A 144,179-nucleotide genomic window follows, 5' to 3' on the forward strand; every position below is an offset into this window, starting at 1 on the left:
CCCGTCGCTCCCAAAAACATTAGAAGTTGATTAAACGTATGGTAATAATAGTGTGGGTTAAGCTTACCAATCCCTTATTATCCAATTTGTCATGACAGTTTTCATTTTAAGGCATTGTTTGTTCTCTTTTTGTTTTCTATTTCGCGCTCCACGTCTCTTTACTCTTCTCTCCATTTTGAACATGTGACTGTAACCGAGCAACGGATCAATCAAATGGTCAAAGAAGGGAGGGGTGGTATAATTTTTTTATTCAATAAAATACAATTGTATATTTATATAAAATGCAGGATAAATAGTTTTAATCAAAATATGTATTTATATGTATAAAAAATATATAATTATAAGAAAAAATTTAAAAATAGTTTTGGCACAATGGCGCCCCCCCATGTGTGGCGCCCCTATGCGCCGCATATACTGCATACCCCCTTTTTGCGCCACTGGTTTTAATATATATATATATATATATATATATATATATATATTTTTTTTTTTTTTTTTTTTTTTTTCTCTCTCTCTTTATACAATGTTTGCCACAATACACTATTTGGCAAGCAAAGCGAAACTAATATTAGCAATCGAGTCAGAGTCCAAGTAAAGCAGCTACTGTTCTCAGTGACAGCTGAGATCTATGGTGACAGCTTAAATACGAAAAGTGTTTTTATTTTATTTTTTTTATTGCTGAGGTAAAAAATTACTTAGTTAATTATTAATATTATCTATATGTAATTTTGTAGAGTGTAGCAGAAATAAGACCAAACAGGTTGTTAATAAGTAAAGCTGCTGTTTGTGGAGTTGCTTAATGATGCTCTGCTGAGATTTTGAAAGATTTGATGTTTTATTTAGTTTATTTTATGTACGGCTGTGACTGAAGGTAGATGTAGATTTGTGTTTCCCCTTCGGGGGGAACTTCAGCACTATAAGTGGATTTGATTGTAAAATCCACGCATTGGGGAGGTTCGGTTCAGAAGCTACTCGTCTGAAAGAGTATTGAACGGGCCAATTAAGAATGAATTGGCAGCGCAAGCCTGCGCAGGTGAGCGGCATAAGCAATCAACTGAGTATATAAGCTCACCTGGCGCCAGCAGACGCTATCCTTTTCGCTTCAGAGACTTTCTGATCGAGTCGATGAGGGTTCCTCCTGCTGTGACCACCGATTCTGAGCGAACGAGAGCATTCTCCCGGTCCAGAGTGTGTACACGCAGTGGCAGACGGTCGAGCTGGGTTTCTCCCTTGCCTGGCGTTCTTTGGGTCCGGTCCTCCAGAGCGGTGCGTATAAAGTTGCAAACTTCACAGAAAGAGCAACACAGTCGTGCAGCACGTCCTTATCAGGACGGCGCTCCGACTGTGCGTTTCTGGATGCGGTGGTTTCCTGTCCTCGGATGATGGGCGCGGGCACTGCGTTACATGTCTGGGGGTCCAGCATGTTAATGCGCTGCTCGCGGGCAGTTCATGTCGTCATTGCGATGCCATGACTGTTGCGCAAGATCGCGGTTAGCCTTTGCAAAAGGGCGAACCACCCCAGTTGTCCCCTGCTCTGCAGCGGGCACTCGGGCAGATCTGAGGGTTTCAGCAAGAGATAATCCGTCGCCCACGGGCCCGCGGACCTCCCGCTCCTCTAAGCGCTCCATCCAAGCTTCGGGCGGGGGAAGCGATCCGTCTAACAGATGGTAGCCCTTACGCCCGATGACACCGGAGACCAGATGTCCACCGCGGCATCGGAGGGTGGGCTTTCATTGTCCGATGATGATCCAGACCCGCTCGCCCCCTTCGGGCTGGTGAGCGCTGTCACTACGGATCCTGAAACGGACATGTTAGCCGTGCTTTCCCGGGCTGCTTCGGCCGTGGGTTGGAGATGGTTTATCCCCCAGCTCCGCGGCCGGACCGACTAGAGGGGCGTTCCCTTCTTCCCGGAGGTGCACAGTAGGCTCACGCGGTCTTGTAAAGCACTTTTTTCTGCTCGTGCTGCGTGTTCCTCCACCCTAACCACTCTTGACGGTGAAACAGCCAGGGGGTATGTGGCGATTCCTCAGGTTGAGTGCGCGATGGCGGTAAATCCGCGCGGCGCCTCTTCTTGGCGGGGTCCGCCTCGTCTCCCATCCAAAGCCTGTAAGTTATCTACCTCCCTCGGAGCTAGAGCTTACATAGCTGCGGGCCAGGCTGCTTCCGCCTTGCATGCGATAGCCACCTACCAGCGCTACCAAGCGCAGGCGCTGGCCGAGCTGCACGAGGGTGGGTCCAACCCAGGCTTACGAGCTTCGCACAGCCGCCGACTTAGCTCTTCGGACTACTGAGTCCGCTGCGTGTGCGTTGGGGAGGACGATGTCCACATTAGTGGTCCAGGAGCGCCACCCCTGGCTGATATGCGCAAAGTCGACAAAGTCCGCTTTCTTGACTTCCCCATATCCCCAGCCAGGTTCGGCGACACTGTCTGTGAATTCACCCAGGAATTCAAGGCGGTGAGAGAGCAGTTGGTGGGTGATGTCTTATCGGCGGTCCGTAGCCCGCTCCGCCCGCCGTGCCATTCATACCTGCTCCTCGCCGAAGGCGCCCGCCTACGAGAGCTGCTCCGCCCCCGCACACGCCTCCGGCGAAGCGAGCGCGTCGGGCACCTCGGAAGCAGGCAGCCCCCCTGCCCAGAACGCCGCTAAGTCCGGCAACGGACCGCGAAGCGCCCCTGGGACAGGCCATCTGGAGAAGAGGGAACTTGCTCTTTCCCCGCTGGAGGGCGGGGCCCCATTTCCAACGGCACTTTTTACTGCCATGAAAACATTATGAAAGGGCACTTTTCACTTCCCCAGATGTGACAGCCCGAAATCTGCCAGTCTGGGACGCTATGCTTTCTAGCTTGCAGATTCGGTGCGTTTCGCCAGTGGCTCACGAGCGCTGGGAGGACGGTCTCCTTTCTCCCACCCCTCGAGCCTCCCTTCCGGAGCTCGGGTTTGGAGTGAGAGCAAATATCTCACCTCCAGCTTTTCCGTGGGACCCGCGAGCTTCCCGGATCAGCACACCCACTCTGCGCTGCCCCACTGCTGGTACGTCAGCGATTGTAGCGATGAGTCCATTAGCGAGAGCTCTGCCTGCCTGGTTAGCGCGGGCCAGCTCTTCGCGGTGGCTCATACGCACAATCAGACTCGGCTATGCGATTCAGTTCGCGAAACAGCCCCCCAAGTCACGGGTGTGTATTCACCAGGGTCAGCCCCCTGTCCGCCCCTGTCTTGCGAGAGGAGATTGCTGTCCTCCTGGCGAAGGATGCAATCGAGCCGCTCCCTCCAGCCGAGATGGAGAGCGGGTTTTACAGCCCACGCTTCATCGTGCCCAAAAAGAGCGGTGGGTCACGGCCAATCCTAGATCTGCGCGTTTTGAACCGCTGCCTGCACAAGCTGCCGTTCAGAATGCTCACGCAGAAGCGCATCCTCCGGTGCGTTCGTCCTCTGGGTTGGTCTGCAGCATTAGACCTGATGGACGCGTATTTCCATGTCTCCACTCTTCCTCGCCACCGACAGTTTCTGCGGTTTGCGTTTGAAGGTCGAGCTTGGCAATACAAAGCCCTCCCCTTCGGGCTCTCTCTGTCTCCGCGGGTCCTCACCAAGCCTGCGGAGGGTGCCTCAGCGCCCCTTCAGCTCGCGGGCATCTGCATACTCAATTTCTTTACGACTGGCTGAATTTTGCCCTCTCTTTTGATGATGCACAGATTTGATTATGCACAGAGACAAAGTGCTCTGGCACTTCCACCTGTGGGGGTTTCAGGTCAACCGAGAAAAGAGCAAACTCGCCCCAGTGCAGAGGATCTCTTCTCTCGGGCTGGAGCTGGACTCGGTCACCATGGCAGCGCGCCTCTCCGGAGAGCGCGCTCAGCTGATGCTGTACTGTCTGAGAGAGCTCGACAGTAAAATAGTGGTCCCACTGAAACTATTTCAGAGGCTCCTGGGGCATATGGCATCCGCAGCCGCTTCATGCCGCTCGGATTATTCTATATGAGACCACTTCAGCACTGGCTTCACGATCGAGTCCCCAGACGCGCATGGCACGCGCGCGCACACCGAGTCTCTGTTACTGCGCTGTGTCGCCGCGCCCTCAGCCCTTGGAGCGACCCCTCGTTCCTACAGGCCTGGGTGTCTCTAGAACAGGCGTCCAGTCTTGTTGTCGTTTCAGCAGACGCTTCCAACACGGGCTGGGGGGCTGTGCGTTGCGGGCATGCGGCTGCGGACCTGTGGAAAGGTACCCAGTTGCATTGGCATATCGCCTGGAGCTGTTGGCAGTGTTCCTCGCTCTCCACCGTTTTTTTCCGGTGTTGGAGCGGCAACACGTGCTGGTCAGGACGGACAGTACGGCGGCGGTGGCGTATATCAGCCGTATAGGGGGTATGCGCTCTCGCCGCATGTCTCAGCTCGCCCGCCGTCTGCTCCTCTGGAGTCATCCGCGGCTGAAATCGCTGCACGCCATTCATATTCAGGCAAGCTCAACCGTGCAGCCGATGCGCTCTCACGGCAGCCTTGCGTCCTGGAGAATGGAGACTCCACCCCGAGTCTGTTCAGCTGATATGGGCGCGATTCGGGGAAGCCCAGATCGATCTGTTGCTTCCCCCGAGATCGCTCATTGCCAGTTGTTCTTTCCCTGACCGAGTGCTCTCGGCACGGATGCACTGGCTTACAGCTGGCCTCGGGGCACGCGCAATATGCGTTTCCCCCAGTGAGCCTGCTCGCGCAGTTACTGTGCAAGGTCAGGGAGGACGAGGAACAGGTTGCTGGTTGCGCCCCTCTGGCTCAACCGGACCTGGATGTCAGAGCTCTCCCTCGCGATAGCCCTCCCCTGGCAGTCCCTTCGAGAGAGCACCTACTCTCTCAGGGACAGGGCACCACCTGGCACCCTCGCCGATCTTTGAAGAGATTTTTAGACGCGAGGAAGACTTAGGTAACCTCCGATTGCGGTGGCTAATACCGTCACTCGGGCTAGAGCCCCCTCCCCGAGCGCGCCTATGCCCTGACGTGAAGTCTATTCACTGAATGGTGTGTCTCTCGCTGAGAAGACCCCCGTAATTTGCCAGATCAGCGTTGTGCTTTCTTTACGCCGAGAGAAGTTGGAGAGCAGGCTGTCGCCCTCCACACTCAAGGTTACGTGGCTGCCATCTCCGCTCTCATAACGCGGTGGCTGGCAGCACCGTGGGAACGCATAACCTCATCATCCAGTTCCTCAGGGGCGTTAAGCGAATTAATCCACCCCGCCCCCTCTCATGCCCTCTTAGGATCTCGCCCTCGCTACACAAGCCGCGTCAGATCCCTTCGATCCTCGACTCAGTATATTTCTGTCCCTGAAGACAGCTCTGCTGGTCGCGTTGATATCGATTAGAGGGTCAGGGACCCGGAGGCATTTTTCGGTCAGTGACTCGTGCCTGTAATTGGGCTGGCTTCTCTCACGTCCTGAGACCCCGCCCGCGATATGTGCCCAAGGTTCCTACCACTCCGTTTTAATACGAGGTAGTGAGCCTGCAAGCGCTGCCCTCGGAGGAGGCAGACCCAGCCCTTCCTTATTGTCCAGTTCGCGTTTTGCGTATTATCCGGACCGCACTCAGAGTTTAGATCATCTGAGCAGCTCTTCGTCTGTTATAGCGGTCGGCAGCACGGAAGTGCCGTACCGAAATAAGTTCCCACTAGATTGTGGATGCCTTTCTTTCACTATCAGAGCCGAGATGAGCCGCGTCCCCCGAGAGCGCGTGCGCACTCCACTCGGAGCTTCGCATCCTCTCGAGCGCGCGCACGCGGCGCCCCTCTAACAGACATCTGTAGAGCTGCGGGCTGGGTGACACCCAACACATTTGCAAGGTTTTACAATCTGCGAGTGGAGCCGGTTTCCTCAAGGGTATTAGGTAACCCTTGGTGATTGAGGAAACAATTCGGTAGGGTGTTGAAACACGCTTGCTGCGCCATTTTCCCTAACACGGAGATACGTGCGCCTTTTTATCTGTCAGTAAAGTTCCCCGTCAGGTGAGCCCTGCAGATTCCTCCGTGGCCCCCAGCACTGACTCAGCGGAGGAGTCACTTGCTGGCCCACTATGTTGTAGGTCTGCCCGCTGGTCAGCCCGCGTTTTGGGTAAAGGTGCCTGCTATGCGTGGTCCCCACTAGGCGATCCCATATGCTTATTCAGCCACGGTTAAGTCCCCCCCCCTGGGCGGACCCGTGTCTTCCCTCCCCGCTAACCACTCTTTTGCTATGCGTACTCCCCCTTTTTAGGGCTAGTCCATATGTAAATTCTGCCATCTATCCCCCCTTGGGTAACGGATGGCCTCCGCAGCGACCTCCCTATCGGGATTGCACGCTTCCCAACGTACTGTCGTATTTTCCTAGAATTATCTAGATGCTCACGACTTCCCAAAAAATATATATAAATCCGTAAAACTTCTGTTGAAGTAGGATAAATTAGGGCCAGGGACACGTTGGAGGACCGCGCCCCCCATGATGTGGGTGCGTCACGCTTGCTTGACTATCTCCTCATCGGGGGTGTTGGTAAGGTGCAGTCATTATGGCGCTTTCAATGGGCTCCCAATGCGTGGATTTTACAATCAAATCCACTTATAGTGCTGAAGTTCCCCCCGAAGGGGAACGTTCGAGGTTACTAAAGTAACCCTTCGTTCCCCGAGGAGGGGAACGGAAGCACTATACTCCGTCGCCATAATGACTGTCCCTTAGCTGTTGAAAGTCTCTTCAGCTTAAAAAGGATAGCGTCTGCTGGCGCCAGGTGAGCTTATATACTCAGTTGATTGCTTATGCCGCTCACCTGCGCAGGCTTGCGCTGCCAATTCATTCTTAATTGGCCCGTTCAGTACTCTTTCAGACGAGTAGCTTCTGAACCGAACCTCCCCAATGCGTGGATTTTACAATCAAATCCACTTATAGTGCTTCCGTTCCCCTCCTCGGGGAACGAAGGGTTACTTTAGTAACCTCGAACGTTCTCTTCTCTGTTTGTGCTTATTAACAGCAGGTGTTCATCATCAGTGCTCAATCATCACTTAATTAACCCCATCATTGTCTCATTAACTTTAACTGCTGAACTGAGTAAATTTAACTCTGATGATTTTACTGTGTAGAGTCTGGAAAAAGTACTGAGCTTTTGTTTATAAAAGTTTTAGCTTTTAATGACAATATTTTTTGTCAACGTTTAATAGGAGGTAGTGTAATATATAGCCTAAAATATCCACTGTACTGTCAAAAACTAATTAAAACCCCTTATGAAAAAACAACTCAGTTTTCTGACCACACTTCTATATTATTGCTTATTTATTCACTTGCTGGAAATTAGAATTGAATTTAGAAGTAGTTTGGAAACAAATTTTTGCACTTCGCAAACAAAAATAACTATGTAGGCTTATGGATGTCTTCAGTGGAGTGTGTAACACCATTTTCTTATCAAAAGATATTTGAGTGGCAGTTCTTTAATAATAGATAAGTGGGATGTAGATATGGAGATTTATACATTTTTTTAAATTCAAAATATATTTATTTTGAATTATTTTATAAGACTCAAGCACCACTGTGTACACCTGAAAGTAAAAAAAAAAATTAAATACAAAGTAAGTGAACTTATTTGTAAATATTGTTATTTATGCTTTGTTTCAGGCAGCAGAAAGACAACTGGACGATAGAGAACGTGACTAAGAGACGCACACAAACACACACGGACACAGCATATTAAAAATTAAATAGTTTGACAAATGCTTTATGTTTTCTGCCAATAAAGCCAATTTTAGTAACATTTTATTGATTGAGCTCTTTCTGTCTCTAACATTCAGTACAAGAAAATAACATTCTGTGAAGGTCCGCAAAATAACGTCCCTCACACCTTTAAAGAATTCCACATCTGGACCTTCAGGGAACGTTACTAGACAACAGCCTTAACACCAACAAGCACGTTATGAACGTTGTGAGAATGTCAAATTTTCCAATAAGGTTTGGTCCCCTAAACATTCTGAGAACGTTCTGAATGTTCTGTAAAGGTCCCCCAAATAACGTCCTCCAAAACTTTAAAGAACTCAACATTGTGACATTCTCAGAATGTCCTTAACACCGACGGGGACATTCTAAGAACGTTCTGGGAATGTAAAATTTCTAGCTGGGCGTGCTGCCACAGCTCAAGTTGTGCTACTGTTAAAACTGATCTGCGAGAAGGGTGAGGTCGGGCTTACTCAGGCTACGTCGAACGCCGGACTCTGTGATATTCTTCTTTGGCGCTCTGAATTATTGCCGAGAAATAGGGGCTGTTTCACCTAGACTGCCGTCTGGGCGACACGTTCTGTATAAAGCCCTCCACTATGTTTTTGTCAACCTTCGGAGCCTTGGTTGGACTGGCCATATCGCTATACGCCGTTGCCAGCTGGACGAAAGATGTGTACCAAGACAGGTGCTCTGTGAGTAAACAGTGCGGGAGGCGAATATTTATAGGCGATCCCCGCCTCCCCGTATGCAAATGAAAGCCAACGGAATGTTGATCAAACCTCTTTGATTGGCTCTCACCGAGCTGCAGATATTGGCCACAAGTAGCCATGCATTGTATAGCTTTAGGTAAGTATATTTTATAACAAGTATCATTGTTATTCTCGCATTGTCGTGTGTTACAGAGGGGCGGACGCCTGCACTAACTTGAATATTGTGCAAATGTCTTGTGTTTTCCCTAATAAAGACACAGACATGCCAAAGCGCTACAATAGCATACATCAAACGTAAAACACACACAGACACACAAAAAAGTAAAAAGTATATTTCCTCTGTTCGAAGGCATAATTTATTTGTTATTTTGAGAAATGTATGTGTTATTTGATGTTTTAATATTCGCCCAGGCTGCAGGCCTATATACACCAGCAATACAGACCACCCTTCTTATTTTCAATAGGCCTCGGCTGGGTCACTTGGCATTTCTTTGTTTGCATGTTTGTTCTCGCCGTGTTCGCCTAGGTTTCCTCCGGGTGATCCGGTTTCCCCCACAAGTCCAAGGACACGAGAACAGGTTAATTGGATATGCTAAAACTGACTGTAGTGTATGTGTGTGAAGGAGTGTGCATGGACGTTGGGTTGCAGCACGAATGGCATTCGCTGCATAAAACATAAGTTGAAGGTTCATTCCACAGTGGTGAACCCAGATTCATAAACAGTCTAAGCCATAAGAAAATGAATGAATAAGCAAGGTCTAAAATACTGCAAGACGTTTTAACTATAACAAGTTGTGAATAAAACAGTGAAATAAGTTTAAAAGTAAAGATTTACTTTTTTTCTGTTTTGGTTTGCAAAGTTTGTTTTACTTTTTTTTTTTTAAATTAAAACAAATTTTCCCTGCCCAGTATTGTTATAATAATAATAATAATAATGATAAAAAAAATTCTGCTGTGCTGCTGTTCATTCTGCTGTGGCGGCTCCATATAAATAAAAGGACTAAGCCAAAAAGATAATAAATTAATTTCTTAAATTAAAATAAAGACACTAAATTGTCTTTGTTTAACATTATTATTACCAGAAGTAAAGTTTAGTTTAAATATTCCAAGACATTTTCAATAAAACAAGTTGTGATTAAAAACAATAATAATAATAATAAAATTAAGTTTTAAAGTTAAGATTTGTTTATTTTTTGTTTTGGATTTGCAAGTTTTTGTTTTACCTTTTTGCAGTTCAAACAGTTTTTCCCCGCCGCCCAATATTGTAATGTAAAAAAAAAAACAAACAAAAAAAAACATTACAAATAAATAAAGACATAACGACTAGGATTACATTTTCAAAAGGGAAACATTTATTGAACAACAAGAACATCAAAACATGCAGAACAATTTAACCAATGAAATTAAATCAGGAAAGTGTCGTTTCTTCCGAACCGTCTTCAGGCCACCCGAGCTAAACGGATGTCCCTTCGCCGTGATTTGCATCACCAGCTAGCTCAGCTGCAGCAAGAGGCTGACCCTTCGCGCCTGAATCCACCGCTCCCACCGGCTGAATGGAAACTAAGAAGCCGTCCAAGCTCATGGTCAGATCAAACCCCGGTGCTGTAAGGAGGTGGTTCTCGATGGCCTCTGCCTCGTTGAATAACGACGAAAGGCCGGCGTCACAGAGATAGCGAGTAAGCACTGAATTAGTCAAGAGGACTTTCTCGGCACCATCCTCCTCAGTCACCACCATTCCTTTGCCACCGAACACCGTGAGGAAAGACAGCGACGCCTGCATAAAGTGGCAGCTCTCGCATCGGTGGAAGTTGGACTTCTCGCGGAACTCCGGCTGTCTGAAATGGCAGCCGGAACAGCAGCACTGGATCGTAACTTCGATGCCCTTAAAGCTGCGGCTTTAAAGCACCCTTGGTTTGGCCTCTGGCCGCCTGCCCTCTGCTCTCCTCCACCTCAGTAATTTCCTACACGATGTTGGAGGAACCTGTGGTGAGACAGATGCATCCTTCTCTCTCCGGCGTCACGGCGTTCCTTAAGGAGTAGGATCTGGAGCACTCAGCCACGTTGACGTAGGTGTCCCAAAGCATCAGCTTAATTTTACCAGTGACATAGCTGACCCTCAACTCATTCAGCTCAGTCAGCTGTTGACGCTGACCACCCTGCTCATACATCCGTCTCGCTGAACTCAAGCGCGCACTTCTCCCACCTGTAAGACACAAAGACAGGGTAAGTCCGCTGTCCACTTTGCAGGTGCCTCAAACCAACTGCAACAACACTCACCTTTTGCCCGGGACCAAGCGCCTTGACCTCGACCACGGTCATCTTCTTGCAGTTTGGGGGTGCGCAGCGCAGAAACGGCAGGCTGGCAGCCTCCACACTGGTGCTCGTGGAGCAGACGATGTTGAAGCTTACTGATCCGAGAAACCTAGACAGAAAGCAAGAGCGCCGTTAGTTAAACCGAGGCAGCCTCGCTGCCACAGCACAAATCGTGCTGCTGTCAAAACTGATCTGCGAGAAGGGTGAGGTCGGGCTTACTCAGGCTGCGTCTGATGTTGTGCAGACGTACACCGTTGCCGATTCTCACAGCTTGGTTGAACACGGCTTGCTTCGCTATGGCGAACACCACCATTCTGTGATATTCTTGTCTGGCGCTCTGAATTATTGCTGAGAAATAGGGGCTGTTTCGCATAGACTGCCGTCTGGGCGACACATTGTGTATAAAGCCCTCTAATATGTTTTCCTCAACCTTCGGAACCTTGGCAGGACTGGCCATATCGCTATACACTGTTGCCAGCTAGACGAATGAAGTGTACCAAGACAGGTGCTTTGCGAGTAAACAGCGCGGGAGGTGAATATTTATAGGCAATCCCCGCCTCCCGTATGCAAATGAAAGCCAACGGAATGTTGATCAAACCTCTTTGATAGGCTCTCACCGAGTTGCAGATATTGGCCACAAGTAGCCATGCATTGTATAGCTTTAGATAAGTACATTTTATAACGAGTATCATTGTTATTCTCGCATTGTCGTGTGTTTAAGAGGGGAGGGTGCACTAACTTGAATATTGTGCAAATGTCTTGTGTTTTCCCTAATAAAGACACAGAAATGCCAAAGCGCTACAACAGCATATAGCAAATATAAAACGCACACAGACACACACAAAAAAGTAAAAAATATATTTCCTATGTTCGAAGGCCTAATTTATTTGTTATTTTGAGGAATGTATCTGTTATTTGACGTTTTAATATTCGCTCAGGCTTGGCAGACTGCAGGCCTATATACACCAGCAATACAGATCACCCTTCTCATTTTCAATAGGCCTTGCCTGGGTCACTTGGCATTTCTGTGTTTGCATGTTTATTCTCGCCGTGTTCGCCTAGGTTTCCTCCGGGTGATCCGGTTTCCCCCACAAGTCCAAGGACACGCGAACAGTTGAATTGGGTATGCTAAAACTGATCGTAGTGTATGTGTGTGAAGGAGTGTGCATGGACGTTTCCCATTGTTTTGTTGCAGCATGAATGGCATCCGCTGCATAAAACATATGGTGGATAGGTTGATGGTTCAATGCACAGTGGTGACCCCAGAAAAATAAACGGTCTAAGCCAAAAGAAAATTAATGAATAAAGTCTAAAATACTGCATAACATTTAACTATTTATGTGCTATTTAGGTGCTGTGGGTAAAAGGTGTGTTTCAATCTGGCTAGCACCGCAAGTATATTTAAAACCTGTGGGAAGCCCTATATATATTTACATATAATGCAAGGTTTTTATCAACCTCATGTTATTTATTGGTAAGCTGTATATCTAAAAATGTATAAAAAAAAGTAAACTTTTAGCATATTTAAACAAGAACCGTATACCATTCAACATGTAGTTACGTTAAAAGGTGTTGTTTTAACTCCTAAAATTTGTGCTTATTGTGTTTAATAGACCTATTTATTGATGTTTATTTTCTTTTCATGTGCTGTCTTGTTTCCATCTTATTTCTCCTATATAAGCTAGGTACTTAAATTTAATTAATGATTACCTTATTGTTGAAAATAAAATAAAATTGTAGAGACTGTATACTATATTATTTGTATTGTAAATGTTTTGTTTTTATTACAATAAATAAATATTTGATTACGCAATGTTATTGGTAATCATAACTGCAGCAACTTTAAGCACCATAGCATCCTGCTTGACGAGTCCATTTTCAAATCCAACTGTGTTGGGGTAATCTTGTTGATCAATGGCTGCAGTCTGAGTTCAAGTTGAAAGCACTTTGTGCTGGTATGATTGTTCTTATGCACACAGGTTAAAAGAAAACAGCCAGCACACACTGATTTTTTACTTTACTTTTATGTTAGTTAGTGGAGGCCTCGCCTCCCTTTAACGCATGGAATTAACAGAATCTTTTTAATTTTAAAATAAAAATTGCATACGGGTTGGAGGGGGTGCCTATAACTTCTAATTTTTCGAGTCTGTATAGTCATTTGTGAAGTATTTGCCCAACTTACAAGTGTACAGCGATGGCCAGTCGTGCCTCAAAGGATGAAGAAGTTGTGGAAGGTTTTATACACGACGTGTCGGGGAGTCGGTAGTCAATGGGACAGCCAAAAAGTCTTTTCTTCACGGCGGTGATCCAGTGCGCCACAAACGAGTACCACAAAGTAGTGGTGATCGGTGTTAGACACGAAAGATTTGTTCAGTGAAGCCAAGAGGAGCAGAAGAGCTGTCCGTCTGCGGAATGTCCGACACTGCTCGAGTAAGTTTAGTCTCCACCATCTCGTGGATGAGTCTAACTGCAGCACGACATGCGTTGTCCCTGCCTCATTTGACTAACGGCGCTCTTGCTTTTTGTCGAGATGTCTCGAATATGGAAGAATTCGACGTGGTCTGCATCAGGGTGGAGGCCGTCAGCCTGACATTTTTGCGCTGTGCAACGCAGTAAGAGGACCTTGGCCAAGGGCAAGAGTCCGCCCGGCTCGGGTGCCATGCAACGGTTCGGGAGAAACACCACTTCCCTGACTTCGTTTCAACTTTCAAGCTGTTTTTTTTTTGTGTTTTTTTGTTTTGATGTTGTTGTTCAATAAATGTTTCCCTTTTGAAAATGTAATCCTAGTTGTTGTTTTTATTTAATTGTATTTTTTTTACATTACTGTAATATTTTATGCTTCGTTTATTCTCCACCAATAAACATGTAGCAAATTATAATAATAATGTAGATTAACTTGCACGCATATCTACATCAATAATCTGTAACAAATTATAATGTAGATTAAAGTGCTCGCATATCTACACCATTATTACTGTAATAAATTAGCTCAAGGTTATTCTTCCCGCGCCTTTTCCACCGTTATAATGTTGCGAGTTATGATTTAGATTACAGTGCTCGCATACCTTCTGGACCATTATATATCTAGCGGGCTAGCTTAATGGGAGGAAGATTAATTTGAACGGGGCTTTAAATGAATCGACTCAGATCTGAACAAATGAATCGTCCAGCGATGCTATCAAAATAAAAACCCATTAAGTTTGAGCAGGGTAACAAGACTGAAGTTTAAGACATTAGATTCATAAATATATACAGGCACCTTTCTTTATACAAAATTAAACTTTATTGACTAATCTAACAAAAATTAACACCTAACACAAACACACATTCATACAAGTGTAGAGAAGAGTAAAGAACGTAAAGTAAGAGGTTGAGAGGATGTAATGATAGGAAAACCTCTGAGTTTGTAAGAGTAAACCAGGCGAACCAAACATAATCAAATTCAATATAACCCTTCTAGGGTCTTTTAGAGTTGCATTTAGTCTACATCAGTTGAGATGGAAATATACTTGTGTGCGTCCATGTGATGTAAGGAGCTCCCTTGGTTAAGCACGTAGTTCTGCTGGTTGTCCCTTTGTTCTCGCAAGGGTTGGTATTGGGGTGAGTTGTTGTTTGAATTTGAAGCGGAAACAGGGGCCAGTTGTGTTGGCCACTGTTTTGCGACGCACTAACTTAACTAGACTCTCGATAGGAAATAACGAAAAGAAAGTGACTTAGATGTGAAGGTCCGAGCTGTGCAATTAACCCTTTCCGTCTGGGTCTCCGCCTGGTTTCTTGGAGGTTTCTCTGCTTAGGTCTTGTTCTTAGGTTGTTGCAGATGAAGAGGTTTCAGAGAAGAGAGTTGAGAGAAGAGTTCTTTCTGAAGAAGTTGCAGAGAGTTTGAAGAGGTTTCAAAGCAGATGTTTCAGAGCAGAGAGCCGGGTTCAAGAGAGCTTCAGGGTAGAGAGAAGGTTGGTTGAAGAGCCGGGAGGGGTTTAAGAGAGAGAGGCGTAGCTTTGGTCCCAAGCTTATATAGGGCGGGTTCGGATCCACCCTCCATGGAAAGTTGACCAATTAGAAACTAACTTCCTTGAATCATGGGTTTATGGCCCTTTGTCTGAGGCAGAGGAATTTGCATAGGCAAATTTTTATGCAAATTGAGGCAGAACTGTTAAAGTCTCTTAAAATGTTAATATGTTGCACTCGTATTAACATAAAATGTCAACGATTAATTAGTACAGCAAGCAAGCTTTACGACAAGTCTAAACTTGAACCGTTTATGAGTTCGTTTAGCTTTGGTAGGGTTAAACATTACATACAGAAGTATTAAACTCATCAATATTGGTACAGGAGCAAGGGAAACATTGCAAAACACATGATTACACATAAAGAGAGAGTAAAGTTAACATTAAAACATCAGTCTTTAGCAAGGAGCTTAAAGAAGTCCTGTTCAATTCAGTTGTGCTGTGCTGTGGGTACATTCCTTTGGGTCATAAATTCCTTAGAATCGGATTACAACTGAACATTGAGTCTTTCTTGAACAAAAGTTGGCTCATTTGTTGAATAAAAAGCAAAATAATTATGTGTCTGTTCAGCCTTATTTGTTACAGCTGCAATGCTAATCTTTCTCCTTTTGGTTTCTTGCTTTATTTTAGGGTTCCCACTCCAAGGTTTAAATTTGGCTACTGCGAAGACTAAAGATGAAGGCAACATACAAGAACAATTTAGAGGATGGCGACACACTTTTTATTCCACCTATATATTCCCTTTTATGTGTAAGCAACATTCCAGAAGATAAAACAAAACTTTTCTGTTTTCTGTCTGTTTTCTTGGAACATTGTACACAATTTACAACCAGTTATTTATATATATATATATATATATATATATATATATATATATATATATATATATATGAATTTAATCTTGAATTCCAAACAATCAGAACACGTTAAACTGTTACATTTAGCAACATACTGTTTAAATTCTAGCATTTTACATTATATGATATAGATGGAATTACTTATTTGGTTATTGAAATTGGATTTCAAATGGAAAAATGGAAAAGTCAATTTCTGACCCTGGTAAAGAACACTGATCTAGACTACATGGTAAAATAATCTAAAGTTTTGAAGCTGTGTCTCATATAATGTTGTGATTAAAACCATACAGGAAAATCGAAAAGTTTCTACATGTGGCAGGAGAGGTAATTAGTTGCCAAGTGTCATTAATTTACGGGTCCTTTTCTCTGCCCTATCACAATACGGCATACGGGCTATAAAAAGAGGGAAGCATTTGCTACCTGGGATGCGTCACTTGATTAGTTGCGGCGCCGTGAGCGCGCGTCGTCACTTCCCACACCTGTTGAGGGCGGTGAGGGGTTTTGATCGGGCTGGAAGTTGCTTCGCCTGAATTGTTTGGCTGCAATCGCCAACGCTAGAACGCGTGTAAGGACTGGAAAAGGTAAGCAAGCGTCTGTCTCATGTTTCGGTTGTCGCGATCGTTTTGGAAACGCTGTGTCCGCTTTTCTCAGCTGCGAGAACCAGATGCGGGTGCGCGACTGTTTGTTGGCTGTGCCGGCTGTTGACTGAAATGTACGTGCTATCTGCCTCTTAAGTGACTGATTGAACCCCGATTCCCTTCGGTGAGCAGTAGGTAGGTGTTTGCATGTAGTTGCAAATGGCTTATAGCAGATTTTGGACTTTATCATGACTATTGATTTATTTGTTCAGGCTGGGTGGCACTCTGCGAGGGGAGCTCCGTCGGGCGCTCCGCATCCGTGTGCGGCTACAGTGCTGTCCTGTTTCCCGTGTTTTTTTCTGTTTTCTTAGATTTTGTCTTTTTGTTTTCTTAATTGTTTATCTTTTTGAGTTGTTCTGTTTTTGGTTTACACAAGGACTATTTAACTTTATTTTTTTGTTGGTACATTTATTTATCTTCGTTTGTTTGGGTTTTCATTTTCTTTATTGGATAAATCTATATAGTGCGGCTGGATTTATTTGTTTATTTTTATTATTTTGACATTCATCCAGCATGTTTTGATTTTTCCTTACATTTTTGTGTAAATCTTTACTGTTGTATTTTCATTGTTTCATTTATTTTCTCTTTAATTAATTTGGTTTAAGATTTAATTGTTTCCTCCCTTTTAAGGTGGAATTTAGTTGCTCTTTCTTTGTTTTCATTTATCAACTTCATTACATTTGTATTTTGTTTATTTAATCATTTACTTGTGTAAACTGATTTATTCTTTTGTTTAATTGCAGGGCAGTGGTCCGACTTTTCGGCTGGTGACAGAGCCAGAGCTCCCTGGGGTGGGAGGCTAATTTTATTGAACATTTTAGAATTTCTCACAGTGTGTAGTGATCACTGTGTGTTGGTTTGTGCGTGTGGGTGCTCTATTTTTACACAGTGGATTGTAGTGGTTTTCACTTGCCTGAAGTATAGCCTGGCCACTTTCCCTAACGCTGGCGAGCTCTGGCCCTGGGGCACCTTCGTAAATTTACAAACTGTCACGTCAATGTCGACATTGGTTTTAATCCTGTTTTTATTTGAGATTTGAAAATAAAGAAATCTATTTTTGTACCGTGCCAATGTCTCTGACTGCAATTTGGTGGAACGAACTTGTGCGTGCCTTTTATATGGGTGGTGCGTGTATTTAAATTCTTTGGGTGAAATTCCCAAGGTGGCGTAGTCGGGTAAATCATTAATATTGTCAGATTGGAGGTCTAGCTCCATCAGCCCACCTGCCCCCCCGCCACATCTTGGCGTAATCGGCAGGATCCACCATAATTTGGCGTCAGAGACATTGGTGTTTTTTTTCTTTTCTTTCAGTTTTTTTTTTCAGCTTCTTTTTGGGAAACAGGACGGCAGTTTGTGGTCTTTTGTAGCCTCGGTTAGTGGTTCCCTCCTTCCTGGGTAAGTGTATTTTCCTCTCCTTATAATAATGGATGAAGAACTACAAGAATTGCGAGATTTGGTTGTTCAATTAAGAGCTGATAACGCGCGGCTGCAACAGGCTCAGGCACCGGTTGGGTTGCCTGTCCCTGATGCTGCCCTCCCTAGCACCTCTGCGGTTCCGCCTGTTACGCCGCCGCCATCTGGCGTTACACCAGAGCGGTTTGTTTTTGTGCCACGAGATCGGCGGTGCCCGAAGTTTAATGGTAAATCGGGTTTAACTATTGACGAATGGGTTGAGGAGGCACAGGCATGCATGAGGTTGCGCTATATGTCAGTAGCTGATAAAGCTTTCTTTTTAATTGATCATTTAGAAGGAGAGGCCAGAGAGGAGATCAGATATCGTTCTGATTTAGAGCGTGGGGACCCCAACCGAATTATTCAGGCATTGCGTGACGTCTATGGTTGCTCTCAGTCATATGTAGCCTTGCAAGAAGCCTTCTTCTCAAGGAAGCAACTCGAGGGTGAGACTCTTTTAGAGTTTTCTCTTGCACTCATGGGCTTATTAGAAAGGGTTAAAAATAGAGCGCCACATGTTTTCCCCAATGCAGAAATTTTGTTGCGTGACCAATTTGTGGAGCATGTCACAGATAGTGCCCTGAGACGGGAGTTGAAACAGATGGTTCGTCGCCAGCCTACTGCCACCTTATTAGAGGTCCGTAGTGAGGCAATTAGATGGGAACAAGAGGGGATGCCCGGGGGAGCAAGGGGACGTAGTCAGTCGGTCCCGTTAACTTATGGTATCCAATATGGGGTACGCAGTGAAACACCTTTGGGGGTAGTTAGATCATCACAACAGTCAGAGTTGGGTGAACTAAGGGAAATGCTGCGGCAACAACAACAGCAGTTAAACCAGTTAACTCAAACATTTGCACGATTTCAAACGTCACATGCTCAGAGTAATTCCTCTCGATCAGGTCCAATTGTTTGTAGGCGGTGTCAACAGCCAGGTCACTTTGCCCGTGATTGTAGGGGGCAAAGGAGTTTCCCACGCCCTCCTCAGGCTGCATCTGGTTTTGTTACAGCTGAGAATAGACGACAGCGCTCGCCCCAACCGTCGGGAAACTAGCCCCCACCAGGCTGCGGAGTCACAGCCTGGGTGGGGAAGGTATTGACTCAAGTAAGATTCTTGCACACCACTCAGTTTCTAAATTGATTTCTCCTTGCCCACATGTGACCGCTCTCATAGGGGGTGTTGCAGTGCCCTGTTTGGTTGACACCGGCTCGATGGTGTCAACAATTACAGAGGGTTGTTTTCGGCAACATTTTGAGCCATGGGGCCTGGACCGCCTTCAAAGTTGTCAGTGGTTGCAGTTACGAGCAGCTAATGGGCTCACTATTCCATATGTGGGCTACTTTGAGTTAGATGTAAAACTTTGTGGCAAGTTGGTTACTGGGTGCGGCCTTCTGGTGGTTCGGGACCCTCCAGATGGTATGAGTCTGGAAGTTCCTGGGGTACTGGGGATGAACATCCTCTCCCGGTGCTACCAGGAACTGTTTGGACAGCATGGTAATGCTCTGTTTAACCTACCTGTACTAACACAATTGCCTAGTGTGTCGAGCGCCTTACAGTACTGTCATCAAGTAAGTGCTAGGAAACCTTCTGATCATGTGGGGTGCGTGCGGGTTCGTGGGCGTAGAGTGTGTCGCATCCCGGGTGGCACAATGAAGTTAGTGGCTGCAACCTGTTCGGCCCACTATTTTGGCCATGTCGTTTTGTTTGAGCCCCCAGAGTCTGGTCTTCCTGCTGGACTTTTGGCATCACCAGCTTTGGTAAGCGTAAATCGGGGAACAGTCTATGTACCAATAGTAAATGTTGGTGCAGTGGAGGTAGTGCTTCGTCCTGCAACAATGATGGGTAATTTGAAAGAGGTCTATATAGTTAGTCTGCCAGCTGGGGTTAGTGAAGAAAAACCAGTGGCTGCTATGATTCAATCTCATAGTGTGGTTGGGAGTCCTTCTTTTTTTCAACAGATTGAGTCACTTGATCTATCTGTTCTGTCTCCACCTGAGCAGGGTCAGGTTCGGGCTCTTCTGCAGAAGTACCAAGCTGTGTTTTCGGATCATGAGAGTGATCTGGGTTGTACCAGTCTTATCTCCCATGACATACCGCTGTTGGATGATGCTCCAGTGCGCCAACGCTATCGGCGAATACCACCATCTGAGTATGAGGTAGTAAAAACCCATATTAATCAGTTGTTAGAGGCTGGAATAGTTAGGGAGAGTTGCAGTCCTTATGCGTCCCCGATAGTCTTGGTAAAGAAGAAGGACGGTGGCCTGCGCATGTGTGTAGACTACCGTCATTTGAATGCCAAGACTAGGAGGGATGCATTCCCTCTGCCTCGCATTGAGGAGTCCTTGGACTCCTTATCTGGTGCTCGCTGGTTCTCTACGTTGGATTTGGCCAGCGGGTATTTGCAAGTTCCAGTTTCTGAGCAGGATAAGCCGAAAACTGCGTTCTGTACACCGTTTGGATTGTTTGAATGGAACCGTATGCCCTTTGGCCTTTGTAATGCTCCAAGTACATTCCAAAGGTTGATGGAGCGGTTATTCGGGGACCAGCGGTGTCAGTCCCTGCTTTTGTATCTTGATGATGTTGTGGTGTTTTCTTCCTCCATAGACCAACATTTGGAGAGGCTGGAAATGGTACTAGGTCGTCTAGAGAAGGAAGGGCTCAAGGCCAAGCTGGAGAAATGTGCTTTCTTCCGGCGTGAAGTAAAGTACTTGGGTCACGTTATATCTGCTCAGGGGGTAGCAACTGATCCAGGTAAAATAGAGGCGGTCACGCATTGGCGCTGCCCGGGGACCGTGTCCGAGCTACGAACATTTCTTGGCTTTGCGAGCTATTATAGGCGTTTTGTGGAAGGGTTTGCTAAGCTGGCCGCCCCCCTCCACCGATTAGTGGCAGAAGTTGGAGGGAGTAAGTCAGGTAAGCATAGAAAACAGAGTTTGACTCATGTATGGACCGAGCAGTGTCAGATGGCTTTTGAGGCCCTAAAGAGGAAGTTAACATCCGCCCCAATATTAGCTTATGCAGACTTCTCAAAGCCTTTCATCCTGGAGGTAGATGCCAGTTATGGAGGTTTGGGGGCAGTTTTGTCCCAAGACTTCGAAGGGAAGGTTCGACCCATCGCCTATGCCAGTCGTGGTCTCAGGCCCTCAGAGCGAAATATGACTAATTATAGCTCAATGAAACTAGAGTTTCTCGCCCTTAAATGGGCTATGGTTGAAAAGTTTCGTGAGTATCTTTTGGGGCACAAGTGTATTGTGTTTACAGACAATAATCCTCTGAGTCACTTGGCTACAGCAAAACTTGGAGCCACAGAGCAACGTTGGGCCGCTGAGTTAGCCGCATTCGATTTTGAGGTCAAGTACAGGGCAGGAAAGAGTAATGGAAATGCTGACGCGCTCTCCCGCCAGAATTTGGTTGACAAGAGTGTAGTTGGGGAGTTAGCAGTTAGCTCTAAGATTCCCGAAGCCTTGCAGCAGGCCATTAGTAAGGGCTGTCCGGTCCAAGCAGATATGCGGACTATAAGCACATTGCCGGGCTACTCTGTCCCTGACCTTCGCTGTATGCAAGAGGCTGATCCTGTTATTGGACCAGTAATAAGGTTCTGGGAGCAGGGCCAACGTCCAGGATTAGAGGAGCGGAAACTTCTAACCAAACCGGTCTTGACCCTACTCCAGCAGTGGAATAGGTTTGAGGAGAGGGAAGGAGTTTTGTACCGCAAGATATTCCGTCCTGATGGAGGGGAAGTATGTCATCAGCTTGTGTTACCTGATGTTTTGAAGGAAGAGGTCTGGATACAGCTGCACCAACAGCATGGCCATCAAGGAGTAGAACGCACCAGTGAGTTAATCCGACAGCGTTGTTATTGGCCTAATATGTTGGCTGATGTTACCCGGTGGTGCCACGAGTGTGAACGCTGTCAACTTGCCAAAGACACTGGGCCGGTGGCACGGGCATTCATGGGCCACCTGCTGGCCTCAAAGCCTAATGAAATTCTTGCAATCGACTTTACCATGCTCGAGCCTTCATATTGTGGGAAGGAGAACGTGTTAGTGATGACCGATGTGTTTAGTAAGTTCTCTATGGCAGTGTCCACTCGTGACCAAAGAGCAGAGACTGTGGCCAAGGTTCTAGTTGAGGAATGGTTTTACAAGTATGGGGTTCCTGGACGTATCCATTCAGATCAGGGCCGCAACTTTGAATCCACTCTTATACGGCAGCTTTGTGAGCTGTACCAGGTAAAGAAATCCCGTACCACCCCATACCATCCAGCTGGCAATGGGCAATGGGAGAGATTCAATCGCACATTACATAACTTGTTGCGAACCTTGCCAGACTCTAGAAAAAGGGACTGGGTGTCTTGTCTGTCACAGGTGATATTTTGCTATAACACCACCCCTAACCAAGTGACAGGAGAGTCTCCACATTACCTCATGTTCGGTCAAGAGCCCCGGCTGCCAGTAGATTTCTTGCTGGGCCAGGTACCAGAACCCACTGTAGGTAGTGTACATCACTGGGTCTTGGAACATCGTAGGCGGTTGCAGGTTGCCTTTGAGGGAGCACAGGGACGATTGAAGGCTGCAGCAGCCAGGCGGAAAAACCTGCATGACCAGCATGTTCGAGATCAACCCCTGGTGGAAGGTCAGTTAGTTTATCTAAGGGACCACGCAGTAAGGGGACGCCACAAGATTAAAGACTTGTGGAGTTCTGTTGTCTATCGGGTCGTCCACTCCGCTGAGGAAGGAGGGGCGGTATATGCCATTGCACCAGTTACAAGCCCAGGTAAGATGAGGCGAGTACATCGGTCACAGTTGAAGGCCTGTGTTCCGAGAGGAAAGGTCTGTAGTGACCAGCCGAAAGGTGTTGTGGAGATTTAAGAGGACCCTCAGGAGGATGCTCAGGAGTTGGATTTAGAGGCTGTCGATTTGGCGGTGATGGTGCCAGTGGTCCCTCAGGCCACTCAAGGGGTGGGACCTCGAGATGGCTCGCACCCGATGCAGTCTAGGGTTCAGGAAGATTTGCCCGGGGACCTCTCTCCTGTAAGGGCTATTGTGGTTGAACCACAAGGACCAGGGGTAGAACCTGTAGCAAGGGAAAGGGAAGTACTTACCGAGCCTCCTAACGACAGTGTGGTCCCTCCTCGTCGTTCAGCCCGAGTTGGGGCAGGACAGCATACGAACTTGCATCATCTTCCCCGAGGTGTAGGAGAGGTGAGAAGCGGACCTATGAATCATGAAGTTGTGTCTAATAACATTTCGGTGTTGTTTAGGCCTTGGAGTTAGTATGGTGGGCTAGTGTTTAATTTGCTGATTTCTGGTCCATCGTCGGGGCGCCGATGCAAAAGGTGGGGGTAGATTGTGGCAGGAGAGGTAATTAGTTGCCAAGTGTCATTAATTTACGGGTCCTTTTCTCTGCCCTATCACAATACGGCATACGGGCTATAAAAAGAGGGAAGCATTTGCTACCTGGGATGCGTCACTTGATTAGTTGCGGCGCCGTGAGCGCGCGTCGTCACTTCCCACACCTGTTGAGGGCGGTGAGGGGTTTTGATCGGGCTGGAAGTTGCTTCGCCTGAATTGTTTGGCTGCAATCGCCAACGCTAGAACGCGTGTAAGGACTGGAAAAGGTAAGCAAGCGTCTGTCTCATGTTTCGGTTGTCGCGATCGTTTTGGAAACGCTGTGTCCGCTTTTCTCAGCTGCGAGAACCAGATGCGGGTGCGCGACTGTTTGTTGGCTGTGCCGGCTGTTGACTGAAATGTACGTGCTATCTGCCTCTTAAGTGACTGATTGAACCCCGATTCCCTTCGGTGAGCAGTAGGTAGGTGTTTGCATGTAGTTGCAAATGGCTTATAGCAGATTTTGGACTTTATCATGACTATTGATTTATTTGTTCAGGCTGGGTGGCACTCTGCGAGGGGAGCTCCGTCGGGCGCTCCGCATCCGTGTGCGGCTACAGTGCTGTCCTGTTTCCCGTGTTTTTTTCTGTTTTCTTAGATTTTGTCTTTTTGTTTTCTTAATTGTTTATCTTTTTGAGTTGTTCTGTTTTTGGTTTACACAAGGACTATTTAACTTTATTTTTTTGTTGGTACATTTATTTATCTTCGTTTGTTTGGGTTTTCATTTTCTTTATTGGATAAATCTATATAGTGCGGCTGGATTTATTTGTTTATTTTTATTATTTTGACATTCATCCAGCATGTTTTGATTTTTCCTTACATTTTTGTGTAAATCTTTACTGTTGTATTTTCATTGTTTCATTTATTTTCTCTTTAATTAATTTGGTTTAAGATTTAATTGTTTCCTCCCTTTTAAGGTGGAATTTAGTTGCTCTTTCTTTGTTTTCATTTATCAACTTCATTACATTTGTATTTTGTTTATTTAATCATTTACTTGTGTAAACTGATTTATTCTTTTGTTTAATTGCAGGGCAGTGGTCCGACTTTTCGGCTGGTGACAGAGCCAGAGCTCCCTGGGGTGGGAGGCTAATTTTATTGAACATTTTAGAATTTCTCACAGTGTGTAGTGATCACTGTGTGTTGGTTTGTGCGTGTGGGTGCTCTATTTTTACACAGTGGATTGTAGTGGTTTTCACTTGCCTGAAGTATAGCCTGGCCACTTTCCCTAACGCTGGCGAGCTCTGGCCCTGGGGCACCTTCGTAAATTTACAAACTGTCACGTCAATGTCGACATTGGTTTTAATCCTGTTTTTATTTGAGATTTGAAAATAAAGAAATCTATTTTTGTACCGTGCCAATGTCTCTGACTGCAATTTGGTGGAACGAACTTGTGCGTGCCTTTTATATGGGTGGTGCGTGTATTTAAATTCTTTGGGTGAAATTCCCAAGGTGGCGTAGTCGGGTAAATCATTAATATTGTCAGATTGGAGGTCTAGCTCCATCAGCCCACCTGCCCCCCCGCCACATACAGGACACAGAAAGGGAAACTTTCAAGAATCACTCCAGTGATTTAAGTCCAAATAAGACAATTAAACCGACACTTACAATGGAAAAAAGAGGCTATGTTGTAAAAATTTTTGGGGATGTTGTAAACTAATAAAACAAAGTGTTTTATTACATTGAATGATTTATATTGAATGATTTCTCAGCCTTTAAAAAGCAAATAATTTTTATCTACCTTTAAATTGACTATGTTTGTTTTTTCTGTCTTAGAGTAATGCTCGTCACTCACCAGATGCAGAATCCACCCTAACAGAAACAGTCCTTGAGGTAGACCTTTTGGAATAAATTATATGAATATATTGATATAGGATTGTTTTGTTTTTGTTTGTTTTTCTCTCACTGAATGAAATCCCATCTTTTAGAATATACTGTTACAACCAGAGTCTACAAGAGAGTCACTATCCACACAAAAACAGGTAATTTTTTTTTTTTAAATGTCCTTCAACTGTTAGTAAGAAATGTCTATACTAATGATCACCACAGACTGATCTTCTGATTTTTATGAAATGATGTTGTCACGGTCAGTTGAGGGGAAAAAGGTGCGAGGACTCAATTGCAACAAATAATATGGGTTTTATTAATAATAAAGTATAAATTAAACAAAAAGGCAAAACAAACTACCCCGAGGGGAAAACATTACTTGAAAACAAACAAACTTGGCTGGGCTGGGCTGGGCTGGGCTGGGCTGAGCTGAGCTGAGCTGAGCTGAGCTGGCGAGACAAGACAGGAGCATGAGACACAGGGGAAGTGCAGACAACGAACTGGCACAGAACAGAAGACACGAGGAGATTATAAGCAGGAGAAAATTAACACACAACAGATGAACATAATTAACTAATAATAGGTTAACAAGTGGGGTGGGACTAGACATTAGACGGGAGAGCGCATGACAGAGACAAGGCATGCGCTCACATAAAACAGGGGTCCTTTCTTCGTACGTGGATTACTCAGTTAGCTGGATTTGGATATTGACGATTTGACACGATCCAGGATCGTTTCGTTCTTCAAAGCTGATCCGAGAGTTGTTGTCATAGCAACAGTTCTGCTAGGTCAAACCTGATCGGGAGCAGGTTCAATTTATATAAACAGGATTAGATCGGCTCAGTTCAAGCAAAGATATGTTAAAGAAAATATGTTCAGAATTCTGGTATTTTCTTACAGTAGTAGTTATATACACTTGGGAAAATGGTACATATTTTTAAACTATATATATAAAGTTATAGTCATTGATAAAATAAATAAAGTTATACATATTAATAAAACATATGCAATCTGTACCCTCAAAATGAAAGTACAAAGACTGCCACCTGGTGGTGCAAAGAGAAAACTTTGATATGAACTTTTTAGATTGCTTTAGTTCAAATTGTGTATAATAGAAATGCACAATATGTGACTTTTTTTTACAGCAATAATACATTTATGAAGTCATAAACATGTTTTGATAGTTAATATGCCAGTGATTTGATGCTTCACAAAAGTTGCAGACGCCTTTACCAATATGAAAACGCTTTTGTAAACAACCAGTTATTCTTTACACCGATTAAAAAACAGCTACTATAATATAGACAATATTTTCTAAATGTAGAACTAAATACACTGATATGCATTATAAATACATGATGAATACTCTTGACACATGAAAGTGTAAAGCCTGCAGCTCACAACAAATGTGGAAGGTTATGGCGTGTCATATTTAACAAGCAGTTTACTGCTAATTTGATGTAATTTTGCTCACATGAATAATTGAATATTAATCAGATGATGTCATTACACTGCTGTGCCGTCAGCCAATCGTTGCATTGCTGATCAAGATTTCGAGGATCGATAGATCTGTCCTTCACAACACACGCAGCGATCTCAGATCAGTTTATCCAGACATTCTAATCTGATTCACGAACTTGTTTGAAGAACCAAATTAGCGAGAGATCAGTTATCAAGATTAAAAGATCCAGGATCTGCCAAATCATCTTAGATCATTTAAGTGAGGTACGAAGAACGGACCCCAGGACAAGAACATGCAGCCAATGAGAGAACTCATTAACTGCATGTTCATGACAACACAAGAACAACACTGAAGCACACAACAAAAGCACGTGACCACAATGTAAACACAGAGCCACGTGGTTTGACAACAGACGCAAGACACATGCCTCAACCATCCCACGTAGCAAGTACATGTTAGAGAAGGCATTTAAAGAGTTTTCAGATACTAGGGGTACTCTACAATAAAGCCGATGACTAAATTGAGCCGTTTTAAATAAGAGTGATTAGAAAACGGTGTAGGGCCTAGTGGGTTTGAGGAATGACTCAAAGGCTCTGTGGCGCAATGGATAGCGCATTGGACTTATAGACTGTGAGCTGAGCCATTCAAAGGTTGTGAGTTCGAGTCCCACCAGAGTCGCAAGCTTTGCTCTTTTTCTTCACTGACTTAAGGTGTGGTGCGTTTCTAACTTTTTAGGCATCTGTCCATCACGTTTTGCTTCTTTCTTTCATTGCGCAGTGCAGGCTCAGATACTAGGGGTACTCTACAATGAAGCCGATGACTTAATTGAGCTGTTTTAAATAAGGGAGATTAGAAAACGGTGTAGGGCCTAGTGGGCTTGAGGAATGACTCGTAGGCAACCTGTGGTTTTGGGGAAAAGTAACTGCCACCTATTGTTGAGATCACGCCTTTTGGATTTGTCGTACAAGAACCTCTTTATGCATGTGCAAAGTAACTGAGTAGAAAGCATAGTAAATTTTGCTTCCCCCCACTGTCTTAGATGAAACTGTGTTTGGAAGTATCGTATCCAGAGGTTTTTTCTTTTAGTGTTAAGACTAAGTTGGCCAGAGCAACTGTCTTGGGAACAGCAGGTGCTAGGTTCAAATCCAAACTGCACCTTTCCCTCAGATTATGGGAGAGTGGCTTTCTGATCTGAAACTCTTTCAATGGCCGATAGCATATGTTTGTCCTGATTTCCATTTTCCGAGCTGACTCTGGGTTTGGATGTAATGAAACTGGAGGTTCCAAAAAACACTTTACACATGATTAAAGATGGATTAAATAAAAATAAATTCACACATTTTTTGCTTTGATTTTGAACAGAGGCCAGGTTACCGGTCAGGTTTGAGACATGATCATCCAGACTCTAAAAGACCACGTCCGTCTTGTCAGCATTTTCTGCAACCTGACATGCTGGTATTTGTTGTGTATTATTTGTTCTTCTTCGATTTTTGTTATCAGGCAGATGTCTCTGCCTGTGAATTTTTGTGGTGCTGTGGCTTAGCTGGTCAAAGCACCTGTCTAGTAAACAGGAGATCCTGGGCTCAAATCCCAGCAGTGCTTTAGTCCAGGTGGTGCGTGTGCTTGTTTTATAAAGCTTACCGGAATGAATTATAAAATTGTATAGCTTTGAGGCGTAATGAATAGTGCGACAAATAGAGTTAAACAACCTTTGCTTGCCATTTAAAGACTTGCTGTCTTTTTTTAGTCTCTGTGTGCCAAAAACGTCTTGCCTCCTAGTCAGCGTTGGCGCTGTGGCTTAGTTGGTCAAAGCGCCTGTCTAGTAAACAGGAGATCCTGGGTTCAAATCCCAGCAGTGCTTTGTCTGCAGTTGGCTGTTCTTTTTTGGGCCAGAGAGTACTAAAAAGTGCTTTCTGTCCAACAGTGCTAGAGGCAGCAGAGCACTCAGGCTCTGTGGCGAAATGGATAGCGCATTGGACTTCTAGGCTGTGAGCTAAGCCATTCAAAGGTTGTGGGTTCGAGTCCCACCAGAGTTGCAAGCTTTGCTCTTTTTCTTCACTGACTTAAGGTGAGGTGCGTTTCTAACATTTTAGGCATCTGTCCATCCCGTTTTGCTTCTTTCTTTCATTGCGCAGTGCAGGCTCAGATACTAGGGGTACTCTACAATGATGCCGATGACTTAATTGAGCTGTTTTAAATAAGGGAGATTAGAAAACAGTGTAGGGCCTAGTGGGCTTGAGGAATGACTCGAAGGCAACCTGTGGTTTTGGGGAAAAGTAACTGCCTCCTATTGTTGAGATCAAGCCTTTTGCATTTGTCGTACAAGAGCCTTTTTATGCATGTGCAAAGTAACTGAGTAGAGGCATAGTAAATTTTGCTTCCCCCCCACTGTCTTAGGCAAGGCAAGGCAAGTTTATTTATATAGCACATTTCATACACAGTGGCAATTCAAAGTGCTTTACATAAACAGGAATAAAAAGACAAGTTTAGGAACATAAAATTCAGACAATAATTAAAAACAGATTATTAAAATTATTAAAAACAGATAAAAACAAATTAAAATGAGTTAAAATAGGTTGTAAAAGAATGAAAAAGAAAATGAAAAACATAATAGTGCGATCTGTCGGACGTAGCACAGTGCTCATTCAGTAAAGGCACAGCTAAACAGATGTGTTTTCAGTCTTGATTTGAATGTGCCTAATGTTGGAGCACATCTGATCATTTCTGGAAGCTGATTCCAGCAGCGAGGAGCATAGTGGCTGAAGGCAGATTCACCCTGCTTTGACTGAACCCTTGGAATTTCTAGTTTATATGATCCTAAAGATCTGAGTGATCTGTTAGGTTTGTATTCAGTGAGCATATCTGTGATGTATTTAGGTCCTAGGCCATTAAGTGATTTATAGACCAGGAATAATACTTTAAAATCTATTCTGAATGTAACTGGCAGCCAGTGTAGAGACCTGAGGACCGGTGTGATGTGCTCTGATTCCCTGCTTCTGGTCAGAATTCTGGCCGCAGCGTTCTGGATGAGCTGTAACTGTCTGACTGTCTTTTTAGGAAGACCAGTGAGGAGTCCATTACAGTAATCCACCCTGCTGCTGATAAAAGCATGGACAAGTTTTTCTAAGTCTTCAATAGAAACAAAGCATCTGATTCTTGCTATGTTTTTGAGATGATAGTATGCTGATTTACTGACTGCTTTGACATGACTGTTGAAACTCAGATCTGACTCAAGAGTCACACCAGGATTCTTGACCTTATTTTTTGTCATTTGACCTTTAGTGCCAAGGTACGCATTTACCTTGAGAACCTCATCTTTGTTTCCAAACACAATCATTTCAGTTGTCTCTTTGTTTAACTGAAGAAAGTTTTGGCACATCCAATTGCTCATTTCATCAATGCATTGGCAGAGGGTGTCAATGGGGCTGTAGTCATTAGGCAGTAAGGCTAGGTTGATCTGAGTGTCATCAGCATAGCTGTGGTAGGAGATTTGGTTCTTTCTCATTATTTGGCTCAGAGGGAGCATGTAAAGGTTGAACAGGAGAGGTGCCAGAATCGAGCCTTGTGGGACTCCACACGTCATGGGTGTCCACCTCGACCTATGGTCACCTATACTGACATGGTAACCTCTACCTTCAAGGTAGATCTAAACCATTTGAGACCGTGCCAGACAGCCCAACCCAGTTTTCCAGCCTATCCAGAAGTATGCTGTGATCGACAGTGTCAAATGCAGCACTGAGATCCAACAATACCAGCACTGTTATTTTACCTGAATCTGTATTTAGGCGTATATCATTGATTATCTTTATAAGAGCGCTCTCTGTACTGTGATGTGCTCTGAAACCAGATTGAAAATTGTCTGAACACCCCCTGAAGTTTAAGAACTTGTTAACCTGGTTAAAAACAACTTTTTCAATGATTTTGCCAATGAAAGGGAGATTTGAGATTGGCCTGTAATTGCTCAATAGGGTGTTATCCAGGTTGCTCTTCTTCAAGAGGGGTTTAACAACTGCAGTTTTAAGTGAGGTTGGAAAAATCCCTGAGAGAAGTGAAGCATTTACCACTTTTAGAAGATCCATGTCTAAACAGGTAAACACCGTTTTGAAGAATGATGTGGGGAGCGTGTCAAGACTGCAGGTTGATGTTTTCATAACTTGCACAATTTCTTCTAAGATTTTGCCGTTAATTGCCATGAAATCAGACATAATGTCTGACTTCTCAAGTTGTGGTTGAGCTTGTTTGATATCGACCCAACTTGACTGATTGGATGAGCTGATTGCCTTTCTGATATTATTAATCTTATCAGTGAAGAAATGAGCAAACTCATTACATTTGCTTTCAGAGAGGAGCTCACTTGGAATCCGACTGGGGGGGTTTGTGAGTCTCTCTATCGTTGCAAAGAGTGTGCGAGCATTATTTAAGTTGCTGTTTATAAGGCTTGAAAAGAAAGTCTGTCTAGCAGTGTTTAGTTCCATATTAAAGGCACGAAGACTGTCTTTATAGATATTATAATGGACTACTAGTTTGGTCTTTCTCCACATACGCTCAGCTTTTCTGCACTGTCTTTTCATCATTTGTACTCTAGGTGACCTTGTCCAAGATCCCTTTTGCCTGCCAGTCATCTTCTTGACTTTAAAGGAGCGATGTCATTTATGACATTCTCAATTTTGGAATTGAACAAATCAAGGAGAGAATCAACAGAATCTGCAGATATACTTGGTGCTAGCGATATGGCCTTCATAAACTGCTCACTGGTGTTCTCATTTATGCATCTCTTTCTGACAGAGACAGATCTGTCTTTAATAGCTGGAGTGATCAAAAAAGATACAGAAATGATCAGATAGTGCCACATCCTTAACAACAGTCGATGAAATGTGTAAACCCTTAATTATAAGTAGATCAAGAGTGTGTCCACGATTGTGTGTGGGTCCTTGAACATGCTGAGTCAGATCAAAAGTGTTAAAAACAGTCATCAGTTCTTTTACAGCATTGATTTCTGGATTATCAATGTGAATATTAAAATCCCCAGCAATACTAAAATAATCAAATTCAGAGGTTACAATTGATAACAGCTCTGTAAAATCCTCAATAAAAGCTGGAGAATATTTTGGAGGTCTGTAGATAATGATCAGTAAGATGCGTGGAGACCCTTTTAGTGCTATACTCAAAGATATTCAAAAGACAAATAGTCACCAAATGACACTTGTTTACATTCATAGACATCTTTAAACAGGGCAGCGATGCCTCCACCTCTCCTATTAACTCTGCAAACACTCAAAAAGTCAAAGTTTAAAGGAGCTGCTTCATTCAGAACTGCTGCGCTACAACTGTCATCTAGCCAAGTTTCAGTTAAAAGCATAAAATCAAGGCAATTTGTGTTGATAAAATCATTGACTAAAAGTGACTTATTGTTGAGTGATCTGGGGCCTCATGTATCAACGCTGTGTACGCACAAAAACTTTGCGTACGCCAGGTTTCACGCTCAGAATCGCTCACGTTTGGATTTACTAACAATGAACTGAACGTGGGAATGTGCGCAGGTTCACGCCAGCTTTTTGGCAGGCGTACGCACATTTTTTGTGCGTGTCTGTTTTATTTCCATTGGCGACTCCTAGAGGCAGTTGTGTTAAATTCTTCTCTACAAAGTGTCTGATCCTTGCAATGGCAGCTGTATGAGACGGGTTCATCTAGTAGGTATGTAAGATTTCCATACCATACAGTTGACCAGCTAAACATTAAAGCACAATTTGCAGCGGTCGCCTGTTTTCCCAATGTAATCTGAGCGATCTACTGCACGCACATTGCTATAAAGACACTATCTGAAGATGAATTTGCAAGCGTGAATCAGAAACATTTCCATTCAATAAATGTGCAAATAAAATATGATGCACAAACTTATTAATGATTCCTACTAGTCTTTCTCGTGATAAATAGTAGGCAAAATATGATATGTAGCGGGGGAAAAAAAGAAGTAAGAGTTCATCAGACGCTGGATTCGAGCCGAGTTCATGCTCGAACATGTCAAAACATGATCACATGCGTCTTACGAGCGCGCCACTGAGACTGTTCAGAGTGCTGCAACATTTTACAGATATAAACCACACTATTTTTTTTAATGCACTCAGTGCGATGTTCAGACCCAACTTTGTTAACCGCATCAGCTAAACTCTCCCACTCTATTTTTTTTCTTTTGTTGTTAATTCCGAAAAACAAACTTGCAAATAACACCGCTTTTCTCCGATCTACCTCCGAAAGGAGCACCACCAATTCACATTCTGTTCAAAGTTTCTCTTTTTGCTGGCTTTTGCCATTGCTTTTTCGTTGGGTTTTACCATTAGCATAGTCATTAGCATATTCATACGGGGGAGGAGGCAGGGAGGGGTTTTGTGCTCGTGCATGTTGCGCTCAGTTTCACGTTCATTCGGATGTACAAAAGAATATGCGTGAGACTCGGCGTACGCAGTGTTTCATACATCTGAATTTTTTTCTGCGTACGCACATTTACAGCTTTGTGCGTACGCAATGCTTTAGTAAGATTTCCACGCAAGTCTTCGTACATGAGGCCCCTGATGTTTAAAAGCACTAACTTAACAGTTTTAGCTGTTTTTTCTATAGTAGTCTCAGATCTACATTTAATAGACACCAGATTTGAATGATTTGCCAAACGGCCTGATGAAGTCTTTGGTTTTCTGTCACTTAACACAACACATATCTGCTTAGAGAAAGCTGCAGACACACTGGGTTCCTGCTTGTTCTGAAAACATTTGATAAAGACACTGTTATCTAAGCAGGGTACCAATACAGGGTACTTTAGTCTTAATATTATTGTCTTTTAACCCAAAGTGCTATTTCATAATCCAGTTCTCTTAATTACCTCTATCTAGTGACTGATATAAGCCACATAGCTGTTATCAATTGACTAGATTATGCCACTGTACTTTGACAGAAGTCCAGCCAAACATCTCCCCTCTCTCTTGATTTGAAGGAAGTAAAAGACTGTACTCTGTTTTTTCTCTTAACACATCAAAGACAACAATGTTTTAAGCATAAGTATTCAGTTGGTTCAGTGCTAGCTGCTGGTTTTCACACTCATGTAGAATATACTGAAGTGATATTATATATAGGTACCATAAAAGCAATATGCAAACAAATTCAATATGCAAACATAAAAAGCATCAAATGTTGATCTTGATCTTTGGTCATCCTTGTTTCTCTTCTTCTAAGCTACCAGCATCTTCACTTGACTTTAATAGATGTTAATGGAGATGTGTGGTTAAGAGTCTGAGTTTTGAAATCTGCAGTTGTGCATTCATCATCCCTTGACTTGTGGCACTGCTGTATGTGGTATTCAGGCATATTATCAGAATCACTCTTTACTTTGTTCTGATTAACTTCTCCTTCCACAAGTTGAACTTTGTAGTTTAGAGCTTTAGAATATTCAGGCTCCTCTGTTTCCGGTCAGCTTTCCCTTGCTGGAGTTGTTTCCTTTTGCTCCTTTGAGGCATTGGTACCCCATTAATGGCATCCACTTTGGCAGCTGTTGGATTTGCCCTCATCCAGATATGGTCCTTTCCTCCTGAGCTCTCCAGAGCATCCTCAGATAGACTCGATCAGCTGGACCAATTGGACCTTGTATCACTGCTCTCTTACATGGCTCCTTTCTGGTTTCCTGCACAGATATTGCTTTGCACATGGCAATTAATTGTTTCTTCATAAAAGTCCCTACTATATTCGACATCTCTGCAAACCATTCCAAGAGGTTATGTGCAAGGTTATAGGTGAGATTATATGCAAGGTTTTATGCAAAGTTTCATGTGGTTTCTTGCAAGGGTCGACCCAATAGTAGTTCATGCGATGCGGTGTTAGATGCCTGTTTCTGTCAGTTTCCATGCCATCATTCACCAATGCACTTGTTAACACATTAATCCCATTAAGTTTATTATTTTCATCAAGCTTTGGCCTTGATGGATCATCTTCATCTCTTTCAGCCATTTCTGGTAATTGAGATGTTTTTATTTATTGATCACTTATTAACTTAGATTTTAATTACTTTATGAATGCAAACCTTTTATGAACTTATTTCTGCTGATGTTTCAAATCCTTGGAAGTACATCTTTTGTCACAAATGAATAACTGTTCCTGCTTCATAATTTGCTTCTGGTACCATCTCCAATCATCTACTCATCAGTTTCTCAACTGTGCTTGTTTACTGAATAATTCTCTATCCAGTCAACACCAAAAACAGTCATCATATCTTACTGTTTGGAGCAATGGTCTCTAGTCAAGTCTTTTAATTGAACTAGATCTTTGTGAAGCTATAGATAATTCAATCACCCACATATTGTGACAGTGTCCATCCTAAGATCTTCTCCCTAATTTTAACCCTTATGCATTCTGGTGTATACAGTATTTGCTAGTCATCAGCCTACACAAGTACAAACAAGTTTCTACCCTCCTCTGGTAGTTACCTAAAATAAACTCAATAGAAACCCAATACTTGAAATATTTACCATCCAAAAGAACATATCTCCACATACAATATGAACTTCAGCTGGAAAATCTTCTCCTATTGATTGCTCTTAAATCATATTATCAACATTAAGCCTCTTTTATCTGTCTTGATTAACCATTTATTTTAATTATCAAATTAACTTCAATTAAATATTATTAGTTACTTATAATTTATTACTCCTTTAAATTTAAATGTAAATAGAAATGTCTAGGACAGATTGTATATTACAGTAAATGTTTCTATTAATGCTCCTATTTTTACACTTTTTGATAGAGTTTTATACCTATTTCAGCATCTAGTGTTTGTCTTTCTGGGCAGATCTACATCTGATTTAATTTGAACCCTGACTATGCTGGCTGATTTTATCTGCATCTCAGTCCTGTAATGATAATCATTTAGTTGGAACTTGACACTTCTTTCTTTTACTAATCAATTTTCTGAGCTATATATTAATTCCTTTTTGTCTTTGAGTTATTTTCTTTTGGCTCATAATTATTTCCTGAGGCATTCCCCTCAAATTAGTTGTTCATACAATTTTGATGCATTTTTTTATCAGCTGACTAAAACTTACTGTATGTTTTGTAAATTTCTGTTTGCTCAGTTTTAACTATTATTCCTTATTAATTCCTTATATTGTTTTCTTAAACACTTTTCTCTTTCAATTTTTCTTATAGCAATTTAGAACTGTTACTTTCTGACCTTATGTCCTATGAATTTTATTTCAACTTGTTATTTCAATCTTCTCTTTAACTATAAATAATTTTTCTAGATTTGAATCTCTTTCCAGTTTTCAATATCCAATCTTGATTTAGGCCATTCACAATAAGATTATGCTAAGATATTTCTTTTACTTAGTTTTACCTTAAATACTTAATTCCATTCTTATTTATTCTCCAAATTATTTATTGCCTTATCAAAAGCTTTTTCTTTTTCTTTAGTTAGTCTGCTGCATTGTAATTTATCATTCTATGTTTAAGGACTTTTATGATTAAACCTATTAAAACTTAAACCTAAATTATTTAACATTCATCATAATATATCATTCAATATTTAATGTTTCACCTTGAAATGACCTTATAACACTTTTTCTTACTTAAAAATTTGCATGATAATAATTTCTTTCAAATTGACAGGAGTCTGATTTGATACAAGAATGGGTAGCTACACTTTTGTTCTTAATTTTCCTTCTGTAATGCTTGAACTTAATTTGGACTATAGGAGCTACTTTGAGGTGGACTGTCAGACTATCCCCCCTCGCAACCTGAGACAACCAGCTCACAGATTGGTGCTTCTGTGGTGTCCTGACATTCGTTCATATCAGGGCACAGTTTTTCCCCCTCTCTCTTTGGGCTGGCTTCTTTCTTTGACTCAGCTGATGTAAAGTTCTGGTGGAGCGTTTTTTTCTCTTTGATCAGTTCATCAGTCTCTTGTTAGTGTCTCTTTTGAATGTCTTTGAAAAAATGTAGCTTTTTCAGTCCTCAGTAAATCCTGAGTATGCAGTGCCTGCATCACTGCTGTAGCATGTCACAAGTGTCAACAGCCATTTTGCTCGTTGTGTTTTTCAAACACCTTTCCATTTGCCAGTACACTCAGAGATGTCTGGTAGGTACGAGACTACAGTCCCCCAAAGTTCATCCATATATACTCTTAATAAATATATATAGAATTTAGCTCATGACTGAATAAATCTTTTTTTTTCTTTATCAAATGAAGACTCCTTTTATCATTTTTTTCCTTTTGCTGTTTAATGACTTATTTTCTCTAATTATCAATCATTTTTATTATATGTAAATATGCTTAATTTTCTATTTCTTAAATGTTCTTCTAATTAATTTCTTTGGCTTCAGATTGTGCTTCACTTATTTTTCCTAATTTATTCTAGTGCTTCCTCACTAGTTACATTACATCTTACATTATTTTAATTTCTCTAACATTTCCATACCTGTTTTAATTCAACAGTACTATATGGTGGCCTAATGTCTAATGTAACTGTTCAAAATCCTTACTGCAATAGCTTCAAGTTCATAGTACTATGTTAACTCCACATGTTTGTTTACTTTAAGCATTTTTCCTATCTGAAATGCAATTTGTAATTCTCAATCACTTTTTAAATACATAAAATATTCACTATAAAATTTTTGAACTCACTATGATGTTCTTTAATGTCTCCTCAGTGTCTATGCTTTACATTTGACTCACTACTTTTACTACAAATAGCTGTTGGCTCAGATGACAGCCTGTAGCTGACTTTAAAACAGATGAAAACAGTCAACGTAAACCACAACAATATTTTATTGCACTTAAACATAATTTTATCTTTTAAAGCCAAATCTTAGTTTCTTCCAAATGTTACTGGTTTTTCTAATTTTTATCTTATCTGTTTAATATATATTTTTAAACATCTTCTCTTTTTATTCTATTAAACAATGTTTGGATCTTTTTTTTCTTCCATTTTCCTATGCTTCTTTTCCTTTTCAAAAATTAGCATTTTTGTCTCCTAGATTTTCCTAATTCATTTTTCTTTAAACTTTTTTTTTTCTTAAACATTTGATCATTAACTCTTCAATTAATCCATATTCATTAAAGTTTTCCTCTTCTCTAGTTTTTTATTTACTCAAATCATTAACTTATCTATTTTTATTCATACTGATTTAGTAAACTTATTTCCTGATCAATATAACTATTAATCTCCATATGTAGATATTTCTATGCTTCAATTTTTTATTTCTTAATATTCATTAGTATAGCTTCTAGTTGCATTTTTGTTAAAACTTTTTATTTATTAAATCTTATTCTATCATTGGGATTTCCTTATTTCATTTATCTTATTACATTACTTTATAATATTTCTATTTATTTAATACCTTATAATATATCTTGACTCTTTAGCTTCTATCTGTCCTGTGAAACTTTTGTTCTTAAAATAGACAGATTCTTACCACTCCTGAACCAGACCTTCTTATAGACTGTCGACATGTCAGGAATTTCAGTCCCCTCTCTGCCTAGTTCATACTTAAAAACACTTCAAACACACAGAGATTATTTAGAAAAATGTTTAACTAGTATATTCTTCTTTTCAGTCTGTGTCTTTCAAATGCAATATGATCTCAATTAATTTTATGAGGCTTAAACCTCCTGTCACGTTCAACAAAAATAAGAGTCAAAATAGGATCCAATAGCAAGTAAAAATAAGGTTTATTTGACCAAGTCAAAATAAACAAACAAGGAAGTGACAGGCTAGCAGGACGACGAACACAGGGCAGGAACAGACAGGAAAAACAGGGTCCAGAAATATCTCCTCAGGGGCCTGAGCACAGATAACACACATGAGAACAGATGTAACGAACTGACAAAGAGACATAGAAACGTCGCCCTGATATAGGGCTAATAATGAGCCTCAGCTGGTGAGTAATCAGCCCCGCTGAGTGTCGTCATGTCACGTGAGCATAACAAATACACATGGACAACCAAAACAAAACAAACCCACGTGATCGAACATACACTCCGGAAAAGCGCACAAACCTGCAACCGTGACATTACCCCTCTCCTAAGAGCACCTCCTGGTGCTCCCAGAAGAGCTTACCTGGTGATTGTAATCATCAATAAGAGAGTGATCCAGTATGTCTTTTGCAGGAACCCAACTCCTCTCCTCCGCACCATAACCTTCCCAGTCCACCAAGTACTGAAATCCTCGCCCCCTCCGTCTCGAGTCCAGAATACGCTTAACCGAATAAACGGTCTCCCCATCTACGAGACGCGGCGGGGGGGGAACCGGTGTGGGCGGGTTAATTGCCGTATGAAAAACGGGCTTTAATTTGGAAACATGGAACACGGGATGAATTCTCCTGTACGCTGGAGGAAGTTTAAGGCGGACTGCCACCGGACTAATGATCTTGATGACAGTGAATGGGCCAATGAATTTAGGTGCAAGTTTATTACATACGGAACGCAAAGGAATATTCTTAGTTGAAAGCCACACTTTTTGACCGACGACGTAAACGGGAGGCTTCGACCGGTGGCGATCGGCTTTAGCCTTAGTGCGCGCACCCACTTGGAGGAGGGTCTGTCTGGCCCTGCTCCAAGTGCGTCGACACCTCTGGACAAAGGCGTGGGCGGAGGGGACCGCGATTTCGGATTCCAGACTGGGAAAAGCTGGTGGCTGGTAACCTAGACTACACTGAAACGGAGAGAGGCCCGTAGCCGACACTGGTAATGAATTGTGTGCGTACTTCACCCATGGGAGCTGCTGACTCCAAGAGGAGGGATTTTGGGAAACCAAACAACGTAACATGCGCTCGAGATCTTGATTGGCCCTCTCTGTTTGTCCGTTACTCTGAGGATGAAAACCAGAAGAAAGACTTACAGTCGCTCCCAATAAACGACAAAATTCTCTCCAAAATTTAGAGACAAACTGGGGCCCCCTGTCAGAAACCACGTCCGTCGGGAGGCCATGAATGCGAAAGACGTGATTAATGACAGCATCCGCTGTCTCTCTGGCTGAGGGTAATTTGGGCAGAGGAATGAAATGAGTAGCCTTCGAGAACCGGTCCACAACAGTCAAAACAGCCGTATTGCCACTGACCAGTGACCAGTGACAAAATCTAGCCAAATGTGCGACCAGGGTCTCGAAGGCACTGACAGCGGCTGAAGGAGTCCAGCGGGAGGGCGATTAGAAGTCTTAGAAACAGCACAAACAGAACAGGCCAAAACAAACTCGCGCATGTCCCGTGCCATAGCTGGCCACCAAAATCGCTGTTTAACCAAAAATAAGGTACGACTCACCCCCGGATGACAAGCCACTTTGGAGGAATGTCCCCACCGAATGACGTCAGACCGAATCTCCTCCGGCACAAACAAACGACTGGGTGGGCAACCGGCCGGGGGCGTTACCCCTTCCAGGGCTGTGCGGACCCTGCTCTCGATCTCCCAAGTCACCGCAGAAATACAAATGCTCTGGGGAACGATGGACTCAGGAGACGGATTGCGCTCGGAAGAATCAAAAAGACGGGATAACGCGTCGGGTTTGGTGTTTTTGGAAGCCGGCCGATAAGAGATGGTAAAGTCAAAACGTCCGAAGAATAATGCCCACCGAGCCTGCCTGGAGTTAAGTCGTTTGGCAGACCTGATGTATTCGAGGTACTCACTGGGCAGGTTTGACAGGTCCATGCGCTCCTCCTGAAACACAGAACAAGAAACAGCAGAACGAGCAGACGAAAGACAAGACTCATGACATTTCTCACTCCACGAGAATATAGAATTAAGGCCCCAATTAATGTGGGGTTTATGCAGAATCAACCAAGGATGACCTAAAACCACCGGTGAGTTGGAACAGTCTGTTAAAAAAAATGAAATGTGTTCAACATGATTTCCAGACGTAATGAGTTTTATGGGTTTGGTGGAGTGGGTGATAGTGGGAAGGGAAAGTCCACTGAGTGCGCGTACTGCAATGGGTTGTGATAGTGCTATAACCGGAAGTTTGAAACTGAAAGCAAAACTAGAGTCAATGAAGTTTCCTTCCGCTCCGGAATCGACGAGCGCCTGTGTGTTATGAGTTCCGGAGCCCCATGATAAAGAGACGGGCAGTAAAGTAGCAGACGTAGAGGATTTGTCCATATTAATTTCGCCCATCAGTAACCTCTTACCTACTGATGGGTGTTGTCTTTTACGGGACAGGAAGCCACTCGATGCCCCGCCCCACCACAGTAGAGGCAGAGTCCCTCCGATCTCCGTCGGTGCTTCTCCTGCACGGACAAGCGGGATCTACCCACCTGCATGGGTTCCGGGTCAGCGCTTACCACTTCCGGTGTCGCAGCCAGGGCCGGAAAGTCAGGAACGAGCTCCGAAAACCCGCCTTGCTGCAGGCGACTCTCTCGACGGCGCAGTCTAGTGTCAACCTGGATGGCTAAGTCGACTAGCCCGTCAAGAGTTTTGGGAAGATCCAACGAATATATCTCGTCCTGAAGCCGGTCAGATAATCCGTGCAAAAACATGTCCCATTGCGCTTCTGCGTTCCAGCCGCATTCAGCGGCTAAGGTCCGGAACTCTATTGAGTACTCCGCCACGCTGCGATTCCCCTGGCGGAGTTCAGCAAGAACTCGCGCAGCCTCTCTCCCGGAGGCGGCTTGATCAAAGACCTTCTTTAACTCTTTGGAGAACAGGTCGAAGGTAGCACAGCATGGTAGCTTTTGTTCCCATGCTGTAGTTCCCCATTGGGCCGCCTTGCCTGAAAGAAGCGTGATGACAAACGCTACCTTGGATCTTTCAGTGGCAAACAATGATGGTTGCAGCGTAATATAAAGGGAACACTTGGACAAAAAGGATCGACACAAGAGGGGCTCCCCAGAGTAGCAGGTCGGGGGTGGAAGGCGCGGTTCAACAGAGCGACCAACAACCGCAGGCGCTGGTGGTGTCACCTCCGGAGTCGATGCCGAGTCAGCCTGTGCAGCTCCAGTGATCAACTGTTGGACTTGGGAGGTAAGCAGCGACACTTGGCCGACCAGAGCCTGGATCGCCTGTGACGTGGTGGCCAAAGCCTCATCCTGACGGGCTATCCTGGCGTTGCTGTGCGAGACGAACTCGGAGATTTGGGATGCACTCGCTGGATCCATAATGAGGTCAGTTCGTTCTGTCACGTTCAACAAAAATAAGAGTCAAAATAGGATCCAATAGCAAGTGAAAATAAGGTTTATTTGACCAAGTCAAAATAAACAAACAAGGAAGTGACAGGCTAGGAGGACGACGAACACAGGGCAGGAACAGACAGGAAAAACAGGGTCCAGAAATATCTCCTCAGGGGCCTGAGCACAGATAACACACATGAGAACAGATGTAACGAACTGACAAAGAGACATAGAAATGTCGCCCTGATATAGGGCTAATAATGAGCCTCAGCTGGTGAGTAATCAGCCCCGCTGAGTGTCGTCATGTCACGTGAGCATAACAGGTACACATGGACAACCAAAACAAAACAAACCCACGTGATCGAACATACACTCCGGAAAAGCGCACAAACCTGCAACCGTGACACCTCCTCTGTATCACAATCTCTTCCCTAAACTGCATCACTCTCTATCTTATTGTTCTTAAATCACACAACATATGCAGTCCTTCTTTTATATTATAATATAAAACGATAATTCTTTTAAACTCACTCTTATTGCAAACATACTTCTAAACACAATCATACTTCTCACTCGTCCTAACCTCATCTCTTACACTGTGTAGCCTGAACCTCACCTCTATTCTAGTCTCTCTAGATCAAAGGTGAAGGCTTCTAAGCACCCCAGCAACACAGACAAATACACAAATACTTACAATTACATAAAGACACTACACTCCTCTTGAGTGACCTGTCCGAGCAGCCTCTAACCTTAGAGCGGTAACCATAGAATTCTCCACTACACTCCTCTTGAGTGACCTGTTACTGCTTCTCCAGTTTTTACTGTTTTACAGTAAAAAAAGCATTTCACAGGATTTGTGCCTTTTTTCCCCCAGCCTCCTGAATAATAATATTTATTATTATTAAAACAGAACGGGTACTCCGAGGTCTTTGCGCGCTTCTCTCTACTTTATTAATCTGTTTTAATCTCTTAACTGTCACCACACTTTAAGAACTTCCTTTTAAAACTTAAAAATGCTCTAGGCATATTCTTCATCATTAAAAAATTTCCCAAACATGAGTAACAGTTACTAGTTAACGTTTATCCTATCTGTCAAAGCCCTCTTAGGAAAACACAGATCATTTGCATGCAAATTGTTATTTTCTTCTGGTATTCAAAACCCCTTTGTTTCCTTTTATATCTTTACTTTTACTTTTTTAGTTTTACTTGTAGTTCGTTATAGCTGGAGAAACAGTTCAAGTGACTTTTTACCGTTACAAGCAGGTCCTTGGTAGAAAAAACACAAACGTATAAGCTTAAAATTGCTTACCATTTTTTATCGTGGCCACATATTTGTGTTTTTCCACCAAGCCCCAGCATGTCCAGTGTCACCCGTCCATCTCTTTCCAGCCCCACGATTTTGGGCGTCATTTGTCGTAAATTTTGACGTCTCATCAATTACAAATTATCAGACCGGAGGTTTTGAATTTCAGAAAATAGACTTTATTCTCCATAATAAAGCCGAGAAAGAGCAGAGCAGACCCCAGAGCATTCTGAAGTCTCTCCTGGACACCTTCTAAAGTCTCTCCTGCTCCTTCTAAACTTTCAGTGTGTTTGTTACAATTTTTATACAGGATTATTATACACACCCCTAAGTCTCTTTTTAACTCTTGACCATTTTTGAATAGGTTTCTAGTCTAAGGGGTCCTGCTATTCTTGGCTCTCAGCCCACTAGCTCATGTCAACAGAGATGTTACAGGTCTATGACAGCAAAGTATAGATGCAACTTATGCAATGGAACTAAGTGTTTACATACATTGTTATGATAGGATAATAACTTGATAATATGTTACTCATTCTAACTTCTGACACATATAGCTTCATAGAAGTATTTAACATATATGATCAGTGCTTTACATATTCAGTTATTCTACACAATCAGTCACTCAGCCTTCTCCTAGTGTTGCTCCTGTGCAGGCATTCTTATCTTACACAGACATATCACTGTATTTTTAACACAGGCTGGCATGTTTGCTGCAAACACTACATACATTTTGTGAAGAGAAAATTAACTGCTTTACACTTAGAAAATACTTCACACAGAGAGAATAAAATCTTCTTCAATGGCTAAAGAAGAATCACAAGAGGTTAGAGGAATGGAGTGTGTTGAGGCAAACGTGTAGTCAATAAAGTTGCCAGCGGCTCCTGAGTCAACCATGGCTGCCATTGAAATTTCAACATCTCCATATTTTAAACAGACAGGTAAACTCATAATATCATTGGTAGTCGTGAATACGGTGGTAGCACTCACCGGAAGAGCCTTAGGGGGCGGTTTGTTGGGACACAGGATCTTCGTGTGTCCTGAATTTCCGCAATATAGGCACAGATGGTTTCTCCTCCGTCGTTCACGCTCCTCGGGCGTTAGGCAGGTTCTCCCCAATTGCATGGGTTCAGTGACAGGTTCAGGGGACGCGGGACAGGAAACGGGAGAGCATAGAGGGTTACGTGTACGAAGTAACGTGTCTAACCTGATTGAGAGTTCAATGAGTTGATCCAATGTTTTCCCCTCATCAGAGGGCAGAGCTCTTCGGTAAAGTGTAGTGAGTGGATCATCAGCCCAGCCTGCTTGCGCTGCCAGTGTGCGAAACTGTAGAACGAATTCAGCTGCGGGTCTATCTCCCTGTTGTAAACACAGAAGCTCCTCACCAGCATTACGGCCACCCTCGGGATGGTCAAACACAGTGCAAAATCGTTTGAGAAAGTCATTGAATGAGGGGAATATCGGGGTGCTGTCTGGCCATACAGCAGTAGCCCAGTCTAGAGCTTTTCCTGTTATCAATGAACATACAAAGGCAATCTTCCTGTTCTCATCTTTAAACAAATGAGGTTGCTGGGCGATAAATAGTTTACACTGTAGCAAGAAACCCTTGCATTTGGCTGGGTTACCAGAGAACTTGTCGGGGAGTGCCAGACGAACACCAGAAGCAACCTGGGTCTGTGTCACAGAGGGTTGAGCGGGAGAGTAACTGGCGGTGAGTTGCGCGGTGGGAGCAGCTTGCAGGTTTTGCAGCGATTTCACCAGTTCATCTGTCAACTGAGTTAGGTGTGTTAACTGTTGCTGATCTGTGGTCAATACCTGAGCTTGCGTTGTGATCTCGTGAGACAAAACCTGTATGGCTGCGGGATCCATGTTGGGCGAAGTCTTCTGTAACGAGGAGACTGACACGGAGGGATCCATTATGCAGTATTTATTAATCACAACTTCACTCAAACACACAATATGCACCGAAGTGCACACACACATCCACAGTAGTAGTATGGGTATCAAGACTGATGATGAACAGACACAGAGTGAGTTACCAGGCATGAGTGGAAGGGAGTGAGCGAGAACCAGGATCCGTTATGCAGGCTTGGGTCAAGGGCAGGCAGCAAGGATCAGAGTCCTAAACAAGGGCTAAACAAGACTTCGCACTCAACGTGTGTTTGAGTGCGGCTTATAAGAGGTACGTGGGTCATTAGCCAGATTCAAATCAGGTGTATGCGCAATCAGTGTAGATGAATGACGTAATGCTAAAAGTCCGGAGATGGTGGCCTCTGCTGGCCAGCGAGGGGAGTTACTGGGACTGAGTCGGTGACAATACACTAATATATAAAGTCATTGTATATTCTGTTTATATACTCAAAACAGTTTGTATAGATTTCTTATTTGATTCTCATTCCTCCACATAGGGTTGTGGGTGGGTGTGGGTATGTAATGTTGGATGGTTCTAGTTTGAACTCACGCTTAAAAAAAAAAAAAGGAAAAATGCAGATAATGTGTAGATTTCTGTTGTATCTTCCTATATTTATCTGTCTGTGTAATAAAGTATTAATTTAAATAAACAAACACAATTTTGCAAAATGTCACATCTAAGACATTAATTGATGTGGGAGTAAAGCTGATTGATTGATCATGATTAATTTTCAGTGTTGTGCAATCTTTCAGATATTCTACTACTATGATCTGCACAAGAGGAATATATTATTGTGATTATTTTTATTATTGTGTTGTCATCAGATATAAAAATCCCTTTAAATGTATCAAAAAATTTATATTTTACGTATCACTATGAATTGTTTAAGATTGAAAGTAAATGCATTTATATTGTAAAAAAAAAATGGTTTTAATGATATTTTTATTTTGGTTTGCACCATGGTGTCCTGTATCATCTTTGCTTTCTGCAGCAGACAAGGGTGCCATTTCCTAACAAAATCATGCACATAGGTTGTGCATGATTTTGTGTACGCTTTAAGAGTTTAAATTTCTCTCGCGAGTGCCATTTAGACTTACTTAGACTTAGAATATCTTTATTGTCCCCGAAGGGCAATTAAGTTTACAGCAATAGCCGACAATTGACAGCAACAAGTCACATTTGACAACATAAAATAACAGTAAACAATGCAATAATCACTTTAAGCTTATTTAGTAACCCAACAGCCGTTGGAACAAATAAATACAAGTATCTATTGGACCTTGCCCGTCTAGAATAAGTGTACCTTCTGCCTGATGGCAGGAGGCAAAACTTTAAATAAAGTGGGTGGTTCTCATCTGCTAAAATGGACATGAACTTCTTTATAACTCTCTCCTCATACACTTGTCCAATACTGTTAAGATTTATACCCAGGATCTTTTGAGATTGATAAACAATTTTTGAAAGTATGTTTTTACTTGTCACCCTAAAATTACCATACCAGCATATTACTGCAAAAGTTAAGAGTCTCAATAAAAGAAGAATAAAATGCATCCACATTAAATCCCTTCAACTTCCTTAAGTAGAACAGTCTTTGATTTGCCTTTTTACAGATAAAATTAGTGTTGGCCTCAAAGTTCAATTTGTCATCCAAAATGGTTCCCAGATATTTATACTCACTCACTGTCTCGACAACGATACCGTTTATAGCAGTAGTAGTAGCATAAGAAAGAGTTACGGCGAAAATCAATAAGCATCTCTTTAGTTTTTGAGATATTATGTTGTAAATATGAGTCTTTGCACCATGCAACAAAGTTGTCCAACACTGGACCATGACCCTCCACATGATCATGCAAAAGACTAATAATGACAGAATCGTCAGCATACTTAATTATATGCCTTGATTCAAATTTACTCTGACAGTCATTAGTGTAGAGTACGAACAATAGTGGTGATAAGACACATCCCTGTGGAGAACCTGTTGAGCAATAAATTAAATTAGACAGTGTGTTGTTAACTCTGGTTCTCTGAGGCCTCACTGTTAAAAAATTAACCAGCCAGCATACCGTGCCCAGGTCAAAGCTTGGAAATTTTAAAAGCCTGTCGGCCAAAATATGAGGCTGCATACAGTTAAAAGCAGAAGAAAAATCCATGAAGCATAATCGCACATGAGTTTTGTCACCCTTCAAGTGACCTGTCATAAAGTCCAGTAATGTTGTTGTGGCATCCTCAACCCCTTTGTGTGGCTGATAAGCAAATTGAAGAGGATCTATCATGTTCCGAGTCATGTGCTGTAAGTTCCTCTTAACAATGCGCTCAAAGCATTTCATCACCAGGGAAGTCAAAGCCACTGGCCGATAATCGCTCAGAACCCTAGGTGATGGAATCTTGGCCACAGGGATTAGTATGGATTCCTTCCAAAGTAGGGGGACAGATTTAAGTGACAGGGACAGTTGAAAAATATAAGTGAAAATAACGCTCAAGAATGGAGCACAGTTTTTCAATAGGCGGCCACTAATACAGTCAGGCCCCTGACTCTTCCGCAGACTAGTTTTCTCTAAAGTTCTCCATACATCCATTTCATTAATCTGTATCAGGCTACCCTCTGTATTGAATTTGAGTTTATCAATTTCACTGTTGAAATCCAGACTATCAAATCATGAGTAGAACTGATTTAAATCTTCTGCCAGCATACGGTCAGTTTTATCAGGAAAAGACACTCCCTTTTTCTTGCTCTGCAGGCCCACCATTGTTTTAAATCCCCTCCAAGCATCCTGAGCATTGCCATTCTTCAGTTGGTCCTGCACCTCATCCTTAAACTTCATCTTGGCTAACTTTATTTATTTTTTCACCAATTTTTGTGTTTGTTTCAACTGCTGAATGTCCCCCTGTTGATAAGCTTTTTTTATTATTCAGAACAGTCTTAAGGGATCTGCTGACCCAAGGCTTATTATTCGGATAAATTGTGATTGTCTTCCTAGGTATAATCATACGCTCACAGAAAGTGATGTAATTTGATACTGTGAGTGTCAGTTCATCTAGATCAGTACAGGAGGATTTAGAAACGTCCCAATTTGTGCTATTAAAACAACCATTGAGCTCATTAACAGCTTCCTGTGTCCAAACAGAAACCTCTTTGCGCTCAATTTTTCCTTTCTTAAGAACCGACTGGTAGATCGGAGCTAAAAAAATACAACTATGGTCAGATGAACCGAGAGGAGCCATAGTGTACGATTTGTAGGCACCTTTTATAGAGCCAAAACATAAGTCCAAAGTTTTACCGTATCTGGTTGGACAACTAACATACTGATAAAAGTGACTCACATGTTTTTAGAGGTTGCAAGAATTAAAATCTCCAAGTATAAAATGTGGAGCATACGGGCAGATGCTTTGCAGACAATGAACAAGTTTGACAAATATATTTATTGCCTCAGGCTTGTTGGCTTTCAGATGTATGTAGACCAATGTAATAAAAATTTGTGGAATTTTGCAGGGTAAATAAAGTGGCCGTAGTTAGATTGATAAAAGTTCAATATGCGGACTGCAGAGGGATTCATGAACTAGCACAGTTTTACACCAGCGTGGGTTAACATAAAAGCAAATGCCCTCACCTTGTGTTTTAACAGTCAACTGGGCACTCCTGTCCAAACGTATAGGTAAGCCAAATCCGTCAATTTCAAAGTCCTGTTGCCGATCCTGCTCTTTTAACCATGTTTCAGTCAGTGCTATCACACAAGAGTTCCTGTATTCCGGTATGCACTTCACATTTGCCTGCAATTCATCCACTTTGTTCCTTAAGGATTGTACCTTCCCAAGTACAATGGATGGAAGTGGTAAGCGGCGTATGCCCATTCTGCGTAGTCTTTGCCGAATCCTTCCTTTGCGGCCCCGTTTCCTCACCCGAACCGCCACCTCCTGCTGCCCGCTGGCTGGTGCAACAGATCCTCGCTGCTCTTCGCTCATGCGGCCTCCATGTCCTCGCCATTTCGTTCGCATCGCTGTCCTCAGGACGGAACAGTCGGTCACGCACCAGCGAATTTCCAACGGAATTCCAGCGGGCAAAGACCCATATGCAGTGCCATTCAATTGCAAGAGAGAGAGATTGTGCCTGCTGTTCTCGCATAAACCCACCAGATGCTGCTGTTGACTGACCGACCAATCTGACCTACCCTCCTTTTTCCCTAAACATAATCAATTTTATCGATTCACCCACCCACCCACTTACCTAAACCCACCCAACAATTTTCAAAAGCAATCCAGAAAAAAAAAGCCATCATCTGATTTTTACCACGTTTTCAGATTTTACCATATTCTCACCCTGTTATTTGCTTGTTTATTTTTTGAATTCTGTTTTTGTGTTACCCATTTTATGGAATCGTTCTTCACCGAACTGGAACCCCTCTCTGGCTACATAATATGCAAACTCCAGAAACTTACATAGGACTACGTTTTCAGAATGAGCCTTGGTTGCACACATTTTTTGAAAGATTTTATTAAAATAATTTTAATTATTAACAAAACATTGCAATTGGTAAGATTAATTATATATAACAATACAAGATCAATGAAAAGTCTTGCATTCTATTAGTTTTTCTAAGTTATATTAATAACTGAACATGAGCATACATGACTTGACACATGACAACAATTCAGCTATTAAAATAGTAATTATTTACTATTTGCAATTATTTAAAATTTCATTTAATTTAGAGTATGCATCATTGTGTTCTGTGGTGGGAATGGGATAATCCTATCAGACAAGCTTTAAGGAATTTTTTATTGCATTTTTAAATGTTCTGTAACATGTTATGCCTCGGGGACTCAAATGGCACCGGATAGTAGGAATGACCCAGTTGGGTTTAGGCATTGGGTAGGATTAGGAATGTAGAATGAGATCACATTTTATAAGTGCTAATCAACTGTTAATGTTACGAAATGGCAGGTAATAAGCCAATATTTAATAGTGTGAATTGTTATTTAAACTAAACTGTCAAATGAATAGAGAAGAAGCTGTAATAAAGACTATTTGAGTTCATCTGTCTGACTGATGTCCTGCTGCATTTTCCAGTGTTTTATCACCAATAAAGAGCAGGACATTGAGCTGCTGTCGTGTCTCTTTAAAGCTGAGTTTTCATCTGTGTTTTCTGCTAAAGGAAGTGCTGAGAAACATGAAGAGACCTGTCGAAGAATGCACAGCACTTACAAAACAGTTTTATTTAGAGGACTGCCTCCTTCCACAGAATACATGATCCTGAAGCAGTGAAAATGCACACTTATGAAGACACAAACATCACAGTATATATACATATATATACAGTATATTCAGTAAAATCAGCTGGATAAAGTCTGTTATTCAGTCCAGCTTAATATGAGCTGCTGTGAATGATATCAGGATCATCAGTGAGGGTTTGCTGCACTATTATTCATCAAACATAATCAATCCTGTCTGATTCCACATCCTCTGAGCTGTAAATATTGCAGTGTGTTTCTATGATCTCCAGATCTGTGTTTGTCAGTATCTCTGCTTCTACAGACATGATAACCCTTACTGTACTCTGTACTGTTATGATCAAATACAGCAGACCATCAGAACAGTTCATCTGAACTCATTCAGACTCTACATTCAGCAGCGAGAGGTTTGTGTTCGTCAAAACATCAACTGACAGGGTGAACATTCAGCAGATCTGACTTTCCTTCAGCATTTGAAGAGTTTCTTAGAGCTTATCTAATATTAAAGTCAGATTCTCATGTGTAATGTGTTTTATTCATTTAATAGATCAGAAAGACGTTCACTGTGATTAAGTGAAGTTTCAAAAACTAATTTCGAGTGGAGCATGTGATATGGTTGTGCACTGCTGGCCAGTCATCCGTAATCAGTGATAATCCAATCAGAGTGATCCTAGCTTAATATAAATGGATCACTTTCTCCTTATTGCTCTTTATTTGATCTTTATTTTGGAAGAATCCCCCTTCCACACCATCTCCTCCTTTTTCTCCCATTCTAAAGTGGGAGCGATCGAGACCTACCTGTTCTCGGATCCCCTGATATGCTTATTGACCGGGCGGGAGCCCTGGGCTCAAATATCTCCGAGCTCAGGCTTCTCTCCCGGGACAGCATGCCAAACCTGCTATAAATGCCAAGCATATCTAAGTGGGAACTCTTGAAATAAAGTTTGCAAATCAGTATATAACAAATCAGTATATAACCCAGATCCAGCAGTGGTTAATGTAATAGTCTGTCAGATTGAGTCTGTCAGGACTTAAATTTGACACCTCTGGCGTAGATCATCCTGTATGTGTTTAGCACATTCACCAATGCTCAAAAGTACAATACAAAAGTACAGGACAGAACTGTATCAATCTGGTTATGACAATGAAGAGGAGATCTTGAATATCCAGTATACTGTAAAGGTTTAGCACAGCTAAACAGCACAGCACAGCTTTGGAAAGATTTTTGTGCTGTGGAGTAAACATAAATATGAGTATTTGGTTTGTACAGAGCTTTTATTTCCAACACATTGGTTGATGCTTGAAAAGATATTGGTGGGGGTGTTACATTGTGTGGTTTGTTTTATATATTGTACTGTCTATTTTCCAGAATCTGCTAAATACACCTATATAGAACAAGCTGTGTTTGAATTACACAATACCACACAACTCCTGAGTAACATTTCCTCAGCTCAAGAGTGTGTCTGGTCCCTCTCTACATTGAGTTAATCAGACAATTAAATGATAATCGAGCACTGATGATGAAGACCTGCTGTTTATAAGCAGAATCACTGAAGAGAAACACTTCAACTGACCCCAGTCAAAGGATTAAATGAAATCAGCTGAAATAAGCTCAAAAGCTGAGCAACATGTCTGCCATCCTGGAGTGATGAAGCTGTGTCTGGCTCTGCTGTAGCATTACAGAGATCAATATTGTCTGAAACGTATCCAAAATACAGCTCATTGAAGCCTTTTGAACAGCTTCATCATTGTAGTTGTGCTACATTTACTCTTTAAAACTCTACACACTTGCCATCAGGGACAATATAAAACACACAACTTAACTGGGGCTAAAATTCATTCATTGTAACTTGTGTTACTAAGATTATAACAAGTACAGTATAAAGCACATTTGCAAAAGTGACCTGTTATATCACAGCGACTGCTTTACTTTTGTACTGTCGACACTGCTATTATCAGCTGAGCAAAAGCCTCCATTTCTATTTTCTATTCTAATCTACTTGTGTGTCTGTGTTTCTCATCTGACTGGTTATATCCTCATGTCTCAAACAGGTTGTGACGTGTTTTTCAGAAGTAAAAAAGTTTTCCGATCTGTTGTTCAGCTCAACGGTTCAGCAGAGTAACAGAAAGATCTGCAGGCATTATTTGAGGTGAGAGTTTGCTCTTTCTATGTTTATATAATCTACGAGTGTCGTCTGATTATCCGTCATTCATCTCTTTGTGTTTCTGAGACTTTACTGCTGAGCTAAAGACATTTTAAGGATTTCATTTACACCTTTTAATGTCGAGTGTGTTTCTGGAAGAGGATCACAGAAAGCAAAAACCTTCTCTTCTGGTACTGAAATCTGTGATCACTGTGCTCTTGCTCAGCACAGTGGATATTTCTTTAGTTATATCGTTTTATTATATCGTCATTTGATATGCAGTGACACACAGTCAAATAATTGGCTGAACAGATCAGCCACTTTTGACATAAACAATCATAAAGTCCTTGTGCTGCAAGAATTAGGAGGTTTGCTGGAGGTCCAGCTGTGGTGCAGTGAGGGGTTTGCATTTTTAATAATCTATGACAGTTTGCGTTCATTGAACAGTAAGAATGATTAATAAATCCACATGAAACAGTCCCTTAAATATCCCGCCTCGCCTTCAGTTTCGCCCAAGTGAACCACTCTCTGGCACACCTCTTCTAACTGGGTCAGGACCTGCCAACTGAACCGCGCCTTAGCCCAATTCAGAGCACTCACACTTCTCAAATATACAGGGAAACAGGCTTGGCACATTTCGGATAGCAGTGTGAGTACGCCCTTACAGAAGTTTTTTAGATAGAGAAAACTTTAATTGCAGTAACAGTATTCATGAATGCATTTAGTTTGTTTTATGGGTGTAAATTTGTGGAAAAGAAGAGCTGAGTATCTTTATATGACCATAGTGATTTACAGTACAGTGGACTCACACAATCTTATGTGTAGATACATGAGCTGAAAACCCTGAAGAGTTTCAGCTTTAACTAATTCTAATGATAAACAACTTTCTGCTGTTAATTAATCTGTTAATACTATTAAACCAGGGTGAAACAGAGGTGCAGTAGTTGGTGCTGTCACCTCACAGCAAGAAGGTGGCTGGTTCAAGCCTCGGCTGGGTCAGTTGGCGTTTCTGTGTGGAGTTTGCATGTTTTCCCTGCGTTCGAGTGGGTTTCCTCCGGGTGTTACAGTTTCCCCGGGTGTATTGGGTAGGCTAAATTGTGTAAAAAAGTGTATGAGTTTTCATGAGAGTGTTTGGATGTTTCCCAGAGATGGGTTGCGACTGGAAGGATATTTGCTGCGGTAAAACGTGCTGGATAAGTTAATTATATAATAATAATTATATATAGGATAATTCACAATACAAAATCAGAATAGAACAGAGAAAACAAACTAACCAATTTTCCTCTAAAATATGAAAAATAGTTTTCAAAAGTACAATAAACTTAAAATAAATACAAATGTTTTTTTCTTAGTTTGGTTAGTTAGTTTTGTTAGAAAGTAATTCCGTCATTTTAAATTTATAATAGCTCAAAAGGTGATGATAATGGTTAAACATGGCAGTTTGGCCATGTTTACACATCATTTGCTGCTGTTTTTTTTCCGGCTTTTCCTTTGTTTTTTCACACTTTAGTCACGCGTTTGTCTCTTTCTGAAAGGATCACATCTCAGAGAGCTTCAATGATCATGAGCACCTTATTAATATGAGTTCAAGTAGTACATTATTCCAAATATAGACGGGATCACAAGCTCTCTGGAGAGAGTGAAAATGCTCACACTTTTAGACGGCGTTGTAGAACAGATTTTGTTCTTCTTGGCTTTGTGGCTGTACACCAAGATGACAACAAAGTTGATTTGAGCTTTGGTTGATCATGGCTTGTTATTATATCTAAAGTTATATATTATTACGATGTTTTTAAAAATGGCGCTTCATTTTTTTTCATTCTCCTGCGAGACGCATCTCTGTAAACCAATAGTGTTTAGCTGCGCTTCTAGTTTCGCCTTAGGAAACCCTTTGGGCCTGTTGAAACCCTTTACAAAGATTGGCCATAAAGTGAAATGGGTTCGGTTTGCTTTTAGGTACCCTTTGACAGTGGAAACAGCCATTAAAGCGTACTGAACCAAAGCATACCATAGAACTCAGTGGAAACAGGCCATAAATGTACCACTAATGGTTGCAGTCCTACCAGTAAAGAATTTAGCAAAATCTTCAGCTGACAAGAAGGTGATGGGTAAGGACAAAGCAGTGAATTAAAGAACCCATATTATGGGTTTTTGAAAATGAGCTTCCGTGAAGTGTGTAACACAGCTCTAAGGTGAAATATCCAGCTAAAGCTTAAAGAGCCCCTATTGGGGGTTTTCGAAAATGGGCTTCCATGTAGTGTGTAATACAGATCTAAGTGAAGGGAAATATCCAGCTAAGGCTTAAATCTGAAAGTGAACAGTTTTTAAAACTATTGATTCATTTAAAATGAATCATTTTAGTAGTGGTTAGAATGAATCTTCTTCATAACGAGTCTTTAGCCGTTTCGACGTGACGTGACTACGAAACAATTGTTGTGGGCGCAAACCCGAGAAAATTTAAACCTGCGCCCCGCCAACTAACCCAGCAGCGAAGACAAACAGATCCTAAGGTCATGAGTCAAGAAGACGCTGTGCTTACCTGAATATTATTGGAGGTGTGAGGGGAAATAAGTGATTCAGCAGTCTACACGCTTACAGTGGGCGATTCATTCGTTTGTTAAAGGAAGGATCAGAAAAGACTGGTGTATGAGACTTGTGAGGAAAGGCAGACAATACACCAGGGGTCCATGCAAAATAAGGCCAGTTTATTAGGCACAAAGGCACCCTGCTACACGCTGGTGAGCACTATAACCCCCTGGCTGGGTATGGGATCTTTGGGCAAAGCAGAGTACAGGTAAGCCCTGTGAACATATAACACTTCACGCAAGAGGTGCCACAGCAATAATTGCAAATAGAAATGATCTAAGTTACAGCTGAGAAGTGAGAAAAGCTCGGTCACCGAAATCACGCTTAGTAAATGATGTGCACGCTATCGGTTTCATTTTCACTGCTAAGTGCGGTTCATACTTCCCGTCCGGGGGTTATGACGGTCACAGGATTATCGCGCGGGCCCGTCCACCGGGGGCTTGACAAACCGTGCTGGGCATTTGTCTAGCACTGATTATTTGTCTAGCGCTGAACGCTGTCGACCAATCGCAACAGGCTGGCATCGGTCCAATCAGCGCAGATTAGCTTCGCGGTAAGGAGGGGTTTGGGAACAAATGAATCGCTGATTGATTCATATGGGAGTTGCTGGGATAATTGGGTAAAAATAAATGCATATTATAAGACCATGAAAGTGTTTTTTGACCTTGCATGCATATCAGTATGTTGTTGGAGATCCATATAATCGAAATATGACCCTTTTCATGTATAATATGGGCTCTTTAAATCTGAAAGTGCACAGTGTTTAAAACTATTGAGTCATTATAAAAGAGTCGACTTGATCAAATGAATGTTGAGGTAACAAATCTTTAGCCATGTAGGCATGATATTGATATGGAACTCCAAGCTCCGCCGATTTGTTGTGCATGCAGACCCGGGAAAATTGAAACCCCCAGCCTTGCCCACAAATACTCTAGAAAGAAAAAGAGGAAGACAAAAACTGCAGCAGGTCCGGGCTAAATCATGTCTCGAAGACGCTGTGCTCTGAAGAGTGAGGGAAGTTTGTGTTATTTTCCCCACCCAAAGATGAGGCTGTGAAGAGTCAGCATTATAGCTCCAGCCTTGTGCTGTGTTCTCGTCATTTTTCTGATGAGTGCTTCAGCAATCATGCTCCGTGCTTTCAACGGAGGATTCATTAGCTGTTTGTTAAAAGAAGGATCAGAAAAGACTATTGATGTATGGGACTTGGCAGAGTTTGGCAGGAACTTTCCAGTACACAGTTCATGGACCAGTCTCTTCCTCCATTTCACAAGTGTAAGTTGGTGGGATTAAAATGGCTGCCTCTTTGTTTACTCCAGCTTGCAAATGATGTATTTGTGTTTCTTTTTACTTGTAACCGCTCCACGTGGCTTATACTGTATCAGGTTAACTCTTTATATTCTCATTTCACGTCTAAAGCCATGTTGAAAATATGACACATACCGCTTTGTTCACGGATTTAAACGCAATCCACTGCCATTTGTCTTTGCTATGGCCACCGTCAGCTGATCCTACATACGTGCTGCTTTCAAATTTTAGAATAGTTCAGCTTTTGCCGCTGTGTGGATTAATACTGAATGTGTGTCATGGTTAAGAATAGAGCAATATGCTGGAGTTAAACTGCATTGCTTTAACACACTCCTGCATTGGGCTTACACATACACTCTGACAACTTCAAAATTGTTGATAAGCCATGGTGGGCGATTCTCTGTCTCACGCTGAACGCAGTCAACCAATCACAACAGACTGGGTCATCGATCCAATTAGCGCAGATTAGCATCGCGGACAGGAGGGGATTGGAAATAAATGAATCACTGTGCAAATCCTGTAGGACTCTTTGGGATATTAATTTTTTTTTCGGCTCAGTCCCTTTAGTAATCTGGGGTCGCCACAGTGGAATGAACCACCAACTTATCCAGCATATGTTTTATCTTCATCATGATGAACACCTGCTGCTAATAATTAGTTTAGGAATAAAGCTGTCGTCACACTGGACTTTTCTCCCTATAGACTTCCATTCATACACACGCTAATGCATCAGACTGGAAATGCAAGCTCGTGCGTCAAGCCTAATGAATAAATAATCAATAAATTCCCTCAGTATAAATGTCCACTGGTCAAATTTAAGGCCAAGTGAACAACTTTTTTAAAAAGCTTTTTAATTTTTCCATTAAAACTCTGCTTGACAGTTAAGAGTACAGATGCACTCATCCTGGCTATCTACATCAGGCTGGACATAGCGGCTCGTTTTCGTCCTGGATCAGCAAACGTGCAACAGACTAAGCCAAAAAGAGATGATTAATCTGGGTCAAGCTGTGCTTTTTCGACTTTTATATATTTTTCAGTGATTTATTGTCTGTGAGAACAAAACAGTCAGAAGAAAAATTAGCACAGAGATATTCAACCAGCCCTTGTGAACTGTTGTCACACTACAGGAAAGTGTCTGAAATCTTCTGACAGTGCCAGAACTTCTGATCGCAACGCACTAAAGTCATTGTCCCCTCAGAAAGAAATTTGTGCTCCTCCAGTTTTCAAAAAGTTTTGTTCACTCAAAACTAAACTCTTTCTGTCATTAATTACTAAAGCAGGTCACACACCAGAATAGCCGATTAGCGGCGCCCAGCCACGACTCAAGATATTGTTCATATTCCTGCCATGAAACACAGAGCGCCATCTGATTAGTTTAATGTCAAATATCATGCAAATGTGTGCATCTGGTGTGTAATACTTTTAACTGTCATGTGCGAATTGTGTCACAGCGCTTCTGGTGTGCGACCTGCAAAACACTACCATCATTCCAACCTTCAGAATACACATTTAGATATTTTATAATATGAAATAGCATTTAAATTATGAAGATTGTAAAATTAAAGCAACAGTGGAGAGATCTGGTCACCGTGTCAGGTCAGGGTGCACTTATATATATAGCCTTTAAAGTGCACACGCGGCAGCGAAGTCGCACTCTAGAAAACTGGACTAGTGTATGGCATGAAGGTGAGCCGCCTAATTCATTTCATGTTTTGGTTAACAAATTCTTTAAATATAACTCTCCTGAGCTCTAAAAGGAAATAAAAGGCAGAAGAAATTTACTGTTAAGTTAATTTTAGCAGAGACACAACTGCCAGCCATTTTCACATTAGTTTTTTTTTTCCAATTAAAGGGATATGTAGCCTTACAAAAATGTTTAGTTCACTGCACTGTAATGAATATTATAAGTTATTATATTCAATATTGTTAATATATTCAAATGAACCAATGAAATTGACAATATGTGGAAACATTTTGAATGTTTGCTTTCATTTTGAAATTGCTAAAGCCAATTTTACTGTTGTGTAAAGAAACACCCCATTATGCAGCAGCAGTCTCAAGTAAGGACACTGAATAAATGGCTTTTGAGTTTAAAGATGATCAGCCTGCGAAGTCAAGCTTACAGTTATACATGAAATAGGTATAATGCCTGAGTAAGTGGATTTGCTGTGGATCCACCTCTTAAATGCACTGCAGGTCGGCTGAATGATAATATTTAAAAATATGTTATTTATGCTATACTGCTATTTGCTCATACAAAATTAAACAGCAGAAAATATACTGTAGGCCTATTTTAACGGCTAAAATACAGTTAGCATATCGATTTTATTTTGACTTCTAGCTCATGGGCCTAAAAATGAAAATGTAACCTGAAAGTATTGTTAAAAAGGCCTAATAAATAAAAAGATGAGTAGGCCTAATGGCTTAAGATATTTTTTTTTTAAATGCCAACCGGACAATATCACAAACAAAAAACTCACTCATGATAGAATAACATAATTCTTTATTTTTTACCTTTAAAACTATGAAAAAAGTTATATGTCCTATTGATTTCTGTGTTACCCATGCAAAAATGTAACAAATTTTCACAGTAATGACTGATTTTCTATTTTTAGGTATCTTTTTTTTAGTTATTTTTCTGGCTACACTGATGCTTTAAAATGTAACTAAGTAACACATTTAGCTGCTATTTGTTTTTAAATGACATGAGGTTGTAACATTTAACTTTTTTCTAACACTGATAGATGATTAGTTAAGTTGAGCAAAAGGCAACGTGAAGCGTCATTACTCAGGTTATGCTTATTTCACTATATTTATTTACTGGTTATACGAATAGTGGGTAAGCTTGCATGTGTGGGCATAGTTTGAAGTCTTTACCTAAAACTTTAAACGTTTATACTATTTAAAAAAAAACCAGAAAGAAAAATGTCATTTAAAGCATTTATTTGGCACTGAAGCCATGATCCGTCTGCGTTAATAAACAGTGTTGCATTAACCTTCATAGATAGAATCAATAATAGGGAATACATATTCCTATTATTACTATAAGAAGTATATTACTTCCTTAAGTCAGTAACTTGAGCAGTAATGCAAAGTAATAATAAATAAGTCGTAAAAATTACATATTTAATGCTTTGTTTATTCTACACCAATAAACATGTAGCAAATTACAATAATAATGTAGATTAACTTGCACACATATCTACATCAATAATCTGTAACAAATTGTAACGTATTAAAGTGCTCGCATATCTACACCATTATTACTGTAGTAAATAAGCTCAAGGTTATTCTTCCCTCGCCTTTCCCGCCGTTATAATGTTGCGAGTTATGATTTAGGTTTCAGTGCTCGCGTACCTTCTAGACCATTATATAGCGGACTAGCTTAACGGGAGGAAGATTCATTTGAACGGGGCTTCAAATGAATCGACTCTTTAGATCCGAACAAACAAATCGTTTAGCGTTTCTATTTACATAAAATTTGAGCAGGGTAGCAAGATCAAAGTTCAAGACATTAGATTCAATAATATACATAGGCACCTTTCTTTATACAAAATTAAACTTTATTGACTAATCTAACAGAAACTAACACAAACACACATTCATACAAGCATAGGGAAGAGTAACGAACGTGAAGTAAGAGGTTGAGAAGATGTAATGATGGGAAAACCTAGGAGTTTGTAAAAGCGAACCAAGCAAACCAAACGTAATCAAATTCAATAAAACCCTTCTATTGTCTCTTTAGGGTTGAATTTAGTTCACACCAGTTTAGATGTTGGGAGAAAGGTGATACTTGCGGTCTGTTTGTGATGTCCGAGCTCCTATTGTTGAGCACGTGGTTCGGCTGGCTGATCCTTTGTTCCTCACGAGGCTTGTATTGGGGGGTCGGTGTTTGAAGCTGAAGCAGCAAAGGGATTCTGGGCTGTGATGTCCGAGCTGTGCGATTAATCCTTTCCGTCTGGGTCTCCGCCTGGTTTCTTGGAGGTTTCTCTGCTTAGGTCTTGCAAAACAGCGTGTTTCAGAGCAGAGAGCCGGGTTGCTTTGGAGCCTGGAGAGAGAGAGTAGAGTTTGGTCTTGGAGCCGGGAGCGAGAGAGTTTGAACAGAGAGAGGAAGTTTAGCTTGGTTAGCAGGTTCGGATCCACCCTCCATGGAAAGTTGACCAATTAGAAGCTAACTTCCTGGAATAAAAAATTTACGGCTCTTTGTCCGAGGCAGAAGAATATGCATAGGCAAATTTTAAAGTCTCTTGATGTTAATATGTTGCACTCATATTAAAATAAAATGTCAACGATCAATTTGTACAGTGAGTAAGCTTTTCGGAAAGTCTAAACACGAACAGTATAAGAGCTTGTTTAGCTTCGGTACGGTTAAACAGCATATGCAGTGGTATTAAAACCAAAAATATTAATACAGGAGAAAGCGAAACTTTGCAAAACACATGATTACAAAAAGAGAGTAAAGTTTCTATGAAAACATCAGTGTTAAACAAGCAGCTTAAAGGGTCCTGAACCGTTCTTTGTTTGATGCCACATGGCACATTCCTTTTGGGTCGTAAATACCTTGGAATCAGGTTTCGAGTCTTCTCTGGGCAAAGTTGGCTCGGTTGTGGAATAAAAAGCAAAATAATTATGTGTCTGGTCGGCCATATTTGTTACAAAGTGAATAAATAGCCTAAATGAAAGGAAGAAGGGGGACCAAAATCAGCAAATCTAATGCAATGACTGTAAAACATATCTAGTGTAGTACCCCCCATGGGATTAAAGGCCCCTCTGATATAAAATCCTGACACCGGTGCTGTTCTGCTTGCCCCTGTTCGTTGTATAAATTTGTTATGATAGAAAACAGTTAATATTCTGGAATGGCATAGTCTGAAATTTTCTTTTTTTTACCCTCTGTAATTCAAGGGTGCTGGACAACGGATTTTAGGATCCACATGCATTTTACTAAGAACAGTAGTCAGGCAGGCAGTCAAAACAGGGACAAACAGATGCATACAGAGAAATTTGCAGGCAGTGGACAAAATAAACAATAAAACAAGGCAAGGGTGGAACACAGAGAGACTAGACACAAGAAACGCTTAGAAATGTTACAGTGTAATGGAGCTTTGGATAACTTAGAACGTGGAGCTGTGGAGGGCCTGGAGAGTGGAGCTGTCTGGGGCTTAGGTTCAGAAGACAGTGATGGATCTGACAACCCATGTGGGTCAGGAGGCTCAGGTTCAGAGGCACTGGCTGTTCACATAACCCCAGAGGATCAGAAGGCTTAGGTTCAGGAGACACTGAGAAGTCACACGGCCCTGAGAAGTTTTTTTTTTTTTGTGTTCACTTTTTAAAAATAATTTTACAACACTGTCAGAAAAAAATGCACCAATAAGTTACATTAAACATAACTGTACCTTTAAAGGTACACAATAGGCCCTTATTTTGCACCCCATATGAATTATAAGATCTAAACTAGAGGTACAGAAAGTTACCTTTTAGGGTTCCATCACAGTGATGGGCATTTTTACCTAAGAATGTAGTATGCTTTTAACAGTGGTCAAATGTGTGTGAAACTCCACCAGTCTCACCTGTCATCTGAAGTCTTTTTTTAAACTGTCTTTCTAAGTTTTCTAAAATGGTTGTGGTTTAAACAGTTGAACATCTAAATAAACACTTCTGTATGATGATTCAGAAAGAAGAGTTACAGAGCTTCTGCCAAAGACACAAGTTAGGTAGACAAACAAACATCTACATTACTCCTGATTAGTAAGAGCCACTTAAAAGTGTGACAATTTTCAATATTGTGAATTTTGAAATGTCAAGTTTCTACTCTGAGGTTAATTTCATTATTTAATTAATAAGTAACTGCTTGGGTTCATATGTTAATTGTAAAACTAATGCAGATGTTGTTCCTCTTGTCCTGTAGCTCTGAATAGGTGAAGCCTCATGGCGAATGTTAAACAGCTGCTCGACAACTCACTGGATGAACTGTTAGAAGCTGAACTAAAGAAGTTTCAGTGGTGCTTAGTAAATGACCATAATGAGATTTCAAAAGCTGAATTGGAGAATGCAGACAGGTTGGATACAGTGGATAAGATGGTGTCATGTTTTGGATCAGAAAGAGCTGTGAAGGTCACAGTGGACACCCTGAGGAAAATAAAGCAGAATGACTTGGCTGATCAGCTGGAGAATACACAGAACCAAGGTATTGTTTAATTCCTTGTCAAAATTTAGAAATGTGATCATTTGATTCCATGTTAAAACTCTATCCTAGCATTGTTTTTTGAGTCCGATGTATTGTCAAAACATTTATTGCACAGCTTCAGATGAACAGTCTTAAATTCAGCATTGCTATGGATAACAGTGATGGTCAATCATAAAGCTAATGCATGTAAATGGGTGCCTGAATTTCACATGATTAACAATTATATGTTTGTCTTTGTTCATTTAAATTTGTTTATATGTGTAACTTCTTTTTTTCATAAAGGGAAGTACAGGGCATAATCATGTTTTGCTTTGTTTTTCCTCTCTGTTGTAAAGGTACAGCTTTAGAGAACTGTAAAACTCTTCCTCTTGATTACACAAACATCAGCCATGAACTAAAGAAGAAATTAAAAGAGGAAAATGAGCAGATATTGCTTGGTAATTCACAGACGGGTCACCAGAAGAAGCTGGACGATATTTACACTGATCTATATGTGGTGGAGAACAAGACTGGAGGAAGAGAAAATGACCATGAGGTGATGCAGATGGAGTCAAAACACAACCAACAGACAGCCAAGGATAAACCACTTAAGTGTAATGACATGTTTAAAGTTCAGCCTGACATTGAACAAAACAGAAGAGTCCTGACACTGGGGATCGCAGGAGTGGGAAAGACTGTCTCTGTCAATAAATTCATCCTTGACTGGGCTGAAGAAAAAGACAATCAGGAAATAGTCTTCATATTTCCACTGCCGTTCCGTAGACTCAATCTGATTAAAGATGAAAAGTACAGTCTCATAGGTCTGCTTAACAAGTACTTCTTTAGTAGACCGGGAGGACTGAGCTCTCTTCCTAAAGAACAAGGCAAGGTCATGTTCATCTTTGATGGACTGGATGAATATCGCTTTCAATTGAACTTTAAAGAGGAAGATGGCTTTACTGATGTTGATAAGGAAATGACAGTGAGTAAGATAGTTACAAATCTCCTAAAGAGAAAGCTGCTTCGCTCTTCCCTCATCTGGATCACATCCAGACCAGCAGCAGCCAGTCTGATACCCCAAACCTACATTGATCAGGTGACTGAGGTGCGAGGATTCAGTGATGAGCAAAAGGAGCAGTACTTCATCAAAAACAGCAGTCCTGAGGTTGCTGGAAACATCATCGGCCACATCAAGAAATCCAGGAGTCTGTATATCATGTGCCACATCCCCGTCTTCTGCTGGATCTCTCTCACTGTTCTTCAGCCTCTGCTGGGTCAAGAGAGCAATGAAAAAACACCCAAAACTCTCACAGGGATGTACACCAGCTACGTACTGTCTCAAAAGCAACAGATGAAAGAAAAATACAGCAACGATCTTGAACCTGAAGCTAATAACTGGTCTTTTGATGACATTGTTTTGAAACTGGGGAAACTGGCCTTTGAACAGCTGCAGAAAGGACAACTGATTTTCTACAAAACAGATCTGGAGAAGTGTGGACTAGATGTCAAGGAAGGGTCTGTGTTCTCTGGATTATGTACTCGAATGTTTCAGGAGGAAAGCCCCATTTCAGGGGAACAGGTGTACAGTTTTGTTCATCTCAGCGTTCAGGAGTTCATTGCTGCTCTCTATGTGTTTTTCACTTACAAAGACAAGAAAGCAAATCCATTTCTTGAGTCCAGGAAAAAGGAACTGAAATGGAAACTCTCTACAAAGACCCTGTTTAAACTTCATAAGGATGCAGTCGAGAAGACTTTACAAAGCAAGAACGGACACCTGGACCTTTTCCTCCGGTTCCTGCTGGGTCTTTCACTGGAGTCTAATCAGAGTAACCTGAAGGAGCTCCTCCCAAGACTGAAGCGCAAAACTGAGAACATCAAAGACACGACAGACTATATCAAAAAGAAAATAAAGAAGGAGACATCAGCAGAGAGGACCATCAACCTCTTCCACTGTCTGAATGAAATGAATGATGACTTTGTGGAGGAACTCCAAAAGAGTCTGAGCTCTGGAAATCTTACAACACAGGATCTGTCCTCTGCTCAGTGGTCGGGTCTGGTGTTTGTGCTCCTGATGTCAGAAGAGACTCAAGAGAAGTTTGAACTGCAGAAATACAGAAGATCTGATGAAGCACTGATGAGACTGATACCGGTGGTCAAAAACACCACAAGAGCACTGTAAGAGTTTTCTGTATACATTTATGCCCATTTCACACATTGATTTGCAACACATCTGCAACCCATGAGTCATAATCATGCAGTGCAGAAACAGCACAGACTATTTGTGCTTTCACATCAAATATGTATTACTGATCTCCTGCTATATACTATATCTGTTCTCCATTTTCAGACATTCTTTTCAATACTTTGATTATTTTTTACCCAATACAATAATATAATCTCTCCTTTCTGTTAACACATTGAAATGTTTAAATATAGATAGTGTGATGACAGCTCTAATCAAATCACTTTTATTGTCACATTATCAGCTGCAGGTGTGCCATGATGAGTGAAAATCTTAGGGGAAAGCAAAATATTGGCTTTAAGCAAAATTGGGAATTGTTAGCTAAAGAATGTTTGTATGTTTATTTTACAGCCTTGGATTCTCCCTTAAATTCAGTATTTACAGAGTCCATATAGTGATTTTGATCTTTTCTCAAACTAAAACACACCGTTCAATTATTTTTGTCTTTGGTCTGGATAACCCCTGCTAGATAAATGCAAAATCATTATTTCTGCTTTTCCTCACAGCCTACAGGGCTGTAATCTCACAACTCAGTCCTGTGAGAGTTTGTCTTCAGCTCTACAATCCTCAAACTGTGTGCTGAGAGAGCTGGACCTGAGTAACAATGACCTGCAGGATTCAGGAGTAAAGCTTCTCTCTGATGGACTGAAAAGTCCAGACTGTAAACTGGAGACACTGAGGTCTGAATTCAAACACCTGATTGATTGATTGATTGATTGATTGATTGATTGATTGATTATAAATATTTACATCAACTGAATAACTAAAAATTACATTGTAAATTAGATTTGTTTTCTTATTTCTCAGATTAGTCATGTGTAAACTCACTGTTCGGTCTTGTGAGAGTTTGTCCTCAGCTCTACAATCTTCAAACTGTGTCCTGAGAGAGCTGGACCTGAGTAACAATGACCTGCAGGATTCAGGAGTGAAGCTTCTCTCTGATGGACTGAAGAGTCCAAACTGCAAACTAGAAACACTGAGGTCTGAATTCAAACACCTGACTGATTGATTGATTGATTGACTGACTGATTGATTGATTATAATTAATATTTACATGAAGTGAATGACAAAAAATACACTATAAATTTGATTTGTTTTCTTATTTGTCAGATTTGTCCTGTGTAATATCACTGCTGATTCTTGTGAGAGTTTGTCTTCAGCTCTACAATCATCAAACTGTGTGCTGAGAGAGCTGGACCTGAGTAACAATGGCCTGCAGGATTCAGGAGTGAAGCTTCTCTCTGATGGACTGAAGAGTCCAGACTTTAAACTGGAGACACTGAGGTCTAAGTTCAAACTGTTAAGTTTGTAAAGATGACACAAAATGTACTAGAACTGTTATACTTATATTGTTGTCCTTCACTTTTCTGTTTCATAAAAACTCACACTCTGACAAAAACTTGTGATCATTTCTAACATCAACATCATCACATATTTAGTAAACTCTTAAAGTGACCTGCGCTCTTTAATTATTTCTTGTATAATGAACACATTACTCTAATTAAACTCAAGATAATGATTTATCAACTAAATATGCAACACAAACACCTGATTGATTGATTGACTGATTGATTATAATTATTATTTACATCAGATGAATGGCTAAAAATTACACTGTAAATTTGATTTATGTCCTTATTTCTCAGATTTGTCATGTGTAAACTCACTTCCAATTCTTGTGAGAGTTTGTCTTCAGCTCTACAATCCTCAGACTGTGTCCTGAGAGAGCTTTAAGGGTTCTCCATTAAGCAGGTCGCACACCAAAAGCTCCGCGCCATGCATTTTAGAATTCTAAGCATAGGTTTCTATCAGGATACACACACCGGTGCCGAAAGTCGGCGGCGCCCGGCCATGGCTCAGGACGCAGTTCATTTTTCAGCCGCGCCACAGAGCGCCATCTGATTAGTTTCATGTTAAATATCATTCGAATGTGCGCGTCTGGTGTGTGATACTTTAAACTGTCATGTGTGCGCCGTGTCGCGGTGCCGAGCGGCGCTTCTGGTGTGTGACCTGCTTAAAATTCAGTATTTACAGAGTCCATATAGTGATTTTGATCTTTTCTCAAACTAAAACACACCGTTCAATTGTTTTTGTCTCTGCTCTGGATTACCCCTGCTAGATTAATGCAAAATCCTTATTTCTGCTTTTCCTCACAGCCTACAGGGCTGTAATCTCACAACTCAGTCCTTTGAGAGTTTGTCTTCAGCTCTACAATCCTCAAACTGTGTCCTGAGAGAGCTGGACCTGAGTAACAATGACCTGCAGCATTCAGCAGTGAAGCTTCTCTCTGATGGACTGAAGAGTCCAAACTGTAAACTGGAGACACTGAGGTAAAAAAAAAAAAAGTTTCCGTAAAATAAATGCTGCCACAATTTACTTTTACGTTGTGAAATGCCACAAAGTATGATGTGGTGAGAAAAATATGCTGCCATGTATTTTATTTTTATGATTATTCAGTGTGCACATATCATGTTTCAAGTGTGTAATGAAATCAAACATGAGAAAAGCCTTTGTTTAAAGAGCACTTGTATTCACAAGATATAATATTGCTCTTAAATGTCTGTTAAATTTCTGCTCAAAACATCATTAGTTCATGTTCTTTGGGATTTGGGGGCAAGTCTAAAATGAGCTGTTTTGGGGCACTCACTTCAAACTAAACCGAACATCAAATTGAAATGTCATCATTTCAAACAAAATCTTGCCAAAATGAAGTTCTTGTTGAGTTTGTTTGGTCAGATTGAAACAGCTCCCCCAATATTTTGCTTTGGCTCCTAAACACCTTTAAGCGGCCATTGGTCTGACGATTACACAATAGGTGGGTGTGTTCTGGAGCTCCACCTCTTTGAATTGCAATTTCTCCCCCAATTTCTTTCTTAATCCATGGTTGGCAGTCAAGGGAACAACATCAACACAACAACACTAGTCACCTGATACACTAGAGGGTCAGATAGCAGAGCTGAAGGCTGATTTATACTTCTGCATCAAGCGCACGTGTATGCTACAGCGCAGCCTATGCATGGACGCATAGCCCTCGCCGTGGCCGTCGGCGTCGCTGACACGCACCTCTCAAAAATGTAACTACACATAGCAACTATGCGTAGCGCAGGCTCTGTGATTGGTCAGCTTGGTATCGCTGGCAAGAGGTCGGAAGGGTATCCAAGATCTATACTCAAGTAAAAGTACAGGTGGAATTCCGGGAGATAGAACGATACGGGAGAGTGTTTTTAAAACCATTTTAAGCTCAAAATTATTAGCCCCTATAAAGCAATATTTATTTTGATTGTCTAGAGAACAAGCCATCATTAATTACCCTAACTTGTCGAATTAACCTGGTTAAGCCTTTAAATGCCATTTAAAATGGTCACCTTGAAGTGATTCGGTTCTCTCTGTGTTCTGAATGATTTTGAGATTTTTAGCTTCAAAGTATTTGCATTCCATATAGCATATAAAATATAGTATGTGTGTAACATTTGTTTTTAGTCTTAAAATGTAAACAACTTGTAAAAAAAATATCACAATGTAAATAAGTTGTCATTAAATAAGAATATGTCAATAACTTAATTTTGACAAAAATGTCAGATAGAACCTTATAATTCTAAGGCGACAAAATATTTAGTGTCTTGAAGAATATCTAGTCAAACTTTATGTATGTTAAAAATAATGTTTAAATTTTTTTATTTTTAATGGATAAATGACTAATGTGTGCAGGGCTAATCAGTTATTCCATTAAACTGCAGTTTCTTTAATTACCCCATAGTTACCATTGATAAGGTCTAAAAATATAGATAATTTTGGCACATACCAGTACGTGTTTTTTTTCAGGTCGTAGCTGGAATTCATGTATATGTTGCAATGTCAGTTCGTTGGTGCATCGCAATATGAAACTTTTCTTGCTGACATGTTGGAGTAAAAACAGACTGAACTTGAGGCCAGGTGATCTGGTCCGATAAACTCACTGCACAGACAGTGTGACCGTCTCCTGTCTCTCTCGGAACCGCAGATGGCGAGCGGGACCACAGTATAAAACTCGCACATCTTCCTAGACTTCAGCCATTATTCCAACAAGCACGCACGCTCTAACTGGAAGCAAGTAACACGTCTCTATAGAAACCTCTCGCAACACAACCTCTCTAATGTGGTGCCTCGTGATATTTGCAAACAACATATATAGATCATATTCATTATCACTTGGCAGTAATGGAGGAACGCCGCCAAATGTAGCGAAGTAAGAGTACTGATTTTCCCCTATTAATTTACTTGAGTAAAAGTACACATACTGTACACATAATGTACTCAAAACGTACTCGTTACCCATCAATTTTACTCAAGTAAATGTAACAAAGTAAATGTAACTTTACTACCCACCTGTTTGCTGATGAGTTTGGGCTGGACTGAGAGCCGCACAAGTCCGTTGGAGCAAATGTTTACAAATTGTGGAGTCCCGCGAAGGAGCTCCAGATGAAAAGTTTTGTTTTGTGTTTATCTTATGGTTAAAGTTGTTGCACAACCGCCGGTTCCTTCCTCAAAATGAGCGAGTTTAAACCACTTTTGCATTAAGGAAGCGTTCAGAACAAACAAAACACCAGCAAAGAAATTTGACACAGAGGAACATAAACACCTCACTGCCAGCTAGTGTTTCAGAAGTGTTATTGCAGAGCATCAGAAACAGCACGCTGAAGTATAAAGGCACAGCTACTAATGAATGAATGAGAATTTAAAAGTTGAAAAAGCACATGTAATACCATTCAACCAGCTAACCATAGCACCACACAAACGGGTCCTATCTTTCAGTCGGTGTCCTGATGACATCACTCCCCAAAGACACACTGACACGCATAGTGCAGTGTCAAAGCAGTCTTTTATGGCTCGTTTCCACTGGCTGGTATGGTACTGTTCGGGTCGGTATGGGTCACCTTTATCAGGCTTGCGTTTCCACTAGCAAGGGTACCCTTTTGTTGGGCGTGGTGTATGACAAAGTTTCAGTTGACGTCATGCTCGCTACAGAAAATGTGTACAATAAAGCTGCACAGGTCGTTTACATATCATATGAAAAGCACTTCTCACAAAAAACAAAAGATGTTTTTCACACATAAATACTTGTGTATAAATGTTTATTACTAACTTTTCTATAAACAGGAGTTGATTATAACTGCAGATCAATGACAGTGTGAAATAGCCTACTGTAACTTCTGTAATTATATTGAATAAATAAATAAATGAACACAGTTGTCAGAATTATTAGCTCCCCTGAATTATTAGAACCCCTGTTTATTTTTTTCCCCAATTTCTGATCAACACAGAGTAGATTTCTTCAACACATTTCTAAACATTGTAGTTTTAATAACTTAATCTCTAATAATGATTTGTTTTATCTTTGCCATGATGACAGTAAATAATATTTTACTAGATATTTTCAAGACACTTCTATGCAGATTAAAGTGACTTGTAAAGGCTTAACTGGGTTAATTATCGGAAAAAAAAGTTAGCTTAAATGGGCTAATAATTTTGTCCTTAAAATGTTGTTTAAAAAATCAATAACTGCTTTTATTTTAGCCGAAATAAAACAAATAAGACTTTCTCCAAAAGAAAAAAAAAAACATTATCAGACATGCTGTGAAAATGTCCTTGCTCTGTTAAATACAATATGGGAAATATTTAAAAAAGCAACAAAAATTCAAAGGGGGGCTAATAATTCTGACTTCAACTGTATATGAACACATACAGCCCCTTACAGTCCTCCATATGTTACCAACTACAGAAAAAGTACACACAGCATACATTTAGTCCTTAATTAGGTTCAAAACAACAGAAAGTATAGCCTACAGTCAGTGAAAACCTCTCACCTGTGTCTGTAATCTTCAGCAGCACATAAAGACTCTGTTAGAGAGTTATTCCATCATTCCCAGTTCATATTAGTCCAAAAGGTGATGATAGAAATTAAAACAAGGCAGTTTGTTAACGTTTGCTAAAGAAATAACCTACTCCTTGGCTTTCCATTTTTTTCAACGCTTCACTCTCGGGTTTGTCCTTTTCTTTCTGAATGTGTCATTCTTGCGTTTGTCAGCTCATAGGATCGGGCTTCCAAAGCTTGTCAATAATCAAGCGCACGTTATTATCATCAGCTCAAGAAGTTAGTTATTTCAGATATAGATATTATTATTGTTATTTCAGATTCAGATATTCAGAGCGCAAGTAATCTCTCGCTGTGTATTTCAAACACGGCGGGTCCTTTGTTTACATTCTGGCTTGTTGCGTAAGCGAATTACGTATCTCTGTAAACCAATAGCGTTCAGCTGCCCGTCTAGCTCCGCCTTTTGGTACCCTTTCTTGCGTTTGGGACCCTTTCGAAAGGGTGCCGAAAAAGTGGTACGGTACAGTACGGTTTGGTTCGGTACGCATTTTGACAGTGGAAACGGCCATAAAAGCGTATCAAACCGAACTGTTCCGTACCACTCAGTGGAAACGGGCCATTATACACCCCGAATACCCCAATTCCCGAATATACAGTATTATACACCCCCAATACCCGGAAGTGCTCGAAGGCGGCGAAGAGAACATAAACAAAGACGGGAAGCACGGCGGGCTAAAAGCTAAGCTAAAACTAACACCACACCGGCTCTCTTTACCCAGCATTTTTCTTGCCAATGTACGATCATTGTTGAACAAAATAAATGAATTTCGACTGCGCATCAACCATAGCAAAAGATTATGGAACTGTAATGTCATGATTTTCACAGAAACACGGCTAAACAGCGGGATACTAGACAATGCTGTATCTTTAACTGAGCATCACACATTCCGAGCAGACAGAACGGCAGATGACTCCGGTAAGACCAGAGGTGGAGGATTATGCATTTATATTAACAAAGCTTGGTGCCCAAACTCTGTCGTCGTTGGGAGACATTGCTCTGCTAACCTGGAATTTCTAATTTTTAAATGTAGCCCATTTTATCTACCAAGGGACTTCACATCCACTATTGTGACTGCTGCTTATATTCCTCCCGATGCTGATGCCAAGCTTGCTATGAACAAACTTCATGCAGCCATCAGCAAACAACAGACTGCTCACCCGGAGGCTGCTTTTATTGTTGCGGGGGATTTTAATCACTCAAACTTAAAGACAGTGCTCCCCAAATACCATCAAAATATTTTCTGCCACACAAGGGGAAATAAAACCTTAGACCATGTTTACACAAACATGCCTGAAGCATACGCTGTGACCCCCCTCCCCCACTTAGGTCAATCAGATCACCTTTTTTGTTCCTCACATCCAAGCACTCACCCCTCATCAACCGTGTGAAGCCATCAGTGAGGACCATCAAAGTAAGAGCAGTGGGGGTAGACTCCACACTCCAGGACAGGATTCAACACACAGACTTGCTTCCCAGGCCACCCGTGCCTCTCACACAGAAAATGACAGTTACACTTCCTCTGTTCTGGAATACATCAACACCACCATAGACAGTGTTATAGCCCAGAAACAGTTCACTACACACCCGAATCAGAAGCCATGGATGAACAAGGAGGTGTGCCTCCTGCTGAAGGCACGCTACACTTCCTTCAGATCAGGGGATGCACAGGCCTACAGCACTTCCAGGGCTAATCTGAAGACGGGCATCAAAAAGGTCAAGCACTGTTACAAGCTAAAGCTAGAGGAGCACTTTTCCAACTCCATCCAGGTCATCACCAACTACAAACCCAGCCCCCCGTCCAACTCAAGCGCAGAGTTGCTACAGGAAGCACAAGCCCAAACTCACAATCTGCCCGCCCACCCCTTCCAAGTTCCCATGAGCAGCGCGAGCGTGAGACCGCCTCCGCTCCCAGCTCAAATTTCTCCTCTTTTTTCCCCAAGTTCTTTCAGGTCCCGACACCAGTTCCAGCGTGAGGCCGCCTCCGCTGATGTCGATGGTGCCGGCAGCCCCTCCACTCTTCCCTTTTTTTTCCACCTGCGATCCTAGAGCCAGCAGTAGCGTGAGCATGCCTCCGCAACCGGCTCTAGCTTCCTACTTCCTTCCAGGCGCTGACACAAGATCCAGCGTCAGGCCGCCTCCGCTGATGTCATTATCGCTGGCAGCCCCTCCTCTCTTTTCTTTGCCTCCCCCCTATGATCCCAGAGCCAGCTGTAGCGTGAGCTACATTCTCATTGAACTCAGTGAGCTACATTCTCATCTCGTGAGCGCCATTCGCATTTCCCAATGGAACCAGACCCCATTCTGGGGAGCCGTAGACACAGAACTCCATAATAAAGTCTTTTTAGGTTGCCGCAATATATTTTGCGCGGTCTGCCGATCCACCACCCACCCCACTGAATCTTGCCCATTCATTTATCCCAGCCCTTCTCCCCTCCCCGAACCTGCCCAGCCCAAATCCACCAGTTACGTCCCTTCAAACCCAAATATTCTGCCCCTCCTTTCTGGTCACCGCCCTTCTGTCACAGCCTCTGCCAGCACCTGCACTGGGTTCAAATGCAAAAAATTACTTATCGACTCCTGTGAATGTTTCTCGCCTAAGATCGGAATTGTTACAACATCTTGATCCTAAATTCACTGAATTTCAATTATCGGGTCTGTCTTCAGGTTTTCATCCAGGCGTCATTAGCCTCCCCTCCCGTAGTCTTATTTGTCCAAATCTTCCATCCGGTCTCGCCAAACCCGACGTCGTCCATGTTTTAATGAAAAAAGAAGCAGACAAAAATTTCATGATTAGTTCTTTCTACGCACCTTTGTTTAGTGTTTACCGCATCAGTCCTATCGGGGTAGTAACTAGGAAATTCTCAGATTTAAAAGAAAAAAAAAAAGCCTAATAATTGACCTTTCCTCCCCGCATAACTCTCCGTTTCCTAGTATCAACAGTCTCATCCCTCCAGAAGAGTTCTTTATGAATTATCATGACATCAACCAAGCTATTTCACTTATCAAAATAGCGGGTCGCGGCACTTGGAGGGCTAAAGTCGACAAACCATCCGCCTTTAAAATCATGCCCATCCATCCTCATTTCTGGCACCTTTTCGGAATTCTCTGGCAAAAATTTTTTTATTTTTCCATCCGCCTAACCTTCGGTTGCAGAAGAAGCCCAAAAGTTTTCGACACGCTGTCGAAATATGTCCAATATGTTGGATCCTTTCCAATAACTACAAAATCCCACACCTAATCCATCTACTAGATGATATTCTAATCATATCACCACCCAACGCTATCCCAGCCGCACACCTCTTGACAGTTTAAAAGGTTTTCGCCGAACTCGGGATTCTCATAGCAGAGAAAAAAAAACGCCGGTCCAAGCACTTCAATCGAACTCTTGGGCATTAAATTAGACTCCAACACATTCCAAGCGTGCCTATTAAAAGAGAAAATTGATCGAACGATCCTGGTAGCGTCCTCCCTATTAGACAGCCCCACCTGTTCTAAGCACAAGCTATTATCAATTCTCGGCCACTTGAATTTCGCAATGCACATAATTCCCCAAGGCCACTCGTTCATTTCTGATCTCTTAGTTCTCGTGTCCTCAGCTCACAGTCTAGAGGATCAAATATCCATCGATGACCGTAGCCTAAATGAACTTCGTTTATGGATATTATTCCTCAAACAATGGAACGGTCTTTCCTTCTTTTAAAGCGACCTAATATTGTCCCCAGCAGACATCAATTTATTCACCGATGCTGCCCCGTCAATCGGATTCGGAGGTTATTACCAAGGATGCTGGTTCGCATCCACTTGGCCGCCCCAACTGTTAGACCTGCCACAACCACTAAAATCATAGGCGCCATTTGAACTTTATCCACTAGTCGTCGCTGCATCCCTATGGGGAAAAGAATGGTCCGCTTCCTGCATTATAATTCTCTGTGACAATGAAGCAAGCGTTCACTGCATAAATAAAGGCCGTTCAAATTCACTAGCATTAATTCCCCTACTTAGACGCCTTAATTGGATCTCAGCATGTCACCAATTTATTTTAACTGCAAAGCACATTCCTTTGTCCAAAAACCAAATTGCTGATTCTCTCTCTCATTTTGCTTTTTCAGAAATTCAGACATTTGGCACCAGAAGCGGATCAGTTTCCAGTCCAAGTCCCTCCTTATTCAGAGCTGATATTCCCATAGATCATCCTTTAAAAAACCTGTTTGGAGCCTACCTCGAATATATCCTTCAGGCAGTGGCGCCTAGAACCCTGCAGTCATATTTAACAGAATGGAAAAGTTTTAAAACTTTCCACGCATATTATAATATACTGTTTCCTGATTTTTCCCTACTTACCATCTCAAGACACACGACAACCCATAACACTGAGAACACTCACTAAATGCATATCCACTCTTTGCAAGGGATACAAATCAATCCACACAGCACATACACTCGATGCTATGTTTATTTTAGCTTTCTTCGGATTTTTAAGGTGTTCAGAATAGAGATCTGCATTCCGAATAAATCGCGGGAGCGGTCGGTAACGGGTTTAATTTGGGACGGGAGCGGGCTGTTTAGCAATATCGAGGATATTGCTAAGCGAATGAGAGAGAAAGCTTTGCCTGTGTGTGTGCTTGGTGCTTGTGTGTGTGTATGTTAGTGCGCGCGCGTGCGAATGAGAGAGCTTTGCCTGTGTGTCTGCTTAGTGCTTGTGTGTGAGAGAGAGAGCTTTGTCTGTGTGTCTGCTTGGTGCTTGTGTGTGTGTATGTTAGTGTGTGCGCGCACGAATGAGAGAGAGAGCTTTGCCTGTGTGTCTGCTTAGTGCTTGTGTGTGAGAGAGAGAGCTTTGTCTGTGTATGTGTGCCTGGTGCTGTATGTGTGTGTGTGTGTGTGTGTGTGTGTGTGTGTGTTTATACAGACAGCTTAGCTGTCTGGACTGTATAGCTGGTGATTTTCGGTTTTGTTCTCCCCCGCTCTTTAACGGGATCAGGCGCGGAGGGCAGAAAACGGGGCAGGTTGGGCAGCGGGACAACAAATTCTCAATATAAGCGGGAGCGGTCGGGTTCGGGCTAAAACCTGGCGGGAGTGGGATTCAAAATTTAGTCCCGCGCAGATCTCTAGTTCAGAACTCACCATTACATCTGGGTTGTCATCATTACATTTCCTTTTTCATTAAGCAAAGAAAAACAGATCAAGCAAAAAGAGGCCATTACATCTACATTTTCAACCTTCAATCACCTATTTGTCCAAACCAAACACTGCTAGCATTTTCACAAATCCGGAAATCACAAGCCTCTTCCTTAGCAGAGACCCTCTCTTCACAGACGATAGCAATCGCCCAGTCACTCGTTTTTGGTTTCAAAAGCATCTTAAATGCGTCCTAATTAAGTCCGGCTTCCCAGCTGACAATTTCTCCAGCCATTTCTTCAGAATAGGCGCAGCTACCACCGCAGCACAAAATGGTCAAAATGGTCAGAGCAGCAGATCCAAACACTCGGACGCTGGTCCTCACAGGCTTTTAAGTACTACATTCGATCTGACCGCTCTCAGATTAGAAGAGCCCAACAAACCCTTATCAAAAAACCCCTCTAAGATAAATTCAACACCCACTAGAGCCCATCACACTACATCTCACAACACATTTCGTCATTGACAATTCACAAGGCACTTTCTTCAAACACCCTTCGCATATACTATCTCGATAATGCTAGTACAGCGTTCGCTCCAACTGGAGTTGCACAACTTATTATTAATATTAAACATCACAGCTAGTGCAAAGACCGCCCCTAAGGGAGACGCACACTTTATTACATACCACTGCAAGCGCAGCGACCACTCCTACAGGAGACACACACATTATTATTATGCACCACTAATAGTGCAGTAACCGCTCCTCCGGGAGATGTACACCTTATAATTGCGCACCACTGCAAGTGCAGTGACAGCTCCCTCGGGAGATGTACACCCCACTATCATGCACTAATGCAAGAGCAGTGACCACTCCTACAGGAGACACACTTTTTATGCACCACTGCTAGTGCAGTGACCACTCCTATGAGAGACGTACACCTTACAATTATGGGGGTGGGAGACGTACACCCCATAATTATGCACCACTGCAAGTGCAGTGACTGCTCCTACGGCAGACGTACACCTCATAATCATGCACCACTGCAAGTGCAGTGACGGCTCCCAAACGGAGACGTACACCTTAACATGCACGTTAAGCTTTCTGGAGCGTTCTGGGGCCGGGCTAGATACTTTGCTCGAATCCCAACTCCTCTTTGTTTCCTGATAAGGGGAATAACTTGAGTTGGGATGTCTCCTCGAGCTCAGAGCCCTCCCCCCGGACAGCACGCCAAATATGCTTTATACTTAAACGAATGCAAGTGTGAACTCGTGAAGTGATGTTTTGTAAACAAATTTCGAGAGGAGCATGCGCAGAAGTTTCAGTATCGAATACGTCATTGACAATTATCCCATTATCAAATCAGTTCTTGAACAAACCCCTATATATACCAACGTTGTCTTACCTGCAGCATCTCACAACTTTAGCATCTCTCCACCACCCCGTCACCTCACCTCTTGCATGGAATTCCCGGGGGGAAGCGTTCTGGGGCCGGGCTAGATACTTCACTCGAATCCCAACTCTTTGTTTCATGATAAGGGGAATAACTCGAGTTGGGGTGTCTCCTCGAGCTCAGAGCCCTCCTCCCAGACAGCACGCTAAATATGCTTTATACTTAAATGAATGCAAGTGTGAACTCGTGAAAGAGACAATAATGAACCGTACACCAGAATCACTTCCTCAACCGACCACTCACCTATCACACTCACCTGGACAATAAAAACACTTATGCACGAATGCTGTTTGTTGACTTCAGCTCAGCATTCAACACTGTCATACCCTCCAAGTTAATGATCAAACTAAGAGACCTGGATATCGACATGTCTCTCTGCAACTGGGTTATGGACTTTCTGACCAACAGATCCACTGTAGGCCTGTGAACAGATCCAACACCATCAAATATACAGATGACACCACAGTGATTGTTCTAATCAGCAATAATGATGAGACTGCCTACAGGGGGGAGATACAGCATCTGGCCACTTGGTGCACCGACAATAAACTGCCCCTTAACACAAACAAGACCAAGGAGCTTATTTTGGACTTCAGGAAGGGACAAACAGGAACTTGAGGGATGAGACAGGCTCACCAGCCATCACATTGATGTGGATGGGATCATGTGAGCCTGTCTCATCCCTCAAGTTCCTGAGGACGCACTTCTCAAAGGACCTTTCCTGGACCACCAACACCTCCAGCCTGGTCAAGAAGGCTCACCAGCGCCCATTTTCAAGTTTACTGAAGATAGTTTGCAGTTACATCAGCAGAAGCCAGCTTCAACATTCGCAATGAGTTCCTAGGCCGATCTGCTTACAATCACCAATCAATAACAATTATACTCACATAACGTCATTAACTGCGTCACACATACAGGTGTTCTAACCTGATTGGTTAAAACAAAGACAGACTAGAAACATTTCCATGTGGGGTTTGTGAGTATATTCTGAACAATATCTTAAGCATAAATGTCAGACATCCTTTAGACTGATTAGAGCTGACTCCAGACCTGTGAAACAGATCAACAATCAAATAGAACACACACACTTAAAGTATAATCTGTTTCTGATCCAAGGCTGAGTGTACTCTCAGCCGTCTTAATAAAAACTGGTTAAAAATCGGTATCATCTACATTCAGGCAGTTATATTCTTACTACACAAAGTCTCTTAAATAAAAAGTAGAATCACTTTAAAAGATTTAAACGTAAAAATAGCAAAACCACTTTTTACAAGACATTTTAGACAGTATTAACTCATAGAAATAACAATAGAAACAGTTGTTTCCAGTCCTCAGCCCTCAGTTCCACTCAAGGTGTCACGGTCGGTGAGGGGAAAAGGAGCGAGGACTCAGGAGCAGCAATAATGGGTTTTTATTAATTATAAAATGAAAACAAAAAGGCAAAACAAACAACCCCGAGGGGGAAAAACTCTAATAAAACAAATAAATGAACAAACAAACTTGACTGGCTGGACAAGACAGTGCTAGACACAACAGGACAGGAAACTTTCGACGACGAACTCACAAAAGACTGAAAACATGCGGGGGATTATAAAGCAAAAAGTAAATTGACACACAGGTGAACACAATTAACTAATAATGGGTTGACAAGGAGGGTGGGACTATACAATAGAAGGGGCTGGAGCCGACACTGGAGGGCGCTCAGGGGCTGGAGCCGACACTGGAGGGCGCTCTGGGGCTGGAGCCGTTGTGGTGGAGGAGCCCTTTCTCCTCCGACGCTTCCTTGGTCTGGGTGGCGGGAAGCTGGCCACCTCTTCAGACACTGCAGTATACTCCACTGCCTGCAGGACTGGTGCAGTGTCTGATGCGGGTGCCTCAGTAAGTGATGCTGCAGCCAGGATGGTAACTGAAAGGGCTGCAGCAGGTTCAGTCACCTCTGGGTGGGCGACAGGTGAGGCTGACCCGTTCTTCCTCCTCCGTCTCCGTTGGTGGGTCATCGGAGGACTGGGGATTTGGCAATCTGTAAGTGGGAGGGGCGGTGGACCAAGTGGAGGCAGGCCACCATTTCCCTGGCTGTGGTAGACATAACTCACAAACTGCCAGAATGTTAAAATCCCCAGCATTCCCATCTCCCAGGCCTGAAGGGGGCTGTTGAGTCCAGCGTTGAACGCCTCCTTCAGTGCAGTGTTTGTAGATTCAAGCCCCTCTGCAGCGTAGATGAACTGGTATGCAAACTCCTTCACTGTAGATACCCCTTGATGGAGTGAAAGGAGTCTGCCTAAACGCTCCTTCTGCTGGCATGCAGAGGGACGAGAAGTGGGAGATGGGAAAAGGAAGATACCCATTTTCTGCTGAGTCCTCTGTTTTGGTGAGTTCGTACTGTCACGGTCGGTGAGGGGAAAAGGAGCGAGGACTCAGGTGCAGCAATAATGGGTTTTTATTAATTATAAAATGAAAACAAAAAGGCAAAACAAACAACCCGAGGGGGAAAAACTCTAATAAAACAAATAAATGAACAAACAAACTTGACTGGCTGGACAAGACAGTGCTAGACACAACAGGACAGGAAACTTTCGACGACGAACTCACAAAGGACTGAAAACATGAGGGGGATTATAAAGCAAAAAGTAAATTGACACACAGGTGAACACAATTAACTAATAATGGGTTGACAAGGAGGGTGGGACTAGACAATAGACGGGAGAGCGCATGACACAGAGAGACAATACAAGCCATGCGCTCACATAACACAACACTGAAGCACACGACAAAAGCACGTGACCACAATGTAAACACCGAGCCACGTGCTTTGACAAAAGACGCAAGACATGAGCACACGATAGATAAACACCTTACCGTGCGCTCACACATAAGCAACGCGCATGCTTCATCTCAGCGCCAACCAAAACTGAAACCAACTAGACGGAGGCGCCGAGAATAAAGCAGCGCGCTGCTGACAGAACAAACACAAACACTAGTACAAGAGCGCGCGCGTCTGAGGGACGCAGAACGCGCGCGGCCACATCACGTGGCAGAGCTCTGCCACCAAAACAAGAATTTACAAGACCAAAGTGGCAGAACCCTGACACAAGGTCTCCATGACCTCTGACCTAGTTTGCTGGCTCCTGAAAATAGGTATAAAGAGACAGGCAAATGCACTAAACATTGTTATATTAAGCAATGTGTTAACTTATTCATTAATTAAAATCAATTCACAGTTAAATACTGAGAAACAGGATGATGAAAAGGATAAACATTGGTCCATGATGAAATCTGAATGCTTCAACTTCTACTGCTGCACAATAGAAAGCAGCTCACATAAGCCACTGGCCTCACTTTGCCATCAACAACTTGGGAAAGTACTGCACTCAGTCCCAAATGGCTTCCACTTCTGAGAAAACCATTTATGGTTATGTAACCCCGTCGGCTCTACGCCACCCAACCCGCTCCGAGCTGGTTTCAAACCTTCCGCATGGGAGTCGGGCGCTCTACCAAGGAGGCTAAAGACCATGGCCACTAGCGTCTGTCGCTAGAGCACCCTTTAGAGGTCAGAGGAGTGAGGTTTTACCTGCACAGCACACACTAGCTGGCCTCCGTTACACTCACATATGCCAAAACCGGCACAGTGGTAAGCTTCTGTATTAGGGTGTTAATTGCCTGCTTGCACTTTTCAGACCAAGCGGTTCCCAAATCTTGGCTAGCCCGTCCCATTTTACCCTTGGTTAGTTTTGCCACTACTTGATGCAAGGGGGCTGCGAGTTTAGCAATCTCCTCAACAAAACACCTATAATAACTAACAAACCCCAGGAAAGTACGCAGCTTTGGCACAGTCTTTGGGCAGGGCCACTGAAATACTGCCGCTACCTTACTTGGGTCTGTAGCCACCCCCTGAGATGATATTACTTGTTCGAGAAACCTAACCTAAAATGCACATTTTCCCAAGTTTTCCCTGTTTACTTTTATTTGTCTGTTGATATGCAACTTTTAAATGTGCTAAGGGAAATTATTATTATTTAGTTTGTTCATGTGTTTTATTGTCTGTCATCTGTGGACCTTTTTGCATGATCTTTTCTTCTTTTGATAAAAATATTTCTTGGACTATTCAGACATCTGAAGGAAGCTATTTAATTGTGTTTTATGGACATACATTCTATTTAAAGCTAAAATCACCAGATGTGCTCACTAACTAGTAAAGTTATTCCAGTCACTACAGTCATATGTGCTTCAGACTGCTTCAGACTATTAAACGGCCAATGAACACATCAATATTGTCTTTTCCCTCTACACAGGCTACAGTGGTGTAAACTCACTGTTCAGTCCTGTGAGAGTTTGTCTTCAGCTCTACAATCCTCAAACTGTGTCCTGAGAGAGCTGGACCTGAGTAACAATGACCTGCAGGATTCAGGAGTGAAGCTTCACTCTGATGGACTGAAGACTGTAAACTCCAAACTGGAGACACTGAGGTAAATGATTCTCCACTGAACAATAACTACAGACAGTTACATATCGTGTTACCAAATGTGGAGCCCCTTTCAGTAGATTAACAGAAGAAAAATAAACAAATCATTTGCAAGGATGTAATTTATTCATATCTACACATTGATAATGATTATATGATTATATCTAAGTGTTGACAGAATAAAAAATGAAATCTAGATAAATGTATTACTGAATAAACTGCATAAAGCTGCATTTTCAGAATTAAGGTATCTCTTTTTCCTGATGTACACCATAAGGGTGTCAAAACAGTTCAGTATCTGTTCAGTAACAGAACATAACGCTCTGGTTACTAAAGTAACCCTCGTTCCCCGAGGAGGGGAACAGATATGCTATTAGTAGATTTAGTAAGGGGATTTCGTTCAGAAAGCCAATCATCTGAAAGAGTATGTAAATGGGCCAATAAAATGCCAAATGATTTGGCAGCGTCAGCTTGCGCACCTGATGCTCATTACAATCAATTTAGCATAAAAGCACAGCGAAAGCAGGATAACACATCCTTTTAAGCGGAGAAGACTGATACCTACAGCTAAGGAACAATCATTATGGCAATGCAATATAGCATTTCGTAACCAGAGCGTTCCCCTTTGGATGGAGAACTTCAATGCTATTAGTGGAATTAATCCATGTATAGGGAAATGTCTGGAAAACACCACAATGAATGCACCTTACCTCCACCTCCGATGGGAGGATAGCCAGGCATATCGTGAGCGCTCCTGCATCATAGAGAGGCGCGGTCTTCCAACGAGATCCCTGGCTCTTACTTATCCCACTTCAAATAAGATTTATGGATTTAAATATATTTTTCGGGAGCCGCAAGTGTCTAGATAATTTATAGGATTTTAAATACGACAGTACGTTGAGAAAGCATGCAGTCCCGAAGGGGAGGATGCTGTGGAGGCCACTTGCTACCCAAATGGGGAGTTATGATGGCAAAATATATGGACTAGCCCTGAGAAGGGGGAGTACGCATATAATAAGATGGTTAACAGAGAGGGAAGACACAGGTCCGCCTGTGAGGGGGGACTGGACCGTGGCTGAATAAGCATACGGGATTGCCTAGTGGGGATCACGCATAGGGGGCACCTATACCCAAAATGCGGGATGACCAGAGGGCAGACCCACAACATAATGGGCCAGCGAGTGACTCCTCCGCTGAGTCGGTGCTGGGGGCCTCGGAGGAATCTGCAGGGCTCACCTGAGTGGGGAACTTTACTAACAGAGTGAATAAGCACACTTATCTCTGTGTTTGGGAGAATGGCGTGTGTGTTTCAACACCTTAACCAAGTTGTTTCCTCAATCACCAAGGGTTACCTAATACCCTTGAGGAAACCGGCTCCACTTGCAGAACTCCACTTGTAAAACCTTGCAAATGTATTAGGTGTTGCCCAGCCCACAGCTCTACAGATGTCTGAGAGGCACCGCGTGTGAGAGGCCCGGCTTGCACTGGCTCTGGTAAGCAAAAGAAATGCCATCCACTATTCAGTGGGCCAACCTCTGTTTCGATACGGCACTTCCCTGCTGCCGACCAGCATAACAGAAGAAGAGCTGCTCAGATGATCTAAAGCTCTGAGTGCGGTCCAGATAAATTTGCAAAGTGCGAACTGGACAAAGTAATGAAAGGGCTGGGTCTGCCTCCTCCAGGTGCATCGCTTGCAAGCTCACTACCTGGTCTTTAAAAGGTGTAAGGGTCCATCTATTAATCCTATGAAGGAACTAACATCATGGATGAAGGGTAAATGTGTGTAACTTAATCAAAGAATATAATTTAAAGTAAGTTTTAAGCAATAATAGGCCGCCCCATGCTTGAGCCTGAATGTATGACTAATTCGGGTCGTAGGCTGCGGAAACATCAGCCTAAACAATCTACTAGATTTAAATGATTTCAGGAGATATTAGAGTTAAACAATAATCTTGCATTTATTTGTCAGGCAAATATTTTCCATTCCAATTCACATAATTAAACAAAATAAGCCAATCAAGACTATACAACAACAATTACTCATAGATACATTTAAAGGGCCATGAAACCCCCTCGTTTCAGCAGGGTGTTTTCACACCTCTACTTTGGAAAAAGTCAGAAAAGTGGGCGTGTCCAGCTCTGTTTAGGGGGGAGTGTCAGAGAAACTAAAGTGGGATGGTGTGGGAGTGTCTATTTGGGCACGCGTGAGTTTCAGTCAAAATACACACACGAGAAAGTGATGGTGTTTAACCTACATGGACATCTGTAGTCGAATTATTTGCCAAATTATTAAATGTTGGACTTTAATTGCAGTTTGGCTCTTTCATTCAGGGAATTCATTCATGCCCCTCGCGACAAATGCGATATTTGATTCGAGGATCTGCTCTAAGCGTGTATTTTTCATGCAATGTTTGATACCGCACGGCGAATGAGAGAAAAAAAACTCTGCATTTCCCGGAAACTTAGATGCACACGGCAGTTAGCGTCAGAAAGCCGCATGTGTTATTCTGGTCACAAAATGCGGTGCTATGTTTGCACTCAGTGCAATAGTTAACTTAATTCGATACGAACAAACTGAATAAACAAAGAGCACTGGTCGCTCACTTACCAAATCTGTAGAGACAGGACAATCACCAGCAACTAGAGCCGCGTCATTATGAAGAGAATACTAACGTTACAAGCGAATCCGGATTTCAGCGTTTGCAGATGAGAACAGCTCTCAGGTAAACAATGTTCCTCCTTAGACACGTAAGTTATTGTTGTCGCGCGTCGCGTACACTGTAATCCACACGTGATCCAGATGAGCTCTCACAGAGAGAAAATGAAAACGAAACTTAATGGCAGCAGACTATAAAAGCAACACTTCACGCTTGTTTTGCCAGCACAACATGGCGTCTCTGGGGCGTAAACATGGTGACACTAATGAAGATTAATGAAGTTGCACAATAGAGCGCGCTGATTGGTTTGAACCAAGCCTTACTCATGCAATAATGCATCACACTGTAAGACGTAATAAGACTCACTCTGGCACAGACGTCCAGTCTGCACGCTGGAATACAGGCTATTATGTCATGGGCGTGACGCAGCTTCAAAAATTCGTTTCAAACAGGAAGTACGAATTTGCTTGAAATAACGCAAAAACAACCAATTTACACTTTTTAGTGAAATATAGGTGTCCTAATAGTGTTTTTAGCAGTGTGGGACACATATACGACTGTCAACAGCTCAAAAAATGTGTTTTGGTGTTTCGTGACCCTTTAAGAGTTAAAGATGAATACCTTACCATGAAGAAATAGATTGCAGCATATAAGTCCAGATGCAGAGCTTAGAGACTCAAAAACTGCAATTGGGTATCCTGTCTACAGGATCCCACAGACACTTCTGCACTCTTTGCCTAAATACTCAAATCATTATAAATTCAAGACAATAAAAGCTTCACCAAGACTCTTGCCTGGTCATGAGTTGATACGAAGACCATTTTCCCTGGAGTGGAGCATCTGGCAAAGATCTTATCAAAGTCAAAACCCCATTCTGTGTGGAATGTGAGTGAGCTGCTCTGGTGGAGAAGGTAAAGTCCAGGGCAAAGAGGGGGGCTCAGGATGCATGATCGAGACAACCTGAACAACTGGTTTTCTAGCTGATCTTCTTCTTAGATTAGAAAGTTTGTTGTTTTAGTGCCTGACCATTCTCGTGGTCTTGTCTCATGTGGTGTTCCATAACAGTTTTCAGGGTTTAATATTATGGACAGATATAGCCATCCTTACAACGATGTGGTAGGAACCTTGGGCACATATCCTGGGTTAGGTCTCAGGACAACGTGAGAGTATGCCGGCCCGAATTCCAGGCATGAGTCACTGACCGAAAATGGCTCCAGGTCCTCGACCCTTTTAATCAATGTCAATGCGACCTGCAGAGCTGTCTTTAGGGACAGAAATCTTAAAGATACTGAGTCGAGTGGTTCGAAGGGATTTGTATGCATCCCCACAGGGCATCAGAGAAGGGCGGGTTGGATTAATTCGCCTAGCGCCTATGAGGAACGGATGATGAGGTTATGCCTTCCCACGGTGCTGCCAGCCACCGTGTCACGATGAGCGGAGATGACAGCCACGTAAACCTTGACTGTGAAGGGCGACAGTGTGCTCTCCAGCTTCTCTTGGAGGAAAGAAAGCACAACGCTGATTTGGCAATTTCGGGGTCTTCTCTGCGAGTGACACACCACTCAGTGAATAGACTTCACTTCAGGAAGCTTCACTTCTGTAGGCGCGCCTCGTGGAGGGGCCTCTAGCCCGAGTGATGGTATTGACCACCGCAAGCGTCTAAGGACCACACATGGAGGTTCCAAAGATCGGGGCAAGGGTGCCAGATGGTGCCCTGTCCCTGAGAGAGTAGGTCCTCCCTCAAAGGGATTTTCCAGGGGAGGGCCGTCGTGAGGACGGAGAGCTCTGATATCCATGTCCGGTAGGGCCAGAGGGGCGCAGAGACATGCGGCGGTTGATATACGCCACCGTGCTGTCCGTCTTGACCAGCACGTGCCGCTGCTCCAGCACTGGAAAAAAATGGTGGAGAGCGAGGAACACTGCCAACAGCTCTTGATATGCCATTACAACTAGGTTCCTTTCCACAGGTCCGCAGCTGCATGCCTACAACACACAGCCCCCCAGCCTGTGCTGAAAACATCTGTTGAATCAACAACATGACTGGACACCTGTCCTAGAGGCACTCCGGCCTGTAGGAACGAGTGGTCGTTCCAAGGGCTGAGGGCACGGCGACACAGCGCAGTTACAGTGACTCGGTGTGAGCCCACATGCCATGCACGTCTGGGGACTCGATTGTGAAGCCAGTGCTGAAGTGGTCTCATATGGAGTAATTCTAGCGGTGTGACAGCGGCTGCGGATGCCATATGCCCCAGGAGCCTCTGAAATAATTTTAGTGGGATCCTATTTTGCTGTCAAACTCTCTCAGACAGTTCAGCATTAGCTGAGCGCGCCCTCCGGAGAGGCGCGCTATCATAGTGACCAAGTCCAGCTCCAGCCCAGAGGACCGGACCCAAAAAACGCCAGGCCAGGGAGAAGCCCAGCTTGACAGTCTGCAGCTGCATGTACACACTCTGGACCGGGAGACCGCTCTCATTCGATCGAAATCGCTGGATATTAGCAAGAGGAACCCTCATCGACTCTCTCAGAAGGCTGTAGAAGTATCTGAAGCAAAAGTGATGTGTTATCCTGCTTTTGCTGTGCTTTGATGCTAAATTGATTGTAATGAGCATCAGGTGTGCAAGCTGACGCTGCCAATTCATTTGGCATTTCATTGGCCCGTTTACATACTCTTTCAGACGAAAAAAAAAAGTTATAGTCATAAAATAAATAAAGTTATACATATTAATAAAATGTATGCAATCTGCACCCTTGAAATGAAAGTACAAAGACTGCCACCTGGTGGTGCAAAGAGAAAACTTATTCATATGAACTTTTTAGATCGCTTTAGTACAAATTGTGTATAATAGAAATGCACAATATGTGACTTTTTTTTAAAGCAATAATACATTTATGCAGTCATGAACATGTTTTGACAGTTAATATGCCGGTGATTTGATGCTTCACAAAAGTTGCAGACACCTACCAATATGAAAATGCTTTTGTTAACAACCAGTTATTCTTTACACCGATTAAAAAAACGGCTACTACGATAAAGAAAATCTTCTCTAAATGTAGTACTAAATACACTGATTTGCATTGAAATACATGATAAATACTCTTGACACATGAAAGTGTAAAGCCTGCACAACAAATGTGGAAGGTTATTGCGTGTCATATTTAACAAGTCGTTTACTGCTAATTTGATGTAATTTTGCTCACATGGATAATTGAATATTAATCAGATGATGTCATTACGCTGCTGTGACGTCAACCAATCGTTGCATTGCTGATCATGATTTCGAGGATCGATAGATCTGTCCTTCACAACACACGCAGCGATCTCAGATCAGTTTATCCAGACATTCTAATCTGATTCGCGAACTTGTTTGAAGAACCAAATTAGCGAGAGATCAGTTATCAAGATTAAAAGATCCAGGATCTGCCAACTAATATTAGATCATTTAAGCAAGGTACGAAGAACAGACCCCTGGTTGTTACATACTGATGTAATTTATCTCGTATGCACTTTGTCATTGTAGCTGATTATAGTGAGGGAGGTGAGCTCGAGTAATTAAACGCTCCAGCTACTTTAGAAAGCAGATATCTGTGCACAATCACTGCTTGTTAGTTTTCTGGACAGTCTTTTTGTTGCACAGGTAGAAAATGAAAGCTGTAAAGCTATCAGGCATACTTGTGGATCCAGGCTGTCTGTAGAACGAGTTTTCTCCACTACGTCTAACATGGATCAGCTGTGATCAACACAGCCGTTCAGCATCATCATTTCTGTTGAGAAACACAACAGCCTATCACAGGTGTTTTAGAACTCGCTCAACAGTGCTCAAAAAGCAAACAGGATTAAATAATTCAATGTCAAGTCAAGACAGTTTATTTATAAAGCGCTTTTAAAGACAACAAGTGTTTACCAAAGTGTTGAACAAGCGAGCACTATTTAAACAAAGGACTAGTGATGGGTCGTTCATGAACAATTCGTTCATCCGCGCGTGCGCTCATTTGTGCAGGTAGTATCGTTAATTTCAAGTCTTCATCACATTGGCAGAAGCCAATCATATGCGTTTAGAGCCGGAAAAAGAATTGATCCGCTCACCTCTCAAGTCCTCTATCGGGTCTGAGTCACTACTCGTTCCTCACGGGCCAATCCTACGCGTTTAGAGCCGGAAAAAGAATTGAACCTCTCGTCTCTCGACTCCTCAGGTTTGAGTCATTCTGTCACGTAAACGACGAACGATCATGGCTCCTATCGGCTCAGACTGTGCATTGATTAAGATTATATGTGACTGTCAGTGTAACGTGAATGAACCCCTGACATTTAAAAATATGAAGAGGTGAGCTGAGCAAAGAGACAACATGCCTTCATAGACAAAAGAGCAGGTAAACATTGAATTATTATTTTCTCCTTCTTATACTATTCTAGTTATGACATATTTGTCATGCAGTCAACCTTTTGGGTTAGTTGTAGATGTGTTTGGAAGCAATTCATAACATTTTAATAATATTTTGGCAAATTGAACCAAATGAATGAAATGACTCGAAAAAAGATTTGTTTATCTTGATGAACGAGACTCAAAGATCCGAGTCAGTAAAATGATCCGAACTTCCCATCACTACAAAGGACCAATGAAGGACACAAGACCCTCATATGGTTTAATTTTTGAGTTTTCAGACAAGATTTTAAAACAGAACGGGTTAAAACTCTGTAGAGGCAAATTATTCTAAATGAACTTCTGTGTCTTTGCTATAAATATTCCTGTTGTCTTCTGTGAATCTACTCTAGTTTTGTTTGATGAAAACAGAGAAGCAGCTTTTCTTTGACCAGATAAAATTAGAGAATCAGTTCATATACAGGGTTTATTTCAATGATGAAAAATTGATGTCAGAATTAGGACGAACAAGTTTCTACCAACAAAAACTAGAAAGATAAAAAACAAACAAATAATAATAAAAGAATTACAATAAAAATACAGACATTTTTGCTGACTAATAAAAACGAGGCGAGAATGCAATTAAGAAAAGTTTTTTTGAAAAATAGCCATGTGGAATTAACCTTGATGTGTCATGCGCACACACACACACATTTGAAAAGTAACTGGTCCACAGTAGATGCAGGATGTGATTACATCATCTTCTATTAGGGCGTCTGCAGAAGTGGGTAGAGTATCCAAAATCTGTATTCAAGTAAAGTAAAAGTAAAAGTAAAAGTACTTGCGGAAATTTTTACTCTAGTAAAAGTAACAATCTTAAAAGTCACTTGAGTAAGAGTAAAAAAGTACCTTATGAAAAAATTACTCCAGTAAATAGTTACTTTTGATATATATATGGTAACACGTTGGTGCAGTTGGTAGTGCTGTCGCCTCACAGCAAGAAGGTCATTGGTTCGAGCCTCGGCTAGGTCAGTTGTTGTTTCTGTGTGGAGTTTGCATGTTCCCCTTGGCCGTGTTCGCGTTAGTTTCCTCTGGGTGCTCCGGTTTCCCCCACTGTCCAAAGACATACACACACACACACACATACACACACACATACACACACACATATATAGTTTGTCAAAATTATTCTGCCTCCTGTGAATTTTGTATTTTTTTTATTCTTTTTTTCTTTCAACAATTTCAAAAATGATGTTTAACATATTCAGGAAATGTTCACAGTATGTCTGATAATATTTTTTCTTCTGGAGAATGTCTTATTTGTTTTATTTCGGCTAGAATAAAAGCAGTTTTTAATTGTTTTAAACACATTTTAAGGTCAATATAATTACCCCCCCCCCCTAATATTTTTTTATTGTCTACAGAACAAACCATTATTAATGACTTGCCAAATTACTCTAGCTTTAACCTATTTAAGCCTTTAAATGTCACTTTAAGCTGAATACTAGTATCTTGAAAAATATCTGGTCAAATAATATTTACTGTCATCATTGCAAAGATAAAATAAATCAGTTATTAGAGATGAGTTATTAATACTATCATGATTAGAACTGTGGTAAGAAAATATTTCTGTTAAACAGAAATAGGGAAAAAATATACAGGGGGGCTAATTATAAATTATCTATCTATATATATATATATATATATATATATATATATATATATATATATATATATAGGCTTGGGCGGTATCCAAATTTTGATACTGTCAAACCGCCTCCATATTTTACCCCGGTATCCGGTATTACCGGCGTAATAAAAAAAATATGACGTAAGGCTCAGACAGCGTCACCAAACTGTTGGATTGAGCCTAAACGATTCAGAAACTGAATACCTTCTATGCGACCTTTGGTTCGCGGTCAGAGAGAGAGGGAGAGAGAGCAAGCGCCAAGCGACGCACAGCATCTCTCTCTCTCTCTCTCTTACACATACACACACACACACATCTCTCCCGCGATTTATTCAGAAATTTATTAACACACCGTAAGAAATCTGGCCGGCTCCCGCGGTACTGCAGCGGGAATGCAGAGAGCTGTAATCGGGCCATAAAAAATTATACCCGATAGGTCCCGAGTCCGACAGGTACATTTTGATTGACAGCTTTATAAAGCCTGAACCCGTTTACAGCCCGACATTATTCAAGTGTGCTCATGCACATGTCTAATGCATTTTTTCAAGAATGAGTCATTTATATGTTTGAACATCATTTATTCGTAACAAATGTAGACTATATGCCACTTGAAAGTTTAAACAAAGAAATAAAATAAGTCCTCTGTAACATCGTAACATCTCAGCACTCTATATAGGCCTGGGTACATACACTTAGCTTTTAAATTGGCCAACACACCAATGAAAAGAAATCTTGCTTAACAAATCAAATTAAAATAAACTCTAAATGATGACGGGTATTTTGGCAATAAAGAAATTAAGATAATGGCTCTGCAAGGTTTGTTTCTTCTCTTCACAATCTGGCATTAGGGCGGCAGTGAAGCTGAATATTAAAAGAATAATGCCACCATTAGCCTGTATACTCGGTCTACATTTTGATTATATGGTTTGATTAATATTTATTTATAATTGAAAAACCCTTTACTCACCAAGATTAGGCTACGTGTGTTTGTGGAGGAACATTATTAAATCCACAGGCAGTCTTACGCTCACGGGGTCCAGCAGCTGAACACCCGTTCCTGCTGCTACAGGCCGAGATGCAGAGTTCTGATCTGGCTGATTTTGCAAGTTTTGTGTAGGATTGTTTGTTCATCTTCTACCAGTCAGGAGCATCCATTTAATTTTCCATGACTGTAGTTTCATTGTAGCGAGAGGCCTTGTCTTTTTACCTGTCAGCTTGCGGTTTAAGGCTCTACCATAATACGCAGTGTATGAGCGACCGCGAAATACCTGCGGCTGGAATAACCGCTCCCTCTGAACTAGTGACTGACTTGACCGCCATCAAAATTCGCTTTTTTTTACTACTTCATCATCACTTGTTTCACCTTTGCAGGGATGGATTTTAATGCAGGGATTTGGATTTTTTCGGGTCTCGTCGGGTTCGGGCAAAGATCTTCAGCTCTGATGCAGACCTCTCGTTCATATTAACCACGTCTCCCTTCTGTTCAGTCGAAACCGTAAATACTGCCAAACTGCAGGACACTTTGAAGCGCGATTAGTCACGTCACCTCTCTCCCCCTCCCTCTCCCTCTCTCCTCCACACTGTCACGTGATGACAACCACACATACGTTTTTGTAGGCATTAAATAAAGGATATTTAATATTTTATGACGGTATAACGGTATTGAAACTGACACCGTTGCTATTTTTAGATCCCGCGGTATACCATAATACCGCCCAAGCCTAATATATATATATATAACGCTTGACGTCACCCATTCAAAGTGAATGGGAAGCGTTGACACTGACGCCCCGTGTGAATGGGGCGTTAGACTGAAAACTGACTGAACTTGAGGCCGGGTAAACTGGTTCGATAAACTCACTACACAGACAGTAGTCCTTCTCGGAACCCCAGATGGCCATCGCAGTATAACTTGCACGCCTCCTTCATCAGCCATCATTCAACACAACCGAAAGCGGTAGCTGCGTCTCTAAAGCAACCTTTCGCGACACAACCTCTCCAATGCTGCGCCTCGCGATATTTGCAAACAAAATATATGGATAATTTTTATTATCATTTGACAGTAATGGAGGAACGCCGCCAAATGTATTGAAGTAAGAGTAATGAATGTTCTCTAATAATTTACTTGAGTAAGAGTAAAAGTACACATATTTAAATGTACTCAAAGTACACGTTATCCGATAATTTTACTCAAGTAAATGTAACGAAGTAAATGTAACTCATTACTACCCACCTCTGGGCGTCTGTCTGATTAAACTATAATGAAATGGCAACAGCTGAGAGTACATAGAATATTCACAATTGAAAAGTAACTGGTCTACAGTAGATGCGGGATGCGATTACATCATCCTCCATTAGGGCGTCTGTCTGATTAATCTATAACGAAATGGCAACAGCTGAGAGAAAAAGATTTTTGTTTGATGTTGAGACTAAAAGACTGAACCATATGGGGAGAAAATTGCTGATAAAAACAACAACTCTAAAGCATCATCAGCAGAGAATCATCCTGAAATTCAGTAAAGGTAAACTCAGATCTTTTTTATTTACCTGTGTGTGTGCTTTTGCCTTGCTGAAATGCTAAAGCCTCTTGCTGACCTTTAGAGAATTGACACCATTAGATTGTACATTAAAAGTTACTAAATTGGTCAGTCCTAAATTGACATGATCATGGCATTCATTTTTATGAGGAGCTGTTTCCATGCAAGTTTCATTTTAGCTGCGGCTAAAGTTTAGCTAACTCTCGCTAGGTTCACGCGCTGTCTGCGACTGTTGTGATCGCCATGACAACAAAATAAAACAATTTGTTCAGCGATGTGATTATTTGGTTGGTCTGTAAGAATTAATGATACTGTAGTAATAATGAGTCGCATACAACATACAAGATAATAAAACTTCCTTGAAGTGAAGCACACTTTTTTTTTTTACATATCCACTTTAGAATTCCTTTCTGTGAGTTAATACAGCCATGGGACTGAGTGCACATTTGACAAGATAACACATTAACTCGAGCATTTAAAAGTCATGTGTCATAACCAAAGACTGTAAAAGATATGAATGTAGTATCTTTGACGTCACCTATAGATTTCTGAATAACCCAAAAGAAGCTACCAGTAGGCATGGCCAACTGTGGCCATTTTGTTCATGCGTCATCACACTGACCGGGGGATACCAAGGGCAAAGAGTCAGAGCATGAGCAGAGCTATAGATGCCTGCTGGTATTTTGCTTAGACGGGCTTTTCTTTAGGAGAAACGCTTAATAATTTATTACCTGCAACTCATTTGTGTTCTGACCACATGTGCTTGGCTGTATACTATTTCAATAAAGTGTTTAGACTTTTAAAAACACCATTGTAATACATTTAGCCACTAAACATTGTTTGTATGATGGTTTTCAACAGGAAGAAAACGCAAGTTACTTCGAAACACTTCAGATATAGTCTGTGTTAGTAAATGCAAGACTATTGATGAACTCCAGCATAACACTGTATGACAACACTTCAGATGACTGTTCTAGAGCCTACAGCTAATCAACCTGTCAGATTCTGGAGTGCTTCACAGCTCTAACGAACATTACAAATGATGAATGATCTTAAATAAAACAAATATATTCATAGAGATGGTATATAAGTACATAATTTCCCTCACCTGGGAAAGGAGGCTATGTGGACCATGTGTGAAGTGCACACAGCATTCTATATCATCTGATACTTGTAGGAAATAATTCCAAAAGGCAACTGACTGTTTAAAGCCACTTAAAACATAAAAAAAATTTACCCCCTCACAGTTGTCATGAAGGGTAATATTAGATTTATGAACCACAATGTTTCTTTGTATTTGTGCTTGTAAACACCTTTTTTCCTGCTTTAAAGTCGGCCATTTTTACAGTGGGCTCAATATAAATCTGCTCTATGTGGAGCCAGGACTAGCAAGATTTCCAAGAATTGCAGTTTCAGTTACTTCTGTGTTAGCTTCACGAGGGACAGTGAGAGGCTGCCACTTGGTCATTACTTATTTACTCAGTGCTTTATCTGAGCTCTGTGCACTGTGGCACCAACTACAACAGTAAATCTATACACTGCTATAAACTATTGCTGTACACTGACATTGCAAAGAGAATTTAAACAATTTTAAGCCCTTTCAAAGATTTAATGGCTTGAAACTGTTCAACAGACTGTACAAAAATCCTAGTAGTTTACCCTGTTAATAAAGGGTTTGCTGAATAATTGCAGACTCCTGCATTTTCCGTTGGATACTGTTCTTACATGTGTATTGATTGCCGACACATTTAACATATTACTTATGATATAAATAAACAATGCATATCTAATTTTAGATCTTCAATTGAAGAGCTATATACCATATTTTAATAATGTGTTATTTCATTTAAAGTTAGAGCATTTTGTATAAATAAATGTTTACAATATTTAATTAAATTACTTTTTCAAGAGTTTGCCCTTAGCTGATGATTGATTATAAAACGTGTTTGGTATGTTGTCCTGGGAGAGAGCCCTGAGCTCATGAGATCCTCAAGCCTGGGGCTTTCCACCGTTGCCGGGCGAGAGGGGAGTATGAGTTCAGGTAGGTCTCGAGAACTCCCCTGCTTGATAATAGTAGATGTGGATTATGAATGCTATAGAGTGTGAATACTGGATTCAATGTTTGTCTATGGTGTCAATTTAGATTTGTCAATTTACTTGTGTTACATGTTTTTGGACTGTGGGAGGAAACCGGAGAGCCCGGGGAAAACCCACGCACACATGGGAAGAACATGCAAACTCCACACAGAAATGCAGACTTGGCCAGTTAAGATCTGAGCTAGTGACATATTTGCTGTGAGGCAATGATGCTAACCATTGGGCCTCCATGCTGCCCTAATAAGGAAATGGGTGAAGTAGAGGTGGAAGGGGGGATTCTTCAAGACAAAGATGGCTAAAGTAAAATACTTTGGTTATTTATAGGGATTTGGGAATCGTCTGATTGGCGAATCATGTGTTACCTAATGAGGACCAGCTGCTATCAATTATAAGCACACACTCTTCTTAAAATTAGTTTATAAATAAACTTTACTTCAAGAGTTCGCCCTTAGCTGATGATTGATTATAAAACGTGTTTGGCATGCTGTCCCGGGAGAGAGCCATGAGCTCGTGAGATCCTTGAGCCCGGGGCTCTCCCCCATTGCAGGGCGAGAGGAGTATGAGTTCAAGTAGGTCTCGAGAACTCCCCCAAAACGCCTTTCGCTCAGGACAGCAGCCGCATATTGAAGGACCCCCTACAAGGCAAGAGATCACTGCTGGATATAACATTGAGAAAGATGGTTGGCAGAGGAGCTCCTTGGAGCAAGGAAGAAACAGGGTCCTGCGGTGGGCGTGTTAGCTGGAGTTAGCTGTGGGGCTGTGGGGAGAGACTCCAGCCAGAAGGGGCCATGGACACCTGCGGGAGTCAAGCTCAGTGAACAATTCCTGCGGGAGTCAGAGCTGGGGAGTGAGGACCTATGCGGAAGGAAGAAAAGAAGCTAAAGAGGCTTTTTGCTATAAGGAAGGAAAGTAGAGAAGAAACTACTAAAAAGGGCAATCTTTTTAGTACCCCATCTTTTTTTCCACCAATCAGATGATTCCTAAATTACTATAATAACCAGAGTATCTTACCTTAGCCGCTTTCTCTTTGAGGAATCCCCCTTCCACCCCTACTCATCCTTTCCTTGACAGGGCGGCACAGAGGCCCAGTGGTTAGCATCTTGGCCTCACAGCAAGAATGTCACTGGTTCAAGTCTTTACCTGGCCAAGTTGACATTTCTGTGTAGTTTACATGTTCTCTCCATGTTTTTATTATTAATTTCTTTATTTCTGTTATATACGCATCTGTTTCACTTTATTCTGTAAAGTGCTGTGAGATTTTTAGCTTTTATAGATGCTACAGAAAATTATTGTCATTAGTTTGTTCATTAAAATATTAATAAATAAAACAATTTTAAAAAGTATTTTCCTGTTTTGTCCTGTGTGTTAGGTGTTTAATAAAGAGTTGAGCTATTGGAACATCTGAAGGAAGCCATTTAATTGTGTTTTATAGACATTAATACTGTTTAAAGCTAAAATCACCAGATGTGCTCACTAATTAGTAAACTGGAGACACTGAGGTCTGAGATCAAACACCTGTTTTGTTACATCAGACAGATCACATTAACAGTGTGGTTTTTGGTAATGTGTTCTTCTTTCTCAGATTGGCCATGTGTAATCTCACTGTTCAGTGTTGTGAGAGTTTGTCTTCAGCTCTACAATCCTCAAACTATGTCCTGAGAGAGCTGGACCTGAGTAACAATGACCTGCAGGATTCAGGAGTGAAGAAGCTCTCTGATGGACTGAAGAGTCTAAACTGTAAACTGGAGACACTGAGGTAAAATATTCTCCACTCAACAATAACTACAAAAAATATTTAATAATAGCCCACATTATTTCATATTAGGATTTTTCACAGTTAAACATGTTAACCCTGGGTGATACTAAACCCCAGATGACAGGAATTATGGTTTATCAGTAATTATGTTTCACACTCATCATACTATATCTGTAAATAATCCAGAGTATTGATTTACAGATGATACATTAACTGTACATCCTAACCCCGTTTAATGCTCTCATTAGCATATTTGTGTTGTCATGTTGCTGATTGGAGGAGCAGCAGGCAATCTTAGGGTTTATCGACTCAGAATGCAGAGCTGAATACAGTGCAGCAGAAAGCCCAATGGTGTCCAGACACAGCCTCTGAGCTCCTGTTAACAGAAATGTTCAACACTTGCTCTGAGTTTTTCTTGCTCTACTGCTTTGGAGCTGACACAGATGACTGGTGCTGTGCGTAGAGGTTCTTTAACTTGACACAGAATCTAATAATGCTGCGCTCAAATGCGCAGTGCTTCAAAAGACGTGAAGTGTAAGAGTAACCACAATCATAATGGTAATGAGCTAAATGAACTCTCCTCATGTTGTCAGGTATATTAAATGTTGCCGTGTAGGACATTAGTTTCAAGAAGACAAAGACAAAAGTACAAATGAATGAAAATGGAGCAAATCATGTCATCTAACATCTCCTGATCACTCCAGTTTACACACTTTCCATCTCTGAACATATATTTTCTCTCAGTGACTGGTGTTTACATGATGCACGCTTCCCCTTGCTGACATGTCATGAGCCTCGCTGATCAGCTTCTGATTGGCTGTTCCTGTTGCTAAGTGTCCAGCAGCAACAAGCACACATTGCTCTGTCACACACTGAACACACTTACAGTAGCAGCACAATTAAGAAATGCAACGATTATAGATTTTGGTTTTTAGGATTATAGTCTGAGTAATAATCACAGTTTCATGTTTATCATGAGTATTAATCATTCATTAATTTCAGAAGACTACTAGTTTAGAAATTCACATGAAAACTACACATTTTACAGTGTTATTTACTGCTGCTCAGTAGCCAAACAATCCAGCACAAACTATTATTAAAAACAAACACTAGTCCATTTCCCTCCTTGTGTTTAAAATAGGTAATAACAAGTAATACAACAAGTGATAATTTTACACTGAAAATAAATGATAGAACAATGAATAAATAAATAAAAATAGGGATGTAGGATGTAGGAGCACCAGAATAAATGTAGGAGCGCCAGAATTAATGTAGGAGCGCCAGAATTAATGCAGGAGCGCCAGAAAAAATGTTGGAGCGCCAGAATAAATGTAGGAGCTCCAGAATAAATGCAGGAGCGCCAGAATAAATGTAGGAGCTCCAGAATAAATGCAGGAACTCCAGAATAAATGTAGGAGCGCCAGAATAAATGTAGGAGCTCCAGAATAAATGCAGGAACTCCAGAATAAATGTACGAGCGCCAGAATAAATGTAGGAGCGCCAGAATAAATGCAGGAGCTCCAGAATAAATGTACGAGCGCCAGAATAAATGTAGGAGCGCCAGAATAAATGCAGGAGCTCCAGAATAAATGTAGGAGCACCAGAATAAATGCAGGAGCTCCAGAATAAATGCAGGAGCGCCAGAATAAATGCAGGAGCTCCAGAATAAATGTAGGAGCACCAGAATAAATGCAGGAGCACCAGAATAAATGCAGGAGCTCCAGAATAAATGCAGGAGCGCCAGAATAAATGTAGGAGCACCAGAATAAATGTAGGAGCTCCAGAATAAATGCAGGAGCTCCAGAATAAATGTAGGAGCGCCAGAATAAATGTAGGAGCTCCAGAATAAATGCAGGAACTCCAGAATAAATGCAGGAGCGCCAGAATAAATGTAGGAGCACCAGAATAAATGCAGGAACTCCAGAATAAATGTACGAGCGCCAGAATAAATGTAGGAGCTCCAGAATAAATGCAGGAGCTCCAGAATAAATGCAAGAGCGCCAGAATAAATGCAGGAGCGCCAGAATAAATGCAGGAGCGCCAGAATAAATGCAGGAGCGCCAGAATAAATGCAGGAGCGCCAGAATAAATGCAGGAGTGTCAGAATAAATGCAGGAGCGCCAGAATAAATGCAGGAGTGTCAGAATAAATGCAGGAGCTCCAGAATAAATGCAGGAGCGCCAGAATAAATGCAGGAGTGTCAGAATAAATGCAGGAGCTCCAGAATAAATGCAGGAGCGCCAGAATAAATGCAGGAGTGCCAGAATAAATGCAGGAGTATCAGAATAAATGTAGGAGCTCCAGAATAAATGCAGGAGCTCCAGAATAAATGCAAGAGCGCCAGAATAAATGCAGGAGTGTCAGAATAAATGTAGGACCTCCAGAATAAATGTAGGAGCGCCAGAATAAATGCAGGAGCGCCAGAATAAATGCAGGAGCACATGAATAAATGTAGGAGCGCCAGAATATTTATTGAAATTTATTAGCACTAACAAAAAACTGAAACTGGTTATCTAACTAATTCTGAAATCACATTGACTTACTGATATTTGCGCAGCAATCTTAAATTAATATCTAATAATTATAAAACATTAATAATGATGATGATGACAGTAATACTAACAATGAATTCAATTTCTCATTATCAGGCTGCCTTGAATATGCGTGAATTTGAGTTATCTGCTATAAAAAGTCTGCTACTGTTACATTATGAAAATAAATTTGCATCAAACAAAAATGAAGCATTGCAGTAAGAAATAATTATTTTGCACGATTGTTTTTATATGCATGTCAATTTATTAAATAATATTTCTGCTTCAACACAGACATAGGAGTAAAATAAATCATTCAATTCAATGCTGAAAGCTGCACAGCAGTCATTGGTAACTAAATAGGAAAATAAAAGAAGGAAAGAAACGTCTCACTTCTGTCACTCTTCAAATGTTCGGTGTCATTGTAAATGCTCAGTCTCATTATGCGCTGTTTGTAGAAAAAAGCAGGCAAGTTAGCCGACCCAATATATGAGCAGGCAGAGCAGGATTCTCACGATGACCACTGGCGCAAAACCATACAGTTCTTCATCATGGGCCGCAGTGTCAGTTTAAACTTAATAAAGGCAAGCTTCTTTTGAGATTACGTGTAGAGTGTTAGATTTTACATTTAGCAGACATTTGTGCTGAACATCGAGATTCAGGCCATTAATCAGCTGAGACAACTCTCTCAAAAACTCCTTATCATCGCTCTCATCGGCGCCATTGTTTGTAACTGTAGGTGGGTTTGCAAACATGTGGACTTTTCATTGCATCTTCCTCAAACTTCAGCTGTTTGCAATTTCTGCAGTCACAAAAGCTCTTTACATTGGAAATGAAAAACGTGCCTTATATACCCACAGTCATAGTTAACCCAGTGTGTGTGGTTATAAGTGTAAAGCGTGGCACAGTGGGCATAACTTTAAGTTGCAGTGGTTTTGATCTGTGCAGAAAAAATGGTGTTGAAGTCTTTTCAATTAATAAACCGTGGTGAATTAAAGCATGTTTAATAGTGAAACCAGTTAATCATTGCATCCCTAACCACAATGCAGTGTTAACTATACAAATATGATGCTAACACCACTCCATAGCAGCGCTTCATAACCCTGGGTAAAGTGCAGCGCTAACACTGCTTTCAGATTACAGGTGTAAATGTGTCTTTACCTGGTTTACCAGCAGTGTGAACAGGTGTTACCAGATGTGGAGGCTCTTTTAGTGGATTGGCAGAAGAAGACACTAAACATCTGCAGGGGTGTGATTTATTCATATCTATACAAATGTGTGTGTATTGAAGCAGATTGAAGATCATTCATTCATTTTCCTTCAGCTCAGTCTCTTATTGATCAGGGCTCGTGTCTGACTGACAGGGAAATGTGACTGTGGGTCAGGTGATGAACACATGAAGAGAGCGGCTTTGTGTTTGTCTGAGCTCATTTTGTTTTAGTCCACAACAGAATCACAATATAAATGATGAAATCAGCTCATTTTCTGTTGTGTTTTATACATGACTTTAAGATGATCTTCTGAGCTCAAGTGTGTCTTCTTCCTCCTCACAGCAGACTTTACAGCTTGATGTGGTGTATTATGAACAATGTCTTTGCTCTGCACACTTCTACAGATGATGTTGAGTCCTTGTTGAGAGTGTGAGTGTGTGTGTTTGCTGATGCGAGGGCTCGATCAATAAGGAGAGCTGATCAGGATGTGTGTGTTCATCACTGCTGTTGACATGAGCAGAAACAGCAGTCAGCATCTTCACAACACAAAGAGATGTGTGATTGTCCAACTGTGTGATGTGGACTATTGCTGTGTTTGTAGATTGTCTGGCTGTATGGTGACAGAGGAAGGCTGTGGTTTTCTGTCTTCAGCTCTGACTTCAAACCCCTCACACCTGAGAGAGCTGGATCTGAGCTACAATCATCCAGGAGATTCAGGAGTCAAGCTGCTCTCTGAAAAACTGGAGGATGCAAACTACACACTGGACAAACTCAAGTATGTGGAGCATCACTGGCCTTGTGCTTTTACACTGAATGGCTTTAAAAAGACACTAGAAAGCTCTTTTCTGATCAGCTTCAGTTTTCTGTGAGGGTTATGGGGTGAGGAGAGACAGAAGATACAGCTTGTAGAGTATTCCAGTCATGTCTATGAAGAGCAAATCATTGAGTGTGAAATGAATCTCCTCTGTAAATGTTGGAGTGTATTGGCTCAGTTAAAGTGACATTAATCGGGACACACTGTACAGTTTCAGCATTTGAGCTGAGCAGAAAAACACTCTGGTTACTAAAGTAACCCTCGGGGAACGGAAATGCTATAAGTGGATTTAATCCACGTATGGGATTTTGTTTTAGAAAGCTAATCGTCTGAAAGAGTATATAACGAGCCAATGAAATGCCAAATGAATTAGCAGAGTAAGCTTGCGCACCTGAAGCTTATTGCAATCAATTCCGCATATAAGCACAGGGAAAGCAAGACAATGCAATCCTTTTAAGTTGAAGAGGCTGATACTTACAGCTAAGGAACAATCATAATGGTGATGCTATATAGCATTTCCATTCCCCTCCTCGTGGAACGAGGGTTACTTTAGTAACCAGAGCGTTCCCCTTCGGATAGGGAACTTCAATGCTATAAGTGGATTGATTCCACGTATGGGGAAATGTCTGGAAAACGCCATAATGACTGCACATTACCTCCGCCTCTGATAAGAGGATAGCCAGGCATAGCGTGAGCGCTCCTGCATCACAGAGAGGCGCGGTCTTCCAATGTGATCCCTGGCCCTTACTTATCCCACTTCAAAAGAAGTTTTATGCATTTAGATATATTTGGGAGTTGCAAGCATTTAGATAATTTCTAGGAATTAATATGACAGTACGTTGAGAAAGCGTGCAGTCCCGATAGGGAGGACCCTGCGGAGGCCACCTGCTACCCAATGGGGAGATATGATGGCAGAATGTATAGACTAGCCCTGAGAAGGGGAGTACACATATAAAAGATGGTTAGCGGAGAGGGAAGACACGAGTCCGCCTGTGAGGGCGTGTAAAATCTTGCAAATGTATTAGGGGTCGCCCAGCTCGCAGCTCTACAGATGAGTAGACACAGCTCACCCTGGCTCTGATAAGCGAGGGAGATGGCATCCACGATCCAGTGGGCCAACCTCTGTTTCGATACACCACTTCCCTGCTGCTGACCGTCATAGCAGACGAAGAGCTGCTCAGAAGATCCAAAGCTCTGATTGCGGTCCAGATAAATTCGCTAAGCGTGAACTGGACAAAGTAACGAAAGGACTGGGTCTGCCTCCTCTGGAGGCAGCGCTTGAAGGGTCACTAACTGGTCTTTAAACTGTGTGGTAGGAACCTTGGGCACATATCCCGGGCGGGGTCTCAGGACAAATTACAATAAAGTACAGGCGCGAGTCACTGACTGAAAAATGCCCCCAGGTCCCTGACCCTCTTAATCGATATTAACGCGACCAGCAGAGCTGTCTTCAGGGACAGAAATCTTAAAGAGACTGAGTCGAGATTCGAAGGGATTTGACGCAGGCTTGTGAGAATGAGGGGGAGATCCCAAGAGGGGATGAGAGGGGGGCGGGTGGATTAGTTCACCTAGCGCCTCTGAGGAACCGGATCATGAGGTTATGCCTTCCCACGGTGCTGCCAGCAACCGCGTCATGAGAGGGGAGATGGCAGCCACGTAAGCTTGAGTGTGGAGGGCGACAGCCTGCTCTCCAGCTTCTCTTGGAGTAAAGAAACCACAATTCTAATCTGGCAATTTTCAGGGGGTCTTCTCTGCGAGAGACGAACCATTCAGTGAATAGACTCCACTTCAGGGCATAGGCACTCGAGGAGAGGGCTCTAGCCACGAGTGATGGTATTAACCACCGCAGTCGGTAGGTTACCTAAGTCTTTCTCGCGTCTAAGGACCACACATGGAGGTTTCAAAAATCGGGGCGAGGGTGCCAGATGGTGTCCTGTTTCTGAGAGAGTAGGTCCTCCCTCAAAGGGATCTGCCAGGGGAGGGCCGCCGCGTGGAGGGAGAGCTCTGACATCCAGGTCCGGTTGGGCCAGAGGGGCGCAACTAGCCAAACCTGCTCCTCGTTCTCCCTGACCTTGCACAGTAACTGCACGAGCAGGCTCAATGGGGGAAACGCATATTTGCGCATGCCCCGAGGCCAGCTGTGGGCCAGTGCATCCGTGCCGAGAGAGCCCTCGGTCAGGGAAAGGAATAACTGGCAATGAGTGTTCTTGGGTGAGCAAACAGATCGATCTGGGCTTTCCCGAATCGCGCACATATCAGCTAATAATACTCGGGGGGAATCTCCATTCTCCAGGACGTAAAGGCTGCTGTGGGAACGTGTTGGCTGCACGGTTGAGCTCGCCTGGAATGTGAATGGCGCGCAGCGTATTCAGCCGTGTATGACTCCAGAGGAGCAGAGTTGGAGCTGAGACATGGAGTGAGGGCGAATACCCCCCATGCGGTTGATACACGCCACCGCCGCCGTGCTGCTGCTCCAGCACCGGAAAAAACAGTGGAGAGCGAGGAACAATGTCAACAGCTCCAGGTGATTGATATGCCAATGCAACTGGGTCCCTTTCTACAGGCCCGCAGCTGCATGCCTGCAACACATAGCCCCCCAGCCCGAACTGGAAGCATCTGTTGAAACAACAACATGACTGACGCCTTTCCTAGAGGCACTCTGGCCTATAGGAACGAGGGGTCATTCCATGGGCTGAGGGCGCGGTGACGCATCGCAGTAACAGTGACGGACTCGGTGTGTGCACGCGTGCCATGTGCGTCTGGGGACTCGATTGTAAAGCTAGTGCTGAAGGGGTCTCATATGGAGTAATTCGAGTGACGTGACAGCAGCTGCGGATGCCATATGCCCCAGGAGCCTCTGAAATAATTTCAGTGGGACCACTATTTTGCTGTCGAACTCTCTCAGACAGTTCAGCGTTAGCTGAGCGCGCTCTCTGGATAGGCGCGCTGCCTTGGTGACCAAGTCCAGCTCCACCCCGACAAAGAGATCCTCTGCACAGGGGCTGACCTGAAGCCCCAACTGGTGGAGGTGCCGGAGCACCTTGTTTCTGTGCATAATCAATTAGCTCGAGAGTGAGCTAAAATCAGCCAGTCGCCAAGATAATTGAGTATGCGGATGCCCGCGAGCCGAAGGGGCGCTAAGGCACCCTCCGCGAGCTTGGTGATGACCCGCAGAGACAGAGAGAGCCCGATGGGGGGGACTTTGTATTGCCAAGCTCGACTTTCGAACACAAACCGCAAATTTTTTAACTGACGGTGGCGTGGAATTTTTTATTTTTTTCAATTCAATTCAGCTTTATTTGTATAGCGCTTTTACAATGTAGATTGTGTCAAAGCAGCTTCACATAAATGGTCATAGTAACTGGAACAGTGTAGTTCAGTTTTTAGTGTTTAAGTTCAGTTCAGTTTAGCTCAGTTCAGTGTGATTTAAAATCATTACTGATAGTTCAAACACTGAAGAGCAAATTCATCGCTGCATAGCTCTACCAATCCTGAACCATGCGAGCCAGTGGCGACAGCAAAGAGGGGAAAAAAACTTCACCTGATAGGAGTGAAGAAAAAAAACCTTGAGAGAACCAGACACAGTTGGGCACGACAATTTTAATTTCTCTGCTGGCCAAGTCTTGTACAGAGCTTCAGTCACCGTGGTGGAATAATGGAGACATGGAAGTACGTGTCCTTCAGGTCTATTGCTGCAGACCAATCCTGAGGGCGAACGCACAGCTTATGCAAACAGTGGTTCAAAGCGCACAGATCTAGGATTGGTTGTAACACATCGCTCTTTTCCGGCACGATGAAGTACGGGCTGTAAAACTTGTCTCCATCTCGACTGGAGGGACTGGCTCAATTGCATCCTTCGCCAGGAGAACAGCAATCTCCTCTCGCAAGACAGGGGCGGACAGGGGGCGTTTTGCGAATTGAATCGCGTAGCCGAGTCTGATTGTGCGTATGAGCCACCGCGAAGGGCTGGCCCGCGCTAACGCTAATAGACTCATTGCTACAATAGCTGACGTACCAGCAGTGGGGCAGCACGGAGTGGGTGTGCTGGTCCCGCGGAAGAGCTGGAGGCGAGAGATTCACTCTCACCTCACACCCAAGCTCCAGGAGGGATGCTCGAGGGGTGGGAGAAAGGAGACCGTCCTCCCAGCGCCTGTGAGCCACTGGCGAGATGCACAGAACCTGCGATCTAGAAAGCATAGCGTCCCAGATTGGCAGGTTTCGGGCTGTCACATCCGGGGAAGTGGAAAAGGGCTCTTTCATTGATGTTTTCATGGCAGTGAAAAGTGCCGATGGAAATAAACCCGCCCCTCCTGCGGGGAAAGAGCAAATTCCCTCTTCTCTGGAAGACCTGTCTCAGGTATGCTTCGCGGTCCATTAGCGGACTTAACCCTCTGGGGTCGAAGACCGCGTATACGCGTTTTGACCTGTGGTGGCGTCAAACTGCTGAAATTAACTTAAATTACACTTTCAGTTTTGATCGTACAGATAAGATCAATACATCAATCGAATCTGTTATGTGTCTACTTTTTGTTGTACACTCACAACAACAACAAACGTGTGTGCTTTTGCAAAATAAGGAAAACAAACAGTGTAGGCATTCTGTCTTTTCTATCTCCGTGAACTGCTTTTAGAAACGCGTCGGTAAAATGTGCTGAAACTCCGCGAATACAAAACGCACACATATGACACATGCATTTCTAGAAAGCTTAAAGTGTCTACTTTTAAACGCAGCTATGCATGTTGAAAACAAACATTGCTTGATAAAGTAATCGTTATGAAACCAATGCTATGTCTAGTTTCTCAGTCTGATCTCATTAGTTTTAATGCGACCACGCCCCCAAGGCATTGTCATTACAAGCATCTGAGGCGCGAGCAGACTGTGGTCAGAAAAACACGTCACTAAAATGAAAGGAAACTCAGCAAATAGTCAACAAAGATTATGATTTCTGATATCTATATAAAGCTTGATATGTCTACTTTTGCATTAACCAATTTAAGTCGAAAACAAATTATCTCTTTTTATGTAATCCGTATAAAAGTAAGGACTGTACGGATTCTCCCTTTATCGCCTCATTACAGCAGCGTGGTCCCGCCTCTCAGTAAGCGCGCTTCATATCTAAATCCAGATGTGAAAACAACGGAGGTAAAGGACCAGCGGCAAAGAGAGCTAAAGTAGACAAGAAGTGCTCAGAGTTTGGTCAGTATAATGCGAGTAATGATGGTCTGTGTTATGCCGACAAACTGTTAGATGAAGATGTTGCCTTCAACGTCACAAAAATGTATAAAAACGCTACAAAAGTGGAACAGGATCAAATAATCCTGCGTCTGTGAGTCTCCGCTGATGTCAAGAAGGCCAGTTGTTACAGTGAAAAACTGCCTTTTCCTGCGCCCCTCCTCATCACAAGATACCTGTCTGCAAGACTACATATCTAAAAGTCCTTTGTAAGTTTATTCTTTAAATAATTACTGTGAATACCGAATGAGAGGATGATCACTTGCGCCAAAAGCTGCTGTGATGCACGCAACTGTTTAAAAGATTTCATTATCGCACATGGTGTTGTTTTTCACCTGCTTTCTTTTGCTCAGTTATTTTTGTTAATATGGATTTATCATCATTCTTTAAAATAACATTGCTCTAATATGAGATTACCAAAACTAACTCAGAATCATATTATTATAATTCAAACTTTGTATATACTATTCCATATATTTATGATGTATTGTTTTTAACTAATTTAACATGTTTGACAATATCAAGATAATATGTTGCATTTTGGCATGTTTTTTGACTTATTTATAAACTATTTATAGACATAAAGTTAAATAAAAAATATTTTGGGTTTGAAGAATATTGTGTTCCTGGACTTCACTGAGCTTAATAGTTTAATGTATGAAATTGTGAATGAGCTTGACTGTTGATGTCCTAAATAATAATGTCAAAAAACCAACATTTCTCAAAATGGATATATCTCATTTTGCAACTAAACTCTTAATAAACTATTATTACTAATAAAATAAAATAAAAAACAGTAGATTTGCTATGTGTAAATTTAAAAGTTTGCAGAGTTTTATAGAGTGTACTGACTCTCACAAAAGTTAAATCTCAAGTTATTTTGTGTGATTAATATATTTTAAATAAACTGCAAACAAAAAAGTATATAAACTTTTCTCTGATTCGTTCTTGAAACTTTTCCCTCCTAGTCACATACTGTACCTGTCTGATGGCTCATTATGCAGCTCATTATGCAGGTCTTTGTCTTCTCAGGTGTGACTCACTGCATAGTGATGATAGATCACGCCTTCCCGCATAAACCAATTTCACTTAAAAAGTGACTTAGAATTTTTAATTCATTATATTGTTTTCTGTGAGCAAGTTAACAAGATGATTCTCACATCATTTTGAAGTAAAAACACTAGACTACCAGATCCAGTTCTCAAAAGTCTTGTGCACAAATGTTCTCTGTGTGTTTCACAGCCTTGTTTCAGTGACTTCAAAATGTTAGTTTTTCACTAACCACGCATAAACGTTTCTTTCTCAAAAACACAAACAAACATGCTGCTTAGGTTTTATTGTAGCCCAACTTGTGCTGTTTACAGTGTTATCACACTTTAGCTATTAATATGTTTTTAAGATACTGAAAACAACACAAATGTCAGTGCATGTCAAAACTTCTCCAGAGCCCCAAAACACCCTCAGACCCCAGAGGGTTAAAGGCGCACTGGGTAGGGGGGGGGGCTGCCTGCTTTCAAGGTGCTTGACACGCCCGCATCGCCGGATGCGCGTGCGGGGGCGGGGCAGCTCTCGTAGTTAGGCTGTTGACGGGAGACGAGGCGGACTCCAGCAACAAGAGGCGCCACGCGGACAAAGATTGACCACAATGGCGTGCTCGACCTGAGGAATCGCTTCATACCCCCTGGCTGCTCCACGGTCAAAAGTGGTGAGGGCGGAGGGACACGCAGCACGGGCAGAAAAAGGTGCCCTCCAAGACTGCGCGAGCCTACTGTGCACCTCCAGGAAGAAGTGGATGAGAGGCTTCAAAGGCTTGGCCCTCTTGTCCTCTACGTAGCACCCATCTAGTCGGTCCGGCCGTGGAGCTGGGGGATAAACCATCTCCAACCCCATGGCCGAAGCAGCCTGGGAAAGCACTGCTAACATGTCTGTTTCTGGATCCGTTTTGACAGCACTCACCTGCCTGAGGGGGGCAAGCGGGCCTTGATCCTCGTAGGATAATGAAAGCCCACCCTCCGATGCAGCAGTGGACGTCTGGTCCCCGGTGTCATCGAACATAAGGGCTACCATCTGGTTAGATGGATCGCTTCCCCCGCTCAAAGCTTGGATGGAGCGCTTGGAGGAGTGGGAGGTCCGAGGGCCTGGAGGCGACCGATAATCTCCCACTGAAACCCTCAGATCTGCTCGAGTGCCCGCTGCAGTGCAGGGGACAGCTGGGGTGGTTCGCCCTTCTGCATGGGCTAGCCGCCATCTTAACTGCGCAGTCTTAGCATCACAATGACGACATGAACTGCCCGCAAGCACCGCAATAACACGCTGGACCCCCAGGTATGCAACGCAGTGCTCGTGCCCATCATCTGGGGACAGGAAACCACCGCATCCAGAAACGAACGGTCGGAGCGCCATCCTAAAAAGCACGTGCTGCACGACTGTGTTGCTTATTTTATGAAATTTGCAACTTTATACGCACCGCTCTGGAGGATTGGGCCCAAAGAACGCCAGGCAAGGGAGAAACTGAGCTCAACCGTCTGCTGCTGCGTGTACACACTCTGGACCGGGAGACCTCTCTCATTCACTCGAAATTGCTGGATATCAGCAGGAGGAACCCTCATCGACTGTCTCAGAAGGCTGTAATAGTCTCTGAAGCAAAAAGGATAGCATTGTCTTGCTATCCCTGTGCTTATATGCAGAATTGATTGCAATAAACTTCAGGTGCGCAAGCTTACGCTGCCAATTCATTTGGCATTTCACTGGCCCGTTGTATACTCTTTCAGATGATTGGCTTTTTGACACGAAATCCCCATACGTGGATTAAATCCACTTATAGCATTGAAGTTCCCCATCCAAAGGGTAACTTCTTCCTCCATTTCTGCTGAAGAATCCCACAATATCAGGTCAGGAATAGGGTTGGGGATTGAACATGGATTCAGATTCTGGAATCAGACACTTGGATTAATGTTCAGACTCTTGTTCTAAAATCAACATCTGGATTCCTCTTCTCTGTGCACACGTGTGTATTTTTCACTTGCTAATCTGTCAGGAACTTGGGCGCTGGCGAGCAGCTTTAATAATCTGAAAATAGTTTAGAGATGGACTGCAACATGTGCTCAAAGGCTGCATGTGCTGAAGAACGATGGCAAAGCTAAGTGTGATCACTGTAATAAATGAATGTTGCAGCAGGGTGTCTCCATCAACATGAGCAGTATCTGCGCTCGCTTCACCAACAGCAGAGGAAAAGAACGCACTGTGTTACATTCATTGTGCATCCCGGCTCAACCAACAAGTGTTGTGTGTTTTAGCTCAAGAGTTTGGAGCGTGTAGCTGAGCAGCTCAGTGCTAGCTTTAGCTTATTAGCTGAGAGGGAAACTAAACAGCTCATTCTCTCCATCTGTGTGTGTTTACAGTCTGGATCATGGAGGACACACGAGGATTACAGCAGGACCACGCAAATGTAGGACTACACAAACACACACATGCACACAAACACACACACACTACACATGTGCACACACACACACACACACAAACTCTCTCTCTCTCTCACACACATACACACACACAAACTCACTCTCAGACAGACACAGACACACTCTCAGTTTTCTGTTCTGTGAGAGTCGCAAAAATAGAGAAAAGTGAACCACTGTCCCCATTAACACTGAAGCAGATTAACAACTCAAAGATAAATGACTACAAAGACACTAGCTGGACATAACATGACAATATCTTTTGACAATTTTAACTGCATGGCATTTTCAAAGACATGGGAAAAGACGTCGATAGAAAAAGGACATATAATCCGCCATTAAAAAATTTCAACTTGAAACAAGGCAAAAACAGCTTTTAACATCAAATCTCACTTTATACTAAAGAATAACGCTTAACAAGGACACTATTAGACTCAATCCATCATTAAAACATATCATACAATGATATGATCAAAAATTTTAACTTAAACCGCTATATTTTATCCTTTAATCACGGAGCTCATTCACCTCTCTCACTCAAGTCCAAATCCGTTCTGACGAGAGCGGGATGGGAGCAAAAGGAAGTGACATCACTCAATGTAAACTGATTTTAAAACAAAAAAAGTTAACATTTCCTATTTACTTTTATAAGGTTATTAATATTTTTATTTGAACGAAAATGAAAATAATAAGAAAAGAAAATAATTTATTTATAAAAACAAATTACTGTTCACTGGAACAGTCCAAACAAAATCACTACACACACAGACACACATGCACATACACTCACACACCAGTGAACATGCGCGCACACACACTCCCTCTCTCTCACACTCACACACACACTCACGCACACACACACACATTCATGCACACACACACACTCTCTCTTTCTTTCACACACACACGCACAGCTGTGGTTATAAATGTGTGTGTTCTTGTGTTCAGATGTCTGTTTCCTGACTCTGGATCCAAACACAGCACACACTCGTCTCATTCTGTCTGAGGAGAACAGAGAGGTGAAGAGTGTGAGAGAGAAACAGCCGTATCCTGATCATCCAGACAGATTTAATGGTGACCCTCAGGTGTTGTGCAGAGAGAGTGTGTGTGGACGCTGTTACTGGGAGATTGACTGGAGTGGAGATGATGGTGTGGATATATCAGTGTCATATAAGAGCATCAGCAGGAAGGGAGGAGGTTACGGTGTGTCTAAATCAGTGTCAAATAAGACCATCAGGAGGAAGGGAGGTGAAAGAAGTGTTGAGTGTTGGTTTGGATGTAATGCTCAGTCCTGGAGTTTGCGCTGTGATTTCTCCAGATTCATATTCAGTCACAATAACACACACACTGATCTCCCAGTGAAGGCGCTCAGCAGTAGAATAGGAGTGTTTGTGGATCACAGTGCAGGAACTCTGATCTTCTACAACATCTATAGTGACACAATGAGCCTCATCCACTCAGTCCAGACCACATTTACTGAGCCGCTCTGCCCTGGGTTTAGGCTTGTTTATCCTGGATCATCAGTGAAACTGAGCTGAAGACTGACGAGAGATTTACCCAGAATCCTCTGCAGGAGCAGTCAGCAGCAGTGTGTGTGTGTCTGTGCGTGTGTGTTTGTGTGTGTGTGTGTGTGTGTGTATGTTCACTGCTGTGTATGTGTGTGTGTGTGAGAGAGAGTGTGTTTGTGTAAGAGAGAGTGTGTGTGTGTGTGTGAGAGAGAGTGTGTGTGAGAGAGAGAGAGAGAATGTGTGTGTGTGTGTGTTTGTTTGTTTGTGAGAGAGATGGTAGACCACCTGATGTGCACCTTTGTGTTGATTGGGGATGAACACTGTGTACACTGTCTTTGTGGGAAACATACAGTAAATATATTTGGTACTGTGTGTTTTGTATGAAACAATATTTTGAAATATTTTACAGTGCACTTCTGTAGGTCTGTACTGTTTGGAAGGGCGTAGGTTTGCACTTGACATTGGTGGGGACTGGGGACGAGTGAATACAATCCCCCCACACCCCCGCCAAGAATTAATATATGTTTTTTTTTTTTTATAATATAAGTATTATATATTGCTACTTATTATTTAACTGCTATTAAAATAAATTATCAATTAGTCTTCTTCATACAATTTATTAAGTTAAATTAAATAGTCAGGCATGTAGCCAAGGAGATTCAGGTAATTTGAAAGACCAAAATTTGGATTATTATTATGTTTGAATTTATCTTATTATTCAAATGGCCAAATTCTCACTGAGGAAGATTGAATGTGCTGGCCGGTTTGTTATTTGCCTAAAGGGTTTAGTTTTTAATTTAAATCAAGTTTTAACAAAAATTGTCAAAAGAAAATTATGATTTAAAAAAAAAATTTTTTTTCATATTTGAATAGTTTAGATGCAAAAACCTCTCATATTTAATATTTTCTTATAAAATTAGCATTTTTCTTCAGCTCCTGTGTGTGAACTCAGGGGTTTTACTTCTATAGTGATGAATACGTTTTTTTTTTTTTTTCATTGCCTTTAAAGTGAAATAACTGAACATAAATATACAAGGCTGAGAAAAAATGCTCACTTTACATGGCATTTATAGGTTTGGCCATCTGAACTCTTTATTTCTTTATTCTAAGAATTTAAAGTTCTAATTTCTAATTCAAAGTAGTTTTATTATTTATAAAACTGTAATAAAAATAAAGCAATTTGACAAAATGGTAGGAAATATTTTTGGTACATCAAAAAGTATAGTTATAATAACTATCCAAAAAGATAACCCAGCAAAAATTTGTTGTTATTATGTCAATAAAATGTAATATTTATACCTAAATTAAACAACTCGAGGAGAGAACGTGATTTAACCCTTTTAGCGTGTCTAGGTTTATACTGACAGCGCAATGTTTTTAAGTGAATGAAATTATTGGTGGGGACATTTCAGTAGTTGGTTGGTTATTGGTGGGGACGCGTCTCACCGTCCACCCTAAATCTACGCCCCTGACTGTTTGTAGTAAGAGTAACACTGAACACAGAAGTCATTATGATGGAGAGGAAGTGGTCATGATGTTTTACATTAAGCACATCAGTGATCAACTGCTTCTTCTAAATGTCTCTTCATGTGATGTTTGTGTGTGTCAACTGAGAACAAAACCATTTTGAGAAGAAATCAGATTGTTTTAAATGTAAAGTTACATTTTAGAAGAAAAAACTGAAGGGTTTCACCTATTGTGTGTGTGTGTTGGTTTTGCTATACTTGTGAGGACCAACTATTGAGAAACAACCAATGTTGTGAGGACATTTTTCTTTGTGAGGACAATTTAGGTGGTCCTCACAATATTAATGCATTAATGGCCTCCAAATGGCCTATACTTGATACTGTGCAAATTTCAGAAAAAGTCCTCACAGCAATAGTAAAACTGAAAATTGGTGTTTTGCCTTGTGACTGCGAGCTCCCCCATCGGTCACACACGTGTACTGCATCAAAAATCCCGGGAGGAGGAGCATGAGTGAGAGCGGATTTTTTTCATTGGACGGCTGCTCCCTCGCTGGGGGATTTTTGTGATTGGCCGTTTCAGTCACATTGTTACACTGTGGAGGGGGAAGGAGAGACGAATGTCTGAAAGCATAAGATTAATCTAAACTATATGAGACCGGATGGCAACCTGAAATGTCATGTTTGTAATACTACCTAACGAAAATTAACCAACCAAAGTCAAATTTGCCAATGAACATGTTACTACACGTTTACTGCATTAAACCCACCCAGCACGAGACGTCATTTCTACGTCGTTTTTTGGGCTAAATCAAGTCGGCCCGTCATAAACTTTATTTAGCCCAAATTTCGACGTCGAAAATTGGTCTGTATTTGGTTCGTCGGATTTGGTCCAAACATAGACCAAATATCGACGTGGTCTTTGTTTTGTCCTTCGGATTTGGTCCAAACATAGATCAAATATCGACGTGGTTATTTTGCCCGTTGGATTTGGTATAATATAGACCAAATATCGACGTGATCTTTGTTTTGTCCGTCGGATTTGGTCCAAATATAGACCAAATATCGACGTGGTTGTTTTGCCCGTCGGATTTGGTCCAAACTTAGACCAAATATCGACGTGGTCTTTGTTTTGTCCGTCGGATTTGGTCTAAACATAGACCAAATATCAAGGTTGTTTTGCCCGTCAGATTTGGTCCACATTTAGCCCAGTATCAGACTTGAACATATGGTTAAAAATAATTACATAAGTTCCTCACAAAATGTTTTACATCTATTGCTTTTTTCCAGTCCAATGTAGAATGCAAAATATATTTATGTAGCAGTTTAGTGCCATTACATTTCAATAATGGCAAACAAATAACGACGTTACTGCTGTTAACTCCTTCTCTATTTTCCCTTCTGCTTCATACAAGATTGTAACAAATAATGTAAATTTAAATTTGAAGTCAATCAACGTAAAAAAATAGATTAAATAAAATAGGGTAGAAAAAAACAAAATCGTAATACACTTTATAATGCCATTTTCTTTTATGATTTAATCTATTTATCTTATTATTAATAAATCATAAATGTACTATAATCCTATTTGCTGTAACAATAGGCTAAACAGGATGCTCATCAATACATATTTTTACAAATAAATTAAAAGGTTAAATTATTTTACAAGTTATTAATTTCTACATCAATATAAAAACCAATACCTTCATTCCTTCTTACCTCGGGGGAGCTTTTTCATATTGCCCACTCACCAGACAACAACAATACAACATTTTTTTGTGATGTGTTTCATAGTTGAGAAAGCATATAGTGTATTTAAAAACATGGTTTTAAAAACCCAGGCTCATTTACAATCAATATATTAAAATGAATAACGTAAATAAAGTATTGTCTTGCTTTGCTTTGATCTTTACTCTTACTCGCGTTGCTGCGTATCCCTGACCTGTGTGAACAATATCGAGAGGTCAGTAAAACTGAACTCATTTCATTATGATTTGAAATCAGTGTAAAGTGCTGTCGATTGACGTGTTGTCCTTTTCCCTTTTAAATATGCCAAATTATCATATTTGATCTCCTCATCTGACAAGGGAAAAACGTCAAAAACATACTAGATGCTTTAAACTGTTCACTGCGGTAGTGCAATGCAAAATGGAAAATTTAGGATTCAATAATGAATTTTAAATAAATATTTAAATAATTTTAGTTTTAGAGTGCAGGTCGATGCACACACATAGGCATAGAGCGCTATGATAATGCTAAATGATCATATATATTTTCTACAACCAACAAGTAGAATAATATGCAAAGATTTGCTATTCAAAAATTTGTTCATAATATAAAAAATACTGATGTCCATTGGCTCTAGTGCATTAAATAATAATTAATAATAACATTAAGATTTTTTTTAATCACAAAATATAGAAAATGGTATGTTGATATTTATTGAAGGTATCATTTCAATGTTTAAAATTCCAGCATTGTGAAAAACTAGTTACAATTTTATTATATCCATTAAAAACAATATGGGGGATTCTATATATGTTTGACATTAAAAGTAAATGTAAATTATATTAGAATTAAAGCTCTTTAAAACTGCAATTGTTTCCAGTATCTTATTTAGTTTTTATAATTCAGCTTTTGCCAATCATAAATCATTAAATGTTTTAATTTAGGGAATACAAAGATTTTTTATATTGTTTGTAAACTTACAATATGGATGAATTTAGTAATGTGTAAAAATAACACTAAATCATAGCAAGAAACCTCCTTATGGGTAATTACTAGATTGTAACTGAATTGGCAGTAACAATTTACAATTTTACAATTTCTTTAGCCAAACATTCTACATGCTATAAATGCTAAGATCACTTGACACTGAAATCAGGATTAAATTTTTTTTTAATTGTCCAATATGTGATTTTTATTAGCAGTATTATAGTTATATGCATATATATTTTTTTAAATAAAAAAATAATTATAATTCTATATACTCTATATATTCTATTTATATTCTAACATCATACAAATAATATAAATAAATAAATAAATAATGAGGCTATTTATTATAAAATGAAATGTAATATTTATTATTTTTTAGAAATGAAAAAAGTCATACTTTGATAATAATAATAATATGATAATAATAATAATATAAACAATTATGATTGTTATTATTATTTTTATATTATTATTATTAATAATAATAATAACAATAATAATAATATTGTTGTTGTTGTTGTATTTGTTTTTATTAGGATTTTTTTAAGTCTATTTTTACAATTTCATACATGTAAACCACTGCAGAAAGTTCTAACCGGCAGGCCCATTTCATATACAGTACATACTTAATAAATAACTTACTATAAATTAAAAGAATTAACGTATGCTTTTTGTTTTCACAAGCTTTGGAGATGTAACATAAATTCCGCTTTTTAATAAAAGGTCACCTATAGCTTTCGCCATGAGGCTGTGTTCAAAATGACATCAGTGTTTTTAAAGTGTACTGCAAAGGGAGCACAATTGTAAACATGAAGATCGCTAAAACTGAGTTGTAAAAATAGTTTGAAAGCAAATTACACCCAAGAAAGATGATCTTAATGCTTTTTTTATATTCAATAATTCCAACATTGAATGTTAGAATGTTCTAAATGAATAGATCGTAGCGGGGATAAGTGGCAATAGAACACAGCCAGGAACTCTTCTGCGCGAGTCAGCGTGACGTGCGTGCGCGGGCTCGTCATTTGAATTAAATAACGGACACAAGCAACGGGCGGAACGGTAATCAAAGGTAAGTAAGTTACGATATTCGACGTTTCACATGTTTTATTTGTCGTTTTACTTATAATTTATGTTGAATTGAACTTTAGATGTGTAACTATTTACATTATAATAATTTTTTAATGAACACTTAACCACTTTATACGTTTTTATGTCGCCCTGTAGTGACGAGGTCATTGACAGCAGCTAATGAATAATAGCTGTTTTGGTTATTTATTTGGCGATTTCAGCAAAATTACTTAATTTTATGTCTTCATTGCTTTCTAACCTGTGTAAAAATATAAGATGATCTGTTAAATCGACTTGGAATGAGCATAAAATATTGCTCCGGCTATAACGTTAAAGGCTAACTTAACGTTATAAGAATTAAGCACTTCACAAATAGCATTAATGGTGCTTATCATCGAGCTAACATTTTTAAACATGTAATAATCCTAACAAAGTGAATCGCTGTCGGTTCACGGTTTTGTTGCTCTGTTTGTAAATTTAGTGATGGTCTCCTCGCCAGAGAAGCTAGCAGCATTCAATGGGGAAGCTTTGCTATTTCGTAAGTTGTCTAACGTTACCCTATCGCTAGTCAAGTTAATTCTTTGTGGTTTCATTCTTTTCTGATTTCCTTTGTTCACAAACCATGCTTGTCTGCTTTTTTCTGATTGCTGTGCTATGTTCTGGTGTAAGTTTTTTTCCTGTTTATTAAAAATAATTTTGTCTAACGTTACATCCTTCTCTTTCGATTCACGTTAATGCAGTTTACTCATAAAAGTATCTTTAAAAATGTTTGTAAACGCATTCATTTTTTTTTAATTATATCATGAAGCTTTTTATAATTTCACAAGGAAATGCAATCCAAACAAGATCATTGAATTTCTCACAAAATACCATGCAACTTAATATACTGAGAGAGCTCAAAATTGTGGCTAGTTTATGGTACAGATACTGTGGATTGGACATTTATATTAATGGAATTGTACTTTGTAATAGTAGATACCAGGTGAGATGTCATACTGATTAACATGTTATTTTTCTTATAACTTTTTAATGGCAGTTTCGCTGGAATCTCCAATTGAAAACATCATCGTGTGCGCTTAGACTTCTGTTCCAGTTCTGACTACACCACACTCTGCTTATGTTGATCACTGACTACTATGTTCTCTGAAGGTATTCATTCATTCATTTATTCATTCAGTCATTTATTCATTTTCTTTTCGGCTTAGTGCCTTTATTAATCTGGGGTCACCACAGCGGAATGAACCGCCAACTTATCCAGCACGTTTTTATGCAGCGGATGCCCTTCCAGTCTCAATCCATCTCTGGGAAACATCCATACTCATTCACTACGGACAGTTTTAGCCTACCCAATTTACTTGTAACGCATATCTTTGGACAGTGGGGGAAACCGGAGCACCTGGAGGAAACCCACGCAAACTCCACACAGAGACGCCAACTGACCCAGCCAAGGCTCGAAGCAACGACCTTCTTGCTGTGAGGCGCCACTGCAGCGCAGAATCTGAAGGTATTACTGTTGTAAAACAACAGCACCCATGACGGTAACGCTTTCTTTTACAATCCGCAAAGTACCGCGTAAGTACAGTGAAATAACGGTGTGCTTTTCTGTACATATAGTGTACCTACGCAAACGTTAATTATATGTACAGAAAAGTACACCGTTATTTCACTGTACTTACGCGTGTTGTGATGAGTCAGAAGGCATTGAATCCATTTGCAAGCTTTATTAAGAGCACACATACAAACAAACACAAAGGGGCAATCCAGGAGACAGAACGTGGGACAGGCAAAAGTTCAAAGGCAGGCAGATATCTTACTGGTCAGAATAACAGGCTGGAGATCAGGGGCAGGCAGATGTCTTTCGTAATCGTAGAACAAGCACAGGGTCAGAAACACAGATCAGTCCGAAGCAGGGAGTATGGAACGCTCAGAAATGACAGCCAGGCAAATCAAGACTTCGCAACGAACCGGAGCGTGAGTGTGGTATATATACACGAGAGCTGATGAGTTGCACCTGGACCGTAATCAGTGCCAGGTAGCAGGGCTTATGGGATTTTGAGTCCGTGAGTCGAATCAGAATTCTGGCGATGGTTCCCTCTGGTGGTGCACAAGAGGGTTGGCATCGCCCTCATTTACAACAGAACCCCCCTCCTGCGAGCGGCTCCTGAAGCGAGAAGGCACCTGACGCCGGGGTCTACCGCGCTGTCGGGGGGCTGGTTTCTCTGGGAACCTTTGATGAAACTCTTCCGTGAGAGTTGGGTCTAGAATATCTCTAGCATTCACCCAGGACCGTTCCTCTGGACCGTACCCTTCCCAGTCCACCAGATATTGGAGGGCGCCACCCCGACGTCGAGAGTCCAGCACTTCTCGAACGAGGTAAGCTTCCTCGCCCTCGATCATGACAGGTGGAGGGGTCCTGGTTTCCGATTCCTCCTCAACCGCCTCCTCTCGTGGACCACCAGCGGGTTTGAGTAATGACATGTGGAAAGTAGGAGAAATACGATAATGATTAGGCAAGGCTAAGCGAAAAGACACTGGAGTAATCTGGCGTACAATTTTGAATGGCCCTACATACCTGGGACTGAGTTTGCGGCAGGGCAATCTCAGACGAAGGTCTCGTGTCGACAACCACACCCACTGCCCCGGTTGATACGTGGGTCCCTGGCGTCGGTGACGGTTCGCCTGAATCTCTCTCCTCCTGACTGCCCTCATGAGATGTCTGTGAGCCTGGTTCCAGACATCCTCACTCCGCTGCAACCAATCCGTGACAGCAGGTAACTCAGTGGGTTCTCCGGACCATGGAAACAGGGGTGGTTGGTAGCCAAGAATACATTTGAATGGCGTAATACCCGTGGCTGGCTTTATTAATGAATTTTGTGCATATTCTGCCCACATGAGATAGCGACTCCAGTCGTGCTGTTGCTGATGACAGTAGGAACGTAGAAATCGAATGACTTCTTGATTCATACGTTCAGTTTGGCCGTTGGATTGAGGATGGTACCCTGAGGTGAGACTAACATTAATATTTAGATTTTTACAGAGAGCGGACCATACCCGGGAAGTGAATTGGGATCCCCTGTCTGAGACAATATCATCAGGTAAGCCAAACATTCGAACTACATGATTGCACAGGGCTTCTGCGGTTTCAAAGGCAGAGGGCAATTTGGGCAACGGTATTAGGCGACAAGCCTTGGAGAAACGATCAACCACCGTGAGAATGACTGTGTTGTTCTGGGAAACAGGGAGATCCGTAATGAAGTCCACCGCTATATGGGACCAGGGCCGTTGCGGAACCGGTAGCGGTTGTAACAGGCCAGCAGGGGTTTGGTGAGATGCCTTCGTGCTTTGGCAAATTTTACATTTCTGAACATAATTAATTACATCCTTCGTGAGGGACGGCCACCAGAAACGGGCTTTGACTAACTCCAAAGTTGCAGTGATGCCTGGATGCCCCGAACTGGGAGTGTCATGAATATGGGTCAGTAATCTGGTACGTATGTTATTGGGTACAAAAATCAGGTGATTCGGACAGTCTACTGGAGGGTTGTTTTCTCGGTTGGCCTCTTGGATCTCGGTAAGTATGTCCCACTGTACTGGAGCCACTAGTAAGTTCGTAGGAATAATGGTTTCATCACTAATTGGAGTTTTATCCTCTGATAGCCTGGATAGTGCATCTGCCTTACTGTTTTTACTCCCTGGTCTATAGGTGACAATGAAGTCGAATCTGGTGAAGAACAAAGCCCAACGAGCTTGTCTGGGATTTAGACGTTTGGCTGAGCGAAGATATTCCAGATTCTTGTGGTCAGTTAATATGGTGAATTGCTGACTAGCCCCCTCCAGCCAGTGTCTCCATTCTTCCAGGGCTAATTTCATTGCCAGTAATTCGCGATTTCCCACATCATAGTTTCGTTCTGCGCTGGTCAATTTACGGGAGAAGAAGGCACATGGATACATTTTGGATGGTTGACCCTGACGTTGAGATAACACAGCACCGACTCCTGTGTTGGATGCATCCACTTCCACAGTGAAAGGTAGGTCTGGGTTGGGATGACGGAGAATAGGAGCAGTGGTGAATTGAGTCTTCAGATCGCTAAATCCTTGGCGTGCTTCAGAGGACCAGGATAGTTTGTGGGAATTTCGTTTGGTCATGGCTGTTAATGGTGCGGCTATTGAACTAAAGCCTCTGATAAACCGTCTATAGAAGTTGGCAAAACCTAGAAATCGCTGCAACTCCTTGAGATTCTGGGGTAACGGCCATCGTTGAACTGCCTGTACCTTCGTATCATCCATGGTAATCCCTTCTGCACTGATGACGTATCCCAAAAAGGCGATCTGTGTCTGGTGAAATTCACACTTCTCTAATTTGGCGTACAGACGATGTTGAATCATGCGTTGCAACACCATACGTACATGTTCAACATGTTCCTTCATCGTGTTTGAATATATGAGGATGTCGTCGATGTAAATGATGACCCAGCGATCCAGCATATCCCGAAAGACATCGTTCATAAAAGATTGGAACACGGATGGACAGTTTGACAGGCCGAAGGGCATTACCGTGTACTCATAGTGCCCCCTAGTGGTGGAAAACGCGGTCTTCCACTCGTCACCAGCACGGATTCTGACAAGGTTATATGCACTGCGAAGATCAAGCTTGGTATAATATCTAGCCTTTCTTAATTGTTCCAGGGCAGGAGGTACGAGGGGTAATGGATAGCGGAATTTTACGGTGATTTCATTGAGCCCTCGGTAATCAATACAGGGACGTAAACTGCCATCTTTCTTCTTTACAAAGAAGAATCCAGCTGAAGCAGGCGATGTAGAAGGTCGGATGAAACCCTTGGCCAATTCCTCGTTGATATATTCAGACATTGCCTTGTGCTCAGGTTGTGACAGAGGGAATATTCGACCCGTTGGAGGACTTGAACCTGGAATTAACTCAATAGCACAATCACTTGGTCGATGTGGGGGAAGTTGAGTAGCTTTTTGTTTGCTAAAAGCTTCATGTAAGTCATGGTACTCAATGGGGATTAGTTCATCAACGAGTTCAGGTAACACATTGGTGGTTCGTAATGGAATTTTGTGAATGGGCTGGATGCACTGTTTCATGCATGACTCACTCCACTGCAATATCTGTCCGTCCCTCCAGGAGATATGAGGATCATGTCGCCTTAACCAGGGCAGTCCCAACACCAGTGGATGATTAACTGAATCAATAATGTAGAATTGCATTTCTTCAATGTGTAGAACACCAACTTGTAACTGTAGCTTATTCGTAATCATACGGATGCGTCCTTCACCCACAGGACGACCGTCTAGTGCTTCCACTGCAAGACAGGAATCATATGAGCTGAGAGATAGTTCGTGACATAAAGCAAATTTCTTAGATATAAAGTTTCCGGCAGATCCAGAGTCGACAAGAGCCGTAGTATTAATCATTCTTTTATCAAATTTAATAATCACAGGAATCAGTACACTGAAAAGTGCAGGAACATGGGAAGGACTCACCGATTGAACTGGTGTCTGAGGTCGTACGCTGCAGGTGGATTTCCTGTGCCCTGATTGACCGCAGTACAGGCATAGATGATTTTGCAATCGATGCATTCTTTCTTCATGGGTGAGACGGGTGAAACCCAGTTGCATGGGTTCATCAGGGGGCGTGTCACTTGAAACATGGAGCTGTGTGCGATGATTTCTACGGCTGCGAATCAGATGATCAAGACGGATGGTAAGTTCAATGAGTTCGTTCAATTTCTTTCCTTCGTCACGGCAAGCCAATTCAGATTGTAGATTGGTATTCAGACCCCGTCTGAATAGTGTCTTCAGTGTATCCTCAACCCAGTTAGTTTGAGCGGCGAGAGTGCGAAATGACAGGGCGTATTCTGCAGCTGTGTTACGCCCCTGTGTAAGAGAAAGTAACTGCTCACCGGGACTTCTCCCATCTGCTGGGTGCTCGAACACTTCCCGAAATTGCTTGAGAAAAGTTTCAAATGTGGGATAGTTACATTCCTCCTCCTTCCATATCGCTGTAGCCCATTCCAGCGCTTTCCCCGTTAACAGGTTGCATACAAAAGCCACCCGACTAGAATCAGTGGGATATAATGCAGGTTGTTGGTTAACAAATAGTTTGCATTGCAATAAGAAGCCTTTGCAGCGAGAAGGTGACCCATCAAACTTTTCAGGAAAAGCTAATCGGGGACTTACGGTAGCCGGAGCATTGGAGACATGCGTTGGTTGAGAAGCTGTCATGGTAGCAGGCGGGGTAACTGCAGGATTCGGATGACGGAGTTGCTGCATAGCTCTCACCAGTTCCTCCGTGAGAGAAGTTAGATGGGTGAGTTGTTGATGATGGGTGGCTAACTGAGTGGCTTGAGCGGAAAGTTCAGTCGAGACTTGTGCTAAAGCTGCTGGATTCTGTAGTGGCGAAGTCTTCTGTTGTGATGAGTCAGAAGGCATTGAATCCATTTGCAAGCTTTATTAAGAGCACACATACAAACAAACACAAAGGGGCAATCCAGGAGACAGAACGTGGGACAGGCAAAAGTTCAAAGGCAGGCAGATATCTTACTGGTCAGAATAACAGGCTGGAGATCAGGGGCAGGCAGATGTCTTTCGTAATCGTAGAACAAGCACAGGGTCAGAAACACAGATCAGTCCGAAGCAGGGAGTATGGAACGCTCAGAAATGACAGCCAGGCAAATCAAGACTTCGCAACGAACCGGAGCGTGAGTGTGGTATATATACACGAGAGCTGATGAGTTGCACCTGGACCGTAATCAGTGCCAGGTAGCAGGGCTTATGGGATTTTGAGTCCGTGAGTCGAATCAGAATTCTGGCGATGGTTCCCTCTGGTGGTGCACAAGAGGGTTGGCATCGCCCTCATTTACAACAACGCGGTACTTTGCGGGTTGTAAAAGAAAGTGTTACCTACATTATATATATATATATATATATATATATATATATATATATATATATATATATAATCGAAAGTAATATCTTAAAACCATGCACATTTGAATTTTAATGAGAATGAGAATTAGTCAACAGGGCTCAACACTTAAGATTTTTTTCTACTGGCCTGGTGTGGCCAGAGGAAAAGATTTTTACTTGTCCTGCCAACTTTTTCTCTGGCCTACCAAAAAAATATAAAAGATAATTTTAAGCCATTAATTAAGATAAGTTTTTAACCACATGTTTAAAATTGTGTATCAAAAGAAGACAAATGTATAGTAGTTGTCCATATATTAACTCTTTTTATTCAGTAATATAACTTTTTTTAACAATTGATATTTTAATGAAGGTTGAAGGTTCCAGATTACCAGTTAACTATTCATAAATTGGGAGTCTTATTCAATTATACTTGAACCGTATTAGTAAAAAGAGTGTTACTGAACAGTACTTATATTGTTTTTTACCTTTACAAATTGTCAGTAGTCAGCACATGCTCTATTAGGGAGATTGTTAGTTGTATAAATCAAAAGCATCATGTTTTTTAGCACTGTGGTATGAGCTTGGTGAAATGATCTTTAATTTGATATTAATAATCTGTTATTGACTTATTAAAGTGAATGCTTGCAAAAAAAAAATTATCAGCAGAACTTTGGGTGTAATCAAGAGATTCTGGTGACTCATAAAATCAAGATGGAGAACAGGAAATAAAAAATATGAATGTGAGACATAAAGGAAATCTGCATTTTTTAAATTGATACTATAATACAAAGGAGAAATAAGTTTTCTACTGAACTGAAATATATTTTCTGCCATTGACGTAACAACTGTAAGCTACTCGCATGAAAAAACTATAGTAAAAATATGCTTTTGAACCATACTACAGTTTATTGCTAATATATATATATATATATATATATATATATATATATATATATATATATATATATATGAATGAATATATATGAATTTGTTTTTCACGCTAATAATGTTATCTTTCAGACATCATCATCCTCATCATGATCATCATTGGTATTATTAATATTATGATTAAATTAGGATTTTTTTCATTTCCTAATATATAATAAAAAATACATTTTATAATAAATAGCCTCATTATTCATTTATTCATATGATTAATATATGAATATAGAATACGTGTTAGCTTTTGTAAGTGATTTGATTTAGTATATGTCACATTCTCAATAATATTAGTAAAGGAAACATTGGATCTATATGTGGCATTAATATATATGTCAGTTAATATAAAAAGCGAGTGCATGTTTTTGGCAAAACTAATATTTTTAGTATTTTTATTTTAAATGCGTGCTTGTAAAACAATATTATTTGCACAAATAAATGATGGGGTTCTTTTTTTAAAAAAGTAGTTTCTCCCCGTTTAAAATATATGGGCCTTTTACGCTATAACTAACGTGGTTCAAGAGATGGGTAAGCGACAGAGAATTTTGGGAAACATTCGTCACTAGTTCTTTCCCCAAACAATGCATCGTATGATAGTGCAGTGGTGAGTTGTTTGAGAAACGCAGCCCTGCTGGTGTGTTATGAATTGCATGTTTTAAATGACTGAGACATTTATTGGCGGTGTAACCATTAAGCTTAAATAGGCTGAGCATATTTTTATTAATATTAAAACACATTAATAAAAACTAGCCACCCTTTGATTTTTTTCGTTTCTGTATATTTTTATCAAACAAAAAATGCAATGAATTGTTTATTTTGGTTTTCATTTTATTAGAATAAATATAATTAGTAGGCGACACAACTTCTACACTGGCTCTTGCGTTTTTACATATCCTACAGAAAGACTTTTTTGGCTCAAAGACATATGCCTGTTAATTTAAGCGCTGTATTTTGACAGATTTCGCAAAAGCTTCAGCTATTCTACCTGTCAGCTGGTACCGTTTTGGGACTGTGTGGCGTCTGTATCAAGTGTCTGGATGACAGCGAGAGAGAACGAGATGAGATCAGACCCCAGATTCTAGTGTGGCCTCATGTCAAAGTTACTTTACTGCATTTTTTAAAAAATATTGACTCATCTAAATTAACTTTTCATTCGATTAAAAGCCGAAATATTGCCAGACAGACAAAGCAACTTTCTGTTCAGTGATAACATACGCACACACACAGAATACACTCCTGTCGGCCTATTCATTATTGATTTTTTAACAATAAACGCATAATAAACAAGTGCAAAAAAGAAGAGCTGAACTTCGGAAAAAGTAATTACTGCGGATGCCGCAATGGTTGCTTTGTTTCTCTGCAGTTGGCTAGGCTTATTAATGGCGCTGCATTGCTTCATCACTCGTTTTAATAAATAAGATTATTTATTATTTAAAATTGTAAGATGATGGTCGCGTGATTTTTAAAATGAGAGTATGCATTGCGGATTTATGGCTATTGATCTTATCTACCGGCGACCCACCCAGAGTTAAACATCAAGTAGGTGCGTTAAAGGTGCATGTACAAATTAGTTGTGTTGCCCCCAGATTCTGCAAATAAATCATATGAATAAATAAATACTAGGCGATTTATTATAAAATGAAATTTAATATTTATTATATATTAGGAAATTAAAAAATAATAATTTAATAATAATAATAATAATAATGATGACTATGATGATAATAACTATTATTTTTATTTTTGTGTATTAGAAATAATTTTTTTTAATAATAATATTAATTATGATAATGGAGATTCTTCTTCTTCTTGTTATTATTATTATTAATAATAATAATAATAATAATAAGTAGGGTATTGTTTATTTATTTTTAGAAAAGTCTACTTTTACAATTTGACACTTGTAAACCAGAGCAGAAAGTTCTAACCGGCAGGCCCGTGTCATACAGATATTTAATAAATAACCTATATAAATCAAAAGAATTCACGTATGCTTTTTGTTTTCACAAGCTTTGGAGATGTAACATAAATTCCGCTTTTAAATAATAGGTCACCTATAGCTTTAACTTAAGGCTATGTTCAAAATGACATCAGTGTTTTTAAAGTGCACTGCAAAGGGAGCACAACTGTAAATATGAAGATCGCTAAAACTAAACTGTAAATATAGGTAAAAAGCAAATTACACCTAAGAAAGATGATCTTAATGCTTTTTTATTTTTAATCATTCAATGTTTAAATGTTATATTGTTCTAAATTAATAGGGCATAGGGGATAAGTAAAAACTTAAAATTATTTCTGTCATTAATTACAAACTCTCCCGTCGTTCCAACCTTTAGAACACACATTTAAATATTTTAAAATATATGATATATATATATATATATATATATATATATATATATATATATATATATATATATATATATATATATATATATATATATATATAGCAATTAAATTATGAAAATTGTGAGATTAAAGCTAGTCCTATAGTCCAGAGATCCGGTCCCCGCGTCAGGTCAGGTGCGCCCGAAAATAAAACGTGGACACGGCGATGGAGGCGCACTCAACTCACAAGGGAGAAAAGTGGGTGACATGAGATGATCAGCTTAATTAATTACATGTTTTGGTCAAATAAATCTTTAAACACAACTCTCTTGAGCTCTAAAAGGAAGAAACGCAGAAGAAATTTGCTGTTAAATAAATTTTAGCAGAGACTCAACTGCCAGTCATTTTCACATTAGTTGTTCGGGAAGATGTAGCCTAATAAAATGTTTTAATAAAAATAAATAGTTCACTGCACAGTCCCACAGTAGGCTACACTATAAATAATATTTTAATTTATTCATTAATATTATTATTACTATGATTACAATTAAGCTAAAATTGACAACGCATAGCCCTTTGAATGTTTGCTTTCATTTTGACATTGCTAAAAAGCGCACTTTTACAGTTGTGTAGAGAAACATCCCATATGCAGCAGCAGTCTAGGTATAATAAATGCCTTTTGCATTTAAAGATGACCAGCCTGCGAAGTCAAGTTTGCAGTGTTATAAATGGAATAGGTATATAGTGTTTAAGTGCAATTACAGCGGATCAACCGAGAAACCTCTCACAATCTTTTAAAAATGTGTAATTAAGGCTATACTGCTCTTTGCTTATGCAAAATTAAACAACATTAAATATATTACAGCATATCGAATTTGTTTTGACTTGTAGCTCATGGTCTTAAAATAAAAATAACCTGAAAACAAGTTATTGGGTGGGTAAACTTGAAAACTTGGTCGTTGCTCTGTAGACTGATTTACGTAGCATATTTAAATGATTGTGTTAGTGTTATTGTGCAATTAGTGACATATGAAATGAACTGCAGTGATATTTAATAATAAAAATGCTTTGTATTACAAACTGCAGCATTGAGTGTGATTGGCTGGAGGAATGTGAAGGGAGCAAACTATTTCCTCAAGACATTTTAAACTACAGCTGAAACAGGGTTGGACTAAAATAAATTGAAGTTTATTGGAAAATAAATACCAAATTTTAAAGACCAATTTTAAGTGTTTAAAAATAGACAACAAAATACAGCAGCCATATGTAACATGTATTACATGTCTGAAAAGCTCCAGAAGTATATATTTCTGTTGCACTATATATATATATATATATATATATATATATATATATATATATATATATATATATATATATATATTGTATTTAAAAACTGACATGCATTAACAGAATTGTTTTCTTAGGCTGTACTAAAAAACATAAAAAAAACTTTCATGTTCACAAATATTTTAAGTTCCAGTGGTTTGTGTGTTGTCTTGAAGACACACCCACAGTCAGGAGAATATGATAAATATTCATGTCAGCGCCACTAATATTTCAGGATATACCTGTAAATCACACATGTGTTATTTAGTGAACTGAAAGAGTGAAAGAGCTCAGATCGTGTTCCTGCTGCACAAGAGCGTCTGTACTTCTGCATGTGAGTTTAACACTTCTACATTACGCTGATTTGTGGAGATGATGAAGGGGTTTTATGTGTGAGTGTGATTTAAATGTCTGATCCTGAAGATCAAAGCCTCAAACTTTTGATTAAACAAACTTTTGATTTTTTTCAAAACAGTCATTTGAACTTTGTATCAAAAACACTTTAATTTCAATCCCGTGAAAATGTTTGTACTGTTCTATATCATGGTGACTTGATCATTTCAGATCATTCAGCACAAAACATAATTTTAAACACTGAGAGTTTCAAACTCGAAAGTAAAGTTAAACCAGATGTTCCAGTTGAACAGGAAGAAGCTCTCCTGAAAAACAAGCTGATGTTTCTTATACAATCTGCATTTAACCCTTAACTGTCAGCTTGACGCGCTTTTAGTACTAACTAAATAAATAAAAATATCATGACAAACTATTTAATCATCTTTTATAGGTTCAATACTGCTTTGAGTATTTTTAAGAGACCTCTCAGATTTAATCTCAAATACCTTTTATATCTTCTTGAAATATTCTATTAGCACACTTGTGTTTAGAGAAACAGTATGAATATTTTCAGCTGCAGTGGTTTTGGTTTGATGACTCGCCCACAGTCATTAATATTTCAGGATATACCTGCAGTAATGTTGTCAAATATATAGGTATTTTGATATGCACCAATACTGGATTATCTAAAACAATACAGTTTTGCTTTTGGTTGGTATCAATAGCTGCTTTAGTCTCTTGAGGGTTAATACACACTGCACATGAGCACATTCTATCAGTCCTGGAATGTAATCTGGTCGAAGTTTAAATGCCTGTAAGTCTTTTCTAGAGCTTCTGAAATCTTTGTTTTCTGCTCTGAATTTAATTTGACTCAAATTTTAAGTGACCATCAAATTAAGGCAAGGCAAGTTTATTTATATACCACATATCATACACTGGAAATTCAGAAAGACCAGTGAGGAGGCCGTTACAGTAATCCACCCTGCTGCTGATAAAAGCATGAACAATTTTCTCTAAGTCTTCACTGGAAACAAAGCATCTGATTCTTGCTATGTTTTTGAGATGATAGTATGCTGATTTACTGACTGCTTTGACATGACTGTTGAAACTCAGATCTGACTCCAGAGTCACACCAAGATTCTTGACCTTATTTTTTGTTGTTTGACCATTAATGCCAAGGTACACATTCACCTTGAGAACCTCATCTCTGTTCCCAAACACAATAATTTGAGTTTTCTCTTTGTTTAACTGAAGAAAGTTTTGGCACATCCAACTGTTAATTTCATCAATGCACTGGCAGAGGGTGTCAATGGGGCTGTAGTCATTAGGCAGTAAGGCTAGGTCAGGAGTGGGCAAACTCGATCCTGGAGGGCCGGAGACCTGCAAAGTTTAGCTCCAACACACCTGAACATGCTAATCAGTGTCTTCAAGATCACTTGAAGTTTATTAGCAGATAAGTGCGATAAGAGTTGGAGCTAAACTGTGCAGGACACCGGCCCTCCAGGATTGAGTTTGCCCACCCCTGGGTTAGGTAGATCTGTGTGTCATCAGCATAGCTGTGGTAAGAGATGTTGTTCTTTCTCATTATTTGGCTAACAGGAGAGGTGCCAGAATCGAGCCTTGTGGGACTGCACATGTCATGGGTGTCCACCTCGACCTGTGATCACCTATACTCACATGGTAACCTTTACCTTTAAGGTAAGATCTGAACCATTTGAGGACCGTGCCAGACAGCCCAACCCAGTTTTCCAGCCTATTCAGAAGTATGCTGTGATCGACAGTGTCAAATGCAGCACTGAGATCGAGCAATACCAACACTGTTATTTTACCTGAATCTGTATTTAGGCGTATATCATTGATTATCATTATAAGGGCGCTCTCTGTACTGTGATGTGCTTTGAAACCAGATTGAAAATTGTCTAAACACCCCCTGAAGTTTAAGAACTTGATAACCTGATTAAAAACAACTTTTTTAATGATTTTGCCAATAAAAGGAAAATTTAGACTATTTCTAATTATAAACAGGTCACATTTATTGTTTATGAATCAATTTACAGTTTTGATTTATATCTGCTCTCATACTCTTCAATTATACATTCAAATTGGTTCCAATCACCACTTAGAGCTTCATGTCCCGGGTTTACGTGTTTCTCACAGATTTCTCTTGTCAATGGGGATAGAAAAATTTGTCCTGTGATTCCTGTCCAGTCATATCGCACATAGAAGGTAAATCACATCATAATGAACTACCTCAAGACATGGGCGATTTAGAATAGCAGCGAACTGTTTGGAAACATTAAAAATGTCCAAGAAGAGGTCCAAAATCTTTACACGCATTGACTTAGAGCCTGTTTAGATGATGTCACTGATGAGAAGATGACGGATGTTTACTGTATGATGACCCAAATGGCCTTAAACACCCAGCCGTCACAAGACATTAACATGACGTCAGATTGATGTTTTATTCCAACGTTGTGGGGACGTTGCATTTTGTTTCCACCTCTGAATCCAATTCTCTCACACATCCTCCAGAACATTTCCCTAACCATAGTGCCGGCCCTAACCCACACCATAAACACTTTACTCCACTCATTCCCAACCATCTTTAAGCAGACCTGGGTAACCTCATTCCCCAAGCAGGCTCTAAATAATCATTTCTACTGAACCCGTCTGCTGCTTTTGATATGATGAATCGTAAGATTCTTCATCAGGTCTTCAGTGAGCCCAACTGGAGTGTAACACCTCTCTTTACCTCTCTGCATTGGTTACCAGTAGAGGATTGCATCAAGTTCAATTCAGTGATGCTCGCTTACAGGACAGCCACTGGCACTGCATCCTCTTACCTCCACCTGCTGCTGAAGGTCTACATACCATCCAGGGGCTTTTGGTTAGTGAGAAAGCATTTCCTTGTGGTACCATCACAAAGAGTCTACAAGTCACTTTACAAAACATTACCGATGGAATGATCTTCCCATTCCCACAAAGTCTGCTGATTCACTGGTATTAAAACAGGTAAAAACACATCTCTTCCGAGATCACCTTGTAGGGTCCAGCCAGTTGGTCCAATGACGGTATCCACTGGTGGATGAAGGTTCACTGCATGGTCTTTCCAGTGCACAATGTTGATTTATATTAAACTTAACTCATATCTGACTCCAATTTTAGTATGAGGTTGTTTAGAATATTAATATATTTATCCTCGTTTTATCTGACTCCAATTATAAAACATTGAGAAGATTATTTTGTTTCCTTTCACATTATTTTAGATTATGATTGAATATTCTTTCGTATTGCAAATGTCACTAGCTTTCGTTCAATACCAGACATCATACATTTCAGACACATACAGATTATTTTTCTCTGTTATAAGGGTTAAAACAACACATTGATTAACCTGGTTGATTGGAATAAACAGCATATGAGGAACATTATGGCATATTATTCAAAGATACATCTGCCTTAGTTCTAACATTAAGAGATTAGCTTTTGTTCATATGCAGTAATGTTTCTAGAGATCTCTTTGTCTCTACGAAATTGTGCTTCTAGCAGGATGTGCCCAAGGCGAGCACATGACCAGGAGTCAATCAAAAGTCTCGTGAAATGGTTTCCGCTGAAGATCCTGTAAGGGCCATTGTGTTTTAATTTAACTGATTTAATTAATCATTGGCTAGTTAGCCGAAGGGTACCAGAACATCTGCGGAGAAGTACTGGTCAGAGGAGCCCAAAATCAATTGGCGCTCTGTTATCCTGATGGTATAAGCCCTCAAGCTAGTTCAATGAATGAGACCATTGGAGATGCCCAAGATTTCAGATTCAACTTGTGTTGACCACTGAAAAATGCCGATGAGTTCCTACAGTTATTATACCTTATTCTCATTTATTCAGATTCCCATAGTGTTTCGAGTATTGCACCGGCCGGGTATACAATCTCTTAATACAAGCTTGTCAGTCTTATTCATTAAACAGAGTTGATTAACCACTCTGCTAAAAAGGCAGAACCCTACATTACTCAATTTAGGAGATTTTTATGTGGTCCCCATAGATCTGTTATCTACTTAATCAAGACAAAGTATTTTAATAATAATCGCACAGGATTATAAGTTTGTAGATGAAGGCCTAAATACCCACATTTAGATTAGTTTTAACAATATTTTGTTGTTCTAAATAAAAAACTCATAGTTGGCCTTTTACAGTCTAAGTATACTTGAATTAATGCCAATATGTTAGTCAGATCTCTAACAACATTGTATAGCGTGCCACGCTGCTCCGTCTAACATGTTTTAGTCCGTTACTAACCTGTACAGTGGCTTGTAGTGCTATGAACAACAACATTTACCAGTGATAATAACACGAGGATTGAATAATTCAAAACTTAATTTATTAGTCAGGTAAATGTATTATGCCAATTCAATAATTTAATTCATAAACGATCAATACAAAACATCAAATTATCAAAGACAAATCCAAGATGAAAAGATGCATACCTGACTTCAAAATATAGGCTGATCTGGGTAAGCAGAATCGCCCTGAGCCTTTCTCAAACCTTACCTTAAATAATCCAAGAATTCCCTCAAGGAAGGGGGTGTGTGCATAACAAAAGGCATTTGCATTTAGTGCTGCCTGTGGAAAAGTCACACCCTTCACAGTGGTTCAAAAGATGCCTGAAGTCTATTTCTGAGAGAATGAGACCATTGTACCAATCGCACTGAGACATTTCAAATGATATGAAACATGATAGATAAAGTCACTTTGGTTAATCTAGAACATTCAAACATTGAAATGACCATATGTGTGAGTTGACGTGGTTGAAGCCGAGTTTCAGCAGACTCAGATGCAAATGCAGCAGGAACTGGTTTTTCCCACATTCCCACCTGCTGGGTTGTGGTCAACAGTCTCTGTTTTCAGCTCATGTTTTGAATTGTCAAAGACATTAAAAATATTTGTAATATTTCAATTCTTATAACCTGAACAAAAAATTAGGCCCTCCTATTCTCTTCCCACTTCACCACACAACAACCCCAAAACATTATCAATTTTGAGTGTGCCTCACACAGGTGAGTGGGCTGTATAAACCACCTATAGAAAACACACTCTTTTATCTCTCTGACACTTTATCAAACACTTGCACCAGCAAATTTGCACCAGACACGTTCCTGTAATAACTCCATATAAAAACATGCATTTAAGAAGTGGTGAGAGGGCTTGACAAACCATCTGTAGAAACACTCCTCTCTTTATAGAAAAAAAAAGAACCTCCAAACTCTAACTAGCACTTACTTCTTTGAGCACTAACAGTTCCTATGTATAAATATCACTTCTGGTGTGTATTGCCTTTTATTGTTGAATCGCTGAATGCCTCCTTGATTGTAAGTAACATGGGACAAAAAGGTCTGCTTATTGCACTGTAAATGTATGCTACTTATACACAAAACTGACAGGCTCTGCTTATGTTTTTACTCATCTTCCTAACTAGATTTTTGGCTGAAAGACATTTATACCCGTTACTTCCAGTGCTGTATTTTGACAGATTTCGCAAAGGCTTTAGTTCTTTTAATTGTCGGCTGGTACTAGCTTCAGTTTTGCAACTTGTGTGGAACAACACTTGTGGTGTCTGTGCTATAATGGCTGGAAGACAGCAATAGTGAGACGGACTTATGGCCTGTTGGCATAGATAAGATTTACGTGAAGTTTATTTATGAACTAATTCTGCGAGGATCACATGAATATGATTGTTTAAGGCTCAATTATCATCAATTATCAATCATCAGCTAAATGTGAGCTCATGAACTCTTGGAAATGATGATGGGATTTTTTTGATCCTGAAGTTGTCAGTCTCAAATACCATTTAAACACAATGTCAAGTATACTTTTTAATTTATTGAAAATATTTGTACTTTTCTATATCAGTCTGACTTGAGTGTTTCAGATCATTTGAAAAAAAAAAACTCCTAACACAGAGTCTTGAACTCGAAAGTAAAGTTAAAGCAGACCTTCCAGTTGATCAGGAAGAAAACTGCAAAAAACAACAACAACAACAACAAGCTTATGTTCCTTAAACAAACTACATTTAACCCTTAACTGCCAGCTGATGAATTTTATTAAATTAATTAATAAAAAATAAAATCAATTATTAAAAATTGGCTACCACTTGAAGTTATCTTGACAGACTAAATAATATTATATATATATTTTTTTTACTTCTTGAAATATTCTATTAACAAACTAACTTGTTTGTTGTCTCGAGGACAGACAGAAGAATCTCATGAGTATTCATGTCAGTTGCTTGCTGCAGAAGTAAAAAAAGATGTTTAACCTGTTCTTTCCTGTGTAAAGTCTACTTTATCACTGAAAAAAACATCACTACTAATTTGCGTAGGGACATTTTCTTCAGAAAACAACCATTTGCTAGTTTAGCAACAGTGTTAAATAAGAACCTTAAAATAAGATTTTGGAGCCTTCCTATAGCTGGACATACTATCTTTGTATGCAATTCTGCAGACCTCTAATTTAGCCTTAAGGGTACGAGTTGCTGTATTGAGAGTTTAAGTATAATTGTTATACCATGGTGTAGTTTTCTTCTCTCTAGCCTTTTCTGATTTGATGGGTGCCACAGTGTTTAATGTGTTGGTAAAGATAGCATACATACTGCTTGTTACTACAACATGGTCATTTTGCATTAGAAATAGAGAAAAATCAGGTAAGTTATTCATAAATTTGTCTTTAGTGGACGGGACGATAGTTTCACCTGGGTGATATATCTGTTCAGATCTGCTCGTTTCAGGTATGCATAGATTATAAAATAAGAGGTAGTTGCCCTAGATGTGGCTTGAAACCAGCTTATTTTAGTCACATGTTTTGGGTGTGCCGTAGACTGGATCATGTGGAGTGCTTTGAATGATGTTAAATAATGAAAACTATGTAAGTGTTCTATCCCTCATTATGTAATCTCCAGGTGATGGTCAGCGGCTGATTGTTTCCTCAAAGCTCTGCTAATGGCTGCATTGATGTTTTAGCTGCAGTATGGCAGAGGAGCGAGTAAAAGACTCTCTCTCAGAGAAACACAGGTATTGACTCTGTTTTTACATCATTATTTCAACACTTTCTCTGATGAACATACACCAACAACAATGCACTTATTTGTGTTGCTAAGTCCTGTACAACTTTATTCTGGCAACCTGCTTATGTGAGTCATCATCAGAGGGGTCAACTAAAAAAAAAAAAAAAAAAAAATCTCCAATATTTTGAATTTGGACTGCAATACCTAGTTCCACCACTATTCATATGTCAATCCTACATACTGCACCTTTAAAGGAGACTGAAGTTTGTCCTGCAGTTTATTCCTCTGGTGTGTTTGTGTGTTCAGTGTGAGATCTGGATCATGTGTGTCCAGCTCTGTGTCTCTGAAGAGTGACTGGTCAAAAGAAGATCCACCAAAATTCAGCGAAAAAACACCATCATCTGCTCAAAGGTATTTTGTGCTTTACATTACTGCTCACATATGGACTGTTTGTTTAATGTTAAAAATATGCATAAATGTATAGTAGTTCAGTGAGAAAACAACATCATCTGGCCAGAGGTATTTTGTGTTATTTTGTGCTTCACATTATTGCTCACACATGGACTGTTTGCCAAAATTTCAGTATTCATCATGAGATTTTATTGCTGTAAAATTATTAATATGTGTATCCACTTAATTCTTACACATTTCTACTTTTTATATGATACCTTGAAAAATCTGGATATTCAGTACCATTTTCTAATAGTATGGTCTTGGGTGACGTCGTGTTATTGTTGGGGGTGTGGCCTGGGGGTGGATTTGGTGTGGGGGAAAACAATTCTTCTTCCTCTGCTGCAAATGTATAGCAATAATTCAGAGTTGTTGTGAAAATTGTGCTATCTCATCTTTCAAATTGTTACCTGACTGCCTTATCTAAGCCATTTCTCCTTTAAATAATAAACATACCACACAGTCATCTACCTAATGATCTTTATTCTGGTGAATGAGTTGAGGCATAATCTTTTGGTAGTACACAGACTTCTGTACATTCAACATAGAGCAGTTCAGTTTGCATCTAATGCATTAACAGTTGTTCTGTTGAAAGTGATGAAAAGACCAAATTCATATATTCATATTCCTGTGGTGTGTTTGTGTGTTCAGTGTGAGATCAGGATCATGTGTGTCCAGCTCTGTGTCTCTGAAGAGTGACCGGTCTAAAGAACATCCTCTACCAAACTTCAGAGAGAAAACACCATCATCTGCTCAAAGGTATTTTGTGCTTCACATTACTACTCACATATGAACTGTTTGTTTAATGTTAAAAATATGCATATATGTATAGTAGTTTGTGCTTATATATTTTACGTATGACAATTAAAGTTTTTTAATTCAGCATAAACTGGGCAACAAAGATAGATGTGTATGCTTGCATAAAAAAGATAATGCATGAACTATGGAAATAAAAGTGACAGAAACAAAGCCAAAATACATACTAAATATTTAATGTCATAAATACTATTGCTGAAATAGAATACAGGTGCTGCTCATATAATTAGAATATCATCAAAAGTTCATTTATTTCACTAACTCCATTTAAGAAGTGAAACTTGTATAATGTACACATTTATTCCACAAAGACTGACATATTTCAAGTGTTTATTTATTTTCTTTTTGATTACACATAATAAACAAACCCAAATTATTTAACTTCTATACCAATACAAAGAAAAGATTTTTTGAAATCTTGATGAACAGTATGAGCATGCACAGTACTCAATACTAAGTGTGGGCTCCTTTAGCCTGAATGACTGCAGCTATTCGGTTTGGCACAGAGTGGATCAGTCTGTGTTATGCACTGCTTAGGTGTTCTGAGAGTCCGGGTTGTTCTGATAGTGGCCTTTAGCTCTTCTGCATTGTTGGCTCTGGCATATCACATCTTTCTCTTTACAATACCCCATAGATTTTCAACGAGGTTAAGGTCAGGTGAGTTTGGTGGCCAATTGAGAACAGGGATACCATGGTCCTTGAACCAGTTACTGGTAGCTTTGGCACTGTGCGCAGGTGTCATGTCCTGTTGGAAAATGAAATCTGCATCTCCATAGAGCTGCTCAGCAGCAGGAAGCATGAAGTACTCTTAAATGTCCTGGTATAGAGCTGCATTGACCTTGGAACTCAGAAAACACAGTGGAGCAACACCAGTAGATGACATGGCACTCCAAACCATCACTGACTGTGGAAACTTTACACTGGACCTCAAGCAACCCCTGTGGATTGTGTGCCACTCCTCTCTTTCTCCAGACTCTGGAACCCTGGTTTTCAAAGGAAATGCTAAATTTACCCCAGGCAAGACACATCCGACGCTGTCTGTTGTTCGAGAGTGGCTTGACAATGAGAAATGCAACAGCTGAAACCAACGTTTTGCAGATGTCTGTGCGTAGGGGTTCTTGAAGCACTGGCTCCAGCTGCAGTTTCTCTCCAGGCTGTGGTTATCCCTATTGCTTCACATTTTTGTACATCTGTTCTTTCCCCTCACCTCTCTATTAATGTGCCTGGACACAGAGCTCTCTGAACAGCCAGCCTCTTTTGCAATGACGTTTTGTGTCTTGCCCTCTGTGTGCAAGGTGTCAATGGTTACCTTTTTTACAACTGTCAAATCAGCCGTCTCCCCTATGATTGTGTAGCCTACAGAACTAGACTGAGAGACCATTTAAAGGGCTTTGCAGGGGTTTTGGGTTAATTGGCTGATTACAGTGTGGAACCAAGTGTTTTCAATGATGAACCTTTTCACAATATTCTCATTTTCTGAGATACTGAATTTGGTGTTTGGTGGACAGTTCATTTTCACAATCATCAGGCACAACTCAGTTATTAGAGAAGAAAAAACACCACAGTGGTAAACCCCAATGCACTCAACTACATTTTTCTGTCTGATATTTGTGCAATTCTAGCAGGAAGAGTGAAGATTTTGCTCACTTTGACTGATTGGATGGAAACACTGCTTTATTTGCGCATATTTTTATGCTATATTCCAGGGTTACTCATAAGTCTAGGTCGCATCTTTGGATAGAAAGTAGAGCTGTAACGATACACCAAACCCACAATTCGGTTCGTATCACGATTTTTGACCCACGATTCGATTCGTATCACAATTTTTTATTTATTTATTTATTTATTTTTTGTGGGGGGTGGGAAAAAAAAGATTTGTAAAACTTTTTTTTTAATAAATAACATTTGAAAAATCTTTTTAAACTGAACATCAAAGAACAATATTAACTATGCAAATTATTAATAATATAAATAGCCATGTATAAAATAAATAAATAGCCAAAGCTATATCACTGTTTTCTTTGTAACAAAATACTGTCGAAAAACCAAACAGAACTAAACTCCATTGTGTAGATGGTTCAAGCATGTTGAAAATTATTTTTCAATCAAGTTCTCTTACATAGAACAAGTAAATTAAATGGCTACTAGGGATGCTCATTTCGTTAATTTTGCTAAATGACAACCACCGCTCATTAATCGCTTATTAAGGGTTAATTGGTCAGATTACTATTAATTTTATATTAAATAAATTGACGTGTCTATTTTTTGTCTGACACATTAAATATTGCATTTCAAAATACTGATTTATTTTTATATTTATATATTAATAACAGAACAGAAAAACAGAGCATCTTCACGCACCTGCAGTGTTAAGCACAGAAGAGCAGAATAAATAAAATGAATAAAATAAATAGGACTGCCCTAAATTATTTTCACTTAAATAATTAATTTATATTACAAAACAAAAATACTGACTGATTCTTCTTAACAACCGACATAGGCTGTTTTTTTCCAATCATGTTTTTTCTTCCGTCAAATAAAAATAGCTGACTTAAATTGCTCGCTTCACGGAAAATATGCATTTATTGGCAAATGTGTCTGTAGGCACAATAATCCGTTATCGTCCTGCAAATTAAGTAGGCCTATGCCTTGCAGTTGAACAAGGGGCCGAAAATAAGGCGCATCTCACTGCCTTTATGTTGACAAGGAAAAAAGAAGAGGCGCGGTCCTCTTATGAAACGACTGAATCAGCTGGGTATCGATTGTGCAAAAGTGTTGCTGTTTGTGTTGTTACAATTGTAATATTTAATACTATTGTAATATTCAAGATTTGTACATTCATACAGCTCTGGATAACTTAAAACAGCGATTAGACCTTCAGAGCGGCATTAATGCGTCCTGAAGTAAAGCGAAACGGCTATAAACTCCAGCAAGATAGAGTGATTATATGCAGAGCCATATACCTTTATCTCTAAATAAAGTATAACTATAGAAACTGTGTTCATCTTAACTGAAAGCTTCGTCGTGTTTCCTGACCTCACGCATCGCGCACCTGTCAGTCAGCACTTCCAAAGGTTCAAACAGAAAGAGCACAGCACGGTTACAGAAAAGTGCCTGTGCTGCAAACCACAAGTCAAGTAAACATTAAACAAATAAAAAACTTATTTCTTTCAAGAATACCTGTCATGTTCACCAGCGAACAACACCAGATGTCGCTGGCAAACACACATACACTTAGAACTACACTTTTCCTGGACTACAACTTCATACATGCTCTTCGCCCACACACCTGCTCATTCATCTAGCTTGATTACATTTGCACACCTGAGGACTTTCAGAGACTGATTAACACACACTATTTAAGCCACACATTCACCCCTTCAGTTTGCCGAGTCTTGTTTATCTGTAAGGTGACATTACAACGCGTTATCCTGGTCTTGTTTTCCCGTGTTTTGTTCTTAGTCCTGTTTATCCTTGTCATCCTGTTTAGCCGCCTGCCTTACGACCTATTGCCTGTTTACTGACTACGATTCTGGATTGTCTACATATATCTGTTTGCTCCCGTATTGACCACTGCTTGCCTGACTGTGAATAAAACCTGCATATTGGATCCTACCTTCTGTTGTTGGTGTCACTCCCCGGCGTTACAGAAGACTCGGCCACAACATGGATCCAGTGGGTATTGCAATCATGCGTCTGCGTCAGGAAGCACGGTCCATTGAGGAGTACGTGGAGGAATTCATCGAACTGGCACACATAACATCCATGAGTGAGTTATGTTTGATGATATTCTTTCGTGGAGGACTTTCTGAGCCCCTATATTCCACAATGCCTTTGCATGACCCCCACGGGACTCTAGAAGGTTATATTGATCTTGCACTTCAAATGAGTGGGTCCCCCTTCACTGTAGGAGAGGTGGAGGACACCCCTAAATATTTTTGGGGGGGGGGCAAAGGACAGCAAGACCCGCTGGCAACGGGGCTTGCTGCTCATTCCATCACCACACTCCCAGCTTACAAGATGGCCGACTCCAGTCCTCCAGCTCACAAGATGGCCGACTCCAGTCCTCCAGCTCACAAGATGGCCGACTCCAGTCCTCCAGCTCACAAGATGGCCGACTCCAGTCCTCCAGCTCACAAGATGGCCAACTCCAGTCCTCCAGCTCACAAGATGGCCAACTCCAGTCCTCCAGCTCACAAGATGGCCGACTCCAGTCCTCCAGCTCACAAGATGGCCGACTCCAGTCCTCCAGCTCACAAGATGGCCGACTCCAGTCCTCCAGCTCACAAGATGGCCGACTCCAGTCCTCCAGCTCACAAGATGGACGACTCCAGTCCTCCAGCTCACAAGATGGCCGACTCCAGTCCTCCAGCTCACAAGATGGCCGACTCCAGTCCTCCAGCTCACAAGATGGCAGACTCCAGTCCTCCAGCTCACAAGATGGCCGACTCCAGTCCTCCAGCTCACAATGTGGTCACAACCAGCCCTCCAGCTCACAATGTGGTAAGCGCCAATCTGCCACCTGCTCACAAGATGGTTTCCTGTTCCTTGTCCGTTCCTGCCATAGTTCCTGTTTCAGTTCCTGAAATACCATCACCTGAGCCACCAGAATGGCCACCACCACCTGAGTTACAAGAGCTGATGCCACCACCAGAACTGTTACTGCCAGAGCTGCCACCACCAGAGCTGTTACTGCCAGAGCTGCCACTGCCACCTCCAGAGCTGCCACTGCCACCTCCAGTGCTGCCAGACCCTCCAGTGCTGCCAGACCATCCAGTGCTGTCAGACCCTCCAGAGCTGCCACCGCCACCTCCAGTGCTGCCAGACCCTCCAGTGCTGCCAGATCCTCCAGTGCTGCCAGACCCTCCAGTGCTGCCAGATCCTCCAGTGCTGCCAGACCCTCCAGTGCTGCCAGACCCTCCAGAGCTGCCAGACCCTCCAGAGCTGCCAGACCCTCCAGAGCTGCCAGACCCTCCAGAGCTGCCAGACCCTCCAGAGCTGCCAGACCTTCCAGAGCCGCTGCCACCTGAACCTCCTGAATGGCCGCCGCCTCCTGAGCTCCCTGAATGGCCGCCGCCTCCTGAGCTTCCTGAATGGCCGCCGCCTCCTGAGCTTCCTGAATGGCCGCCGCCACCTGAGCTTCCTGAATGGCCGCCGCCACCTGAGCTTCCTGAATGGCCGCCGCCACCTGAGCTTCCTGAATGGCCGCCGCCACCTGAGCTTCCTGAATGGCCGCCATCACCTGAGCTTCCTGAATGGCCGCCGCCACCTGAGCTTCCTGAATGGCCGCCGCCACCTGAGCTTCCTGAATGGCCGCCGCCACCTGAGCTCCCTGAATGGTCGCCTCCTAAGCTTCCTCAATGGCCACAGCCTCATGATCCAGGGCCAATGCAGCTCCACGCTCCAGGCCCTCCGCTGCTCCACGCTCCAGGCCCTCCGCAGCTCCACGCTCCAGGCCCTCCGCAGCTCCACGCTCCAGGCCCTCCGCAGCTCCACGCTCCAGGCCCTCCGCAGCTCCATGCTCCAGTCCTGCCCCCGCTGCATGGTCCTGGCCCTCCATCCCTCCCCCAGTTCGGCCTCCGCTCCACCTCCCGCCTGAACAGTATTAGGAGTGTCTGGAAGCCACTCCTTAGAGGGGGGGCTCTGTCATGTTCACCAGCGAACAACACCAGATGTCGCTGGCAAACACACATACACTTAGAACTACACTTTTCCTGGACTACAACTTCATACATGCTCTTCGCCCACACACCTGCTCACTCATCTAGCTTGATTACATTTGCACACCTGAGGACTTTCAGAGACTGATTAACACACACTATTTAAGCCACACATTCACCCCTTCAGTTTGCCGAGTCTTGTTTATCTGTAAGGTGACATTACAACGCGTTATCCTGGTCTTGTTTTCCCGTGTTTTGTTCTTAGTCCTGTTTATCCTTGTCATCCTGTTTAGCCGCCTGCCTTACGACCTATTGCCTGTTTACTGACTACGATTCTGGATTGTCTACATATATCTGTTTGCTCCCGTATTGACCACTGCTTGCCTGACTGTGAATAAAACCTGCATATTGGATCCTACCTTCTGTTGTTGGTGTCACTCCCCGGCGTTACAATACCAAACTCGTTTGATTTAAGGGAGTTGAAAATTCTTCAGAAACACCATGTCAACATTGCAGTGAAAAAACGTGACAACTTTCCTTACTCTGCGGAGTCGGGGCATCTGGTAAACGCCCACCCCTCTCTTCGCAGCCACATTAACAGTGTGAGCAAAGCATGGTAGCGGTGAAAACCCGGCCGCTTTGACAGCATTGGCAATGTCTCTGCTGTTGTCTGTTGTCAAGAGGGGTTAAGTTGGTTTTGTTTTTGATATTCCTGACACATTCAGAAGGTCCCTTACTAAGAGCTCCGTGCGAGCTCTCCCGCGGCTAAACGCAGATTGCGTGGGCTTAAATGGAGCAGTGCTCGAAATGTCGAATGAAAAAAAGTGTTTCCTCACGTTCTTCTTAAACTACCTCAACTTTTGCAGGCACGCGTGACGTTATTGTTAAGGCAGTCACGGGGTGTCGCGATTCTCCCTTATCACACCACGACACAGGATCGTAGATCTGAGTTTTGCGATTTCGATTTCATATCGTGTATCGTTACAGCCCTAATAGAAACACACCCAATGACAAAGCTACTAGTCTGTTTAGCAGACCTGATCAACCAGACCTAGAGCTAAGAATTATCTTGTGCTTAATTAAAAAAAAATTGGCTGCATTTAAGGAATTAAATCTTCTAAAATTGAAAAATAATATGTTTTTTTTGCAGATATATAAGAAACGTGCTAAGTGGACATACTTGTTTATCTGAAAAACAATGTGCAAGTCAGTTAATGGTCTAGCATATGGTCCATGTAACTGCCAGTTTATCCAATTTTAGTTCAGCATACTGGGTTACTTTGATGAAAAACTAATAATTTCAGCCATGAAGCAAATTATATAAATATTGCAAAGTAAACAATATCTGAGTAGCTTACAGTGAAAGCCTAAGCCTAAAGCTTATACTTCTGTGTCAAGTGACCACCATGACCCACGGTCCCTGCCTTGCACATAGCCGTGCATTTATACTCCTGCATGCTGTTTGTGTTGCTCTGCAATAACACTTCTGAAATGCTTTTTTTTAAAAAAAGTTTTTATGTTCTTCTGGATCGTGTTTCTTTATGGATGTTTTTTTTTATTCTGAACGCTACCTTAATGTACAAGTAGCTCAAACTCAATGCGTCATCAAGACATCACGAGGTGCGCATCTGTCACGCTCCTTGAAAAAGCAACAACAAAAAGGATCCAAGATACAAGGTCTTTAATGACTGGTGAGTGACAGACAGTTCAAACAAAAATAGACAGAAGCAGAAAAATAGATGCGGAGCTGTAAAGAAGAATGATGAAGTACAGATCAGTGTAGCTCTCAGGAACATCTGGCAGACCCGATAAACCTGACGTGTCCTGACGAGACACAAAACACAATGAACCATAACTAACTGACAAGATACAAAGAACACCACACACATGTGTAGGACAGATAATTATCTCCAGCTGAAACTAATGA

General features: G+C 41.4%; 3 protein-coding genes, 2 non-coding genes and 1 pseudogene across 7 annotated transcripts in view; 4 read left to right on the forward strand and 2 right to left on the reverse strand.

Annotated features, from left to right (window-relative positions):
• Window positions 1-9,751: 9,751 nt before the first annotated feature.
• LOC141381931 (uncharacterized) lies at window positions 9,752-11,187 on the reverse strand (annotated as a pseudogene).
• A 15,757-nt stretch (window positions 11,188-26,944) lies between these two features.
• On the forward strand, window positions 26,945-27,033 carry trnai-uau (transfer RNA isoleucine (anticodon UAU)). Its single transcript is given in 2 exon segments — window positions 26,945-26,981; window positions 26,998-27,033. It is a non-coding gene; the product is annotated as a tRNA-Ile (tRNA).
• Window positions 27,034-28,058: 1,025 nt separating this feature from the next.
• LOC141381827 (uncharacterized) lies at window positions 28,059-33,147 on the reverse strand. Its single transcript, XM_087250477.1, has 2 exons — window positions 32,920-33,147; window positions 28,059-31,775 (listed from the first exon to the last, which is right to left on the reverse strand). Exon 2 carries the CDS (start codon window positions 29,936-29,938, stop codon window positions 28,997-28,999), a length of 942 nt encoding a protein of 313 aa, XP_087106603.1. The 5' UTR covers window positions 29,939-31,775; window positions 32,920-33,147; the 3' UTR covers window positions 28,059-28,996.
• Window positions 28,143-28,216, forward strand: trnat-agu (transfer RNA threonine (anticodon AGU)). The gene has a single exon. It is a non-coding gene; the product is annotated as a tRNA-Thr (tRNA).
• A 16,818-nt stretch (window positions 33,148-49,965) lies between the features above and the next one.
• Window positions 49,966-111,544, forward strand: LOC103910704 (protein NLRC3-like). 2 transcript variants are annotated; one of them, XM_088649659.1, is made up of 13 exons: window positions 49,966-49,991; window positions 51,978-52,075; window positions 61,869-62,147; window positions 62,483-64,301; window positions 64,875-65,048; window positions 65,176-65,349; window positions 65,479-65,652; window positions 66,525-66,698; window positions 81,139-81,312; window positions 96,230-96,403; window positions 100,747-100,920; window positions 109,594-109,640; window positions 110,602-111,533. In XM_088649659.1, exons 3-13 carry the CDS (start codon window positions 61,889-61,891, stop codon window positions 111,189-111,191), a joined length of 3,933 nt encoding a protein of 1,310 aa, XP_088505785.1. In that variant the 5' UTR covers window positions 49,966-49,991; window positions 51,978-52,075; window positions 61,869-61,888; the 3' UTR covers window positions 111,192-111,533. The 2 variants fall into 2 exon arrangements, with proteins under 2 accessions (XP_088505785.1, NP_001431308.1); NM_001444379.1 differs by lacking the exon at window positions 49,966-49,991 and having other exon boundaries at window positions 51,995-52,075; window positions 110,602-111,544.
• A 16,658-nt stretch (window positions 111,545-128,202) lies between these two features.
• Window positions 128,203-144,179, forward strand: part of si:ch211-197e7.1 — a 44,673-nt gene continuing 28,696 nt past the window's right edge. The window contains exons 1-5 of one of the 2 annotated variants that reach the window (NM_001444237.1): window positions 128,229-128,270; window positions 129,869-129,967; window positions 135,222-135,333; window positions 135,633-135,737; window positions 136,428-136,535. In NM_001444237.1, coding sequence (NP_001431166.1) covers window positions 135,290-135,333; window positions 135,633-135,737; window positions 136,428-136,535 — 257 coding nt within the window. In that variant the 5' untranslated portion in view covers window positions 128,229-128,270; window positions 129,869-129,967; window positions 135,222-135,289. Of the gene's footprint in view, window positions 128,271-129,868; window positions 129,968-135,221; window positions 135,334-135,632; window positions 135,738-136,427; window positions 136,536-144,179 lie in introns of both variants that reach the window. The other variant, XM_087245653.1, reaches the window with a different exon arrangement.

Source organism: Danio rerio, chromosome 4 (assembly GCF_052040795.2).
Source record: "Danio rerio strain M-AB ecotype USA chromosome 4, GRCz13ab, whole genome shotgun sequence".
Taxonomy (NCBI): domain Eukaryota; kingdom Metazoa; phylum Chordata; class Actinopteri; order Cypriniformes; family Danionidae; genus Danio; species Danio rerio.

Bases quoted from the DNA above. Each gene is read 5' to 3' on its own strand.
- LOC103910704 (XM_088649659.1), top strand. From the start codon at position 61,889: ATGGCGAATGTTAAACAGCTGCTCGACAACTCACTGGATGAACTGTTA. The intron at 65,350-65,478 runs GTCTGAATTCAA...CTTATTTGTCAG, and splicing joins TGCAAACTAGAAACACTGAG to ATTTGTCCTGTGTAATATCA. The intron at 96,404-100,746 runs GTAAAATATTCT...CTGTGTTTGTAG, and splicing joins TGTAAACTGGAGACACTGAG to ATTGTCTGGCTGTATGGTGA.
- LOC141381827 (XM_087250477.1), bottom strand. From the start codon at position 29,938: ATGACGTGTGGAGTCCCACAAGGCTCGATTCTGGCACCTCTCCTGTTC.